General features: G+C 30.6%; 2 protein-coding genes across 3 annotated transcripts; one reads left to right on the plus strand and one right to left on the minus strand.

Annotated features, from left to right (window-relative positions):
* Positions 1-45,813: 45,813 nt before the first annotated feature.
* LOC149056010 (KRAB domain-containing protein 2-like) lies at positions 45,814-46,941 on the plus strand. The gene is made up of 2 exons (XM_089226984.1): positions 45,814-46,221; positions 46,465-46,941. The coding sequence occupies exons 1-2, from the start codon at positions 45,814-45,816 to the stop codon at positions 46,939-46,941; spliced, it is 885 nt and encodes a 294-aa protein (XP_089083110.1).
* A 9,203-nt stretch (positions 46,942-56,144) lies between these two features.
* LOC107168569 (homeobox protein caupolican-like) lies at positions 56,145-121,483 on the minus strand. Of its 2 annotated transcripts, none has more exons than XM_015518033.2 (8): positions 120,584-121,483; positions 75,567-75,890; positions 65,511-65,623; positions 63,614-63,957; positions 61,128-61,458; positions 60,060-60,536; positions 59,754-59,873; positions 56,145-56,795 (listed from the first exon to the last, which is right to left on the minus strand). In XM_015518033.2, the coding sequence occupies exons 1-7, from the start codon at positions 120,833-120,835 to the stop codon at positions 59,783-59,785; spliced, it is 1,932 nt and encodes a 643-aa protein (XP_015373519.2). In that variant the 5' UTR covers positions 120,836-121,483; the 3' UTR covers positions 56,145-56,795; positions 59,754-59,782. The 2 variants fall into 2 exon arrangements, with proteins under 2 accessions (XP_015373519.2, XP_089082078.1); XM_089225952.1 differs by lacking the exon at positions 120,584-121,483 and adding an exon at positions 85,880-86,417.
* Positions 121,484-121,896: the final 413 nt, after the last annotated feature.

Below are 121,896 nucleotides of genomic sequence, written 5' to 3' on the forward strand. Positions count from 1 at the left end.
TAGGCACTGAGTATTTAGATGGTATATAAAATATAATATTTTCGTGAATAAGGAAAAAACTACTATCCAATTTATACAGCCACAAAAAAGTTCTTAAAATATTCATATAGCTATATAATGCGTATTAAAGATACACTTAACATATTTTTATACAAACGTCTATAACAAAACGAAAAAATCCCACAGCACTCAACACTATGACATTTAATACTATAATATAAATATAATCCTCCGTGATAACCCGTTTTAGTGACAAATAAAAAAATTAATATTAATGACATTTTTTCTAAACACCTATAATACACAATACGGGTTTATCGGACTTACTATACGTGTACAGCTAATCTATTATTGTACCCATCTATCACTATGATAATATGTATTTTTCATGTCTGTGCGGCGGCGGTGGAATATATATTACATTATGTACAAAGTACCTACGACGATGTACGGTTTTGGAAATCGGAATAACTTGATTTTTTCGTTAGAAGTCAGAATAAGGGTGTACCTATATTAAAAATAATGCGATGGTTTTTTTTTTCGCGAGAATAGTTTACATGTTATACGAACGTATCCAATTAAAAACACGAATGTTATCTGATGATAAATTTCAGGAGAAAAGAATAAATGCGTATACGTTAGTCTGAGTGTATAAAAGAAGCCCATAAAATTGACTCTTTTGTACACCAAAACGGGCGTCTAGTGTGTATAGCAATAATATGTATACAACAGTAGCTGCAGCCCGGAGCGTTTACAGTCGTTAGGAATTCGTGTCGGTTGCGAGAAAATACACGGAAAGTGTAAAATAAAATCCGATCTGTCGGATTGTATCGTATAATACGGCCGTCGTCTCGTTTTTCACCCAAAACAGCCAAACGATGTAATGTTGTAACCGTTTCGTCGAAAAACGAACTCATTTCCTGCACATGTACACATTTTGCGCGCAGCGTGTCCGATTTAACAGAGCGACATCGTTGTAATAAACAAACACAAAATATTATAATGAAAACACTGCGGCGTCGCACGATAAATCAAAAGTTTTCGCGTCGTACATGGATGCACACGAAATATTAAATAACCAACGACCGCACGCAACGGGTTTTCCGAGAAAACGGCTTTGCGTGGATTATAATAACAACGCGTATTATGGGACATAATACGTATTATTATTAGTGCAAGCCCGGTGGACGAGATCTAATCGGGGCCGATACAGAAATATCGAAAAATCTTTCCGAAAACACGACAGACGAGGGAGGGACTCTTGCTGCAACCGAATAATATATTATATAAATTATGTAGCTATCGTATCTTTACACGTATAATAATAATAATATGTAATATTACGTACGTTATACACACACGCACACACACATAATATACGAGCGTGAACGATTCGGTGGCAACGGCGGCGGGAGGTCCTGTCGGACACGTGTTCTTGTGTGTCGAAAAAGGATTTCGCGGAATTTTAGGGGTTGGACGGTCCGTGGTTTATACGATCGCCTACACGGGTTATAATAGGTATCCCGCTGACGGAAACGTCCGACGACACTGCTGCAAGTCAGCAGTATACCAGCTCTATAATAATAATATTATATTATATGCTATTATTAATATTATACATATATATATATACGCACAATAAAACCGATACCGCCCCAAAGATCGTATTCATACACATGACACTTTTACGAGGACGCGTACGCGTATGCAGTTTTATTATTACAGCACTATCGTATACGGGTAGGCCATGGGTGTGTCGCAATAGGGTAGGTATGTGTGTACCGATGCGTGCAAGGTTCTCGCCCGGTGGCGCGGCTGGCGAATAATGCAACGCTGTATACGTATAACAATATAATATTATGTATAATGCACACAATATATTACAATAAATATTATAATTTATAAATAAATGTATAGGTATAATAGGGGTGGTTATTGGTATTCGGGTGTACGCGTACAATACACAACATAGGTATAATGCGTATATACGAAAGCCACCGCATAACGAGATAATTTCGCGGAAAAGACCGCAACCACGGACAACCATAATATTATTTTATTATTTTATTACAGTATAAGCGTGGTGGTACCTCGGCGAGAAATGCGTTACTTTTTTTTTCTCGTGGGGGAGGGCAATGATAATATTATTGTTATTTACCGTTTTTGAGGTCTTATTTTCTGGGCGTTGTATGTACACACACACACACACATGTATATATATACATATTATACCAATTTCACGGGCTGCGCCGTCGTCACCGCGTGCACAATAAACCGTGAAATGCGAGTTTAATAACCGCACAAAATTCGCCAGCGTGTAATACGCCGTTCAAGAAAGATTTCTATATTCATAATATATAATACAAATATTCGCAGAAAGTGAGTGAGTATAAGAGAGACAAAGAGAGAGAGAGTGAGAGAGAGAGAGAGAGAGAAAAAGATGAACTGTTTAGGTATATAATTTAAGACGTTTAAGTGGAGTTGTATAGATCATTAAATATATTAAATTCAACGACCAATATTTTTAGAACGTGGTTTTTACTATAGTATAAAAATAGGTACCAAAAAATGAACTTGTTTGACGAATAAAGAAGCTAAAATCTGAAATTAATAACCCTGAGAACATTGGAACCTAACCTAACCTGGAACCAAGAAAGCAAACAAGCCTACGAGGCCACCACATTTCTATTGTCTATACAAATCAACACATCCTCAATGAAAATTTTAACATAGTACATCAGAAAATAATGGAAAAATGGCAAATATCTAGAGGTTAGTTTATGCATTTCTCTCCAACAAATAAAAAAACGTAGAATTATATGCATAAAATATTTAAATTATTCTCTTGACACAAAAAAGGAGAGGAAGTTACTATCACACGAGCTAAATATGCCAATCCCACCTAAAACACCTTTACCTCATCAGTGAGGAACCAGTACCAATATACGATATTTTCAACGTAACTCTAACAATATACAATACATTATCATCGTCTGTCCTAAATATATACCGAAGTTCGCGGGATACTCAAAAATCTCATTTCACTCTACCAAATCCTCTATCCTCGTATATACGACGAAAAAAACAGTTGCAATCAGTACATTTTTCTACAAAGTAAATAATATATATCAATATTTATACTAAAATGTTATGTAAATTAATATTTTTTGCTAAATGTTAGTTATTATGTGTTTTATAAGCTAAAAACCTGTGTTGTTAAACACAGTTAAAAATTTAAAAAAAACTATTTATCCATTTTCAATGTAAAAACGCTGTAGAGCACAAACATGTATGGCATTGATATAGTGTTTTAACCAAAGTATTTGTTTTATTACCTACAATTGTATAAGAACGAATAGTATATTATATAAACCATAATATTTACAATACTGCAGTTATAATATTATAATATATAGAGGTATTTTACTCCATTACTACATTCATATGCGCTAAATACATCGTTTAAACTGTTATTGTTACTTAAAACGACGACTTACAAGATAATTAAGTAAAGATTTATATAGGTACATAAATTTATTTTATCACATATATAGATAAAACTCCGCTTGAAACAAACGTAGGTATATTATCATAATGACGAATAAATTAAAATATATTTATTTTCGATATAATACGTGTATCACGAACTTGGAAACATCTCATATATTAGCCTTCAATAGTGCTTGGTGTACCTACCTACATAAATATATATATGCGAATATAAGATGTTATCTTTGTATATATATGATATTATGTTCTTGTACTCTATACTCGTACATAGTCACTTATAGTTATAGCAACACTTGTTGATGACCGTTTCAACTCAAATTGTTCATGTTTTTAAATTTTCGTATGGGATTATTTTCGAATGGACTTAAAAACTGTTCTAGATAGTTTAAGGTAGCGGTATGCTACATTTTTGAATAAACAAAATTGCTAAAATGTTTGTTTTAACTGTTTTATTTAGGGAAAATACTTTTTAAAGTGTAAGATATGTTTTTTATATTATGATTTATAAGGAGCATAATATGTAGACTGTATTCAAACAATGCTGAACTTTTCATGTGTTCGACCTACATAATGTATTAATGAAACTTTTTTTTTTTGCAATAATGTAGCTTAACAATGTAATTATAACTATTTAAATCACTAACTATAGTGTTAACACTAACAACAGTTTTTATTTTTATTTTTTTTCTAAAAGTTTAGCTTAAGATTAATTGTTTATGAATTAAACAATATCGTTAATTAACAACAATATGTTTTAGTACATACATTTAAAAATCCATATCTAACTATCTATAATCAAATTTTGTTCAAGAAATGAAGAATACTTGATGTACCTATAATCTGTATATGTCAACCATTATAATAATATTTTTTTAATGATTATAAGTACCTTTTACATTTATAATGATTGATATTTAATATCTAATAAGATTTATAATCAACATGGCGGAAAACAAAAAGTCGATCATAATAGGTACTACTCGCTTATGAGTCGAGAATGGCGGCGGCTGATCACAGCAACGAAAACAAATCACTTGCAGTCTAGCTCTTTTCCACACGAGGTTTGAACGACGGTACGCACGCGCGGTGAACGAATGTTACGCTAGCTGAAGCGTTCGATTTTATCGTTGGACCATTACGCCGGATCTTAGCTGATTTGCACGCATGTGAAAGAAAAAAAAAATGATGGCTTGTACTTTGCCACACGTGAGCAACGTATAGGTCAGGGGTGGCGAACCCACGCGCGGCACGCGTGCCGAAAGTGGCACGCTTATAAAATTTAAATGACACGCAAAAAATTAAAATTGTGAAAAATTATGATATTCGTAAAATGTTGCTTCTAAACATTTCAAAGAAATTAACAATAAACATTTTAAAAATTATAATATTTCTATGATGTAAAATTGATTATGTCACTACTATATATTAATTATGTTCTATTAAGTGTTAACAATCTTCGGGCACGTGAACAATTGTCAAATTTATTTGATTGCAAAAATTAGGCGCGCTAGACCTAAGAAGGGTTCACCACCCCTGGTGTAGGTCCTGCGTTTGGAACAGCATGGACAGAATGAAAATGGCCAGCACCAGCCGGATCCTTGACGAGTCACTACTTATTTGTGCTAGTTGTGATGTCCCCATTCACGGTTGTTTATTAAATATCGCACATTTATAGATATATTAATGGGTATTACAAAACAGCGTTCTTCTTCTTCTTTTTCTATCGTTTTTCTTTTTTTACCCTCGGCAGCGACGATGATGGTTAGTTACAATTACGTAGGTAGATTGTAAAAGCTGTTGCAATGACATCATAATTTTCAGAGCCTATACGGTTATACCAGATACATTCGTCATCGGTACTATACAACAGAACAATTCTTACTTTCCCTAATTTTTCATTTAATCATGAACTCTAACATTTTATTTTGAGCTACATATTATAAGCTATGTCTATATATTTATAAAGATCATTAATGCTCCGATTTCAATAATTGTCAGTAATAATTCTTAAAATGCTTATAACACCATTGGTGATTATAAGATAATAATTATAATCGTATATAATCATATTTATCTATAAGTTTATAAAATTATTAAGTTGTTTTGTTGAAATAATACAACATATTTTACTTTTGTTAACTAAGCACTTAATAATGTGCTCTTTAAAATATTTAAGCTGTATTGTCTTGTGTGCAATGAATTTAATCTGAGCAATATGAATAAGTACGTTATTACTCAAAAATTAAAAACATTTGATTGCGTTCTTTAATTATTGTTGGGTAGTTGGGTTAGTCGTTGCTCTTGGCAAATGAGCTGTCGACAACAAAAACTCGTGCCGTTATAAAAATACAATGATTATACAGTGGATTTTAAAATAAGATTATCAATGAGAGCGATAATAAATACCAAAGTATGCCACCATTAAATGAATATAATCATTTTATTGTGAGTGATTGTTCATTGAAGAACATTGAGTCCAATAACTAGCGTAACACGAACTAGTATTATTAAAGGATTACAATAATAACCAAGTAAAAGTTGGAAATTTATTATACAATCAGTTCAAAAAGATATTTTTTTTTTTGGTAAACGACTTACGCGAACTGGAATTTTATTATTATTTATGACCATATCATACAACTCATACATAAGTAGCATATTATATTATTTATTATAATATATATAGGCAATGTATGTTTATAATTATATATAATACCTAAACATTATATACAATACTTACGTGTTATTGTTACACACGTATATAATACTTATACGAATTGTGAATAATAAAATAACAAAAATATTAGTACCTAATAAGTCACACTAATGTACAATGTACTAACATAACATAACCGATAAATGCAACTAAAAACAAAAACAGTTAAATTTTTGGTGCATCGGACGCATTGCACTGCGCAGAAAATTCTGATCACAATATTATAGAAGTCGCACGCACTCGTCGCACTCACCACCTTCACATAGGACACAAAATGTCAAATTCACAATGCAAATAAGCCAATAACTATTATCGTTGTACGTACTAACATGCTGGCGGACAACGGTAAACTCAATCAAACATGGTGAGTGGGTGGTAATCGATGTCTTTGTTTACTACCTACATAAGCGCACGACACTAAATCGTAACTTAAAATTACAACCGACGACGGAATGACTGCGCTTATAACGACGTAACGTCACAACGGCATACACAACACTGGATTAGAGGTATGATGAGTATGTGACAGTAGAAGTACTATAATACAGCAGTACACGTCGTATAAAGGTAACGGCAGACGAGTCGATTATAGGTATGCGGTCGGCGAAGGAACAGTAACGCACGACGAACAGCCTGCGAAGATAACCGGAAAACGATGAACGTACGCTGGCTCGCGTTGAAGTTCCGGAATGGTGAGTAAGCCGTGAGATGTGGTCACACACGCCACACACAAACGCATAAAAAAATACGTCAAAATTAAAATGTCTTATCGTCCGGTGCCCGTGACAGGTCACATCTTCAAGTTCCACACAAAATAACCAAACGATAGGCAGCGTACGATATAGCACCCGATCTAACGTCCAAATGGTATTTGGCGATTGCACAAATAGCGCATTAAAAAAATGTTATGTCACCGGCGGAGACGGACAGCTTCCGGACAGTGCAACGGCAATGCCAATAAACATTTAATAATAATAATAAAAAATACAACAAAAACAAATACTGTCATACCTACGACATATACGGCCGGTAAACACAAACGATGGTCAATGCTTCAATATATGCTCAAATAATGTTTGACTACGGCTGAATTATAATAATATGTCGATTATCTCGGCGGTAGCATCGCAACGGAAGTAGAACACAGATATTATACATTAAAACGACACACTGTTCATATTTATTGCATTTATAATGTTTAAATAATAGCTACTAGCTGTCTCTTCCGACGTCGCTCTTATACCGCGCGAATATCCTTTTTTTTGCGAGCTGAATAAAATGCATGTGTGCAGTGGCGTGTAACTTAGGGTCCAAGTGTTGCTCAAGCAACACCTTAAATATGGGTGGGTGGATGGGTACTAGGTGGGTATTGCTCGAAGGACAATATTATTACAATAATAAACTAATTAAGTGTTAAAGTGTTTATAGAAAAATACAATATAAATATAATTATAGTATTTGAGTAGTGAGTAGTGTCATAGTGAGTACCTACTTATATATATATATATATAGGTACCTATAGTATACCTATAGTTTTGTTATTAAGAGGACAGAGGACGTCTAACCCGCATGTGTTGTCTCCGTCTTACACACGTACGACATGGGAAATGTTTAAAACAATAGTAGGTACCTATCTCGTATAATTTTTAAGTGATAACTAATAAACATAATATACAAATTCGACATATAAAATAACTGAAAGAAACAAAAAAAAAAGCTAAAATAAATTGGTTTATTTGGAAGAAGAATAGCGTGAGTCTAATTTATACAGGGTGATTTTTTTTATCGTGAACCAGTTAATATCTCGGGAAGTATAAGCAATTTTAAAATAATTTTTTTTTTTAACTTTCTAGATTTTACTATTTTACACTGTGTTACAATTTTGATAATTTTAACTTCCTCCCTTATTTTATAAAACACTATCAACTTTCGATTTTCAAATGCCAATATACCTATTTTCGATCACGAAAATCTATAAACATAGTGAAAAAAATAATTTTAACGTTTTTCCAGAATTTAATTTGAGTAATCCGGTTGCGACTTATTAATGCTTGAATATTCGTTCAATTTACTGCTACTGGGCAATTTTACAAACCTGACAGTAAAAACCAGAAGTCAAAACGAAATTTTATCTCAATTTAAAAATACCCATAACGGTCATAATCGATAATAATAAGATAGATAAACAATACTATTAGAAATTAAAAAGTATTCGATTTGAAGCCAAAATGACTGAAAATGCTAGAGCCTTGGTTATTACTGCGCCATGCGTAAATGACTGATAATAGCATGGCTATACTTAGGTATGACAGCAATAATACTAAAATCCGAGTAATGAGTGAAGTTGCTAAATTGGTTATGCAACATTGTCTTGAGCAAAAAATAACCAATATTCCTTATGAAGTTATTTTGTGTTTGGTAAGAACAAGAACATTCATAAGAATCAATAATTTAAATAAATTTATGATGGATAAAATAATTCAAACTAAAAGAAATAAAGTTAGAAAGTTTATATCATAGGTAATTGGAATAACAACAGCAAAAATATCTAACAGTACACAAATTTGTCTTAACTTAAAATAAAAGATAATTTGAAATTTTGAAATAAATTAACATAATATAACAATAACAGCAATACAATATTTCAAATTTGTAAATTTGTAATAGTAGTAGTATTTTTTTTATAAAACTACTATTATTGTACCGATAAGTGATAATAAGTAGTGATAACAGTTCCTGCCGGCTGACGTCATGACATGCGTATCACAGAGTTTCTGTCATACCTAAGTATTTAGCCATGGCTTTATCCATTGTATTTTGTATATGATCTAAGTAGATAATAAAGAAATTGATAGGCCGTCCGATTCTTATCGGTGTTCCAAGATTGATAACAAAGCGAGGCGATTTTTTTTTTATATTAAATATTAATCATTATTTTAAGTTAAAATTAATTAATTATTAAACCTAATAATTCTGAATTAAAATACAATTTAAAAATTAATTTTATAATAAAAACAAAATAGGTATTTATTTTATCATAATATCACAAAATATAATATGTTCACTGTTTAATGCCTCATTGCCAGTCATTAGTTTTTGAAAAGTATCAGTTTGGTATACTTTGATCTGGTCATTTCGTTTTCTAATTTCATGGAACATCCTTATGTCTATATATTTCTGAATAACTAACTTAGTCAACTAATCTTTATGTGTATTAACAATAGAATGATTATCATCACAGCCACTTGATTGGAAACTTATTTTGTATTGATAAAAATTCATTTTAACTTGAGTACAAAAACAAAACTGACTGTTTTGTTATTTTTAACATTATAATAGCTTCTAAAAACTCTCCGTTTTCAAGCATATTTTTATAATAGTATCAATAGTATCATTGGGCTTATACAATCCTCCACGGTCCTTTTGACTAAGTAACTTCCGACTTCTATTTGAATTACAATCAGATGTATGTATGTACAATATTTTCTTACAGTTTTCACAGTTAATTTTATTCTCAATTGCTCTACTCACTAAATCAGCTATATGATAACTTACATTTTCAACAAATAATCCAACCTCCCTTACATCTAAAAAATCATAATCAATATTTGTCTCTTTGATTGTAAATAAAAATAAATAGCCCATTTTATAAAATTCTGATTCATACACATTAGATACAGTTTTTTTATGAACTTTTAAAAATTGTTCATATGACCTTGAAAATTCATCCATCTTATCCATATTTTTTAATGAAATAAAATATTTAACTATTTTATCTAACAGTAAGTTAATATATTTAAAAGTAACTCTGTGAGATGTTAACTCAATGGAGAACAGATAAAATGTGAAAAAACAATAATACTATAAATGTAGGAAATAGATAGGAAAGGTACCTTTATCTTTTTTACCTATGTGAAACATGTCATATTTATCTTTCAATCAATTATGTTTCATATTGATATGTAGGTATGTAACTTAGATAACTAAAATTATATAAATTTTGAAAACCAAATGCTTTATGTTAAGAAGATATTATGTTGTATAATTTGTTAATTATATGTATTTAATTAATATAATTTATATTTCTATATCAGATTGACTAGTAAATCACAAAATAAATATTTTTTTAAAACAATATGGTGTATCTTAATTACTAATTACTATAGTAAATGATTATATTAAACAGATAACATTTATTAATTTTAAAACAAAGTAAATCAACAATTTCTATGTGTTTAGAGAAATAATTTATAAATATGCAGATACAAAGGGATAATTTATGTACTTGGATTAAGGATTTAGAGCCAAGACTAAAGTAGTTAAAGGTCTATTTACACATTCCTTTTTTTTAGTAATACATTTTTGCATTGCTCCTATCATTTAAGGTTTTCGTTTCAATAAAATAAATAATTACAAATCAATCTGTGTATACTAAAAACAAAATTGGATAGGTAAGATATTTTAATTACACAAATAACCTACATCAGACTGATATTACAATGTTTTGTGCATCAAGGAAGTGAGTTCTGTATTGCCAATCAAATGTGAGGCGCCGAGGCTATAGGCCCAGAGCCCATTGTCATAGTGCCTATCCGAAATTTAAACTTTTATAAATATAGGTATTCTGGGATATATTTTTTGTTTAATGCATAATTTGCATTTATATCAAAACTTCTTGTGTGCGAATAGACCAAATAATGGACATTAATTCAATACTAAATTATCAAAGGCAATAAACACATTAGTTATCAATAATTTTACTAGGGTATGAACAAATTTCCGTAGTGCAAATTTTTGCAGGATTTGAGTAAGGTCATAACTAATAAAAATTATTAACACTTAACATATCCACTACCCTAGATAAATTAATAAAAATTAAATGACCATTGAACATACTTTATATTATCTACTCTAAATCAGCGGTTCTCAACCTTTTTATAATCACGTACCACATACACAATTTGAAAATTTTTAAGTCCCACCTGACCATTTTTTTACTTATTAATAATGTATATATTTATATTATATGTATAGAATTTTATTAATTTATTAATTTTTTATAAAGGTAGATTTTCTTCGCGTACCACCTAAGAGCTTTCCGCGTACCACAGGTTGAGAATCGCTGCTCTAGATTACAAAATATTTCTAGGGCTATGGATATTTAAAAAAATTATTCATTATTACACTTATTTTTGAAATTATGTTAATTTTTAATCAATATTTTATGATATAAAAATCTTTTAATATTGCATAAAAATGATACTATCATATTAAAAAAGATTTTCAATTTGCCAATTTAGGTTATTAAACTCCATAGCCCTAATTATGGAAAATAGTTCATCAATAACTTAACGTAATTATTTAAACATACAATTAACTATTAATGTGACAAACATTACATTTTACAAATATAGAAGTAGTTGGTCTTGATGCTGCGCTGTAAGGTTATAGAAATAATTTATTGTATAAAAAAATATTATTTATTCATACTTATTAAGTTATCAGGTGAGATGTACTATGCTGAGACTAACTAAAATAACAAATTGTATTTGTTCATCCAATCTTGTTATAGATATTTGAATTAAAAGTTAATACCACTAATTGAAATTGAAATTTGAAAGAAAACAAAATTAATTTTCTAAAAAATAAACAAAAATTATGATAAACATAAAATTATTTATTTTATAAAAAAAATTCATACTTACATAATTGATTGTTTAGTTTGTTGAAAGATTATAATATAATATAGAAATATGCACATATATTTTATTCTTTTATTTCATATCAGATACCAGTAGCAAGCAATGTAAATTTGCATTAATTGCTGGCCAAATTGAGTTTTCTAGACATATAGTTCACTGATATTTTTGATTAATTACACCAATTCTACGAATTGCCACTAAAATAAAATTAAAATATTTGGATCATGGTTATTATTTGTCGAAAATATGTTGGTATAAATCATCTGATAAAAAAAAATAAGTTCTAAAATATTAATTATAGGTCGAACTTACAAATGAATTATACAAATAAAGTTGTCGCCGAAGTATGAAATCTGATTCCCATATACATAATACTATTGGTGATTGGATGAAAGAATATCTTTAATTAAATTCAAATTTGTTAACCGAAATACAACATTAAAACACAATCAAAAAATATAATAGGTATGCATTGGAATAATTGGCTTAAACTTTAAATTTATATTTTAAATAATACACATAGTTTAGTATTCACTTAAAACGTATTATTTGATTATACTGTATAATCATTATTACGTATAATTTATACATTCAAAGAATAGTATTTAATTAATAAATATTAATTAATATTCTATATTTGATAATAGGAAACTAACATTAACGATTAACCAACAACCACATGTTTTCAGAAACAGTTTACCGGTATTTATTATCGTTTATCAACTAATACGTGATAATACCGTATACCAGGAATCAGTAACCAATAGGTATTATATTTTGTAACCATGATGGTAAATTGTAAAATGTTATTTTTATACTTTATAGCTGATACAGTCACGCTGCTACTGGCTTGAGGTTCACTGATACTCGGTGTTCCGGTGGGAGTGGTGATAGGACAATTTTTTTTTTCTAATAGTATTGTTTATCTATCTTATTATTATCGATTATGACCGATATGGGTATTGTTAAATTGAGATAAAAATTCGTATTGACTTCTGGTTTTTACTGTCGGGTTTGAAAAATTGAACGAATATTCAAGCATTAATAAGTCGAAACCGGATTACTCATATTAAAATCTGTAAACGTTAAAATTATTTTTTTCACTATGTTTATAGATTTTCGTGATCGAAAATAGGTATTGGCATTTGAAAATCGAAAGTTGATAGTGTTTTATAAAATAAGAGAGGAAGTTAAAATTATCAAAATTGTAACACAGTGTAAAATAGTAAAATCTAGAAAGTTAAAAAAAAATTATTTTAAAATTGCTTATACCTCCCGAGATATTAACTGGTTCACGATAAAAAAATCACCCTGTATATATAAAAATTAAATTTGTATCTCCTACCTAAATGAAAAAAGAAGTATTTGCTTTAAAACCCTAGCCCTACTTATTATAATTGTCATGACCTTATGATTAACAATATTATTATGCTACGAAGATGTGTTTAGTGAGATTGTGGTGGTACATGATTGGCATATTGGTGGCTTTTGCTGTAGATAATTAATTAATTATAATAAATAACAAATTTGTAATTAATTATTAGTTTCGTATTCGGAGAAAACTTTTGACTTGGAATTTTACAAACTAGTTGTCGCCCGACATGGTCGGTACGGAAAATTAATGTGTACACTGTATAACATAATTTTAACTTTAAAAAGCAGTAATCACATTTATTTAAATCAACATATTTTTTATTTAATCGTTCATAAAAAAATATATTTTAGTAAAAATATGCATGTGCTTCTAACATTTAAACACCATCTTAAATATTCTTAATCGATAATCAAATAAATAAATTTAAAAAAATAATTAAAATAACACCAAGGTACTTTATTTTGTTATACATAATTTTAATTTAAAGTTATACATTATTTCAGTATAGTTATCTCATTTCATTATTGCCCGATGCCCTGCAATTAACAGATAGTATACAAGGGCATCGTTGATACAAAAGTAGTATTATAATAATATATACCTAGGTATCTATGGATTTCTCTTATTGATTTAGTACAATATAATCCATGGCGATTTTCAAAGTCGTTGCGGAGGACGCAGTCTATTAAAGATTCTAACATTTCAATTAGATAGCAAAGTAGATATGAACGAAAAACATTCTGTTTTCCGTTTAATCTTTTTTTTCATAAATCACATTATTTTTAGACTTCAATTCAGCAGTATCTGATGCGTTTCCATTTCAGCGTCGGAGTGCATACACGTCGCGGACTCTAACAAATCCCAAAATAATTGATATTTAAGGTAAGTTTGTTTTAATACCATTCCTTTTGCGGCTTAATATTATAAAAGAATTAAGGTACACGTTCGTACACTTTTACAATGGTGATGTTTGTAAAGAGTTCTTCACCTATGCATTTGAAACTAAAAGCTACAATAGGCTTTTTAAACATACTTTATATTGTGGCTTTCTCAAATATAATAAAATATTCCCTTGAACCCAAAAAGTCAGACTTATTATGGCCTTTTACAATTTTTTAAGTAAATGTAAGACTGTCTTCTTTTGATATGTGGCTGTATTGCATACAGAAATTGATTTTCAGACAAACAAAATATGGCAGTATTGAATTTATGCTATGTTTATTTTTGTGTCATATATCCAATTATGGCAGTATTGAACTTTAAATTATTAATGAATTATAAAATATTATTAACTGTTAGTTTTTTTAAAATTTGATTAAAATTGTTGTGTTATAATTTATAATTGTACAGGTAAAATATAAACATAAAAGGATGAAAATTAATCATTTAATAGTTGTAGGTATGTAATCAATATCTTTAAAAATAATTTACTATAAAATACTAAATAAAAAATAAAATAATACTTGTCTTGAAGTCAATAAGCTTTTTTTTATGTATCAAGTAGCAAAGAACATGACAAATTAAAAAAAATATATTCTAAACTGATAATGACTATACAATTATCAAATGCTTTTGAACAACAAGAGTACAAGACTATAACATTATGTACGAATTTGAATATTTTATTATTATTTTAATAATATAGCTGGTAATACTTGTTTGAAATAAAATGTAAAAAAAAAGCTACTCATTATAATTATCATGGCCTTATGTTTAACAATATTAATATGCTACCTATGGCTTTGAAAATTAATAAATAATAAGTCTAATTTTATTATTTAAATTAATCACCATCTTCATAGTTTTTTATTATTATTATTATTTTATTAGTATTTGTTATAAGTATTGTCAATTTCAGATATTTTTAAGTTTTTATAAAAATGATAATAAGTATATTTTGGAATAAGTTTTGTTTTGCATCGCGATAAAATTAAATATTTTTTATTTGTAAGATTCCAGGCTTTTCAATAAATGAAAATTTCATATGTAATGTATGTTTGATAATTTTATTTTTGAATTTCTATTTTTCTTTAAAACTATAATTTATTGATAATTAGCTTGCCCATAAGTTGTTTAAATTGTTGTAAAAACAATTTATCAGGGAATTCTTTTTTAACTTTAATTAATTTAATATCTCTCTATAAAACCATTTGACCGATAGTATTTTTATTAAATTTGTTACAAAAATCTTTACTATGACACCTTGTTCTAATTAAAATGTCATCAAATTCTGATTTTAGACCTTTCTTATGATGTTCCTGAGCTTTTATTTTCCTTCCAGTCCTTGTCTTTAATACTATCATCAAAATCTTCATTATCTAAATCTGTAAACAGAATACAAACTGCGTTATAATATAAAGTTTATATAAACACGAGATCATTGAGATCAACATAAAATTATTATTTATTATTAGAGTCAGTTATTTAATCACACTAAATTTCCATTGGCACCTACTTGCTCAATGAAATTTTGTTTGATTTGTTTGTATGAGTCATGTGTGGTTTTCTATGGTAAATCGTCTAAAAAAATATTATAATAATATAGCTTGTAAAAAATTGCAACTGAGTAGCTGCTAAGTACCTACTTAATACTGTTCTCATATTCATGTACTTATCACTGAAGGTGTAGTATTTAACAATCCAATATTACTTTATTTGTAATATTAAATTCTGCATTTTTAATAGCTGTTAATATTTTCATAGACCAATAACACAATTAAATTAAACTTTATGGTTGATAAGGTTTTGTACATTAGAAATTATCAGAAAATGATTAATATAATGAATTGCATTCGGTATTTGTTAGGGTATATAATATTATACAAAATATATACAATAAGCCAACAACTGACATAGATTAATATATTATTACCTATTTAGTATTTATACATTATATTTTAAATTCATATTGCTTAAAACTTAAACCATTTAAAATTGAATTAAATTTTTACAGATTTATAGGTAGGTAAACAATTTTATATATATATTTTTTTTTAATGAGCATATTCACATCGACAACAAAGGCCACTAGTTACACTTATTTACGATAATGATATAATATAATATGTAGGTACTGATACAATGGTAAGTTATTTAATTACGATAAAACATTATTTTTTTATATAAGATTGAATAATTTTGTTTTTCTTAAAAAATTAATTATGTCTAGGTTTTTTTCATGAATAGGTTATTTTATATTTTACGTAGGTACCTAATTCAATAATTTATTAAAATTGCATTTATTATTTAATTTCTAAAAAAAACACAATATATAAAAAATGAATAAATAATAAATTGGAATAATATTTTTAAAAATTATCGATGTAAAATAAATAAACATTAATACAAGTAATTATAATTAATCTTTATGTTATTAAAATAAAAACGAACCGGTAGGTATCCGAGTTTTAGTGGATAACTTGTTGTGGTTAGTGAACTAGTGAAGAAATAATAAGATCTTGAATAAAATATTAAAAAAAAAAATAAATTAACACATTATAACTAGGTAGGGAAGATAAAAATTAAACATTAATTGGATTATTTTAGTTATATAATACCTGTAATGCATATAGAAGCACGATCGTAATCAATAATCAAACAAAAATAGGCTAAGAAAAATAATATATTATATTATTATAATTTAAATTTAAAATTACAAATATTTTTTGGTTATTGTTGTATCACATTTAATTATTTAAATGAACATTATTCATAAACGTGAACCTCCTTGGTAATATAAGTTTTATTGAAATATTACATATCTTTGGATTTATCCTATTAGCGTAACATAATATAATCTGTGGCAATTGTCTTTTCAGAATCAGAAATGACAGTCGATTAAAGATTCTAAAATTATAATTTCAATTAGCACTAGATCAAACATGAACTAAAAATATTCTGTTTTCATATAATTTTAATTTCATAGTTAATAATATTTTCAGACTTCAATTAAGTATCTGACGCGTTCTTACGTCGGTATCGGAGTGTACCCATACACGTCTCGGATTTCACCAATACCTCGAAAAAGAGTTGATGTTTGAGGTAAGTTTATTTTCATATTCTTTTGAGGCTTGAATCTTATGTTAGGCTTTAAATAAATATTTAACGTCACGAAAAATATATTCCCAAGTTCCAAGTATCGTTGACGCATATTTTATTTCTAAGCGCGAAATTAAGAAATACGCGAGATCGAATAATATAAACGCGCTGCGTCGTTTTTCAGGTCACCAGACGTATAATAATTATAATTTCATAATTATAACCTAGGTATGTGTTTGTAATCGACATTTTTCAATTTTTGTTTAGTTAGTTAATTGTAATATCCGTTTAACTGATGACTCCATTCTCCAAAACTCATAGGGATCAATTTTAATTCGTAAATGGTAATTTTTTCGATATCCAACGTTAGAGGTCAGGAATTTAGAATAAAATATATTTTATTTCGATAAATTATGTATATAATAGATATTTGTAGTTATTTATAACCTTTATTCTTTATCTTATATCTAATATCATAGGTACTTATTAAGTTATTACATTGTAAGTACACCTATAAAGCCCTATGACCTAAAGGCTAAAAGAATTGATCACTGAGTGGTAAACTAAGCGGTTATGAAAAATATATTATAACTTAGTTATCATACATATAATAAATATCTGTTAAAATAGTGTATCTACCTAATACAAACACACAGGAGTTATTATTTTCTTCAAAATTGTACAGTCATTATTTATTATGAAGTTACGTATGGTTAGGTAAATAAACAAAATCTAATTTATTGCAATCGAATTTTTATTCATTTTATAAAACTCAATCTTTCAAAAATTATTATAGAATAATAATTATAATATTCATGAATTCTTGAAATAAAATAAATAAACTAACTAAAATACGCAATAATAATTAAAGTTTGTATAAAAAATTATTAAAATAAAAATGAATCCGTACTAGAGTTTTGGTAGCGTAGTAGTCATACAGTAGGTAGGTATAATGTTTTTATAGCCATATAAAATTAATAAGTTCTTGAATAAAATAATCAAAATACATAATAACATTAAAAGGATTGTTTAGCTATATATTATTATCTGTAATGATAAAAAAAAAGTGGGTAAGTGGATGTCGCTCTGCTGTACAGGTTAGGGGGTGGGGTGGACCTCTGACAAGTGTAGGTTAAATTTGAATGCAATTATAGGCATCATTGTATACGAAAAACGATTCTGAACGGAGATGATTTGTCAGTCTAGGATATATTACATTTAAATATTATCATATATTCTATTTTGAAACAAATATTTTATTTTTCAATTAAGACGCATTTTGCATAAGGCATGGTTAATTAATTTTTCCAAAAACATTGCATGTAGATATCATAATTCATAATACCTTATATTATCATATACCTGGTTTGAGGATAAATCGTTATCGTTTCGCGATTTCATAAAAGTTTAAAACTCAAACGCTCAAAACATTTTTCATATAATGACGCATAAAATTTTCTCTATAGCTATTTGAAACAAAACTTATGGAAAACTTAGTGTTAAATTTTATAACCTTAGATATAAATACAAACAATATTATGAATTTTGAACCACTAAATAATTTGCAAATAATTTGCAAATTCACGGTTTTGACGAATTTTTGTCAATATTTGAAATTCAAATGCTAATAATTAAAATTTAATTTGAATTTCCGGAAGACATTTTTTTTTGTGATAAAGATTGACAAATTTGTAAGGAATCTTGTATTAAATTTTCAAATCTTAGATTTAAAAAGCAATTTTTTCATGAATTTCTAGCTTAAAACAATTTGCGAATTTTTGTGATTTTTACGTATTTTGTCAAAATTCAAAATTTGAATGCTTATAAAAAAAAATTGTGGCTATGAATTTCTTTTATTTTTCAACTGCAATTGTAGCAATATGTTAAGAGTCATGTATAACATTTTCAAGATTTTCTACCCAAAAAATAAATTTTTATCGATATTAATTTAAAAAAAAATTATAATGATCGAAAATTGCATATACCTATGAATAGTTCAACTTAAGTTGAAAATTTTTGAAAATTTTATGGTGGTTAGAATATACTTACATAAACATTCGGTGAGAATGTCATGTATCAATGGTCATTTGTTATAAAGTAACATCAAAAATCAAAATCGATTTGTTGAAAACCGATTGTGCGTAAAATTTCCCGTTTTTCCCTTAATTTTTAGTTTGTTTATCCCGATTATTTACAAAAATATTAAGAACACTTTTGACCACCAAAGTACCAACTAGATTCACTTTCTGATCGAATAACGTACTGAAGTCAAAAATCGAAGCACTTTTACTGCCCCAAAACGTGATGACAGACACAAAAAAATAAATATATTCATGGTTTTGACGATTTTTTGTCAATATTTTAACTTCAAATGCTAATAAAAAAAAATTGTGCCTAGGTATTCTTATAATTTTTTAATCACTATAAGAATAACTTATGAGAAACTTTGTATTCAATTTTCAAGTTTTTTTATAGGGCCAAAAAAATTTTATCGATACTTCAAAAAAAATTTTTCAGAAAATCTAAAATTTCAGTGGTCTATAAATAACTCAAACTGTATATAGATTACACTAACATAAACATTTGGTGAAAATTTCAAGTATTTACAGTGATCAGTTTTTGAATTACAACCATATATAAAAAAATCGATTTGGTCGAAAACTGGTTTGGCGTAAAAATTCCGTTTTTCTGTCACTTTTTTTTTGTTTTTTTTGATTTTTTTTTTTGAAAACTGTTGGAAATTTTTTATTTTTGACCTCTATAATGCACCAAGGATATTCACTTTTATATCATCGGAAACCACCCCCAACGTTTGAAGTTGAAGCATTATTTCGACTAGTTATGCTGTACACAGACACAACAAAAAATAACACACACACATCATTGTAAAATCAATACATTCATCACTTCGTTCAGAATCTAAAATGAATAGGTCAGAAAATATTATTGAATATTTTATTGAAATTTCAGAGATGGTATTCGTCAGTGAAGATTTGCCAACTAAATATCATATTCGTTGTGAAGCTTATGTGAAATGTATTAACAATGTTTCAAAGATGAAGTTTTATAGTAGATTCAGATATTAGGTAAGTGATTTTCTATTTTTCAGTAGGTTTATTTTTATTTTATTAATTTATTAATTGATCAGGGGATAGATTACTTGCAATTTTTAAATTATTTGTTTTGTAACCACTGGTGTAACACTATTCAAGTTATCAATAAAATCGTGATAAAAATTAGGAAATTGGTCAGGTATAATATTTAAAAAATTTTTTTTTTTAATAATTTCCTCAATGATGTTTAAATATTTTTCCAATTATCAGGTACGATGACCTGTAGGTACTGTAGGGACTGGGAGTGTGAGAGGGGGGGGCAGAGAAGGATAAAGAGATAGGGTGGAGAGAGAGAGAGAGAGAGAGAGAGAGAGAGAGAGAGAGAGAGAGAGAGAGAGAGAGAGAGAGAGAGAGAGTGAGAGAGATAGTGAGAAGTGGTGTAGAGAGATGGTAGAGAAGCAGAAGAAAAATCGAGAGAAAAAGGGTGAGAAGAAAAAGGAGGGATAGATAGTGTGAAGTAAGGTTAGATTAGGTTAGGTTAGGTAAGGTAGGTACTATTGTGACTTGTAAATAGAGGGCGAGTGAAGTATAGTGTGAGAGGGAGTGAGAGAGGTAGATAGGATGAAGGATAAGGAGATAAAGTGAATGAGAGGGTGCAAGTTTGAGAAAAACGGGTAGAGAGGGAATGTCAGACGAGTGAGTGTGAGAGAGATAGGTGAGGGGGATGGTGTGAAAGTGATAGGGTGAGAGAGAGGTAGTGTCAAAGGGAGATGATAAGGTTAGGTGGGGGAACAGAACAAAAAAAGCGAGAGAGAATTGTGAGAGGTTGTGAGAGACAGTGGAGATAGGTGAAGGGGAGGGCGTGATAGGGATAGGAAGAAAGAGGGGTAGTGGCAGAGAGAGAGGATTAGGTTAGGTGGGGGGAAGGGAGATAGTTAGGTAGAATAGTTATGTTAACAATTCTGAATATGTAGGAAAGGATCTTAAATTGCAAAGGTCACTCGACCCTTTGAGTGATACTACCAGGTTAGGTAAGGTTTACAACCTTCGACTTATGGGATAGAATAAAAAGAGAAGGTTGGTTAGGCCGATTAAGAGGATGTCAGTGGAATTTTTTTCTCCGACTCATGTGCAATATATCAAATTTTTTGTTCACAATAATCTTAATAATTTCTAAAATTAGAGAAAAATGAATGGTTAGATTTTTATCTAGGGCATATCATAGGCTTATTATAATTTAATTTTTAAGTGAGTTATGAGTATTTTATGTATTCATAACTCGCTTCAAATATAGCCTATAAGATGCTCTAGGTATTAATCATAAGTATCTTATAATTTTAAAAGAGGCCATTTCACTCTAATTTTAGAAATTATTATGATTATAGTGAACGAAATATTTGCTATGTTGTGCGTGGGTCAGAGAGAAAAAAAAGAAATGCACTGACATCCTCTTAAGTGTTATCAAGTCAAAAAAGTTCTTGATTGTTGATTGTTTACATTATTATAAGTGTTGTAAAAAGTATGACTTTGTCATTACATATTTTGTTAAAATATCACATCAATCAAATGAATATTATCTTTAAAATAACAAATTATATTTTTATATACAAATTTACAATTTCATTAAGCATATTATAGTTAATAGTCTTATTATGAAAAGTATTGTAATGCTCAATAAAAAAAGTATTAGAGTTGTGGGTTGATAAGTAAAACAATTTAAATATTATAAATTTTCATTCTCAAAATATTCATCTTAGGACTTCAATTTCAAAATAAAATATTTGAATACTTTTTTTTAATATTACTTTACAAGATTGTACTATGATTGTGATTAAAAAAATAAAATTGAAAGTAGGCATGATTGGAAGTAAAAGTTATAATTAATAACTGTAGAGCTAGGACTTTTATGTACTTACTAATAATTCATCAAATATATGCAGTTAGATATGCCTTAAAAAAAATTACATTCTTTCATTACACTATAGAAACTTTATCACTCATTACCCTTTAGTTATACCCTGTAATCAATCATAAATTCCTATATGACTTAAAGTTCTTGTAACTCATATATTTTAGTGGTATCCATACAACTTGGTTTTGTAGTTTTTGAGATTGGCGTAGACTTCTACTTTTTGTTTCCCATGAGAATTTTTTTTTAAATATATTGTTATGTTGTTTATCCATGAGATATTGTGTTAGATTAGTAAAATGTTTTGCTAATATTTTGATACTCCAATCAAAAGTTTGGTATAGTAGGGATATGTTAAGTCTTGTGTTTAGTATGGTGATGTTTCATTGAATGTCTTTGATTTTGGTTTTATCAAGGCATTTTGTTGTTGTGATTGAATGTTGAAATGTTGCGTTTTCTTTAAATTTATTATCTTTAGTGTTTTTTTTTTTTTTAAATTCATTTTCATGCTGTATATGCGAGATAAATTGAGTAAGATTTGTGAAGATGCCTTTTAATATTTGTATATGTTGTTATTGTTGTCTATATTTATGATGAAGTTAGCATCTAGCGTTTCCTGGCATAATTATTTATCGTAGAAATGTCTTCTCTTGATAACTTGTAGGTATGTAGGTAGTAGAATATCGAACGTCTTTTATGAAGTACCTACTTAATATGTATGAGCTGGAATATTAGAATCTCTAATGTATTATTCCTATTTGATGTTTTGTTGTCTTTTTCTTTAGACTTTTGGAATATTTGCTTGATTGTGGCAATAGTGTTCAATAACATTATTCATTTGGTAAATTATTGAAAATTAGAATTTTGTTTTTGTAGTCCAATGTAGTGGTTTAGTATGATCAGATGAGCCCTTCCTTGTATAAGGATTTCATGATTATGATCTAAAATCTGAATGGATAATCCATTTAATTTCTTGTAGCTTACATTTATTTATTTTTATAAATTAAAATTTTTATTTTTATTTTATTGTTTTTGAACATTGATTTGTAATTAGATTATTAGTATTATTTTTAGGTAACTATAGTCTTGTAGAAATCTGTAAATTATGACATTTTAATTGGTTGTTATGTTAAATTTGTATTTTTGTTGTACCTATGGTTAACTTGTAATAATATGATTTTATTCTTCTAACATGAATGATGTTTTCAGTTAGTTTATTATCAAAGATTAGTTTTCCTTTATAATTTAATTCTGATATTTATTTATTATTTTTAAATTATTTTAAATTGGCCTCTGTATTTTTGTGCTAATTTAGGCGTTTCGCCTATTTGTGAAAATGGAAATTTTATTAATTCTTGGTCACCTGGATTAAAGCTTACTATTCCGTGACTTTTGTCTAAATAATTTTTTTGTTTAATTGTTGCCATTTTTTTACTATTTGTGGAATTTCATTCCTTATTTCGTTTAGTTCCTTTAAAAATTTTTATATGTTGTAATCATTACAATGTAATGCATGCTTTTTCTGGTATTAGTATAACATCTATTGGAAAATAAGTTTCAAAATCATGCATTAGGAAAATAAAAATGCTATAATCGGTATAATATGGTGTGCATCGTTGATAATATAATATGTTATTTATTATGACAAATTGTCACACAATATGTTTTTATTTATATTTTCTTTGGGTTCATTAATCGCTTTTGTTGTAAATGCAAAATTGATCTTTGGAATTTGATGGATTTACGTCGTACATTCGTACCTAATTACGTGATTTGTCAATTCCAATGTTTTTATTGTATGCATTTATGTTATTGTATTATAGCCCATCTGATACTCTGTTTTCTTTACCATTTTTATGTGATATATCAAAGGTGAAATCTTATAGTTCGATATTATTTTTGAATAAGAAACATTCGTTTGATATTATTGAAAAATTCATTTTGTCCATGATTATGAACACTTATGTTAGGTAAACTTTGTTGTTTGTTTCAGTTATTTGATCGTTGTTGTATCTCTGGACATTTATTTTTTTTCTTTTGTATTTAAATCAGAATTATTTGTTAATAGTCGGCTATGAATTATATTCCCGATAATCTGCTATGGATTATGTTTTATTTATTATTAGTCATCGTTTGGACTATAATCTTAATTTTATTTGAACCGATATTTAATTTAATTTAATTATATTTAATTTAATTTATATTTATATTTAATATTTAATTTATCCGACTATGTATTTAATTCTTTTATAAAAAATGTATTAATCTTCTTTGGATTATATTATTTTATTTATTATTATTCAACGCTTTGACTATAATTTTAATTTTATTTGAATCTAAACATCTCTGTGTTTAATTCTTTTATAAAAATTGTATTAATCTTCTTTGAATTATATTTTATTTATTATTAGTCGTCGTTTGGACTATAACTTTAATTTATATTGAATCTTAACAACTATGACGTGTTTAATTAATTTATAAAAATGTGTTAAACATTTCTGGATTATATTTTATTTATTATTAGTCATCGTTTGGACTATATATTTTTATTTTATTTGCATCTAAACATCCTTGTGTTTAATTCTTTTAAAAATAATATATTAATTTTCTTTGGATTATATTATTTTATTTATTATTATTCAACGCTTTGACTATAATTTTAATTTCATTTTATATTATATTAATATATTTATTTGATCTTTATTTATTATTAGTCATCATTTGGACTATAATATATTTTTATTTTACTTGAATCTAAACGTCTCTGTGTTTAATTCATTTATAAAAAATATTTTAATTTTCTTTGGATTATGTTTTATTTATTATTAGTCATCATTTGGACTATAATATTGTTATAATATACTTTTATTTTATTTGAATCTAAGCATCTCTGTGTTTAATTCTTTTTAAAAAAATGTGTTAATCTTCCTACCTTGTGGTACCTTGGCATTATTTATTTTGTAAATTATTGAAAATTAAAATTTTTTTTTTGTAGTTTGACATACTAGATTGGTATGATCAGATGAGCCCTTCCTTGTATGAGAATTTCATGATATCCAAAAATGATATTTAAAATAAGGATTTCCATTGAAAAGAATGAAGAAATACATGACTTATAAGAATTTTAAGTCATATAGGATTTTATGATTGATTTGTCTAGCATAATGCCCAACAAACAGAATTAAAGATATTTACAGGTTAATGAGCAATAAAGTGTACGCTATTATTTGAGATACATGATATTTTGTATATATTAAAAAAAAAAAATTATAGTGCTAGTAAAAATTTCATTTTTCTTTCATATTTAATATAATTATATTTTGATCCATACAAATATTTACCTAAGTGCTTGATTTTCGATAAATTATCAAAAGATGCACTTAAAACGTTTAGAATTTTATCACATAAGTTTTTTAATATGCTGTGTACTACTTCTAACCTAGAAATAAGCATACAATAAAGCTTACAAAAAAGAAAAATATACATAAAATGCATAAAAAGTCTTTGCTCTAGAAAACATAAAATGTTTTACAATAAAAATTTGAAATAGTAATTTGTCCAGATAAAAGAAAAACAACTTTTGAAGGTGATTAACAGTTAAAATAATTTCATTATGATATTGAAAGCAACTTATATTACTAGTTTTTTTTTAATTAATCCAAATCTCTAATGCTGGAAAGAAGAAATAAGATCTGGTGATAGGTAATTTTTCTGAGAAATACAATCATTTTTAAAGTATTATTTTAGTTGAGTGTTGGAATCTATACTAGTGTTAATCGTATACTTTTTCGACTAGTCTAATGGAATTTTTAAATTTAAGATTTAAGAAAAAAAAAAAAAATGTTGTTGTTCACGTATGTATTTATTACCTAGGTATTCAATATTTTAAGTGACATACGTGTTGTTGTTATTATTAGCCATAAAAATAAAAAAAAATTCTTGACCTTGATGAAAAATAGACGTACAAGTACTAATTATCTCATATAATAGATATGGTTTCTATGTGTTAAAAAAGTAAATCTTGGACCTAAAGGTCAACACATCGACTGTCGTCGCTAGCTCCCGGATGGGCAACCACCTGGGTTCTTAGTGACGAATCCTCGTCTTATTTACATGTGTTTAAAACCAAACAGTAAAATCAGGTTATGCAGTTGATATCTTGAAAACAAAAAAATTGCCTCTGGCCTGGTATATGCACTGCACACTAGTCGTATACTGTATTTTGGGGTATGGTGTGGCGCGGTGGTTTGCCGTGGTCAAACATCGTCTGGCGTCACTAGCTCCTGGATGGGTGACCACCTGGGTTCTTAGTGACGAATCCTTACCCCACATACCCACGTGTTTCTAAACAAACACACGAAATATGGATATATAATTGCTGAACGATTTGTTAAAAAAAAAAATAACGTATATTATGTAATAATAAAAATAATAAGAAACCAATTGCACATTGTTTAAGTCTATATGAGATATTATACTTCATACTATAACTTTTTAATAATAATAATTAACAATAAGTATGTAATTTGAGATATTTTAGATGATTAAATTTTCTTCTGGACACTTGATCTTTGTCACAAAAAATGTACAGACACTGTGATGTAAAGATTACCAATCACACAGCAAAATGTTATGTTGAAATAATAAATATTAATATTTTATTGTAGAAAAGATTGTGTAAACATTTTTTTAGATCGTTTCATTTAAAACATATTAAAAATCGTAATAATTCAATTTCTGGAGTCTAGGGTGGTTTTTATTAGGTATCATATAAAAATAAAATTACCATTATGGTACCACCCGACGTTTTTGGGCCCAGAAAAGCATGATAACTATAATTTTAGTGTGTTGGAAGGGGAAATAATTTAGATATTACACCATTTATGTAATAATATTACAAAAGTTGTTTTGCTTTAAAGAGGATGTCGTACTCTCATTCTCTTCAACAGGACTTTAGTAAGTCAGAGACAATACAAACACATCATTATTTAATAATTATTAGTTATTACTTGTACAATTTACATCCAATCATACTTGCAAGTTTAGATGAAAATTTTTGATTAAGACTTGATAGAATGTACTATGGATGTGTTAACAACAGTTCCCCTCACGTATAGGTACTCATTTATGCACTCATCGCGGACAAACACTCGTCGTCATATAAATACGTGCTTAAAGTTATATACATAAAAAAACTGGGTATGGCTCTATCCATAGGTAATACATTATCTAAGAAGCAGTTGCACCAAAGTCCTAAAAATCTAGTAGGGAGAAAAATATTTCAAGAGGCTCAACGTCTTAATAATAAGAGCTATTTCTAAGAGGTTAACAATCAATAGAACAACTTGATAAGTAAACACTTATATCGGAAATCAACAAAGGATCTTTTTATTCAAAGTGTCCTAGTTAACCATCCGTTTGTCACGCGTTACCCAAATAGCATTTATTATTCTACGATCATTTAGATTGATACTTATTAAACCCAGTGCCGTAGTCAGCCTTCCTGAGGAGTATTGGGTGTATAGTACTGTATACACTTTTTCCCTCCCCAAATCCTAACCCTGGCTACGGCACTGCCTTCCCCGCGGACAAGTAGATGGTTAACTATATAAGTCATCAGAAGGTTAGTTAAGGTTAGGTACCTATACACAATGGTAAGTTGAGCTCAAGTGATGATAGATGACTATCATCACTGGTCGTGACCTTTGCATAGATCTTTTCTTACTAACTAACAAGGTATTCGAAATTGTCAACATAACAATGGAAAAAAATTTAAAAATTAACGGGGAAAATATTAATAATAAATTTATACTAAAATATAATATAATATTTTATATATTAGTGAATTATGCATACTTTTTATTTAGCTTTTATAATGAATACTTAATACTTAAAATATTATATATACCTGATTAATAATGACATAATTTGGATCACGGTTTTAAAGCCATTCGAGTATTAGTGTTATACCAGTCTTTCATATGAAAAAATGTCAATCACAGTAAATAATGCGTCCTCTGATCATAATTTGTTCAACAAACTATATAAACATCTAGTTTATTTTTGTGTTCACAATTATCAAACTTTATTAGCCACTGCCACTAAAAAACATAATTTTATCATGATTCAATTATCCTTCTTTAGTTTTTCTTGAAAATGCATAGTGTAGTCTTTATTGTGTATTCAAAGACCACAATTTTTTCGAATTTCTTTTTTGATCCTTAAAAAACATTTGCCTACGGGCGCCAATACCCCCTTTCAATTTTTGTTTTCAAAATATAGCTATAGTTTATTTTTGTGGACACAATTTTTAAACTTTATTAGCCACTCGCCACTAAAAAACATAATTTTTTCATGATTTAATTATCCTTCTTTTGTTTTTCTTGAGAATACATAGTGCATTCTTCATTGTGTATTCCAAGACCATAATTTTTTGGAATTTCTTTTTTGATCCTTAAAAATCATTTGCCTGCGGGCGCCAATACCCCATTTCCATTTTTATTTTCAAAATAGATCTATAGTATATTTTTGTGGACACAATTTTTAAACTTTATTAGTCACTCACCACTAAAAAACATAATTTTATCATGATTTAATTATTCTTCTTTTGTTTTTCATGAGAATACATAGTGCAGACTTAATTGTGTATTCAAAGACCATAATTTTTTCCAAATTTTTTTTTGATCCTTAAAAATCATTTGCCTGCGGGTGCCAATACCCCCTTTCCATTTTTATTTTCAAAATATAGCTCTTGTTAATTTTTGTGGTCACAAAGTTCTATTATTTTTGACATGTTCAACTAACAAACATAATTTTATCATGATTTAAATATCCTTCTTTTGACTTCTTTGTTTTTCTTGAGAATACATAGTGTATTATTCATTGTGTATTCGGATACCATAATTTTTTCCAAATTTCTTTTTTGATCCTTAAAAATCATTTGCCTGCGGGCGCCAATACCCCCTTTCCATTTTTATTTTCAAAATAGATCTATAGTTTATTTTTGTGGACACAATTTTTAAACTTTATTAGTCACTCGCCACTAAAAAACATAATTTTATCATGATTTAATTATTCTTCTTTTGTTTTTCATGAGAATACATAGTGCAGACTTAATTGTGTATTCAAAGACCATAATTTTTTCCAAATTTTTTTTTTGATCCTTAAAAATCATTTGCCTGCGGGTGCCAATACCCCCTTTCCATTTTTATTTTCAAAATATAGTTAAAGTTTATTTTTTGTGGACAGAAATTTTAAACTTTATTAGCAAACTCGCCACTTAAAAACATAATTTTTTCATCATTTAATTATTCTTCTTTTGACTTCTTTGTTTTTCTTGAGAATACTTAGTGTATTATTCGTTGTGTATTCGAATACCATCATTTTTTCCAAATTTCTTTTTTGATCCTTAAAAATCATTTGCCTGCGGGCGCCAATACCCCCTTTCCATTTTTATTTTCAAAATAGATTTATAGTTTATTTTTGTGGACACGATTTTTAAACTTTATTAGTCACTCGCCACTAAAAAACATAATTTTATCATGATTTAATTATTCTTCTTTTGTTTTTCGTGAGAATACATAGTGCAGACTTAATTGTGTATTCCAAGACCATAATTTTTTGGAATTTCTTTTTTGATCCTTGAAAATCATTTGCCTGCGGGTGCCAATACCCCCTTTCCATTTTTATTTTCAAAATATAGTTGAAGTTTATTTTTTGTGGACAGAAATTTTAAACTTTATTAGCAAACTCGCCACTTAAAAACATAATTTTTTCATCATTTAATTATTCTTCTTTTGACTTCTTTGTTTTTCTTGAGAATACATAGGGTATTATTCATTTGTTATTCAAAGACCATAATATTTTCCAAATTTTTTTTTGATCCTTAAAAATCATTTGCCTTCGGGTACCAATACCCCCATTCCATTTTTATTTTCAAAATATAGTTAAAGTTTATTTTTTGTGGACAGAAATTTTAAACATTATTAGCAAACTCGCCACTTAAAATCATAATTTTTTCATCATTTAATTATCCTTCTTTTGAATTCTTTGTTTTTCTTGAGAATACATAGTGCATTCTTCATGGTGTATTCCAAGACCATAAATTTTTCCAAATTTCTTTTTTGATCCTTAAAAATCATTTGCCTGCGGGCGCCAATACCCCCTTTCCATTTTTATTTTCAAAATATAGTTATAGTTTAATGTTTGTGGACACAATTTTTAAACTTTATTAGCCACTCGCCACTAAAAAACATAATTATTTCATGATTTAATTATCCTTCTTTTGTTTTTCTTGAGAATACCTACATAGTGCAGACTTATTTGTGTATTCCAAGACCATAATTTTTTCGAATTTCTTTTTTGATCCTTAAAAATCATTTGCCTGCGGGCGCCAATACCCCCTTTCCATTTTTATTTTCAAAATATAGCTCTTGTTAATTTTTGTGGTCACAAAGTTCTATTCTTTTTGACATGTTCATCTAACAAACATAATTTTATCATGATTTAAATTTCCTTCTTTTGACTTCTTTGTTTTTCTTGAGAATACATAGGGTATTATTCATTTGTTATTCAAAGACCATAATTTTTTCCAAATTTTTTTTTGATCCTTAAAAATCATTTGCCTGCGGGTGCCAATACCCCCTTTCCATTTTTATTTTCAAAATATAGTTAAAGTTTATTTTTTGTGGACAGAAATTTTAAACATTATTAGCAAACTCGCCACTTAAAATCATAATTTTTTCATCATTTAATTATCCTTCTTTTGACTTCTTTGTTTTTCTTGAGAATACATAGTGCATTCTTCATTGTGTATTCCAAGACCATAAATTTTTCCAAATTTCTTTTTTGATCCTTAAAAATCATTTGCCTGCGGGCGCCGATACCCCCTTTCCATTTTTATTTTCAAAATATACTTATAGTTTAATTTTTGTGGACACAATTTTTAAACTTTATTAGCCACTCGCCACTAAAAAACATAATTTTATCATGATTTAGTTATACTTCTTCCGTTTTTCGTGAGAGTACATAGTGCAGTCTTCATTGTATATTCCAAGACCATAATTTTTTCGAATTTCTTTTGTGATCCTAAAAAATCATTTGCCTGCGGGCGCCAATACCCCCTCCATTTTGATTTTCAAAATATCGCTATAGTTTATTTTTGTGGACAAAATTTTTATACTTTATAAGCCACTCGCTACTAAAAAACATAATTTTATCATTATTTAATTATTCTTCTTTTGTTTTTCGTGAGAATACATAGTGCAGACTTAATTGTGTATTCCAAGACCATAATTTTTAGAATTTCTTTTTTGATCCTTGAAAATCATTTGCCTGCGGGCGCCAATACCCCCTTTCCATTTTTATTTTCAAAATATAGCTCTTGTTAAATTTTGTGGTCACAAAGTTCTATTATTTTTGACATGTTCATCTAACAAACATAATTTTATCATGATTTAAATATCCTTCTTTTGACTTCTTTGTTTTTCTTGAGAATACATAGGTAGTGTATTATTCATTGTGTATTCAAAGACCACAATTTTTTTTTGATCCTTAAAAATCATTTGCCTGCGGGTGCCAATACCCCCTTTCCATTTTTATTTTCAAAATATATTTAAAGTTTATTTTTTGTGGACAGAAATTTTAAACTTTATTAGCAAACTCGACACTTAAAAACATAATTTTTTCATCATTTAATTATTCTTCTTTTGACTTCTTTGTTTTTCTTGAGAATACATAGTGCATTCTTCATTGTGTATTCCAAGACCATAAATTTTTCCAAATTTCTTTTTTGATCCTTGAAAATCATTTGCCTGCGGGTGCCAATATTACCTTTCCATTTTTATTTTCAAAATATACTTATAGTTTAATTTTTGTGGACACAGTTTTTAAACTTTATTAGCCACTCGCCACTAAAAAACATAATTTTATCATGATTTAGTTATACTTCTTCCGTTTTTCGTGAGAGAACATAGTGCAGTCTTCATTGTATATTCCAAGACCATAATTTTTTCCATATTTCTTTATTGATCCTTGAAAATCATTTGCCTGCGGGTACCAATACCCCCTTTCCATTTTTATTTTCAAAATATACTTATAGTTTATTTTTGTGAACACAATTTTTAAACTTTATTAGCCACTCGCCACTAAAAAACATAATTATTTCATGATTTAATTATCCTTCTTTTGTTTTTCTTGAGAATACATAGTGCAGACTTTATTGTGTATTCTAAGACCATAATTTTTTCGAATTTCTTTTTTGATCCTTGAAAATCATTTGCCTGCGGGCGCCAATACCCCCTTTCCATTTTTATTTTCAAAATATAGCTCTTGTTAATTTTTGTGGTCACAAAGTTCTATTATTTTTGACATGTTCATCTAACAAACATAATTTTATCATGATTTAAATATCCTTCTTTTGACTTCTTTGTTTTTCTTGAGAATACATAGGTAGTGTATTATTCATTGTGTATTCAAAGACCATAATTTTTTCCAAATTTCTTTTTTGATCCTTAAAAATCATTTGCCTGCGGGCGCCAATACCCCCTTTCCATTTTTATATTCAAAATAGATTTATAGTTTATTTTTGTGGACACAATTTTTAAACTTTATTAGTCACTCGCCACTAAAAAACATAATTTTATCATGGTTAAATTATTCTTCTTTTGTTTTTCGTGAGAATACATAGTGCAGACTTAATTGTGGATTCCAAGACCATAATTTTTTGGAATTTCTTTTTTGATCCTTGAAAATCATTTGCCTGCGGGTGCCAATACCCCCTTTCCATTTTTATTTTCAAAATATAGTTAAAGTTTATTTTTTGTGGACAGAAATTTTAAACTTTATTAGCAAACTCGCCACTTAAAAACATAATTTTTTCATCATTTAATTATTCTTCTTTTGACTTCTTTGTTTTTCTTGAGAATACATAGTGCATTCTTCATTGTGTATTCCAAGACCATACATTTTTCCAAATTTCTTTTTTGATCCTTGAAAATCATTTGCCTGCGGGTGCCAATACACCCTTTCCATTTTTATTTTCAAAATATAGCTCTTGTTAATTTTTGTGGTCACAAAGTTCTATTATTTTTGACATGTTCAACTAACAAACATAATTTTATCATGATTTAAATATCCTTCTTTTGACTTCTTTGTTTTTCTTGAGAATACATAGTGTATTATTTATTGTGTATTCAAATACCATAATTTTTTCCAAATTTCTTTTTTGATCCTTAAAAATCATTTGCCTGCGGGTGCCAATACCCCCTTTCCATTTTTATTTTCAAAATATAGTTAAAGTTTATTTTTTGTGGACAGAAATTTTAAACTTTATTAGCAAACTCGCCACTTAAAAACATAATTTTTTCATCATTTAATTATTCTTCTTTTGACTTCTTTGTTTTTCTTGAGAATACATAGTGCAGTCTTCATTGTATATTCCAAGACCATAATTTTTTCCATATTTCTTTATTGATCCTTGAAAATCATTTGCCTGCGGGTACCAATACCCCCTTTCCATTTTTATTTTCAAAATATACTTATAGTTTATTTTTGTGGACACAATTTTTAAACTTTATTAGTCACTCGCCACTAAAAAACATAATTTTATCATGATTAAATTATTCTTCTTTTGTTTTTCGTGAGAATACATAGTGAAGACTTAATTGTGTATTCCAAGACCATAATTTTTTGGAATTTCTTTTTTGATCCTTGAAAATCATTTGCTTGCGGGTGCCAATATTCCCTTTCCATTTTTATTTTCAAAATATACTTATAGTTTAATTTTTGTGGACACAATTTTTAAACTTTATTAGCCACTCGCCACCTAAAAACATAATTTTATCATGATTTAGTTATACTTCTTTCGTTTTTCGTGAGAGTACATAGTGCAGACTTAATTGTGTATTCCAAGACCATAATTTTTTCGAATTTCTTTTTTGATCCTTAAAAATCATTTGCCTGCGGTCGCCAATACCCCCTTTCCATTTTTATTTTCAAAATATAGCTCTTGTTAATTTTTGTGGTCACAAAGTTCTATTATTTTTGACATGTTCATCTAACAAACATAATTTTATCATGATTTAAATTTCCTTCTTTTGACTTCTTTGTTTTTCTTGAGAAAACATAGGTAGTGTATTATTCATTGTGTATTCAAAGACCATAATTTTTTGCAAATTTCTTTTTTGATCCTTAAAAATCATTTGCCTGCGGGCGCCATTACCCCCTTTCCATTTTTATTTTCAAAATAGATTTATAGTTTATTTTTGTGGACACAATTTTTAAACTTTATTAGTCACTCGCCACTAAAAAACATAATTTTATCATGGTTAAATTATTCTTCTTTTGTTTTTCGTGAGAATACATAGTGCAGACTTAATTGTGGATTCCAAGACCATAATTTTTTGGAATTTCTTTTTTGATCCTTGAAAATCATTTGCCTGCGGGTGCCAATACCCCCTTTCCATTTTTATTTTCAAAATATAGTTAAAGTTTATTTTTTGTGGACAGAAATTTTAAACTTTATTAGCAAACTCGCCACTTAAAAACATAATTTTTTCATCATTTAATTATTCTTCTTTGGACTTCTTTGTTTTTCTTGAGAATACATAGTGCATTCATCATTGTGTATTCCAAGACCATAAATTTTTCCAAATTTCTTTATTGATCCTTGAAAATCATTTGCCTGCGGGCGCAAATACACCCTTTCCATTTTTATTTTCAAAATATAGCTCTTGTTAATTTTTGTGGTCACAAAGATCTATTATATTTGACATGTTCAACTAACAAACATAATTTTATCATGATTTAAATATCCTTCTTTTGACTTCTTTGTTTTTCTTGAGAATACATAGTGTATTATTCATTGTGTATTCAAATACCATAATTTTTTCCAAATTTCTTTTTTGATCCTTAAAAATCATTTGCCTGCGGGCGCCAATACCCCCTTTCCATTTTTATTTTCAAAATATAGTTATAGTTTAATGTTTGTGGACACAATTTTTAAACTTTATTAGCCACTCGCCACTAAAAAACATAATTATTTCATGATTTAATTATCCTTCTTTTGTTTTTCTTGAGAATACCTACATAGTGCAGACTTAATTGTGTATTCCAAGACCATAATTTTTTCGAATTTCTTTTTTGATCCTTCAAAATCATTTGCCTGCGGGCACCAACACCCCCTTTCCATTTTTATTTTCAAAATATAGCTCTTGTTAATTTTTGTGGTCACAAAGTTCTATTATTTTTGACATGTTCATCTAACAAACATAATTTTATCATGATTTAAATTTCCTTCTTTTGACTTCTTTGTTTTTCTTGAGAATACATAGGGTATTATTCATTTGTTATTCAAAGACCATAATTTTTTGGAATTTCTTTTTTGATCCTTGAAAATCATTTGCCTGCGGGTGCCAATATTCCCTTTCCATTTTTATTTTCAAAATATACTTATAGTTTAATTTTTGTGGACACAATTTTTAAACTTTATTAGCCACTCGCCACTAAAAAACATAATTTTATCATGATTTAGTTATACTTCTTTCGTTTTTCGTGAGAGTACATAGTGCAGTCTTCATTGTATTTTCCAAGACCATAATGTTTTCCATATTTCTTTATTGATCCTTGAAAATCATTTGCCTGCGGGTACCAATACCCCCCCCCCTTTTCATTTTTATTTTCAAAATATACTTATAGTTTATTTTTGTGAACACAATTTTTAAACTTTATTAGCCACTCGCCACTAAAAAACATAATTATTTCATGATTTAATTATCCTTCTTTTGTTTTTCTTGAGAATACATAGTGCAGACTTTATTGTGTATTCTAAGACCATAATTTTTTCGAATTTCTTTTGTGATCACAAAAAATCATTTGCCTGCGGGCGCCAATACCCCCTCCATTTTGATTTTCAAAATATCGCTATAGTTTATTTTTGTGGACAAAATTTTTATACTTTATAAGCCACTTGCCACTATAAAACATAATTTTATCATGATTTAATTTTTCTTCATTTTTTATTTCATTTACTTTTCTTGAAAATGCATAGTGTAGTCTTCATTGTGTATTTAAAGACCATAATTTTTTCCAAATTTTTTTTTGATCCTTAAAAATCATTTGCCTGTGGGTACCAATACCCCCTTTCCATTTTTATTTTCAAAATATAGTTAAAGTTTATTTTTTGTGGACAGAAATTTTAAACATTATTAGCAAACTCGCCACTTAAAATCATAATTTTTTCATCATTTAATTATCCTTCTTTTGACTTCTTTGTTTTTCTTGAGAATACATAGTGCATTCTTCATTGTGTATTCCAAGACCATACATTTTTCCAAATTTCTTTTTTGATCCTTGAAAATCATTTGCCTGCGGGTGCCAATACACCCTTTCCATTTTTATTTTCAAAATATAGCTCTTGTTAATTTTTGTGGTCACAAAGTTCTATTATTTTTGACATGTTCAACTAACAAACATAATCTTATCATGATTTAAATATCCTTCTTTTGACTTCTTTGTTTTTCTTGAGAATACATAGTGTATTATTTATTGTGTATTCAAATACCATAATTTTTTCCAAATTTCTTTTTTGATCCTTAAAAATCATTTGCCTGCGGGTGCCAATACCCCCTTTCCATTTTTATTTTCAAAATATAGTTAAAGTTTATTTTTTGTGGACAGAAATTTTAAACTTTATTAGCAAACTCGCCACTTAAAAACATAATTTTTTCATCATTTAATTATTCTTCTTTTGACTTCTTTGTTTTTCTTGAGAATACATAGGTAGTGTATTGTTCATTGTGTATTCAAAGACCATAATTTTTTCCAAATTTCTTTTTTGATCCTTAAAAATCATTTGCTTGCGGGCGCCAATACCCCCTTTCCATTTTTATTTTCAAAATAGATTTATAGTTTATTTTTGTGGACATAATTTTTAAACTTTATTAGTCACTCGCCACTAAAAAACATAATTTTATCATGATTAAATTATTCTTCTTTTGTTTTTCGTGAGAATACATAGTGAAGACTTAATTGTGTATTCCAAGACCATAATTTTTTGGAATTTCTTTTTTGATCCTTGAAAATCATTTGCCTGCGGGTGCCAATATTCCCTTTCCATTTTTATTTTCAAAATATACTTATAGTTTAATTTTTGTGGACACAATTTTTAAACTTTATTAGCCACTCGCCACTAAAAAACATAATTATTTCATGATTTAATTATCCTTCTTTTGTTTTTCTTGAGAATACCTACATAGTGCAGACTTAATTGTGTATTCCAAGACCATAATTTTTTCGAATTTCTTTTTTGATCCTTAAAAATCATTTGCCTGAGGGCGCCAACACCCCCTTTCCATTTTTATTTTCAAAATATAGCTCTTGTTAATTTTTGTGGTCACAAAGTTCTATTATTTTTGACATGTTCATCTAACAAACATAATTTTATCATGATTTAAATTTCCTTCTTTTGACTTCTTTGTTTTTCTTGAGAATACATAGGGTATTATTCATTTGTTATTCAAAGACCATAATTTTTTGGAATTTCTTTTTTGATCCTTGAAAATCATTTGCCTGCGGGTGCCAATATTCCCTTTCCATTTTTATTTTCAAAATATACTTATAGTTTAATTTTTGTGGACACAATTTTTAAACTTTATTAGCCACTCGCCACTAAAAAACATAATTTTATCATGATTTAGTTATACTTCTTTCGTTTTTCGTGAGAGTACATAGTGCAGTCTTCATTGTATATTCCAAGACCATAATGTTTTCCATATTTCTTTATTGATCCTTGAAAATCATTTGCCTACGGGTACCAATACCCCCCCTTTTCATTTTTATTTTCAAAATATACTTATAGTTTATTTTTGTGAACACAATTTTTAAACTTTATTAGCCACTCGCCACTAAAAAACATAATTATTTCATGATTTAATTATCCTTCTTTTGTTTTTCTTGAGAATACATAGTGCAGACTTTATTGTGTATTCTAAGACCATAATTTTTTCGAATTTCTTTTGTGATCCCAAAAAATCATTTGCCTGCGGGCGCCAATACCCCCTCCATTTTGATTTTCATTATATCGCTATAGTTTATTTTTGTGGACAAAATTTTTATACTTTATAAGCCACTTGCCACTATAAAACATAATTTTATCATGATTTAATTTTTCTTCATTTTTTATTTCATTTACTTTTCTTGAAAATGCATAGTGTAGTCTTCATTGTGTATTTAAAGACCATAATTTTTTCGAATTTCTTTTGTGATCCTTAAAAATCATTTGCCTTCGGGTGCCAATACCCCCTTTCCGTTATTCCTTTCAAAATATAACCATAGTTAATTATTGTGTAGACAATTTATAAACTTTTTAACCATGGTTAATTAAATCATTATAAAATTATGTTTTTTAGTGGCAAGTGGCTGATAAAGTTTAAAAATTGTGTCCACAAAAATAAACTATAGCTACATTTTGAAAATAAAATATTTTCTATGATATCTATATACTGTTTAATTTTCAAAAATTGTTGACTTTTTTTGAATTATTAATGGACCACTGATATTTTCGATTTTTATGATAATTTTTTTATGCAGTGTCAGTAAAATAATTTTGAATGACCAAAAATACTTGAAAATTTAATACAAAGTTCCTTTTGAGTTGTTCTTATTGAAGCGAATATAAAATTAAAAACCGGTAGTCACAATTTTTTTTGGTAAGCGTTTATAGTTCAATTTTTTACGAAATCTGTCGAAATTGCGAAAATTTGCAAGTAATTTTGAAGTTGAAAAATCACAACATTTTTTGTGTTTATAACTAAGAATTAAAAATACAACACTAAGTTTTCCATAAGTTTTCCTTCAGGTAGTTATGGAGAAAACTCGAAGCATCATTATAGGAAAATTTTAAGTGCGTTTGAATTTTAAATTTTTACGAAATAGCGTAACGATAAATCCAATTGTATAATTTATTATTTATAATCAGTGTTGTCATATACTGTATATTGCATACGCCTTTAATGAATAATAATCTCATATTCATATTCTACTTAAACAAAGTCAATCAGCTTCACGTATTAATAAATAAAGTATAGGAATTAAAATCACAACTATATAGGTACCTACTCTCATAATGATATTATTTTATATTTTCTTACGTATTGCGCTGATTGTCATTGAATTAATATCAGTTATCTGTTTTTACATTGCGTTCTATAATGTTTTCTCACCAGACCACTGCGCATGATATCAGTAATTGTTATTTCACCTCAGTTTGTCTCCATCACTGCTTGCCGTTAAGTCGATGTCATCATACGTCTGCCAATTATAATATTGTATGTTTGAGTTTTTTTTTTTGTCGGTGTTTTTGATTTAATTTAAATTTTGTTAACATATAATATAAAATACATATAATATAATAAATATAATTTAATAGGTATGCTAAAGTCGTAATTTTTTTGTAGATATGTCAAAAAATATAGATATTAAGATATTTTATCTTTATTCCCCCATCGTCGAGTCGGGATACTATTATCAGCTTGCAGCTATATAAACTTGTCTTATTTAATCGCAATTTCGTATGCGTTTTACTTCAAATGAAGTGTATTTGAATGTATATTAGTTAGCCATACCAGCGTATAAAGTTTCAATAACAAATTTAATTATTATATATTTATTTGTGAAATTGCGTTACATTATTGTATGTATATTTCATAATCATCGTGAATTTATTTGTGAAAATTCGTATTAATACATATTTACACATTTTTCTCCACCGTGTAGGACCTAACATCATACATAGGTACCTGTTTTTTACAGTGTAGGAACTTACATATTATGTCCGTCTAGGAACTAACGTATGTAATTGTTTACTTGCTATACTCTCGTGTAGAAATTTACTATTCTTCAGGAAAATTCGGGCACGTACCAGTTGTTCCCTAAAGTACCTTATATATACCAATTCCCCCCAAACTACCTTCTACCATTTTAAACTGTTTTACATTTTTTTATAAATAATTTTAAATTTTACTTAGTATTCCTATATTTACCTCCCCTATTTTACGGGATATATAATATTTTAATCGTATATATAATTTATTTTCGATATAGGTAATACGTGTATCACGAACTTGGATAACATCTCATCATACCTATCGATATATATTTACGAATATAACATGTTATCTCCTACATACACTCTACGATCTCAGATGACGGAAATCGCAGCAGATAATCGTTAGAACTACTGCGGAAGAATCAGCTTTAGGCGTCACACAATATTAATAGCCCATATTAAATACTTCTCTAATCTCTATATCTATATACACCGCAGTTTTTATAATATACTGTTTTGTCTACAGGACAATGTATTAAGAAACCACCTTCACTATAGTATTATCATTATTATTATCGTACATCATCTCCGCAGAGGAATATTTTGTCCAGAACGTATTTATAATATATAGGTATATACGCATAATTTAAACTCATTTTATAAGAAACGTAAAAATCATTGTATATAAAAAAAAAATTATAATAATATAAGTGCCTATATTAAAATATAATTATTTATTGCTTAATAAATTTATGGCGTTTTAGCATGCTCCTGTCGTATAAATATAACTGTTATTATATTAAATATCATATAGTATACAGATATAGTATATAGGTGTACCTGTATTTGACTACCGAGTGGAGCTTATTAAGAATCTATATTATATCATAATATATAGTATAGAGTATAAAATGCGATAAATATTTTGTCCTTTTCTGTATTATATGATTTAATTTTAGAATAACATTTGCAGGCTATATTATACACGATGAAATATAAAACGACGACCGCACAAATGTTGGCAAAGGAAATGTTAACAAATCATGTTGCGTGTGGGTGCCGCTGGTAGAACGGTTGCCCGGTAGCCGTGTACCACGTATTATTATATACGTTTTCGCTGTCCGGATCCTACTTTACCGAGCAAACACACGATCATAATACATAATGATATTATAATATTTAAAAATGCGATTTATAATCGGACAAAATTTTACGAATGTTTCTCTGACGCGCAGAATTCGTCGTAATATTTATTACGCTAATACCTATATCTGAGAGTGGGTCCCCGTCGTGTATCATAATTTACATCTAATAATATATCTACACAATTTTGAATTTAATATGCGTATACATATAAACACGTAGTCTGTAGACGTATTTTCTGAAAATTTCGTTCATAAACTCTACAAAATCCCGACGAATTACAATATTGATATTATATCAATTGATACAAGAGTGTACAATGTACACTGCAGGTGATAACTGCTGATCAGACATACTCTCTCACGAGTGTGAGACTGCAAATATTCTTGTAATCAATAGATCTGTAGAACAGGGTGTGTGAGTATTATTCTGCTAACATAAATATAATTATTTATTGTTTCATATAATCGATATTTTAGCTGTCAGAAATAGCTCAAAATCGCAGTCATCCACAAAAATCGTTCTAATAGGCACAGAACAATTTGTCCTGATTCCTAAATACGCGTATTATAACAGAAAAATAAATTATTAATATCAATATATAAAAATTATGATCAAATACTCTAAGTAATATAGGCTGAGTAGGCTGACATATTCCACTTAGAACCGTTTTTCGTGTTCAATGATTTATCATATAGAATTCTAATTTCACACGCGTATAGGCGTATAGTCTCCTAATTAACGACAAGTACACTAATTGCCACTTAATGTATAGAAAAACAACTTTCATCGTTTTTATATTACACAATAGAAAATAATTTTAAGCAAATTTCATCCTAGCCAACTGTAATCATACATTGCACATTGCGAGACCATTTATAGTCTGAAAGGAATGTTGAGTCCATAAACTAATAATACATGCATAATACGCGTGGTTATGTTATAATACATATATTATAACAGTTATACACTTATATATTGCACATTTGTGCATAGTAATATTAACGATGTAATTATCGCAATGTATATAGTAAAGTATGAAGTAACAATTTATGAAATTCAAGTTCATATGAATAAATAAATAATATTATACCGTTTCAGGCGTTATTCACGACGGATAAATTTAATAGCCTATAATATAATTAAAGAGAAATGTGTATCATTACATGTTTAAACACGAAAGAAAAAATAAATCGTTATTAAAATATGTATACAAAATCATAATTTATTGATGAATCGATCAATTTAATGGTGATAACAATTGATGGACGGCTTCACTGGGCTTATACAATAGAATGCCTAAGGCCGTACTGGTAGTCAACCGTCTCGTAGTCCGAGACATTCTACATTTCAAACTGCATATTTACGCGAATTCATAATACAAAGATGGTGGTAATCGAGACGGTCGAGTTTTTCAGATTTATTTAAATTTTTTGTACAAATATAAGAGGTTTAGGTACGACTCGCATTGCGTAGAAGAGCGTGGAGTATAATATGCAGTATGCTCGCTATTATGTTATATGAGGTAGGATATATTATTATATACTTCTAGGTATATGTATAATAATTATACATACGAGTATTATCAGTGTGTCTTTTGTTTTTCTTGGACCCTTAACTTTTAAATATTTATGGTGTTAAATTTGATTGACTAAAGTCCTATTGGGATGTGACCTATTTGGAGTTCTATTTGTATGACAGAGAAATAGAGAATTCAATAAAAGAAACTTTATCCTTCAGAATCTTCAGATATATATGTATATATCTACGTGGTTACGTCAGTACCTATGTCATATAAACATATGTATTTGTTATATATTGTTAATATGATATAACTTGTTGAGAGTGAATATAGATAAGTCAAACGAATGTGCGATTTCGTCTGACTCATAACAAATTGGCTGATGAAAAAATAGAGAATCGCTATTTAAGAGGTGGTTATGTAGATAAAATAGAACCTAATCTTATATAGCAGTTAAGAATATATTATTACATCATTAATCACGACGGCGGTATAATACCTAACCTAACCTACGCGATGCGGTATGGACGAATCAAAATCATTTATTTAGTATAGACTATAGCCTATATATGTAAGGTATGTCTTATATATCGATAGCTTATTCAAATTTTTAACGACAAATATGGCTTACAGATAATTTATTATTATATTGTACGAATAGGTATACGTTCACTGCATATTTAACATAACTCCAACAACGAGATAAATTTGTCAAATTGTCGCATTTAGATATTATTAATATATAAAACAGTTTTAAATATTGTAATCAAATATACCGATCGCTATACAAAAGCGTATATGTTTATATATTATTTATATACAAGGGAATATAACGCCGGACCACGCATAAACGTTACACGCGTATAGTTCTTTTGCGTTGTAACCGTGACAATTTTATATGTGTATACATAGAGACTATTACCGTCGTTAAAATAAAATTTGCATCCGTATATACAACGCCACTGGTACACTTATATTCTATAATATATATATATATATATATATAGCTTATACACAGCACGTTACTATCCCCATGGTTTGTACGCTTATAATAATATATACGAGCAATAAAAATTTCACAAAACGTGCGGACGAAAAAGCGTTGTATGTACTGTGGTTTTATTTCCGAGTCGAGGACGCGAAAATTATTGCCGCCTTCGTTTTACTCAATGATTATTGTTGCTGTACCGCAGCGAACACGCCGAGAATAATATAATATTAATAAAAAAAAATCCCGTCCATCGGCCGTAATGCCGCCGCCGCCGCAGCTACTTGGAATATTTACATCTAGCTGCACGCGGTATATTATACGACGGTGAGTGGGTAAATATATAACGCATAGGATGACGCGTAGGAGTGAAATTAAAACTACATAATATTATATGCACACGCATAAATGTCGCATTTGGTCGTTAAAACGATCGCCAGCACAATAATATAATATATTATGTAGGTACCTATATAAGCGCATATAAACAAGTACAAATTGTGAATTTTTCCGATAAATTCCACTGGCTTAAAGTGCATTTCGCATGTGAGCAATGAGCATCGTACCTCCTCGCGTCGATACTTATATGAATAAGCGTACACACACACACACACACACACACACACACACACACACACACACACACACACACACACACACATAATATATATATATATGTCGTAGGCATATAGTCAAATCAGGCATTTTATTAAATGCCTAGGCATATAGTCAAAGAATTTAATGTTTATGCAATTTCACTATCCGCCTAGACATTTAGTAAAATGCCTAGTCATTTAATTAAGTGACTAGGCATTTGACTAAATGCCTATTTCATGCCAGGCAAATAATAAAAGAACATTTTGTATTATTTTAAAAATTTAAATATATTTTCTATCAGTTATTTATTGCTATTTTATACATAAAAAAAGCTGTGTATTATTTATTAATATGAAAAACACGTATAGATACTCGTATATGAAATAATATGTTTAATTTTGTGTCATTATGTCAACTATTACTATTGTTTTAAAAATGAAATAATAAAAAATAAATATATTCAGGTAATAACTAATTAGGTGTGATAGACATAAATGATGGTACGAGTATATTGTATAGCATATATGTATAGTCAGTAAAGTCTATAGTACGAGTAGTGAGTACTATATATTCTTATTAAATAAAAATAAAAGTTCCATTGGTTTTTACCTTGGAAAATTAACGTTGGTACTAGGTTGTATGAGAACCTTATCTATAGATATTGAGTACTGTGGGACAAATTATAATCTTATCGATTATAACGATAAAAATATGACGTTACGGAAAAAGATACAGAACATGCGATTGAATTGTACAATAATTTAGTTTAGTACGTCTATTACGTTTACGTAAATCGTATGTAGTGTGATCGCGATTGCATGTAATATTGTAACATAGGTATACCTATTGACATTTTTTGTATATTTAAAATTTTGATTGTTTTTATTTGTATTTTAAAATATAATATAATGTCACACAGTGTATTGTTTTATGAAAAATTAAAATCAATTTACGACAACCAAGATAAAAAAAAGGCATGGAGTCAGGAAGACTACGACAAAGCACTAAATGAAATCAATGATGCGAAATTGAATCCAGGTAAAACTAAAACTCAAAACCAATATTATTTATGTCGTAAATATGATCTGATTGAAGTAGGAAATGTTAAACATATTATTTTAAAACCAAAAACTAAAACCGAAAATATTATTTATGTTGTACCATATGAAAACTATTTTGAAAAAATCGAAGAAAGTCATAAAGCGACTGGTCATGGTGGAAGGGATAAAGTTGAGCAGAGTTTAAAAAATAAATACAATATTCCTCGAATAGCAATCCAAATATTTATAAATTTGTGTACAACTTGTAACAAAAAAAAATCAAAACCTTGTAAAGGCGTCGTTATAAAACCAATATTATCGGCAGATTTTAATTCAAGAGGGCAAATTGACCTTATTGATTTCCAATCAACACCCGATGGAAATTTTAAATGGGTTATGAACTATCAGGATCACGCAACCAAATATTTATATCTTCGACCACTTACTTCAAAACGAGCCACCGAAGTTGCACACGAACTTTTAAAAATTTTTTTGGAACAAGGAGCACCTCAAATACTTCAATCTGATAATGGGCGAGAATTTACAGCGAAAATAATTGAAGAATTAGCAGAATTGTGGCCTGAGTGTAAAATAGTACACGGGCGGCCGCGGCACCCTCAGAGTCAGGGATCTGTAGAAAGATCAAATCAAGATGTTGAAAACATGTTACGAGCTTGGGTCGTAGACAATAAAAGTACCAAGTGGTCAATCGGAGTTTATTTTGTACAATGGCAAAAAAACATTTCACATCATCGAATTTTAGGTCGTTCGCCATATCGAGCCTTGTTTGGCACTGAACCGAAGGTAGGTCTTAGTTCTACAAACTTACCTGCCGAAATTATTCAAAAATTATCAAGTGAAGAAGATTTTGAAAATATTTTACAATATTGTGACATAAATAATATCTGCAGTGTTTGTGAAAAATCAGGTAGTGAACTCCAATGTACTATATGTAAAAGAAATATTCATTATGATAATTGCAGCTATTCTATAAATAATAGTAACGATATTGAAAATATTTGTCTGCTATGTAATAATGAAAAACAGATAAAAGTTAACCGCATTGAATCTTACAAACGACAAACTATAGCAGCTAAAAAAATGGCAGAAAATAGTGAAAAACTATTTAAAGAACTAGAGGTTGGTGATCAAATAGTATTAAGTGTTCCAAAAGTAGACCGAGGACCTCTCGATAGTCAAAATATAAATGGGTTAGTGATAGACATTCGGAACGGCGTTTACCAAATTGGCACAGAAGTTGGTATAATAAAAAATTGGTGTTCAAGAGAAGAACTTCAACTAGTGTCAAATAATGGTTTAGAAGACAGCAAAATACAAAAAGACAAATACGTGTCCATACGTGAAGCAGTAGCAAACTTATCAATTTTCAACGGTCAAGGTTTTGTTAAATGTCAATGTCAATCAGGAAAGCGGCAATGTCAAACCAATAGGTGCTTGTGTTTTAAGAAAAATCTTAAATGTTCCAGCAAATGCCACCAAATTACAACATGTGACAACAAGTAATAGGTAACAAAAACTTGTAATTATAATATAACTTTTTATTTATTTTTTATTATTTCATTTTTAAAACAATAGTAATAGTTGACATAATGACACAAAATTAAACATATTATTTCATATACGAGTATCTATACGTGTTTTTCATATTAATAAATAATACACAGCTTTTTTTATGTATAAAATAGCAATAAATAACTGATAGAAAATATATTTAAATTTTTAAAATAATACAAAATGTTCTTTTATTATTTGCCTGGCATGAAATAGGCATTTAGTCAAATGCCTAGTCACTTAATTAAATGACTAGGCATTTTACTAAATGTCTAGGCGGATAGTGAAATTGCATAAACATTAAATTCTTTGACTATATGCCTAGGCATTTAATAAAATGCCTGATTTGACTATATGCCTACGACATATATATAGTTATACCCGATTATATGTATATATATATGTAAATGTTCGGTAAACAAGGTATTACATAAATATTATATATACATAACACTACAGGGCGATTTTTTTATCATGAACCACTCATTATTTCAAAAAGTATCTATGTTTTTGAAAATATTTTTTTACAAAGTTTCATGTTGTTAAAAAAACAACGTTTTTATAAAAAAATTATATTTTTTAATATTTTTTATCCTTATAATTTTTTTACTTTTTTACTTTTTTGAATGGCAACCTAGAGTTTTAATTTCATATTCCAAAGCAGAATATTTTTCTAAGTATTTTGATACGTAAAAGTCGAATTTTGGACGAGTAGTTTATGAGTTATAAGTATTTAAAGTAACCGAGAAACATCCAGTTATAACTAAGAAACGAAATTTTCACCACATAAAAAGGAGAATTTTGTCTGTGCAATATCGTTTTTATTTTTTCGATATCGCTTATACAAAAAAAAATTCTTATTGTTGTATAATACATTAATTTTGTGTTTTTTAAGCATGAATAACTTTTTTTGTAGTTTTGATATCGAAAAAATAAAAACGATATTGCACAGACAAAATTCTCCTTTTTATGTGGTGAAAATTTCGTTTCTTGGTTATAACTTAGTTATTATAACACATGCGGGTGTAGGTAGCGTCTTCTTGAGCATTGTCCGTTGTTCGTACCACGCAATGTGAACGAGTATGCTATATGTATCTATAATATAATGATAAAATAATAAAGTATATTATAAATTGTTATTAAAAATATTGTCGTATTGTACGCGTGGTTAACATTAGTGGTTACATGTTACATTATATAAGTGTACGTAGTTATACCACAGTAAGTATATATATAGGCATCGACAATAAATTATTTAGCAATTTGATGCTCAAAATCGCTTAGCTAGGACCAGCAACATTCTCAAAAATGTATATAAAGTTGTTCACTTGAAAGAACATATCATCTCATCGTAAATATAGTGCATAAAATGATACAATATTTATGTAATTCAATCCATATGTACCTTTAAATGTGATCATAAACACTTTTTAGTTTCTAAAAATATTACTTACTGCAAAGTATGTATAAAATATTACGTTCGACGGCCTTAGAAAATGACTAGGACGATGTTTTTATAATTATATATAACTATTACCAGTTATATATGATCCTATACTATACATATATGTAAATATTGGCGGATAGACTTCATCATGTATTAAATTGTATACGCTTTTAAACGTATGTTGCGAAAAGATAGACACTAAACTAAAAGACACTTAGGCGTATCTATTGTTACGACTTCCGTAATAGCGTCATATTTTAAAATATATATATTTTTCCAATTTGCCATTCGATTAGGCATATATAATATTATATATTCGTATTAGGTGGTATGTTACGTATTTCAAAACACTATATATGTGTATTTTGTATATATATAATATCACATGATGCAATTAATCATTTGCATCTATTGTATACATTGTATATTTGTATAATATAAATTCATCGTGGTCATAACAGGCGGTCTTCCTGTCGTCCGATTTCAGATCAAAAACACGCTGATGATGGTCTGCGCAGTACCCGTTTAATGGGTTTTTTTTTCGGTTGGATAAAAAAAAAAAAGGAAATTCGCAACGTTTGTCGGCGGTGTCGTTTACGAAGTGTTATACAATACACCACGTACACGTATTATAATAGCAATGAGAACATCATCATCATGTATCATCGTCGGCAAAGCCCCCGAGGCCGTTACGAACACAATAATAATCATGTGTATAATACGCATAACATATACCTATACTTAAAAATATAATATATTAATATAATAATATATTGTGATATATCATATTAAGTCGTGTTGTCCATACGTAACAGTGCAGCTCGGCGGCATCTTTATTGTATATATAACAATATACCTGTACGGGGCCTACTGATTATATTATACATATAGGCGGCGAAAAACACTATTAGATTAAAAAATTACCTGTTGACATCATCTCACACCGTCATAATCGTCTACACCACCGGCAAACCATGTTAAATACACATGGCCGATATAGGTATTAATATTATACATATATATGTCTCTGCGGGTTACACGTGCACACATAAATCACGCCATTCGAGCGAAATGGTCCGGGTACGATGTAGTACCTGCCTAACGATGCCGAAAAACCAAAGATAATTCACCATATCATATATAATATTACGTATACACATGACCATACAATACATTCGGTTAAGAATACGTATACATGTATATACGTCGTCGATTCGGGTGCAATGTCACAAATTCTTAGGGCTGTTACTTCACGTATATATGTTCATTACTGGTGCGTGGTGAGGGAGAGTATAGGTACAAATAACAAAATCCGAACACTTCCTCAATATTGAACTCTGCATGTATATGACACTATTATTCATAACGCATAATATACTGTAGTTTTTTCATGTTTTTTTTTTCGTTTTCGAGCATCGTTTAAAACATCACTAAGCAATAATGGTTACAAAAATATAAAATATGACATACTCTTTTCGTGTTTTTTAAACTCATTTGTACTTATAGTTTCATATTAACACTTATGGGCCCGACCTTTTTCTAAATCTATGCCCGTCGAGGTGTCGAGTAATTTTTACATGTCTCTGTAGAATTTCAACCATTAGTATAGATATTAAGAACGAACAAACATCTCTGTGATAAAAATATTCCATTAAATTTATATTTTCGCGAGAGACTATAACATAGACTCTTATAAATACCTATATACTTACAACGGATCACTTTATAATATTATCTTCGTACTTAATACTGCTTCTATTTAGCGCATTCCCATCATTAATGAACGCGTTCTGTATATTATAATAGCTGCATATATGGAGTGAATAATGTATATAGTCTGCTGCTGTTGGCGCTATACTATTAGGTACATATAATTATGTTATGTATACACTATACAGGTACCTACCTGTATAATAATGTGTAAGCACGTTACAATAATCATATACGCGCGCCAGTAGTAATATATAGTCAGTAGTAATGGTATAATATGGGGGAAAAAAGGACGATGATATAATAATAAAAGAATGGAAAAAAAACCCCGACTAAACGATTCGGTGCCCGCTTTATGATCTATATAAACTCGTTTGTTCCCCCAAGTTTGGACCAGATCCTTATAATGATCTCTATATGGCTCATGCATCATCGTCGTAAATAGTTACATATTATATTATGTTTATTTGGGTCTTGGGTGAAGTAATAGTCGGAATAATAGCTAATATATTATAAAGTGGTATATAAAATAAAAAAAATCTTTTGAGCATTACTCTATAAGTAATTCTGAAGCCAGGAATTTTCATTTAGGTTGCAAGGTGAAAATGCATTTTAAAATAATTCGGATTTACCTAACCTAACTGTCGTATACTATAGACAGTCGTCAAAATAATATATTATATATATAATTATAATTATATAATTGTAACTTGAATTGTAAATTATTAACATAGGTCAGTGAAGCTAGATATACGTAATAAGGTGGCATAAATATTTCCTATATAACGCCGCCAGACACACAGGCGCGGGCAGTCCCGTTGTAGCTGAGTGATTCGGCGAAAACGTAGATACGACGATTGTACGTGTGAAGCGGCGATCGTAGTATAGGATAGGAAATCTGGATTTGCTAAGTGTTTTATTTATGTTTGTTTTAATTTAATTAGAGTGTTTCCGACCTGTAAACCCGACTTGAATATTATTATTTCAAGTCTTCTTCGTGCATATACCTTTATATGTGAACAGTGCTCAGCAGAGTCGTGCCGTTAAGATTTAGCACCCAGGGCAAAATTAAAAATATTCGCCCTCTTTAAGATTAAAAAATTATAAAAAAAATTTTTTGCACCTCTTTAAACGATGCGCCCGGGGCGTATGCCTCCTAGCCCCCCCCCCCCCCCCCACGGCACGGCTCTGGTCCTCAGACACATATAAATGAGGTTTATTTTAAACTGGATGAACAATCGTGGATTCTAATTTCTAATAGTCATTTCCAATCTTAAAAAACGGACGTAAAAAAGACAAACGCACACCATCGCACCTAAATAAGTTACAAGTGCTAATTTCAATTTATTATAGAAAGAGTCACTATAGCTTAGAACGTACGTTGATGAGGTGTATAGTTGGTTTACCGCGTATTAGCTAATACGGGTGATACCACATAACCTCTATTATAGTATTATCATAACACGATATTTAAATACTAAATATGAAAAAAATACATTGTAAAAAAATGTCAACAAATAAATATAATATGTAATATAAGTATATATTTTCGAAGTAGATATATAGACTATACATGGTAGTCTATCATTCATCTGTGGCATTCGTCGGGATTTTGACGATTTTCAAGAAATTCATAATTTAAAAATGTTGGTTTACAATCGCGAAACAGGACAGTCACCTGTATATACGAGTAAAGTAAAAATATTTGCACTCACAATAACGACTACATGTGTATCAAATATTTACTTTGGGTGAAAATAACTCCAATATAGAGTACCTACCAGAATAGATAACGATTCCGAGGGAAGCAACCTAACTGCATTGTATTATACGTATAGGTATATAGGTGCATTGGTATACCCCAGCGGGCGTGTATTTAATACGCTGCATTGCTTATGTACCTAAATATACCTGCCGAGAGTCGTATTTACTGCGCGATATCATAACATTATTATGAATATGTACATAATTTTAAGTACCTACAATACGTATAGGCACTTAACTACGGGCTACGGCCGTGATGTGTTTATACGAAGTATCTAAAAGAAAAAAAAACTTAACTCTTTAATTTTTCTTTATAAATTACATATACGCGCTCGATAATTAAGTCATCAGCTGTTTATCGTTCCATAGACGCGCGCGCTTCCGCGTCCTAAGTACACTGTATTAAATATAAGTAATCATCATTGTCGTTACCCGAAATGATATAATTTCTCTGGTCCTCCGGAGGATTTCGTCATTATTGAGTTTCACGTCATAGATATCGCACTACACGGCAGCGTCTTAATGGTACGCGTCTATATTTATTATCATATATGTATAGTACCTAATACGCATGCAGGGTATTTATATACACCTACCGCAACGAAACATGATAATAATAATATAGTGTCCGTCGTGGTATTATTAGTAAACCGAAGTACCTACATAATATATATAAAAATATATAAGAGTTGAGAGTTTCAAGTCAGACGCAGCGAACTGCAGCTATAATTTTACCGACACATTTTTCCATACAAACAGCCCATCACAAGATTATAACTAATAATGTCTATGAATAATAAATATTTGATTTTATAATTAAATATTATACTATGAACACTATAAAATATCTATTAATATTATAAGTATATTTCATTGGTTTAATATTGCACTATATTGCACTATATATACAGTCCCCGGTTTACAAATTCGTCATGCAATTTAATATTATAGGCCCTTTTACTATCTGCCTACCTCTACCTCTATTAACTTCAATACGAAAATATCATTTATAAAAACACGTAATTGAAAAATAATTTTACATAGGTATAATTTTATGATTATGGGTTGTTGAACATAAAAGAAAATAATTATTGCTTTTGTTTATAATACTATCATTTTGATACATGGAACGTTCAATTCTGGCTACACATTTTATTAGAAATTGTGTAACAAAAAAAAAAAAAAAGTTAACTTCTCAAACTATATAGATGCAGGTGTCCCTATAGTTCTTCTTGACCGACCCTCGATGAGCTGCAGCACCTGTGCGCACGCTTATGGGTTTACACGATGATGTATACCTAATTACTTGTATACCTACGTCGTAATGTGAAAGCAAGTGACGGCGCTTTTCGGTATAAGTATTCTATTTAACGTGAGATAAACGCGTCGGATTAAAATTTTAATTATTGTGTAGAATATTGTGATGCGATTTACGGTCGATTATTAATAATAAATAGGCACACTGTACGAGTGTAGAATACTCGAAGAGATATGGAACCGCAATGCGACGATTTTCGATATTGCACCGGCAAGAAATATGTGTTATTCGACCGCCATTAAGTTAATAGAAAAATACATTTCAGAGCGCCGATACACAGCCATGGGTGCCTATCGTGATTACAGAAGTTCTTAAAAATATGCAAAACAATACATGAACACAAAATATAGCTTATAATAAGTGCAACTCTATGATAAACAGTACCTATATACGGCTATACTGCAGTGGCGATCGACATCGGATCGCCCATAAGGGTGCGTACGTCGACAACGTAAAAATTGTAATTTATAAATGATAATAATATGTTAAAGGTATATCCTATATCCACAGGCAATGCACACTTGTACTTAAGTAGTTAAGTACGTTTATACACGATTCTATCGTGGCAAATTAGCACGCTTTAAATATGTTCTTACGACAGACTGGAATCTCTGTAAATATTGCTACAGCTAGCACAGCGCACGACGAAACGTATACAACGTACATTAATTATAGTCTATAGATCGGATCATAATATTTAAAACGTCATTATATTTTCGATGATATAATCGAACAAAAAAAAAATAAATAAATAAATAAATAATAATATATACAGGAATTTACACAACCAATCTACCAATTTTATATTATATTAATATTATGAATAAGACGCGACAATAAAAAACGGTAATTAAAAAACACGCACACGCGTAGACAATCGTACATACACATTCATAGTTTTATGTTATGTCTGCGTGATGCATACAACGTATATGTATAATAATAATATTATATTATACAGAACGTAATAAAATATTGTAAAAGACGCTACGCGGCATCAAAAGAGTTCGAAAACAACGAAAAAAAAAACCGACTAAAATACTCGTTTTTCGATGGAACACCGAAACGAATGTTACAGGGTAAAAAAAAAACCACTGGTTTCGATGCCCGCATTAATTACTATAGAAATTACAATATAAAAAATGTATAATAAAGTGATGGGCGAGCGTTACTGAAAATATTACAAGTACCTTAAATGTTATAAAATCGCCTGCGTGCGTTATAATGTTAACAATGAGCGACACGCGATAATAATGATGACGTCATATAATTTTAAGGGTGACTGAAGTGTATGCGAACTGGACAATTTTAGTCCGATGCACAAAACGACGAGGGCCACTGTTCGATGTCAGACGGAATTTCAGTGGGACCCCTTTCCAAACCCTCGACACCCTACGAATTTATCCGACCCGAAATAGAGTACCCACATAAATTATAAATCAACAAGCGTTCTCACCGAAAACCTCAAAATTCTCGTGCACAAGACGTGTTCGTAAATATAATAATATACCATGTTGCTCGACGGCTGCAGCAACCGCGCGGTATATACCCGACGTAACCGCGTGGTATGTAGTAATCTGGCTTCCGTTTGCTCGCACGCATATATAGCGACTTGTCTGTGCGCGCTATCGCACGTCCGTACGCGCACTACACATAATATTATAATAATCGTATAATATATGAATCCCGAGAATTGTGACACGTCTTATTTTTCTCTACTCCCTAGCTCGACCTTCTCACAACGCTCGTTTTTGTGTGTATTATTATTATTATTATTATCATTTTACACGACACTGGTACAATAACTACAGTGGTCGGTGCACGGCTCCCCGTCGGGTGACTCTTCTCGTAGTCGACACACTCACACACCCGCTGAGCCGAATCCTCTGGGCCGACGATCCGCGACAGTGGGCCGATGCTGCTCGCGTACATAACATATTCGAGTGTACGTACATATATAAATCCTTTTCGTCGTTGCCACTGCACTCACGGTGAGAATGATAATAATAATAATAATAATATACCCTCGTCCTTTTTGTGAACGTGGGTGTATCCTAAATTTGTCTTTTATATGTAATGTATTCGGGCAGACGAGTGGCGAGAGTTTCATATTATTCTACTATTCCATTTGGGTACCTATTGCAGGCGCAGGTTATCTCATCGACTCTATATAGAATTTTCGTTTTCGTTTCAGTATCCAATACGTCTTCCAAACTTTATATCGATATTAAAGATGATGGTGCCTCGATAACAAAATTGATATATTATAATAGAGAATATGTATATGTGAAGACAGAAAAAAAGATCAGTGGCGGTGATCGTGTAACGCGATTACCGCTGAGGTCGGTTGTTATTGTTAGTGCGGTTGTTGTTATAACATTATTTGTTCGTTTATTTGCAATCGGTGTATACGTCAGATAATATATACCATAACCTAGGTATATGATTTTTTCTCAGTTTGAATTTGGTTTCTATATAGAAGAACAGAAATAACGGTTCCAGTTTCAATACGGTTTTTATAGATAAACCCAAAATTTTTGAAACAAATCTAAATTATAATATCAAAACTACCATTAGTCATAGAAAAATAGCTTTGGAGTATCTACCTATTAAGTACCTACTTCCAAAATATTAGTTCTAGTTCCAAAATATTTAAACGATGATTCGATTTTGGAGAGAATTTGTCAAATCGCGTTAGACGACCACGTAGTGTTAATTTATATTATATAACAATAATAATATAATTATGTAAAAGTATTTATAGGTACCGTATGGTAAACACGAACAATACATTTTTTCAGAGAGAAAATTAATCGATTTCTATTTAGTTTTTTTGTTTTTTGTACACAGTAAATAATAATAATAATAATATTATATATGTAAAAAAAAACTAATTAAATAAACAACGAAAATCCATAACTAATAATAGACATATTATATACTTTTATTCTTATCCCCAAATTGCACTCCAAATCGATTTTTAAAATATAAATTCATATTTACAAATTATTCATAATAGATAACATAATTTTTTTCGATACATAAATGCGTGTCGAGCAATCCAACTTATATTTACATCCCATATACATTTATTGTATACTCGTATATGATGCGCACGAGGGGCTAATATAATATATTATTCTGAGAACACAAACATATATAATTTTTAACAATATACAATACCGATATTTTATGTATAGGTAAAAATAATAATAATAATAATAATAATAATAATAATAATAATAATAATGATAATCTGATAATAATAATAGTATATATGTTAGCTTTTACAAATCTACAGAAAAATGTTAGAACGGTTAAAATTATTTCTTAATTCCAGCGCGGAGTCGTTTATATAATTATATTATATCCAATATAATAATATAATATGTATAATAATGTATATATATATCGCCAGTATAAGGCGAACGGCGGCGGTAACAACGACCAGCACAATAATATAAATATAATATGTATAGAGTAGTCGAAGAATTTCCGTTTCCCGTGTTGGCGAGCGCTAGAAATCCACTGCGCAGCAGTGTCTGGAGGTTCAGTCGTCCGAACGTCCTGAAAATTAAAAATTGCAAAAAATATAATAAATCAGCCGTCAACGATAACATCGGGAAAAAAAATTATTAAAAACGTCATATTGCGGTGGAGCGAAGCGTATATATTTATTTCGACTGCAAATGTAATAAATTCTAATACCCTATCTGCGACCATCCCCTCCCCACGACGCATCCGGGCACGTAATAAAATATCATTTCTTCACATATCTCTGGCCATATGGGTACCTAAATGGATAAATACCATAAAATATACGTAAGGTTGTCGGTATACCATAGGTAGATGCACTCGAATAATAGCTATTTGGCTGGGTGGGGCAATGCGGGGTTTGAGTTTTCAGGTGCACTTGTCGCCGCGAGAAATCATCACCGCCGCCGTGCCCGGTCGGTGGCGCAAACAATATAATAATATATAGGTAGTGTATAAATGGCGTTTTCTTACATCATACTATTATTACTATTGTTGTACAGTTGCACTGCGCGTGGTCATACCTCGCCTACATTATTATATAATCGGGCGTATTGCGTTTGCAAAGTATTTCAATAAAAATAATATGGTAATGTGTGTGTTATACGTCGCGTATGGTATATGAGACCGTGCTCGACGCGATGAGAAACGGACGCATCTGCAGGGTCGTATATAGCGAAAAACAGTCGGGATCGAACAAAAAAATATATCAATAAAAAGAAATCGAGCGGGCGAGTGGCTTTGCTGCCGAACGTTTTTTTTTCCTCGTCCTGCAAAACTTTTGGTCCGCCAAGATAGTTTTAACAGCTGAGCACCTCGAGCTAAATTCGCACGGGATTTTCGCGACGATGTACAGCTGCAGCATAGGTCGAACAAAAACGCTAAATACGACGTCAGTTAGCCAACAAGACGGCATAATAAGCGCCGGACAAAAACGAGACGGTTATTATTGCACTGAGACACTGCGAGAATTTCGTATTCCCAGTCAACTTGTAAACTTTTTACTTATTATACGCATATTGCGTCACGAAATTGACATGGGTATACTGTCCGGGGATAGATCGGTAATTTGGGACAGTTATTGCCTCTGCAACGACCTACCATAATTAAAAATAAAAAGGTAAACAATTCCCAGATAGGGGCAAATATATCTATTATTTATTAGTATACAGCGTATACACGTCAACATCATGTTTTGTATAATCCATTAAACTGAATATCTATAATAATGATAGTTTGTAAGTAGCGTAATTATTGATGTTAAAATGTACAGAAATATTACAGTCAAATACGGAAAGTCAGTTATATGCAGTACCACCATGTATCACACATATAAGAGTATTAAACAGACGTATAGAACTTATACATGATTAATGTACTTGAATTTTCGGTCGAAAATATTGAAAAAAAAGAGAAAATCATTTTTATCCAGAGCACCGTAAAATTTAGTGCCGATTCTAAATGCGGCGTAACCAAACTACTGTTAGCCGTTATACGTAAAATACGAACGAAATCTCGTGACACGGAAATGTGATAGCTGTTATAAACGATTACGCTTTTACGACGCGGACTATTATTGAGAAATCGAAATGCGGTAACGCCGACAATTTAGCGGACTGTACGACAATAATGATAGCACAGCAGGGTGTGCAATAGCCAATGGGCATGCCTACCGTCGTAATACGCACAGAAATACCTGAACGTCGACGGGGCGTGAGGTAATCGAGTAGACGCTTTATGTATATCGAGACGAGAGTGTATAATACGAAGCGAGTGTGTAGTGCATTTAAATGCGTTTATAATATGCAGTCTGACGCGCACGCGTATTTATAATACATATATAATGCGTAATATAGGTAGTATAGGTATACCTCGGCATGTTTATAAATGTGTACACACATACACGCAGACGGACGGGACGGACGGAAACGCAGACGGAGGTAACCCATTCACCGATCTTAATCTCTGCTCATCTGTCAGTGTCAACACTTGCAGCAGCGGCAGCAGCTCGATACCACTCTATGCCCACCCGATTCTCCACGCGACCGCCCCTCTCACAGTCCGACAGTGTTTTTATTTTATAGGTATATTTATATACACACTCCTCCTCCGGCAGCGTCACTCGCCCACCCCTTCCCCACATCACAACGATCTCTTGAGCTTGTTCTATATATTATTCTAAACCTCTGTCCACAGATTATAATGGCACAGCAATATTGTTTGTACACAGCGAGGTACACGCCATATGATTTATCATCCGAATAGATATCATACGCCGCTGGACCAGAGCTGCAGGTGCTCGTAAATAATTTAGGTGCATAGTAGTTACACATCATGGCAATATGCTAACCGATTAATCCATTTAGGTGGCATTTATTTAGTCTTGTTTTATGTTTTTAAACACTGTAAATTATGATTGCGCGAAAATGTGTAACAGCAGTATATAGGTATACAGGTACAAATAACACTTCCGTTAGAGAAAGGTAATTTTTATGGGGGTGTTTATTTTTTTGACAGTCCTTATATATTTTAAATATGAATATTTTTCTGAAAATGTCGACCTATACCAATAAAATATAATGAATAAATATGTGTTTGTGTTTTTTTTTCAAAACAGTGCTAACAAAATGTCGTGGCTGATTGTCGTTAATAGAATTACAAAATAAATTCACGTAAAACACGGTGATAATATTGTATAGTATAATACCTGAGACAAAAAAAAAAAATCATTTTATGTTCTCGGAATGACTAGAAATAATTATTTGTGTATCGTCAAATGGATTTTCAGTTTAAAATGTATACCAATAATATTACATGCCTATAACATTACATTATCGTTTACTTGCCATCAGCATATATGCTGTACCTATAAACGTTTACCGTAAGACAAATACCGTAGTACAAATCGCAATATTTAATAATATTATTCGCTTTTTTCACATTCCACCGCGCAGAAAAACACGGACAATGTGTCGCGCGATTTTAACGTACCCTCAGATGACGATGAACTGCGGCGAAAATTACACGGGCGACACGTAACCGTTCATCTGTCTGTGCTGCTGTTGCTGGTGCTGTTGCTGATGCGGCTGTTGGTGCGGTTGTTGCGAAGGCCTGTAAAATTCACGTCAACGTATATATTATTATGATATCATAATTATTATTTCATTTACCGCCAATGGCCAATCGATAGATCTCCACCGACTCTCCGGCAACCTGTCGATCCACGATCACAGGCTGATAAAGTGATAATATAATAATAATAATAAACCATAATATTTTTATACACGGCACACTTACGTCTTGTAAAACGGTTTGAACGCCGTACTCGCGTCGTTGGCCACAACCGCCATCTGATGGTTGTTGTTGTTAGTGTTCGAGTTGTTATTGTTGTTGTGTTGGTTGAGCGTGACGTGCTGCTGATGATATTGCTGCTGTTGCTGCTGTTGCTGCTGCTGTACGTCTTGAGCCGACCTGACGACATCGTGCTGCTGTTGCTGGAGCGGCGGAACGTGTTGCCGGTGGTGATAATTGTTGTGCTGGTGTTGCTGTTGTTGCTGGTGGTGGTACCCGTTGTAAGTGCCCTGATGGCCGCCAAACTGCTGTTGTTGCTGTTGACCGGAAGAGGCGGACAGCGGTAATTTCATGTTGGGCGGGGTTTGCGGTGGCGTGTCGGTCTGCACGTCCGGATATCCGGCCATTTGCTGGGCTGACGACGACGACGAATTACTGTTGCCGCCATTGTAACCACTGCCGTAAAATCCGTTGGCGCCGTACCTGTGCACAAAAACACGGTTAAAGTGGTTAAGCAGGCTTGTACAAATATTGATTTCGATAAACTTGGTTGGTGAACTAAACATAATAGAGAACTAACGATTGTAAAATATTAAAATATGTGGTTCATTTTATTTTTTTAATAGTGAAATATAAATCATCGATAGTTCATTACTCTTAGTTATTATATCTTATAATATTTTGACATGTAATAAAATCCCTGCGCAAGACACATATCCTGAAGAGGTGAAAGGCAATGAAAAATTCATCTTAGATCATGTCAGCCTGCACGGGCCTCCTATATCCGGCACATAGATAATTAGGCTATACGCTCACGCGTTAATAAATGTATAGGCACTTGTATATAATACGTATACAGTAGAGTCATGACGAATCGAACTTTAAGGGAAGTAAAATTCAATGAGACTTATGTGATTTTCAAAGTCATATGAAACGTAGTTGTTTACCGTATCGTGAGTTTATAGGAATTTTTATGAAATGAGGAAAAAGTTCTAGTTTTAAATTTTTTTGTTGATTTATCGAGACTAATTGATTGCGTATCATTTAATATTGTAGCTGGCGCTTATGGCTTACCTGGAGTAAGACGATCCGGATGGCGACAGGGACGAGGTGTTGGGCATGGTGAAACCGGGTGACGCCAGGCTCGGACTGATGACGTTCGGCCACTGGTGGCCGGGTGGCGGAGTCTTGGACGCGGCGGTGTCGGCCAGCGACCATATTTTCGGCTTGGTGGGCGGCAACGGTATACCGCAGTCCTGATGGTGATCGTCCTGCATGACGTGATGGTGATGCACCTTCATGTGGTGCATCTGATCGGGGTGGTACAGGTGTTGGAGCATCGGCTTGCGATCGTCGTCGCCGTCCGACATGACGCTCTGGCCCATCATGTGATCTCCGTGACCATCTGATGTCGCACATAGAAAAAACAATACATAATGATCATTCCGTTCGGTTGCGAATGCGAGAGGAAGTCGGAAAATCGGGTTCCAGTACAGTTTGGTCGCAGGAACTCGATTTCACGAGGTTAATTCGGAAGAACAGCACGATGTATATAAAATAGTGCCCCCTAATAAAATACCTACTATATTATGTTGAGTTCAAGAAAATCAAATATTCGATTTACAAAATCTAACGCTCGCGGTTAGTGATTTTGAGTCTCGCCTAAACGAAATATATAGGCTTTAGAATAGATAATTTTTGTCGCTCGAAATAACAGTATAATGTATACGCCTCTTTTCCCATATTATATCATCCATCAGAAATATAAAACATCAACGGTCAGACAATGGACGGCTTATATAATAAATATTTATGTATACGCCTCTACCGGAATAAAACTGATGAGAACCTAACCGGGAAAATCCGACGCGAATATTACAGTCATGCAATCTTATGACTATCGTTGGCGTTTGATATTACACATAATGTTACGTACAATAGGTACAATATCGTACAACTGTCAACGATTATAATATATAATACTAGTCAGAATTTAAGTACCTAAGGCATATGACAGTATATGCGAAAAATAATGTACCTCGTCCCAAATACAATATGATGATGACGATATGTATACAATAATATGTGAACGATATGCGTGGGCGTAAAGAAAATCATACATTCGCTAGGATAGAATATTGTATAGCGTGAACGCACAATCGCGGAAAATAATAGCATTAGGCATTACCGTCGAAATAATAATAATAGCAATTTTCACGACTCGCGTGTATTGTTTATAAATTATTATTATTATTATCAGACACACGTTTGGACGCGTACACACACATATATATATATATTATATATATTATTGTGTGTACGGCGTGTGAGCGTGTAATTGCGCGGATATGCAAATTTCGTACACACAAACACACATTCATAATATATATATATATTATACACTGCACAAATGCGCTCACGAATCGACCGGCCAGCAGCATCCGCTGCAGCGGCAGGAGTAGCAGCCGCCTCGCGCATAATATTATTATATTATATTATAATAGTAGTCGCGAGCGGCCGATTCACACGGCGTTATATGTGCACCTATATATGTATAATATACATGTGTGCGCGTATATACTTACGCATACGACTCATGACATCTTTATAATAATAACACATACGAGAAGAAACGGGAATAAATTACATTACGCGTTCGCGTGTGTGAGTTGGTGTTTATTTATTATTATTTTTTTTTTTTCAACACGCGGTCTTGGGTGTGAAACGGATTGCGCGCGATGGTCGTGACCGGGAGATGGCCGAGATAAAGGCGAAAGCCCTACCGTTTCGAGTACGCGAGCGCTGCACAATACTCTACACCACTACGGCCATGAATAAAACACGATATATATGCACACATGTATTTAATATATATATATATATAAGAGGGCTATACAAATGGGCACGTCCCGCGGAGGCGACAATGATTCATCCGCAAGCCCGAGTAAACGGCTCGGCCGGCGTTCCCGCGAGAGACGACCCCGTCGACGCAGTTTTAAACGGCACATAATAATATTACAATATAATAATATAGAATATTATCATTACTGCGCTGCAGTGGTCCCCTTCGTGAGCGCCCGCATTATATGGGATTGTCATTATAATATTATAGGAAAAAAATAAAAATACTTTTCGTTAATAGCTTCGAAATGGTAATATTATGCCCGACCACCGCTCTCTCTCTCTCTCTCTTTCACACCCCCTCGCTTTAACACGCCTTTTCTCCGCGCGCACATATTAACCGTTTAGGGAGAGCGGTGCGACCGTATAAAAGCTCTCATATAATTTTCGACGAATAAAATATGTATATACGTATAAGTGCAGGATCCTCGCACTCACACATATTATATTCCACAAGTGTCATCCTCGTCTGATTTCATACGCACACAGAGGGGTCGCGACAATTACGATAATGCGTTACGCATCGTTCTGCACCGTTTTTCTCCGCAACACACACATAACAAAAAAAAAAAAAAACCATATCAACAGCGACACAATTTGTACACAACATATTCAAGCGGATGTATATAAGGCGAAGATTATGTTATATTGGCGCATACCTTTTCTGACGTCCTTGTTGCATTGTTTCTCGTCGCCCATCAGCATATCGTCCTTGTCCTTGTCCTCGCAGTCGGACGACCCGGCGTCGTCGTCGTCGTCGTCGTCCGTCTTGTTCTTGGGCTCCCACGTCATCTTGTTCTCCTTCTTCAGCCGCCTCCGGGCGTTGGCGAACCACGTGCTGACCTGCGTGAGCGTCATCTTAGTGATAATGGCCAGCATGATCTTCTCGCCCTTGGTCGGGTACGGGTTCTTCTTGTGCTCGTTGAGCCACGACTTGAGCGTGGCCGTCGACTCCCGGGTGGCGTTCTTCCGCCTGGCCGCCAAGTCGTATCCCGCGCTGTACCTGCGGAAACGGACGTCCGGTCAGACATTTTGCGAAATGCCGCGTACGCGTGTGTGACGGAAACGAAGCGGATATTACACATAATATATAAATATATGGAAGCGGTAGTGTAACCGCGGAGAGGACGCGCCGTCGTTCGGTCGGTCGGCTGCACCGGCCGAGGGGACGCGGACCGCGCATATAGAAGATTTATGATCAATACCGGTTAGATTTATGCATCTATACGCGCTTGACCCCGCACTGGGACGTAAACGCGTGTTTGTGCCTGCATGTGTGTGTTTGTGCACGAGCGTGTGTGCGTAAACGACGCGTAATTTATGCTCGAAGACGACGACGGGCGCATGTGATATTCGTCTGCACACACGCGCGCTTTTATTATGATTATTGTTATTTCGTCTCTGTCTCTGTGGCGTCTATTCGAGAAGAAAAAATAATTTTTTTCGTGTGCCTCCCCACCCCCACCCACCACCAATTCACCAACTATACACCCGGTCGGGCGAGTATCCCGCCGGGTTGTCACAACATGTCATCCACGCGTGTATAAAAATATCATAATGTATAATATAGGTAGGTAGTATAATATAATAATGCATGATAATATGAATAATAACAACACATCCACCGCCTAATTTGTATAATCGCGCCCGACAGAGACACGCACTGGGAGAGAAAACTACAGAGAACGGGAGACGGCGAGATCATCCGTTGAGTGGCGGAGGGGAACGTTGAGAGAGCAGAAGTCCATTATTAAGTCTTTGACGGGAATCATTGGCCGAAGTTCGCCACGGGTAGTTATACGTATACTCGTACGAACGCAGTAACAAAAGCTCTGGGGATTATCTGTCGTATATTATATACAAGCAGTATAGTACGATTCTAATATATAATGATCGGGAGGGGGAGCTCTTCCGTAAGCGCGCAAACAACACAACCCCGGCGGTTCGGTGGTACAAATAATATAGAAATAAAATATATTATATCTGATGTATGTACCTGCGGGTTTTATTAAGTAAAACGAAAGCCGCCACCGACGACAATAATATTTTATATGTACATAAACAGTAAAAATAAAAACGTAAAAACGGGTAAACGGAATAGATATATACTAATAATAATAAAAAAAATCAATGCCCTTTGAGTTTAGTCGGGAATTCCGCTGCGGCGATCGTGTTTTCTCTCTATATATGGCCTCGGTATAACCGGTGCGTGACGGCGGTGGCGCCGAGTAATCGATATTATCGCCAACCGGCCATTTTGTCTTGAGTAGTACTTTGGTAGTAGTACTATAACTAGTACCTAGTAACTAGTAACAGTAGTAACTACTATATAATATCATAACACGACTAGACGTATACATACAATAAAAATATCATTACTACCGTTGCCTTTTAATTATACGCTCATAATATTATTATCACGCAGGTTCCAATGATCTTCCCGCATGCTCGATATCAACATTAGTCGACGCGAAGAGGAACGGTTGGAAATAAAATAAAGTTCAAGCGTGTTAACGAAGAGTAGGTAATAAAAACATGAAAATAAACACTGCTCACCCGTAAGCGGCCAAAGTGGAGTCGTAATGATAGTAGCCAGTGGATGGTTGCAGACTGGCGCTAGACCACATATCCGACGAGCCTGTCGAGTCTTTCAGTCCGTACGGGTTGCTCTGAAAAAAAAAAAAACAATAAATCGAATGAAAAAAGTTAAACGTACGAGCAATTTTTATTTAGACCCAGGACAATATATGTATATATATTATATATATATATATATATTTATAATACGACGACGACGACGGCAAAACGTGCGCGCAAGTTTTTTCAAACACGCGGACACGACAATCAGGTTAGGTCGAGTCTATAAATCTACGATTCTGTTTATAAGGCGGCTTATAATAATGTATATGAAACTGGTCGAGAGGTAATCCCCCCCGTTTGCGTATACACAATTTGCCCAGGAGGTCCGACGCATCAACGTCACGAGGTTGCGCACTGTCCTTATATTTTTATTATTATAATTGTTGTTGTTGTTGTTATATTGTCGTCTATATATGCCGAGTATATAGAGCCGGGTATGTGACAAGCGGCGGTGGCGTTTCGGGAGCTCCAACGATCGATCTATTTTAAATGCTTCGAGTATACGGCGTCATGTTATATCATCTAAGTCGAAACTTTATTTTTGCCGACCGACGAGAATTAATCTATAATAATATAAATACCTGTAGCATAGACGCGCTCGATATTATTTTACAGGTTCAAAATTGAAAAAAAAAAACAGGTTATTCGTAGTTCAAAATTAGTTTGTACTTTTTTATTTAATAGAATTATAATATAATTATTGTATAATAATATGCTAAACCGCAGAAAACGTTTTTACGAATTCAAAACAGGTTTTGCCTCCTACTCCGTCCAATAATAATATATTAGGAATATTAATATATATTATTATGTATTATACATAAGTCGTGGCTCACAAAATTATACGGTTTATTTGTTTTACGATCATTTAATTTTTAATTGATACACATCAATAACAATTTATATGCGTATCTATATATATAGATAGATGACTGATCTAATAGTTTTTGTCTTTATTCTATACATGCATAATAATAATAATAATAATAATAATAATAATAATGATTAATAACTTATTCTTATAGTCTCTGGAATTACATATTATTATGGTTTTATGCGCCACGTTGATCGATGCAGTCAAGACGATAAAAATGTATAGGTACCTATGTATACACTCGATTAATAATATATTATATGGCAAAGCTGTTAAAATATTAGTTGAACATTTTATTTTTTATTATACAGATAGATCGTCGATAATCGTCCGTTTAATAGTTGAGGCACACACATATATATTTATTTACGGATGTATTATTGCGTTTGATGTAACTTGATACACGGTCGTAAAGTGAATGATCTCGGAAAACGATTTCACGCCACACATATAAATCGACAAACTCGCAGACGAATAACGTCATTATACGAATACTTGCCACTCGTAACGATTAATAATAATGATGCTGCACTGTGTTTGTATATCGTCCCATCATTATATTATACAGGAATCTACTCGTGATTTTTTTATTCCCGTCCTTCGTATAAAATTGACAATAAACGAATTCCTTTTATACAAAATTATTTATTTTTATGTTTTTCAATCATATCACAGGTCACGGGAAGCATATTATCCGGCTACCTTTAAATTAGTGGCAAACGGAGTAACTATGATAAAACGAAAAAAACAAATATAGTGATTTATAACCGCTAACAAAATTGGATGACTATTATCTCTACAACTACACTATAACACATAAAAGTAGGTAAACTTATAGAATATTTTGATGTTTTGAACTTTGAGATAATATTGTTCCTCGATTATTATCGCTCTATGAAAAATCGTACCCATTTTACGTTACACTCGTCTTTGGCATACTCGTATAACATATTATATTTAATAAAAATAATATAAGCATTAAACATACATAAATCGGATGAATATTTTATAGAAAACAAGACGAGATCGACTTTTCGTCAAAAACTTTTCGCGCGTGCACACGATAATATTGTACGTAATATATAATATATTAAAATATTAAACATTATAATACGTATAAAATATTATATATAGATAGGCGTGAGTGCGCTCAGTCACGTAGTCAATAATAATATTTCCCGATTTTTTTCCATCGACCGACCATCTTATATTAAATAATATTATGTATGTATTATAATATTAATATAATCGTGTTTGGAATTTAATCGGAGGGAAGCTCGGGTAATTCGTCTAAACGCGCGCACACACGCACACACATTCGCGGATGAAGACGCACAAGACAGTGCATATCTATACGCATTGTACACAGTGTTTAATGAAGTAATACGATTTTAATAACCGGTTTAACGGGCGGGTGTGCGTATACCACGGTATATACAGACGATGACACGGATGAGAGGGTGTGCACGGCGCGCGTGTGTGAAAGTGTGCAAATATTTGGTCTGGAAGTATAGCAGAGGCAACAGCAGCTGGGTCAGGCGTGGTGAAGCTTCCTATCGTGCGTCGGGGTTAAGTGTTAGATACGGCTCCCCGGGGATCAGCGGTGGGGGTGGCGGTGACGACGGCGGCGGGGCGTTAAGAAGCCACCCTGTGGGATATACGCTTTTAATATTAAATGTACCTATATATAGTGCCACGATGTGCAGCACCCTCGGAGGAATTTCACGGCTTCCCGGTTTTAGCTGCGCGAGTATATATTATTATTATTATTATTATTAGATGTATATACGCATATAATATTATATATAATGGCGGAGGGTGATGATGGCCCGTCGACTACGAGTCCTGCGCGTATATATTATTACATTGTAATTTATCGACGTCGACGATGTATATATAGTTATTATAAGTAGGTACCTACGTCATTATTATCGTATGATAACATTATCTTTATAGTCGAGTGGCGTGTAAGATTTCGTTCGTTTATAGCTGCTGACCACGGAGTCGGTCAGTGAAGGGTATAAAAATCGATTCTACGAAAATACATAATACCTATATATCCATATTTTATTACACATTATGTGTCGCGGAGACGTGTGACAACCGCATGCGAGCGATTTATTGACGCAGCACTTTAATATAGTGTGTACATTGTTTGTCACAATATATACAACATAAACCTCGCCCAGTGCTTTATAAGTTATAACTACAGCTTATGTTGCGCGGGAAAGACAAATTATTGCGACCATCCGATGTCCGCTAATTTAAGTAAATACGTATACCTAATACCTATATTATAATATATCGGTAGATAAGTGAGTTGTGAGTGTATTAAACTCGTTTATATACGGCAGAACTCTTGTCTTATATTTTGTGTATGTAAACAAAAAAAAATTTGTTTTTCATGAAATGAGTTACGTTCCGTATGAATACAATTGTATATTCTATTATATTCGTTAGCCACGACATATAACCATATAATACATAATAACTATACAATTTGTGTGATAGTTCATGATGGAAAGTTTTACAGAGCGAGAAATTATCGAAACTTGTGCATTGTATAATAATATATATACGGAATATCTACGAAAATAGTGATATTTATTATCATTGGTCTGCGTTTTGATATAAAGTGTGGCGTGCGCTACCAACTAAAACCATCACTATACTTATCAAAAAATGTAAAACACTTCATAATAGGCTATATATAAAGGTTCTGAGATGTTATTCAACATTTTGTTAGGATTTGTGCCTAAACATATTTTAAATTAAGAAACAACTGAGTTTATTTTATTATAGGATTGTAAAGAAATATTTTACCATCATAGTTACATTAGAAATTATTAATGGTTTTAGAATATAGAATCCAATGTAGTAATTCATTTGAAAATATTGTAGTGTCACTTTTGATATAATACTGAAACAAGGCTACCTAGCTGTGATATGTTATACCTACTGGGTATTGTATTGCGCCAATCCAAGTAATTTGATTTACTGTAAGTTCGTATTATAGCGCCGTTAAAAATTCTGTGTTATTCTTTCAATGATCGGACGCTCTATTTCAGGGAAAAAAATATTTTATCACACTGTTTCTAAATCAGCTTTATTAAAATAAAGCTCTATTTGCGTCGATCTGAAATAGTATAATGCGCTACTGTATATAGCGTCGCTATACATTTGACCTCTGATTATATAATATACAATATACATAAATATTAATATAAGTAATCGCTCGCTTTAAAATATACATTGTACCTACAGCTCATTCTTTGAAAATTATGATTTAGGCACTTCTTAATACAAATTATATTAATAATTGCTTTAGTGCAACGAAAAACATCTTTCAATATACCTAGGTACTAGATACATCATATTAATCGACGACGTTATACGCATTGTTGTCACGTTATAACACAAAAGGAACAAAAACATATATATGGAAACAAGGATTATCTTACAGAAACATCGCGTCGTTTACGAGCGGTGGTAGCCGGAAATCCAGTGGGAAATTATGTCCACCAGTTCCCATAAATATGGAATTTATCGGGGAAGATTTTTTTATTTTATCTACATCACATATCTAGTCATGTCGATTTTTACTGAAGGTATACGTCGTGTACGAATAAATATAGTAGATTCAGCCCGCTAAACGCAAGCCCAAAGCATTTTCCTAAACGCAAAATATAACAATATATAATATTATTATATATATACACGATGAAAGCTCGGTCGGATGTCCACGCCGTGCGCTACTATAAAAGAGAACCCGTCGCGCGCGCCAAACACGGTTTAGCTTTATCCAAGTCGTTATTTTTCGACGTGCGCATACCCCTTTTTCAACCCCATCTCTGCGTGTCCCCCAAGAGCACTGACGTCGGATTCTGCTTATACATACCTACTCTATCCTCTCTCACACACACTAGACACCAATGTATATATAAACTATATACATATAGACATTCTGAAAGCGTTCTCGCGTCCTTCACTATAAATTTCGACGTTGTATATATATATATATATATATATATATATATTATATATGCATGTATAATGTATATACATATTATATTGAGAAAAGCTTTGAATTTATGCGAGGTGGTAGGCTTTTAACGTTGTTGCCGCCGTCGGGGAAATCGCTACACGAATACATATAACATATATATAGGTATACGGTATACGGTATTGTGTTTGGGAAATCGCACCTGTTTGTCGGTGAAGTGGTTTATCGCGTGGTGTTAATGGCCCCACGCGTTTGTCCCGCGGGGTGATCAATCGCCGAGAGATTCGAAAATGTAAGCGGAAATAAAAACTATTTTCCGAAATTCACTTTTACATTTAAAACAAAGTTGAACATCTATATATATATATATATTGTATAAACGTATTAAATCAATAGATAAATATGTATTATTATTATAATATTATAAAAGTACTGAGCGAATTGTATCATATAGTTTAAGACCCAGCGTTCGTAAGGTTAGTATCGATTCTTTTGAAGTATATATTAGTATAATAGTAATTTATTACATATATTTTCTTTTATTTATAAAATTAATATTATGTATATCATTGCCATGCATACTAACTATTAAGTTGCATGACTTACTAGGACGAGGGTGCGTGAAACTTGGAACACGGCAACGAAATAGAATAGTAAAGGTACATAAAGTAATATAATTTGTGCACGATATATTTTCACTTGGAAAATATTTTTATATACTCACGTATATAATGTATATTGAATAAAAAAAAACAAATAACAAAAATGCATCGAAAATAAAATGTAATATGTGAATAATGTAAAAATATATTTATACGATATTATAATATACCTATAGTATATACCCATTGTAAATAGTAACTATAATAATGTAGTAAAATGTATTCCAAAATTTAATGTATACATATATATATATTCCTTTCTTTTTCTTGTATACATTTTAACTAAAGTAGGCTAAAAACATGTGTTGTTGAAGCCTTAATAAACTTTAAAAAAAATATATATATATATCTAGTGATACAAACTGCATCGATATAAACGTGTGATCTTATAGAAAAGAGCGCGTGTTTGCCGTCACATATTATATAAATATAATATATCGTTCCCAGACTGTAATAATAATGAGCATAATTAGGAGTAGGTATAAGTATGACAAAACGGTGTACCATTATTTTATAGATTATATTGTACAACTGGAACGATACAGCGACGGTATGGAATAATATCAGTAATAATAATAAGCCGCGCACAATACCGTGTATGATGTAGTGTAATATATAATACGATATTATACATCTAATACGTATGACATGGAACGAGTTTCGCTGCGTACTAATATACCTACTTATATGTGTACATATTATATAGGTATACTACGTAAATGGAAATTCGTTTTGCGCGACGTGTTTAGACTGTTTAGAGCAAAAAAAATTCTCTCCAGACAACTATATTTATACATACACATACAATACTATTGGTACTATTATATTATTAAACCGATAATATTACACATTGTAGCCATTGCAGGCCTCGCAGACTACAGAGTAGGACGAAGAAATTCAGAAAATAATCACTGCTCGGCAGAGAACAGACCGTCGCGTCCATTGTTTATTTTTTTCTACGTCCTTCCACCACTTTTTCATTAGGTACTGTTATTATTATTATTTTTGCACTCGTCTACAATTAGCGTCGGTTGTATAACAAGAAATAATATACCAACATTTAATACGATATTATTATGTAAAACACGGCCGCCACAATGGTCGACGTCGTCGTCGTCGCCGCGCATGAGTTATGGTGGACGTAAGTAGAAACGAAGGGTTTGCACGGGGGGCGGCCGGTGAGGGTGTGGCAGGATGACGGGGGGGAGGGACACCATTAAAGTCGACAACAGGTCAATACGTTGTGGGAACTCGTATTACGGCTTGCTATGTGTGCGTTTATGTGTGTATGTGTGTATGCGTACACGATTGTCCCGTGTTGGAAGAAACGAGAAGAGGAAGAGTAATAATATATATATTGTGGCGCCCAACTTAGTCTGAACAATGTTATACTATGTGCGTGTGTGCGTGCGTATAAATGTATTTTCTCGTTTTCGAATTCTCTCTCCGCGCCATCAGCGAGTAATACCTTTTATTCCTTCAGGATCGTGCCGGTCGGTCAGCGCGTGGTGCAGCGCACAGTGTATATAAAAATATAAATCCCTTCTACGGTCGAGTGTAAATCCGTTGACGAATACGTGACTAGAAATCGTGACAAAGGGCGTGTGATCGTGTGTGTGTGCGTGTGTGTGTATGTGAGTGTGGGTGTGATGTGGTGTACCTATATTATATTGTATAATAATAATATGTATACCGCATATTTCCGGAAGACTCAACTACCACTCAAAAGCTCTGCACCCGGTCAACTTGAAAGGTCAATTCCATTCCCCCCTATAATATAATTTATGGACGTTTTTTCGAAGATACGGTCCTATATGCCAGACGACCTACACGTATATAATATAAGGGTGCAAAATATGCGCTCTACATACTCTCTGTATAGGTATTAACTGCAAGTGTATTATTATAAAAGTTCTCCGATACTCGCAGCTTTTATATTATTATATTATATTATTGTAGACCAAAGTTACATATTGCAGAATACCAGACTGCCCAGACTGCGCAAAAATAATGTACCTATATAATATAAATACAGAAATTCTTTGACACATTTTCAATTAAAGACTTTATCAACCTGAAATATTAACACTTGACAAATATGACTAATATTTTACGGCTATAAAAAGCAATTTGTACTTTCTGTTTAATTCATTATAATTATTACCTATTATCTCTATTAAAGTATAAAATATGTAATACAAGATAATGAATAACCAGCGGGTTTTATCCTTCAAAAAAAAAATTTAAAAAATAAATTACTACAGTAATCCAATTTAATTTTGTAATTTTACTGAAATCTAAAATTATAATGATAATGTATAATTTATTTTACATACTCGTGGACGAATTTACGTTTAATGTTTAAATTATTGAAAAACATTCAATAAATATTTCCTACCTTGCATAGATAATTAGCGTTTGGCGTGTAAGTTACACAAAATATCCGTCGCGTCATCGTGCACACGACGGTTAAGTGTATTATTGTTTTCAACGTCATCGCACGCGTATATAGACGCGGTAGCGCATACAATAATAATACGTGTCAGTGGGATAACGTATCAATCAACTGTATACGAGCACGTTATATACACACCCATTACTCTCTCTCTCTCTCTCTCTCTCTCTCTCTCCCGTTCTCTCAATCTGTCTGTGTGTGTATAAACTCATTGATATAAAAGATGCTCGTGTTTATATTCATCAATCCACCCCTCATATATATATACGGTTATTTTTCACGCGACGGCATTTACTACCCTCTTTATACTCGATCGCATATATATATATATATATATGTATAGAGTCATAAGCTTCTCTCTTTATTTATTTTTTCGCTCCCCCAAAAAGGCTCTCTCAGTGCCGCCGTCAATTTTCCGCTCGTTAATGAAGCCTCCGCCCAGGCAGTTGCGGTTCTCTCGTGCGCGCACACACACACGTTCGCCTGCGCAAACGAGTAGGGTGTATATAGGGTAGTATCGTGAAAGTGGTGTGTATACATATACATACTTCGCGTATACAAAGAGAGAGGCGCACAGCACAACAGTTCGCGAAATCACCGCCACCGCACTCTCCTCCGCCCGTCGATAAATCACGTCCCACGCCGATTTCCAACCCCTGTAGCACCGGAGACGGCGGTAGATGGGCGTCATTCCCTCTCTACGGTTAACCGGAGGCTGTGGCGGGAGCGGATTGATTTATGAACGTTGCACTTCGCGCGCGCCAAAGCTTCTTCTCTCGCCGCCGCCGCTGGAGTTTATATATACACGTGGCCCGATCATATATATATATATATTATATATAATATAATAGTAAACCTTTGCGCGCGTAAAGGCTTTTTATTTCTGAGCGCACCCCAAATAATCGAATATAATTGATACTGGATTATATGGGCGACTTGACTTATGGGCTCGCGTTAAAAGGGCCATTAAAGAAAAAAAAATACTGCAGAAAAAACTGAGATCCATTGCGTGAAATCATCAAACAATGACGTGTCTCCATCACGCGTGTACGATAAACACGACAAATTCGAGATACGCGAAATCTAATTTATTTTAATTTAACAACAACGATATTTTATACACGCAAACATATCGGTAGTGTTCAATTGAAAAAGACAGTGATATATTTTCTATCGAAAATAAGTTTAAAAAAAAATTCACTTGCTTATAAAAAAAATCTTTATAATATGTCTTTATAAAGTGTACTGATTGTCTTGATCAGTGGCGTGCATAACACGAGGGCACGGAGTATATAGGCTAATGGACCACTCATTTTATGGTTCATGAAAGTGTATTTCTACAAAAGGCCATTCCTTTAGTAGTTTTCTTAAAAATTGTAAACACAATCCTCACCGAAAAAAATTGTGTGTGTACTATTGCGTGGAATTGCTTGAACAAAAATTAAAAAGAATCGAATAATAAATAAATCGAACATCACTCGAGGTGGCGTCTGTACGTATAAAAAAACAGGTGAAAAACAATTTTCCGTATTTACTATATATGTTACATTGGTAGGGAGACTTTACTCAATCATTATACTCTTCTGCAGTAAAGTTTAGAGAAATCATCAAATCGTCAATTGTTGTGCTCACCATATTTTTTATCACGGACCACGGTCCTCAGTCCTCGTCGTCGATTATATATATTATGCTGGTAATAAATAATATTCAATCAATTCATCCGTTTATCATAATAAATTTTTTGGTTTTATATTTCAATATGTTTCCAACAAACTGACACTTTATGATTTATACCCATATAATATAGTATTATCGATGAGACTATATGTATACCTAATATGAGTAATATGACGTATCATTATCTTTAGTATCTATGATTGTTGTATATTATACCTATACATGATATATCTACACCTATAATGGCTTATATTGTGACAAAGTCGCTACTTCTAATATTTTACATAGTTAAAGAGCTCACCAAGTGAGGGTAGAACGATGACGTGTCGATGCTCGGGTACGGATTCTGATCGGTGGACGGGTACGGTGCATACACAGCCGTTGTGGCCGGTGTGCTACGGTGACTGGCGTAGTGGGGTGGCAGCGATGCGGCCGCGGCCAGATGACATGAGCACACGGCCACAGCAGACTCGGAACCGGCGTTGCGGTCGCCCGTTCCGCCGCCGATAGTGGTGGCGGTACAGCACGTGCCGCACCCAGCGGCGCCCATAACGTCGGGCGATAAGCCACCACCTCCGCCTCCGGCGGCCAACGGCGGTGATACCGATTCTGCCGTCATCGCGCTCTGCGAAAAAAATATATATATTAATATATTATAAAAAAATAATAATATGTATTATATTATAATGTAATCAAAAAAGTAACTTATGATAAATCTATTATAATAAATTAGTCAAAGTTCCTCCACTGAAAGGTACCGAATTATGTATTTTTTTTCATAGATGTTATCACATTTACTCATTGTTCAATATTTATAAACATATTGCAGTAAATAGAAAAAAAGAGATCTTGAAAAATTGTACATATAAACATTATATAATATACTTCTACTAAAACCACGCGAATAAAAAACGGCAACCATAAAAGTAGATATTCAATAGTTACATATATGCGTAAAATATATAGCGATACGCAAATAACACTACACATAAATATATATATAATTATATATAGCAGATTGAAAAAAAATTAATACCTTAAAGATTTAGGTAGTACCTATCGTATAGTATTTTTATATATTATACCTAGGTACACTATTGAGTTGCATGTATAATAATACCTTAAATTAAGTCATTGTCATTTCAACGTTATCTATAATATAAAAATTACATTTACACTTTGATAATTATCTTTATTTAATGAATACAGAAAAATAAATAAATGTTGAGAGAACTGCAATTGAAGTATAATCTTATATAGTTTATACTTTATAATATGCACCTAGGTATTACGGTTTATGAGGGATCTGAATTCCGAAATAATCGTAAGTTAATGAGGATGTAAGGTAAAAGTTGATTACTCTAGTTATGACACCTGGTTTTAATCACGAGGGGGAAAATGGATGAAAGGATAATCAACATATTATTATTATATACTCGTTATTAAACATACGTGACGTTTGATTTAAATATTTATCCATGAAAAAGCTGATAATAATAATAATAATAATAATGTAACGTATTGTTGTCGCAGAAACGAGTTTGCATATATACATAAACACAACACTGCAGCTACACAGGTATACTTGGGTATAGCAGGCTGTCAACTAAAACCATCGTAACGAATATATATAGGTATATATTTGCGCGTTATATAATTTTTGTAAAGATAATATTATATAGTAAGTACAGCCTGTTGTTTGTACGCAAAATCTACGCGCATAAGGGAAATTGATACGTTTCGTAACATTAAACGCCGTCGTCACCTCTGTTTAGGTGTGCGCACGCATAGTATTACGACGAGAGCGGCGACCACGACGTTATTACTCGCGCGGACAGTCCCGTCTGCGGGCAGCGGGCGTCTGTCGTCGTATAATTATTTTAATTGGCCATTCGATACCAGTCATAGTGTGTGTGTGTGTGTGAGAGTGAGTGTTTGTGTGTGGACGGTGGCGAGTAGACCGGTTGTGAGGTGTGAACCCGAAAGCGCTTCGTCGGGTTTTCAAGAAAGGTATATTATAATATATATACGTACTTACGTATATTAATATATTATATTATCTATATCTCGTCGTCGTCGACACCAACTCGACCGCAAAAACCAATAGACCGGAATGACCGGGCGGCAGCAGTAGACAATAATAATGAAAATATAACAATATATTATGCATACATAATACACACCTATAGGCTGTTTATTGTTATATGCGCATAGATACCTGGCAGTATATAATAGGCCGCCGCAGGTTTTTTATTTATATATACAATAATTATACATAAAATATATATTAGTCTACAGTGTCGCGGAACAAACGCGATGCGATGTTGGTTCGATGGAAACCGTAGGCAGGTGTCGATGCCCGTGTTTTCGGAACTTTTACACGATTATTCGCACATTTTAATAAAATATTTTAATTTTACAATATTGTTGTGGCACTCGAAATTTTATCAGTTACCAACGTGCATCAAAATACGCACGCTGTTAGATGAATGTAATAATAGGTTAGGTAACTAGAATCTATTATCTACCAATAATGTTTATACCTATATAGGAACGTATACCTATCGTAAATCAGCATTTAAATTACGTCCATATTACGCGCGCACCATGTGCATAATTATCATTGCACGCTGTCATGTCAACAATCGATTTTAATGACAATTTAATATGATGGGTACCTATTAATTAATATTAAACGGGTATACACTTAAACGCGTGCAAATTTACCGGCAACACTTGGTAGTTTTCGTCTGTGTTTTATTTTATTTCTAGAAACATTATAATAATTATAACAACAATTCCCATATCGTGTTATTAATATATTATATTATTATAAACGGATAAAACTTGTACACCATATACATATTATAACGTATCTATTATATACATATATATTATATACACACGGACACCCGGCGTCAGGCTAGCCCATGTCCCGGACACTATATATAATACCGTATATACAAATGGGTAGGAGGCCAATGGTGGGGTGTAGTAACGTAATAAAATTCTATATAATTTATACACGCAGTAACAATTCATAAATATTTATGAACCCGTTTTCGTGGGCTATATACGTGCGTATATACAACACACCACCACCGTGTGTATATACGCGATGCGTTTGATCGTCGTACTGATAACAGCCATTATTACGGTTATATATTATAAATATATATTATATATTATACGCGTACATAATATACATATAACATAAAATACCCACACGCGCGTATTTTATATTTTTTTTTTTTCGCATTCTATACACTGCTGCTTGCACTTTAATACTCTATTATGCCTACCTATAGTATACCTACCTATATTATATTATTACAAATTCGCTAAAATGTGCTTTTGTTAATTAACATTTACAATAGTACCTACATACTGTATACATATATTAAGCGTGCCTATGGTACTTATTCAAGTTCTAATACACACATACAAATATACGACATCATCGAAGTCGTCATGCGTAACGCGTTTTAATTACAACGCGGGCGATAAGCGAATTTCGTCGGGTTATCAATCAACTACGTTGTAATTAAGGGAAAACTCGTGTTTCTTTACTATATAAATGTATTAGAAATATGTGTCATAACTCATAATCTAGACGTGCAAGAATAGCATTCACCTTCATCCGCCCCTCTCACCCATAATTTCCTTGCTCAAGAGTAAAAAATATAATATGATATTGTTTTTTCGTAGAATACTAGAAATACTAGAATAGTTTAAGTTGTATATTTTATGTAGAGATGGATAAATAGAAAGAGAGAAAAAAGTCTCCCGTTTATTTTTTTCATCTCTTTCCAAGAGAGCTGTTGACACATTGTTTACATACTTAACGTCCCACACGACAAGAACGAAATAATATACGAGCTTATTGTTGGAAAATAATAATATTAAAAAGTAGAAAAAAACGTTGACAAGATTATCGTATACTGTATATATATACACCCAGCGCTGTGACCGTTTTTACGATTATTTATTATATTAATATATTATACTTTTATTCCGCTCTCCCGCAATATACGCGTACGCCTACCCCACCACCCGACGGCCATCACCGCAGGTCTCCACCGCCATACGAAATGATTCATTTGCACCGAAATCGGTATACAATACATTATAATTTATATAAACATATTATAAAATATTCGTATAACATGTCCGACCCGCCTGGCGGCATTTAATAGATAACATTGTATATATAATGAAATCAAAACTTTTCGAAATACATAATATATTATGCTTTACACATAAAATATATAGTTAGGAATATATATAGATATTAAGTTAATATTTGATGTTCGTTTGGTGGAAAATGAAAAATATAATCAAAACAACGTCGTGCTTATTGTATTAGCACGCGAGAAACAATAATAATTAAAAGTCGCATATCCTATTGCCGTGAAAACAATGAAATGAAAAAAAAATTGTATAGGTATAGCTATCTTTATTCTTTATATTATAAATATATGTATAATAAATTGTCGGTAGTCGATCGGTAGACCGTGAAGCTTCGGCTGCTGATTTTCGTACTTATACTACTGTCTACTTATGTTATATAGGTACGCCTGCAACTGCACGCGTTTAATGTATATATACGCACGCCACAAAACTTTGGTAGACATTGTGTAAAGTAGGAATGCAATTAGTTATAGGTTTCACTATACTTTGTATGCAGCTCGAATTACTATTATAGTCACGAGCGACCTCGTCGCATCAAATAGACTCGAGAAAAACGACTCTTTTAATATCGACGATTAAACGATGATGTAAATGAGGTATACTAAATTAATATTTTAATAATATAAAGTATACTTTATTGGATTATATAGTTTATTATATATCAAAAAAACGGAAAATTTTATTGAAACGGAAAAAACGTGATAACGTATAAAAAAAAATATACCCACCGCGACGAGTGACTGCATATTTTTTATATGGCATAGTTCCTACTTGATAATTACATACAAAATGTGTATATACGTGAGCGGTTTGCCATAACGAGGTTTCTATCGTTTTTTTTCGAATTTATAATTAATAATTGCCGAAAAAAACCAAAATTATGCTGAGTAAAATCGGCCTATTATATTGCTCCAGTGGAAATAAACTCACGACGATTCTAAATTGAGATAATTAGTAATTCTCACGCTAAGAATAAAATGTTTTAATTAAAACCCATAACTTATCTGCTGTAACTGGCGCGCGCGTTTGATGTATACATTGTACATACCTATATGTATGCCGACGCACTTTATGTGTGCGATAATTAAAAAGCTACGTAGCAGTATATTTAGGCACCTACCTATATTCTGTATGTATTACGCAAAAAACAAACCATAACAAACTGTGTTATTACAACAGTTTCCCATTAGAACTTCAACCCAGCGTAAAACCGGAAGTTATTCGAAAATCGTATTTGTCGAAACCATATAATATTGTACCTCTATTAATAAATTCATTTTTGCGCATTCACAATGACGGACAACTCGGCGATATATTTATTGTTTATACTACATCAACCGCAGTTCAGAAACATTATATATTTAATCGTAATGAGCATTCGGTATCATGCAAATCCTTTTGACAATAGCTCTGCTATTAGTATGATTTCATTGCATATACACCTCTACATGATGAGAACCACGGAAGAGTGATTTTATAACGCTTTGGACATAATTACGATGAGTTTACAAGATAAATGATATAATATTTCAACCATGATGTCTGTTTTCACGTCATAACCATATTACCTAGGTACCTACATATAATATAATTAAAGTTCTATATTAAAAGTGATATATTATAATAAACCATTCAATATTTTTTTTTTTTAAATTAAAATTTTATTTATACAATTTGATGAAATATTTCGCGATCCAAGTTTTAAATTATCTATTTAGAATGCTCATAATAGGTAGGTATTTGCTTCAATCGCTAGGCTTTGGTATATAGACCCTATTCTTTTGCCTTAAACTGTTTCAATTGGCTAATTAACTCGAATATCTGCTAAAATAACAGAGTAAAACCATTACATTTAGTATGTATAATTATGCTTTATCAAGTAAGATGGGCACATCACATGCATACATTACGTTGCCTTTAAAACGAACATTACAGTCGTAAATTAAATTTAAAAAAAAAAAAATATTATCTAATCTATCATACAATAATGTGTTAATTAATTTGTTTTATAAATATTACTATTTTTAATTAGTAAGTGGAAATTTAAAGTTCTTTATAATAACATCCAACTAGATATATAGGTAAATGTTTAATGGCTTATTTATAATTTTATTAAGTAATTGATTTAAAATTATTCACGTTATTGTTAATTTGTTAAAACATGAGTTTTATCAATACGACCTGCAGTGTAGTACGTATACAGTGTAGTCCCTACTGTTGTACCTATACATTATGTTTATAATATTATAGTATCTATATACATGTGTGTAAGTGCGTAATTAAGTTTTTTCTCATGAGGTCCATATTTTATACAAACATATAAAACATTACGTTAATTATAACGAATCATGTATGGACGGTTTATATTAATGCTTGTCATAATTTATAACAGACGATTTAAATGACGGTGATGTACCTATATAACACACAGAACAAAGTCGTAAACATGATTTTTAGACCTACATTTAAGACAATTTATTTTAATATTATATACACTCTGTACGCATAATACGTACATACATTTAAGCATATTATAAATTAATTGAGAACATGAGTTCCAATTAGAAAACCATAGTCCAAATCGATAACGGCCGACATTTTATTAATTTGGCATGGCAGCGTTTGCGGTAAACAACAAATATTCTCATCTGTGGTATATACATTTTACATATTATAAACTACTTAACACTCAAATCTAATAATAATAATTATTATATACATATATACTACTATACTAGTATAATAGTATAGTTCAATTAAATGGTGCAGCCTTTGTACACTACAAAACGTTGATTAAAAAAAAAAAAAAAACATTTAAAAAAATGAGCAAAAGCGCACCCGTGGAGAGTTTACAAACCATTATATTTTTTAAATTAATAAGATCATTTTTATGCGGTAGCTGATATTATTATAATGGTATAAAAGTTGTTTTTTTAATTTTTTTTATTTTAACAATCGTCGTTATCTGTGTCCGTCTATCGCGACGGTGGCTGTGCCGCTGGCGCCACTCATGGAACCCGCATCAGTAAAAACACTGCAGTCTACTTACAGTTGTGGCCAGTATATAAAAGGTATATATATATATATATATATACACTGTAGTTATATTATTGTAATGCTTATCGACGGTGATAAAAATAAGGATTTTGACGAAACAGACTAGCTACACGACGAGCAATACATGAAGACCACGCGTGACAGTAGTAGCGTGGGGATACAAGAGCCGTGGAGTTATCTACCTATTTATATATAATACATAAATATACATATTATATACCTACCTTATATACGCGTCACGACGACGAAGACAGTGGCGCCGCGCGCGCACAATATCCGATTTCATCTGGTGCTGCGCGCCCATTGTTGTCGTCGATTATAATAATAAGTACGAAGGTATTGTAATATATATATAAACATGTATATGAGTGCACAAATAAGAGGGATAGGTACAAACTCCCGACGGGTTTTCGCCCGGTAATCTGTCCGAGTGTCAGCGAACATTGTTTCAATCGTCGATGCTTGCTTGCCGAAAGACCCAGAGAGAGGTGCAGGTTAGATTAGGTTATAGGTTAGAACGCTGTCGCTTTTATATATAATACGAATTCAAAATCTCATTAGTGTCACCGATCACAATGACCTTACAGTAAGCTCCAAACCAAAACCCTGCATATTTAGGAAATTCTTGGCTTATTTGATACTATTTCTACACCTATATTGTATACCTTCCTATTATTATTACCTACATATTATTATATTTATACCTCAAATGAATATAGGTATGAAAAACGGTGTTTAAACAATTTTAGTGATATATCTTTTACCTATAATATTGTTTTACAAACAATAAATGTAGGTTATCTTGCAAAGATCTTTGTATAAGTAAGGTTAGGTTAAGCTAAATGTTTACATCACGATGGCAATAGCTGAAAACAAATTACAGTTGAATAGGATAGAGTCTCACATTATTGAAAAATATAAAAATATTCTTTTAATATAACCTACAATGGTATCTAATATCCACTTATATGAATGTTTTAATCATATTATTTTTCGATTATTTGTCACGTCCTAAATATAGCAATTAAATCACAATTTTAAATTTGATACAGGCGGTATTATATGACGTATTAAATGTGGTACGATGATTGTTTTGAAAACACGATATTATATTATAATAATCGACCGCTTTGATGGTTAATAATAACGAGCAGTTTATGTACATTATGTTAATAAATACTTCGATTGGGGTGTGTTGCCTGTACGTATTAATAAATACTTTCGTCAACCTCCAACGATCGTTAAAGAAACATGGTACTTCCCCCGGAGTCCCCTTATAACATTGTTGTTAACTGTTATACAAGTCGTATAGATAAACTAGTACCAGTCTTAATCGCCTATTTTTTTTTTAAATATTATTAGGTAATAATAATAATTATCATTATTTTATTTTATTGGCATATAATAATGTACATACCTATAGGTTACCCTTGCGAATATATTACAATTTCAATGGTTAAATATTATTTACACCGCTATATATATAGAATATGTATATTATATAAACAAAACTATATATCTAGAATTAAAAATGTAATAAATAATAAGCATTTCGGTTCATCCTTATGCTAAACCAACTTGGTGCATTAAGTACTACAAGATAGATAAGGAATGCCATTTCATATAGTCAAATTAATTGTAAATTATAGTAGTAATATACTGCAGTTATTTTACCATGTATATATATAAAAAACTAGGTACATATATATCATTTAACTTTTAAATTATAACTTGACAATTAATAACTAATTATGATTTCAATTTTATAAATGTAAAATTATAAACACATTTTTATTTTAAAAATTTTAAACTAAAACAAAATTCTACTATACCTACATATACAAACACGAGTTTGAAATAACTGAAAATTACCTTTATCTCTGCATAATCTACCTATATTTAGTACTTAATATTCCTATTGTTTTTTTTTGTTTAAGCGATATGTTACAATGTAATTAGTCAAAGTTTCAATGAAGTCACCTAAGAATTTCATCAGCAACCTTGTGCGATAACATTTTCCGATATCAAATAAAAAATAATTCATATCTGATAATAAATTATTAGAAATATTAAACGGTTAGGATAGTATATAAGTATACTATTCATATATTAATCGGTAATAAAAACAAACATTTTTTTTAATTTTGACAAATTAATGATCAAATTTGTATTTTATTAGTCTGTATACTCTGTATTTATTATCATTACTTATTATAATTACCTATACCTACTATTTATTACTTTCTATTATAAGTCCGTTATAAGACAATTATGCGCAATTCAAATTTTCAACATTAAGCTAAAGCTAATTATTTATATTATAATATAGTTATATACACAAGTCCTACACGTTGTAGTGTACCTACTTAATTATGGAATATGAAGAATTAGACTACAGCAATAAATCAATTTAAGATTTGGGATATGAAATACAAATATTACCTTTGAACTTTTTTTTTTGATAATATCGTAAATTCTTTAAATATTATGATTACTTACTTAATTGTATTATAGTTTGTAATTAGCTTTGATAGAATATAAAAATCGTACTAATTTATAAGATTCACCTACCTTACTTTAATATGAATCAGAATAAGATAGATATTTAAAACAAACTATTTTATTTAACACATAAGACTCAACCTTATTTGGAGAACAATACATACGGAAAAAAAGTATGTGTATGCTTAATTAATAATTGTATGTTAATATCAAGTAAGCATAGAAGAATAGCTACATAGATAACTGATATATTTAACGAGATTTCTCAGTTGTAAATAGGTACAGCTTATACTAAGATCAAATAAATAAATATAGAATAGGTATTGTTTTTCTGATTAAAATTAACTTTTCCTAAAACTATTTATAAATGGTTCAGAATTTTAAGCTGACATCAAATTAATGTTATTATACTATTACCTATATATAACATAACATTACGACTTATTGAAATAAATAATGTTGTATTATTTGAACCTATAAGAACTATTATACTTAGCAAATCATAAATGTGTGAATCAAAAATGGAAGATTAATTTATACTATTACATTGATTTATCGAATATAGGTTATAATATAAATATAATCCACATATAAACCTTATACCTAAATAAATTAAACCTAACCTACATGCCGGCGTCAGAAATTTTAATAATAATTTAAGGCAATGAATTATTACGTAAAACTGTTATTAAATCTTAAAACTATAATATAAATGCAAATTAGCATGGAAAAAAAATAATCGATATCCATAAATTGTAAGCAGTCTAGCTGCTGTTAACATAATACTATGAAATGCAACGAAAAATACAATTTGAAACACTATAATATTAGAATAGTATATACCAGTATAGTTATATCTCTTACCTGTTGTCCGGGGGTTGGATACGCGTAACCGAACTGAGAATACGCCGACATAGTAACCATTTGTGTTGAGTTGTATTTGTACCGGTTTGTCCAAATAATGTATACTTCTATATGAATCGGAAGTACAAGTATAATAATATATTAGGTATACTGTTTTTTCACGCGAACTTAAACCGAATGCGTTCGTATGGAGAATATATATCTATCTTATTTATGACGGACCGAGCGGTACGGGGTAGTCAAAATAAAAAACGACGTGCAAAAACAGATTTAAAAAATAAAACACGGTCGTTATCTGATCTCCATGGTTGAAGCGAGAGGGTGGAAAAAATTCCGAAATTAAGCAATGTCACAACAACGACAACTACCCTCTCGGACGCGGTTGAGGGATGAGCGCGGGGTTGTACACGACAATATTATAATGGTACAGTGATGGTGTGTGTGTGTGTGTGTGTACACGTTAGGGAATGTGTGTGACGGCAGGCGCACGCTCGATAGAACGCGCACGGTACGGTCTCTGGACGGCGACTGAACGACAGTTGCGGCGGCGGTGGCATCGGTCGGCGGACCGCCACTCGGCCTCCCTCACTCCGCACTCCACGCTCGGTCGTGCGACCCGCCCACCGGACCCCGCGTGGACGTGGCCCGCGCCGGCCAATGGCTGAGACGCGACCGCCCGCACCCCCACACTACCCCCGATCCCGATCACGGCCACCACAATGTTTGCGGTGTAGTTTTATTATTATGTGTGTGTGTGTTTTTTTTTATACACATTTTTCCGATTTTATTTTATTGAAACACGGACGGACGTCGCCAAGTGCACGCGCCCGTCTAAGCCAAGCGGTGGCGACGACGGTGATCATCGCGCCAATAAATAAATTTGTCAAATTCTTATGTAAATAGATATTAAACTTATTACTAAAGTATACATATATATGTATCACATTAAATAACCATCTATCTAGAAACATAAGTTCAACGTTTCTAACCTAACGTTTACAAAACTGCCACCGTCTATACCATTACACAGCAATATATTTTATGCCATCATAACATTTTATGGATATGGTATAGGTATAATTATTTAGGTATAGCAGGTACTATAGCGTTTAAAAAATAAATATATAGGTATACTGGTGTTGATAATTCCTATATAATTAAATAAGTTTTACTTATAAAAACGACCTAGCTGGTGTTTATAGGTAGGTTCTATATATTATATATGTAATAATGCCTATTTACGCCCATATATATACATATAAATATATTAATACCCGTTTCCAATATATTAATCCCTCCCACTCACAAATGCCGTCTACCAATATATTTAAGGATAGGTATTTGATAGCTGGAAATTTATATTATTGCGTATTTATGCGTGTCGCTATATCTGTATGCTGTATATTTATAGATGTACCTATATGTATACTCAACGAGCTACAAGACGGCTATACCATATAATAATATATATGTAAGTATATATAATATACCTGCCGGCAAACGGTCGGGAAATTCTTTTGATCAGTGTGCTGCAGGTATATGTATATTATAATAGGTATGTATTATAGATGTGGTGTAGACTGTATAGACTTGAGGGTGGGTGGTGGTGGTAATGGTGGTCTGATGAAGATTCGCGAGGGGTTGCGAGGAGGAGAATACGCGACAAACTGCGGAGGAAATTATTATATTGTCAGACTTGCGTATTTATTGCAGCCGACGTCTCCTTGTTGTCTCTATATGTATATAGCCCTAAGGAATGTGTATTATATAGACATGTACACTATACATACTTATAATATTATATAATATTATTGCTTATTAGGTTATATTTATATGATGCCTAAATACACTACATATATAGGTACGTCATAAATTATTGGAACCGGACTCTTCGAAAGATGCGCATAAATTAAACTTCTAAAGAGACAAAAAATAAATATCAATATGTAAATCCTATATATTTATTTATTTATGTGTTCCTATTACAGTTAGCTAGGATATACGCCTAACGATCAATATAAAGTACAAAATTGATATTCTATACTAATTCTATGTGTATATATTTTATATGTATAGACGTATATATATAGGTAGTCATACATATAATTGTGTTAAAAACTATCATGCACGATGAAACTAATTAATATTTTCTATTAAGCATAGAAATAAATAATATATCATCATAGTTTTCTTTTCCAGATAATAAAAAAAATGTATACTCAATATAAATAGGTCCACATAAGTATACCTATAAGTATAGGTATATAGATAGGTATAATATGTATATGATGATCGAGTTTCATCATTCATATATCTCAAATTTTTTTTTATCACTCTTTTCGACATGTCCTTTTCTGCTAATGAAGAATATTATTCTTTTTAAAGCACCCTAACCCTTTCCCCATTCTTAATTCTAAATCGGAAATAGTTATAAATGTTAAAATTCAATAGGTAACCTTTATATTTGGAGGCTCGCTACAGCATCTAGTCTTATTATTATAAACATATTGTATATTATTTAATTTTTATTGTTCAATATTGTTATTCTTTATTACTTGTATAAACAAAAAACTAATTAAAAATAAAAATCGAATTTCGGTTATATAGGTATATTTAATAATAATAATTTATCATTTTTCTTTATTACCTACCACTTGTATTTTAAATGATGAACATAGAATATAATTTTTTCAGAGCATATATTGTAGGTATCTGAGTATATTTCTTGCTTTATATTATAATATGCTTATATGTTATATAAAAGCATGCATAATTTGAGATTTTAAAGTATCATATAGTAAACGTCACTCGTCCAGCTATCGAATTACTAATAACATATGTACGGTACTAAATTATTAGGACATTATAAATTAAATAACTATCGATTGAATTATTTAATTAGGATTTTCACAAAATATTATATAAATACCCATAGTCAAGTATATATATATATATATATATATATATATATATATATAATATATATTATACAATAATTATTATAAATTCTTTACACAATATGCATACTTTAGTGGTACCTGCTATTACCTGCTAATGCGTATATTTGTATTAAATTATTAATAATTCCTGAATATACTCGCTATAGGTACTATAAAATCTGTGCAATAATAATCACCCATTATAGGTAGGTATAGCTGCATTAAATAACATTAATAGAAATTTAAAAATATAATCTGATTCTATCAGTTATTTTTTAAATTGTATGTGGAACTCCAAAATATTCTTATCATCCATGTAATATATATAGGCGGTATTATACCTATAGAAACATTATGTGTGTGGCAAAGATTTGCCACTAACACACCTGGGTGGTCACCCATCCGGGAACTAGGCAGGTGCTGATTCTCAGTGCACATCAGTAACTTGAGCTAGACACTACCACGCCTAGCCACAGAATTTATGTTATAATAAGTAAACGGTCATATTATTATTATAATATTATTATGATGGCTGAAAAGTTGTGTATAAATAAAATTAAAAACTGTGCTGATGACCACAATGCACATAATATATTTGAATTTTTCATAATTGTAATGAAAATATCAATGACATTTTGTTAAATTCCAAATGAGTTTTGACAATTGTTTTTCTCATCATCTTGTACAAATTCATGAGCTCATCTATTTTATTTTACATAATAACTTTTCAACCGTCAATCGTTATAATTTGTATTAGTTTCTATAGTCGATTTAAGTTTTTTGGTGAGTACCTACCTTATATTTTTTTTATACCTACAAAAAAAAAATGAATTTTAATATTTTCTAAAGTTATTTATTAGGAACTACATTCAATATTTTTTATCGTGATTATACACTTGAATTGTTCTGGCGTTTCAGTATACCCATACGTTTCTAAGTATACACGTCAAGCTAACGGCTTATGGTCGAACAAGATATATTTAATTATAGGTACAGTAGATACGTGAAAAGAATATTTCTTTCCCGTAGTCAGACTTTGGATTTAAAAAAAAAGCAGTGAGTTGTAACATTAGGTAAAAATTATATTTAGTTTAGTTAATTATGTTTAGAAATAATATATTTTATTGCTGCACATCTATCACTCAAGATTTTCGTCTATAAATTTATATGATTTTTATCACAAAATGCTATATTATAAGTCATAGACGTGCACACAGGTTTTGCTCTTTAGTGGGATAAACTGTTTTCCTCAAACATATAGTATTATGTCATAAATTATCATAAAAAATACAACTATAGTGTTATCAGAAACATTTTACTGAAGGTCTGTGCACGCCCATGTGATCCAGATAGAATTCATGTTTTTCTATTGAATTGATAAATTTACTTACATTGGAATCAAATAAACTAAAATTATACATACTAACTGGGTCATATAGAAGTACGCAGACATTTTGGAAACATTTTTTAGGAATTTTTCGAATTGTATTATTTAATGAGCGAAGAGTTGTGAGGAAACTACAAACATGAAGTTAACTCATCACCCACTTTGGCGTATCGCGTAAAATAACTACATCAATAATACTTGGCAAGTTATTGCGATAATTTGCGAGGGATCGTACAGAACACTGTAACTATAATATAAGTGTGGGTTTACTGGTGAGTATTATATAAGTGCGAAATTGAAATTGCTGTACTTAAACACAATTTACATTTAATTATTAAGCGGATTATGTGTTAGTTCACAAATTAATAATTAATACCTACTCTAGAACAGGGGAACAATGACATCAAAAAAAATTGTTTTCAATTTCCATTTTAAAGGTCAAAAGTTTGATGTACTGTTATTTTCCATATTATTAACATTGATAAATTATATTATCTATTTTTTTGCTAACCACATATTCTGATTAAAAGGGACTTTGTTTTTTTTATTTTGCCTATATAATCACGTTTGAACAAAATTAAAAATCTGCCATACCTACATGAATTTGGAATGGATTCATTTTATTTATTATACGGTATTAAAATAACAAAATAGTTGGATGGATTTTAGTATTGAAAAAATCAAGATGTTAAGATTTTTAGACGTAAATATTTTCCGATAGATTATTTTTTTAAACATGTATCACGCTTTTCATTTACAATACATGTATTTTGTTTAATTCTTAGTTTTCCACATTCTATTATTTTTAAATAATATTTTTTTTAGTTTTGTCCAAATTTTTTGAAAACAGTACATTTTATACAAAATAAATCAGAATTTTAAAACTAATATATTACTAACAATATTTTAAAACATTTTCTTCAAATATCATATAATATATGATATCAAAATCATTATCAGTTTTTTCATTTTTATATTCATAATTAAATACGAATTTAGCACGATATTTTTATTATTTAATAAACCCGAAATTTGCATTGCTGCAATAAGTAGACAATAATCAAAAATATACATCTATAATCATACAAATATAGGTACAATTTGGAAATTTATTCTGTTATTAGATAAAATTAGACAGTAAAAAAAAAATAATGATATCTTATTAACTATAATAGGTATTGAAATATTATTATACTTAATACCATTGATATTAAATTTTCTAAGAATGGGGGGGGGGGGGGAAATGGGGAATATCCGCATCAAACAATTTATCTGGGGAATATGTACTATACTACTATATTACACCGAAAACAGCCAGGTAAAAATGTCCAAGATTTGTTTCACTATAATTGAAAACCTGGTTTTAATGATTGTTTTTGTTTCTCCAACGGTTTAAAATCAAAAATTAAATTGAATATTTAAACCTTACCTTGGAAAAGCGGATTTCGAGAAAAAAAGGTGAGCTTGAGATGCGCATTTTTAAAGACGTATAATAGACTATCAAGTTCTGGAAAATAACTCACTGCCATCATTAATGGACAATAAAGTGATAGGCTGCTTCCTTTAAATTTTAAAATTGGGTTTTGTCGGTTATCGCAGGTTTCAATGTAATAGGCAAAAAAATATGTCAACTATATAACAATGATTAATGTTTTGTATTTCGTGGCGTTTTGATTTTTTAGTAAATTATTTGCGTATTATAGCCATGGCCATCCATTAAACGGACATGGTTGGCAATATTATAATAATTACATAATATTATGTTATCGTTCGAGAAACCCACAAATGTACTGTTCATTGTATAATATAGTGATGGAATACGCAAGTTTTAAACTCATATGTTTTTTTCCGTTTTCTCATGAACATGTCGGGCCTTCGATTCAAATCGAAATCGAAATCGTATCATCGTTCACTGCAAGCTTTCCGAGCAGGACATTTTATAAAACAACAACGCAAGTCGACTATACTGCACACACTAGTAGATATTATATGATTAATGTGTACGCTGGGGATTTTGAATTGAAACAAACCCATTCAACATACATTTTCAATGATTCATAGCAATACCGAACCTGTGGAGACGACTTTTATGTATAATATACAAATACACGCCTTTATAATTGGCAAGTAAAAGCCATATACTCTAAGTACCCATGCAGTATTATTGTTATTTAACCTAATTTTTTATATGAAATAATAATTATTAATTATTATGCACATTAACATTGCGATAAATCGATTTTTTTCGGATCATCTACTTCGATTAGACGTTTGACAAAAAAATCGAGTTTTATTTACAATTTATCGTCTATTAGTGTAAATTATTCAACTCAATTAAAAAATACCTATTCGATTATCAAGAATTCAATATTTGCATCAGTTAAATTATTATAAAATATACGCTAGGAGAGCATAATGAAAATGTTATGGTTCGAAATCGAAATAAATAAATCAAACATAATACTGCGGTTACAGGCGTTACAGCCACCAGCCACACAATACTCACCGTCCCGCCGATCATTTAAATCTTGAAAATATTGTAATTATTAATATAACGAGTCAATATTATACTGTGAATAATACAAAGATTGACTTTATTTTTTCTCGACGTGGCGACATACTTGTAGAGTCGTAGTAAGTGTATACAATTATTATTACACTTATCGTTGCAGCAAACTGTGCAGCGCGTAATGATTTCTGGCATATTTTGGTTCATATAACTACTTGTATATATATATTATTGTATTACAATATTATATATTGTGTTTTCTACGAATTAAATAATTGTTCAATAAAAAGTTAAGTAACGAATTATCTAATTATCTTGTTATCTATAAATCAATCTAATGACTAAAATTGTGTAGATATTATATGATTATGTATAGGTAGTAAGTACGTAAAAACAGTGGCGTATTCAGCTTCTTTTTCCTAGGGGAGGAGGGGGGGGGGGGGTCGAAATTTGAACTCAAATCATAGGTACTTATAAAAATATATCAATATATGTCTATAGACGACAGTGTACCGATCATAAATAAATTGACAGTTCTAAATTTTTCAACTGTTTCGTATGTTTAAACTTTAATAATTGATTTCTACCCACTTTTAAAATCCATAACATCAATTATTGTAAACAACATTAACAATATAACAAATAAAATATCTTGAAATACCTACATATAAATATAAAATTAATTTTAAAACCAAAATTTTGGTTCATTGATTAAAATAATTAATAAAATAAATAAGCACCTATATATGAAACACATTCAACAATGTCCTGGGCGATCGCCCCTATCGCTCCCCTTGTATACGCCCTTGCGTAAAAAAATATGTTTATAGCTAAAACAGCGTTTTATATATAGAAATAAGTACATATTACAATACATTGACAATTATAATATCAGTATTATATGCACAAATTAAAACATGATTTTTTTATTATATAACCAGAAACACATTTACTTAAATTCGTTCACATAAGTGTAAAGTATAAAACTGAATAGTATTTATATACCTATTTAGACCTGAGTTTTCCTAGAGTGAGTTAATCTACGAGTTTGTAGTATACGTATTATTATTATACTTATGTACATATATTGTATACATTATATACATTACATATTTATATACCTATAGACAGATTAACGACCTATCAATATTATTCTATGATAATTATTAATTTATTGGTATAGGTACTAATAATTTAAATGTACCTATATACTGGAACAGATCAATAATAAATCTCAATTGAGAAGAGGATCTTAAATTATTTTCAAAAAAAAAAAACAGTAAGTTCTTTAATTAGTACATGTATACCTATTTTTGGGGTAAGATACGGTTGTGAGCATTTTTACCCATCGTTAAAAAATATTATACTTTTATATGCATGTATTGAACCCTGTTATACTCTCCTATATTGATAAGGGAAAACACCAACGTACATGCTATTGTGTAAAATGCTTGCATTGTGTTTCACTTAATTTTTTTAAATCCATTTGAATTCCATGTCTCTTTAAAAACAAAAGAAAATGATTTTTTTTGAACACCATTAAACTTCGGTACTTCACAGAGGAGGGGGTTTGAATCTAGAGTGTAGATACCCGGCTATTTTAGGGGCCCGTTGAAATTAATTTGTAATTTTAGTGATTTTAAATTTTGATGTAAAAATAGTGTACCTACAAAACACTCAACCATATCACTTGAAATTGATTGTATTCTATTGCAAATTTTGTGTAGTAGCCCGCAATAGCATTTAGTATAGGAAATTATTAGACGAGTATCAAAATATTACTGTGATATTGCAGTCTTATGCAGTTGTTCATATCACATTTCAATATTGCAATACCTATCTAATATAATATAAGCGTATTTATTATTTATAGTTTTTAAGTATAATACGTCACATAATCGCAATTATGAAAGCATTAATAAAATTGTAGTGTACAATTATATCATACATGAAAACTGCAAAACTATGTGTAGTATTACCTACTCGGTAATTTTAGTATACCTACATATAATTATCAGGTTATAAATTCATAATTAACGATGATCATTAGTTAAATATATTATAAAGTACGTATATCTACCTATATCTAAGTATGCCTACACTATATTTTATAGCCATATAGACAATCGAAACAATGATATAGGTATTATACTGCACGTTGTATAATGTAACAATGCAAGATTATATAGGTATATATATTTATATATAAATGTCAAGATGGCACAAACACAACATGCCACATAAAGTAATCTATTTGTCATTATTATAATGTAACTAAATAGTCATAAAACGATATGTCGGAAAAGTGCATCAATGTATATAATATAATACCTATAGGTACCTATTCATTTATTTCAGGAAAAATAAATTATAAATTAGCATGTAGAACAATAAGTTTTAATGTAAACACGTTTAACAGCAATCAGCGCTTAATATACTTAATCGTATATATGGTTTTAGGTAAACATCGTGAACACTATATTAGGCAACAATAATAATAGAATTATTTTTATTCTATGTAAAATTTAATTGTAGTTTAATTATTTTTGTTTTAATTTTAATGCGTGCCTAATGCGCGTGGTTGCTTTTCATCAAGCTTGTTGTAGAAAAATAAATCACAATAATTCGTGTAGATACAATGATACATATTATTATATAATACATTTACCAACTATAATTCAGCTATTCTACATCGTACATAGATTAGGTAAAAACTATATAGGTATAGGTGCATTTTTAATTAGGCCAAATATTCGTGTGTGTGTTTATGTATAAATATAATTTTACATCGCGACCTCTGATGTCTACATTGTATTATCTGTAGTATAATTGCTAATTACGGGTGCTCACGTCCAAAACAAGATCATACACACAAAGATAACAATATTTTATTATAATGTACGTTATAAGTACAACTTCCATACATTTTTGTAGACAAAATGCGAAAAGAATAACAGCCATATTTAATTATATATGAGTACACACTTTAACTATGTAAAATGTACATTTTATACATATATATTATACAGGTTACGGACAGTTAAACAAATGTTTTCTAATATGTACAGCTATATGTATATGCATAGACTATATTATTATACGTTATACCTACAATCTCCTTATAAATATATATGTATATATACAAAACAATACCATTGAGACATTGAGACTGCATAGAATACATATAATATATGTGTGTGTGTGTGTCCAGCAATAATTTATATTTATATTTATAATAATTTACTAGGTACCTACCAACTTTAATCCAGACTATATATTATATCATCATGCATATTACTAGTATTTTTATTTCTTCCTATGAACCTCCACTTTAACATAAGTAACGAGTATATAATTAATTACTTTTTGATTATATAATATAGTATAGGTACCATAGGTACTAAAGGTACTGTGTACAAGAAAATATAGGTACTGGAATACTGTATATTATGTGTGCATTAAAAACCACACTGCAATTCTGGCTGTATGATCAAATCAAAATTTAAAAAAACAAAAAGGGAAAATATCCTCTGAGATGAAACTTTAATATATATTATGTATAATATATTTTTTTTATTATTATTAAAATTAAAATATCTTAGCATATTTCATGCTATTACAAGTTTGTTTAAATCTAATTATGTATAATATTAATATATATATATTATTAGTTATTATGTTTTTAGTAAATAAATTATAATATGTGGAAAGCAATGCTTATTATATAAATCTAGTCACATACTAAATGGAGAAAAACTAATATATAATTGAGTCAGCAGTTGGAAAACAAAAATATATTAATTCATTCATTTTTCAGAATAGTAAATTAAATATATCAATCGTGCACGTATAAATGACTACCACGTGGTATAGTTCTTATCATTTATATAACCTTTATCAAATAAAAATGAAGATTTTATACATAAACATGAGAAAAGCTTATATAGTTAATGAATGAAATTATATCAACATCAAAGAAAAATTAATTTGAGAAGAATGCTGTTACATTTAAAGGAAGTAACTTCAACTTACAAGTTTATAGAATAGTGGAACTAAAATTATGTTTTCTAGAAATCTGGTAACTGGATCGAGGAAATGATGAAGGTTTCAGTGCATAGTAAGGACTTAGGGCATGCCGAATATAATCATGTCAAATCATTATTCCCTGTCAAAGACGTGGAAATCACGAATAACAATTTTCCCTGTTTAATAATTCAACTCATACCATATAATATACGACAATATTATGTACACCACTATTTATAGACACATTATTATGGGTTTAGTTGGAATATCTATTATTGTCTGCATGGAGTGTGAAATTGAAAATTGTAAATTTAACAACATAATATTTCAATACACGATGTTTGAATAAAATATGTTGTTTATTAGTTCTACAGTTTTTACTCAAACTAAATATACGTGTAAATAGTAAATAATATGCTAATGACCTTAGTAGTCGAAGCAGAAATTTATAATTTCAAGACCAATAAAAAAAAAAAAAGCTGTAAAAATCAATACAATTATTGTTAAACGAGAAATTACTTTATGATTAAAACTTTATGAGTTGAATTCGGTTAATTTTCCCAATGGTACTTTGTTCTGGAGCCGAAGCCCTAAATAATACTCACGAGAATCGTATTGCAGTGTTCATTTCATTATACATGTCGCAGGAAGGTACCTGCATAAACGGTGTTCATTTTGACATGGTATTATAGTGATGGTACAAAAGTATGTAAGTATACATCAGTGAAATTAAACGTTGGTTACGGTATTGATATATTTTAACCCACTTTTGTTTATTTTATATTGAATATATTATTATGTTTGTTTATATAGTCTTTGGTCAATAAGAATTTCACACGGAAGTTGCCATATTTACTGCTGCACATACATATTATGTACGCATAACTTATTATTATATAACTAAAACGGATAGGTGCCTACTTAGATTTGATCGGAGGAAGTGTTTCAGTCTAAGTGCCTCATACGAAATTCTTAACGAAATTTAAATAGGTAATTATATTATTATTTTATCATACATTAATAAATTAATGATATATAGGTATATACTCGTATATACCTAAAGGTACAATGTATTCATAATGTTCAATTATGTTTAATAATTATATAATATGAATTGCCTATTTTATATTATTCATATTTTAGTATCACTCGTTAGAATTTCGATGTGAACTCATTGTTTGAAAAAATATAGCTGGTTGAGTTTATTATATATTATAATAGATATGTATATATACCTTGCAACATATACCAACTATTATTACAGGAGGAGTGTGCTACCTACAAATTATATTCATTGTAATTATGAGGAGGGTCGTATGTTATTATTATTACAAAATATTTTTAAAAAGATACACTTTTTTTAAAAATGTTTATACTTTGCAAAATCGTATTGAATAGTACATAGTAATCAGTTATCACGACAAAGAACTGCCTATACAGTTTTTGGTTAAACTCAATAATGTTTATGCGACAAGCCGACAAGTGACGATCGCTGCTTAAGTTAACATTGCATTATATTATTTTAAGATCATTTTGTAATCTAAAAGGTAAAATAATAAAAGTAGGTCTACCCAATAAAAGTTTAAGTGTAAGGTTTATGTATAAAATTGATGTACGGCTACCAAAAACCAATTCCCTGCATGTAACTGTATTTTCATCAGCTCAAACATTTGAGATTGACAATAAATAGATAAATGGACGGTGATTATTCCGTATAGAGTAGATAATACTAACCATACTATTTTATCGGATTAACAAAATATATACATACCCTAAACAAATATAATTTTTGAAATGAATTACATAATATTATAGTAGTTGTACTAGCATACTTATTGTATATTGTAGTTATTTGAGGATTGATTGTTGAAGAGGGGGTGGAAGATTTGATCCTCAACATCCAAACAAAAGTTTAGTTGTGCTAAATTCATCATAGGGAGTAGGGAATCTAGTTCTTTTCAAGTTCTCAGACTTCTAGAAAAACTCTATTCTTTAATATTTTCAATTCAACCACTGCGCTTTTGTATATAAAACACAATCTTATTATATCCTATATTGAAGACCTGCATAATAATTATGATTTATGTTATCTTAAACGCTATGTGATGCAAATATAATTTAATTGAAAAATATTGTTAATTTAATTGTTTAATCGTGTGTAATTTTGTTTAGTTTATTTTTTGTTCTGTCTTGAACCCTACTCACATTCAAAATATAGTGAGTAGACTAATGTCGCAATTTTATATTTGTATCAAATATTTTGTTTTTAATAAATAAATATTATTATTATTATTGTCATGGTATTTACAATATTATATAATACATATTATTTATGAATTATCATGTGTACGTTAACTTTAGTGGTAGGCACTTTTAGCCTATATTCTATAAATATAAGTACCTATATATTGGCTACATATTAATACACATACGTATATGCATGTAGTATATTATGTAGGATGTAGATAGTATAGATATCTATACAAAATATAGAAGCATGAAGAGTTTTATCAATTTTTGAGTGACTATGCAGTGTTATAGTCGGAGGTACCCATGTATGTAATATAAATTATAATGTATTTAACTAGAAACTGACGAAAAACTGGCTATTAGAGATACATAATAAATATAACGTTTATTGCATGCAAATCAATGATGGGTATTCATTAATCAATTTATATGTATATACAACTTATTATAAGTAAATGGTATATAAATAAAATATAACGTGATTAAGCATCTGTTTGTATATGGAAATTAATCAGAACGATAATAAACTATTTATATGGTGCATATAATAGAAAACCGTGGTTACCAGGATGATGATGGGGATCTATCTAATAAATGATGTATAGCAGTAACGTGTACATAAAGTAATTATAGGTACCTATATTTATGTATATATAATATATCACCATAAAAAGGGAGGAGATGCTATATTTCTTTTTGTCATCTATATGCGTTAACTATATATATATGTATGTATATGTATATGCACACACCTATATTTTATTTTGTACGTTTTTATTTTTACAATAGCATTCATATCAATGAGCGTAAAAAACAATTTAAACCCGAATTACTTGGTTTTTATTTTTTGTATATTATTATTTATTATTATGTTTGTAATGCTGTACAAATAACAAACATACATATATATTTATATATACACGCACACTCATACATACATACATAAATACATATAGGTACACATACACGTAAATATGTATGAATTAAAATAATTAAATGGCAATAATATATGACACTCCGACACTTAAAATAATCTCAAACCGATTAAGTGGATGAAAAAAAAACAATACCATCGTAACATATTATAGAGTACACGCATAAAAAAAATGGTTTTTTATTGTTAATATTAATATCAAATGTTTCATACAATTTAAGTTAATGTCGATTGTAGATAATTTACAATAGTATATGTATATTTCGTATATGAGATCTTAATTTTTATTAGGTATATTGTTATAAAAAAATGATAGTAACAATTTTTATGTGATTTATAATTTATAAAAGTTGTTCCCAAATGGAATAGATTATTATATTATTATTATTGTTAGGTATTATTTAATTTAAACGTAATAAAAGATAGATGGAAATTTGATTAATTGTTGTGAGTGGTGACAAACAGACAAATAATATTGCATTGTAAAAATCACCCTATGTACATTATAATTTTCACATTATTAATAACCTTGTTGTAAAACAATAAAAAAAATATATTATGGTGAGACGCCGAGACTACATTAACAACCATATTTCCGTACAGTAATGTAAACTATAGGTAATATATGTAATTAAAAACTGTCCACCCGACATACCTTTATAGTAATATGTTACCTGTAGGCTGCAACCTATTTGTTATGAATTTATGATGATTTTTGGGTCTTCATTTTATTATGTCCGCTTGTGGTAAACACTCATATATGCCTAAAGCGCGTCATATGTATATCATATACGTGTGGCAAGTATACCTAATGGGGGTATTCGTGTCACGCGTGTATGGTACAGATGTATAATATGTTTACCTATGACACCCGATGTTAAATATATATATATATATATCCATTGCCATATATATTGGTACTGTATATATCGATGGGATAAGACGGGTATACTATAATCGGAAAGTCTTCTTCTTCGCACACCACAATCATAGTATAATATACGTACAACCCGAACCCGAGCTGTCGAAATGAAGAACAGCAACAACAACAAAAAACGTAAATACACCGCGCGACAGTCTGGTGCAGGTGAGTTGTGTGACAAATTTTCGGGGACAGACGGGCGGAAACCGATACCGGTTTTCATCTGGACACACGCATAAAAAAACCTCACTCACACACACACACACACACACACAGGCACATGATATATAACATACAAATAGCGCAAGCAATTGTTTGATGTGTGTGTGCGTGCGCGCGTTATAATCCCGCGACGGTACCGGTGACATATAATATACTTGTGCGTATATATATATGCGTTTTAATACGTATATTATATACAGGTAGGACGACGTATATATACGAACACTCGCAGAAGGGCACACACGACAAGAGCTTGGAAACCGATATCTCTTATTCGGGGAGACAGAGGTGCTGCACCACGCGAACGCAATACGGTCGATGCATGACGTGTGTGTGTGCGCGTGTGAGTCGTATATGTATATAAACGTTATAAATCCGCAGTTCGGCCGCACCTATGTTGTAATATTATGTCTGTGCGACGCCGTGGTCGTGTACCGCACGTATATGTGAACGTACATATAATAATATACTCCTTATTCGATTTCCATTCAAAACCCGATCAGGCTTCTCTGATATATATATAAAAAAGAAAAAAAAAAAGGTAAAATTATTAACTGGTCGGGTCCTCGGCAGCGCACCGATCCGAGTGGGTAGTATTTCGTACCGTGGCTATAGGTAGGTACGACGGATATGTATATATTATATATATATATATACAAAGTGTATATTAAAATATTATTTTTCATCCTCTTCGCCACTCGCGCTGAAGTATAGTATGTACTTGGCACACACACACACACATCATTGCACAGGTTTATTATTATTATTATTGTTGTTGTTGTTGTACTTATACTGGCGGTTGGGCACGCTAGCGTGTGTGCGGGTATGCGTGTACGTATAAAATGGCGAAGTCGCTTTTGGCCACGTCCACACGGCCAATAAAACCGAAGACTTGCCGGTACTGATTGACTGCTGTGCAGTGGAGCTGCAGCCGCGCGCGACCTTGTCGGAAATCACATAATAAAATATACGGCGTGCTCGTTGCACACATTATATATTATTATAATACGCTGACTTGGCTGTAACGCGCGCGTGCGTGTGTGTGTTTTTTTTAATTGCGGGAAAAAGCGGTGGAGGCTGCAATTAAAAGAAGCGGTTTGTCGGCGTATTTTATGTGTAAATAGGTAGGTAGTCTATATACATTCGCACATTATATTATTATACAGATACCGCGCGATATACAGACCAATTAACCACAAAGAATATAATATATATTAAAATCTTAGTGTGCATTGTATAATATAAATATATATATATATATACAACATACATGTATATACAGTGTATTACTATTAATATATACATTTTTTTTTCTAATTAGTTACGGTATTGTTTTCATTTTTGTTTCTTTTAAACGTGTTCTATTATCATAAATTACACGTGTTCTTTTTATTATATTATCGTTTTCACTACTGTGTGTGCACGGCAGTTAGACATATAGATAATATATATATAGACTATTATATAGTAGTCATCGTATGAGACCGTATATATATTATGTAACATAGTGTATGCACACTTATATATTTTTAATATTACCTATATATTAAATCGATGACGAGCGATATTTCGAGCATTACCGAAAAAACAACTCGCATATTATTATATTAATATCGTCGGACAACCGTCGATTATAAATTTGTAACGGCCTTATATACGTGGGCTTTATCATATCTATATAAATGCTACATATTATATTATTATTATGCATATGATTTGTGCGACCGCTGCAATATATTATATAAATAATATATAGGTATACCGATCGTGATGACGCGCAGTGCGTACTGCTGTCATGATTTATATAAAATCCTATATTAATAATATATAATATAGTGTGTGTGTATGTGTACAGTTCAGGATCTATATATTACTATATAGCTGTTGAGACCTCCTATATCGCCAACCGCATTATTATTATTATTGTTATATATTGGTATGCGACGCGGTGTAACAGTACTCGTTGTTCGATCGTGATTTTTATAGTATCCATTTCAATTTCACAATTATTATTGTATTCTATAAACCATTCCACGACAGACGACTTAAACATTGAAGTATAATACGTCATATGTACATATTATGAAACAGCACAAAGTACATACGAAAAATATCTATAGGAACCTATAACTTATATTTTGAACGATCTACGTACAACAAAATTATTCAAGAACTGGGGCCGTATTGAAAATAACTCTGAAACCGGAACCGGAACCTTTATTCAAATATTTTATTAAGCCAAAACCATTGAGAAAATCAAAAGTATTTTACACAGATTTGGTCATTTAAATTTGTTATTTTTTTGTCGAGTCGTATATCTTTATAAATATTATACTAGAAAATGGTATACGATACATACGCGCATACAGCACACACTCGCACACATAATTTTGTTATTTCTATTTCATCAGTGGAAATGTGTTTATTTCACCTCCATACACGCATTGCAAATGAAATGTAAAAACAGTGAAACCTACGGACAATCACGAGTCTTTCAAAAGTGTCATAGTCAGGCACATTGAAATACCTATTATTTTTATGCCAGATATTATCACATTGCCCGTTCAAGAGAGGTGTCCGCTATATGTACAGGTGCTCGTCAACACAGTTTTTACTGTATTTAAATTATCATGCAGAATCATCTTTCTGATAACTATTAAGTACATATACGAGGAATTAGTTAAAGGAGAAAAATAACTAGGTAAAACTCGGGTAGTAGCGTAACTTGTAATCGTGATAACTATACTATCATGATAGTTTAAAGATGGTATCACCTTATTGAGGAAAGTAATTATATTATGATAGTTGCAGTCGTATAATATCACATGCCATATAATATGTATTATTGTTTATTTAAACTTACTTGTTTTACCATAAATAAAATAATTGTGTGTGCTTGTCTAGTTTTTGTATAAACTGAACAATTCATAGATAATTATTATTACTAAATACATAGGTAATAAATAACTGCTTTTAAAAGCGGATAGCTTAGCCTGCAAAGTTAGGAACTAAGTCTCACTTTAAATTATTTGTTCATAATATCTACAAATTGATATGAGTAATAATTTTTTTTGGCACTGCCAGATAGTATATATGGTGTATTGAATATTAATAATACTATTAGGTATATAATTATATCGTTTTATATTAATAAATGCATACTAGCTATCTATCTGTTATGATATTATATTTTCGCGGTTGTCCGTGTAGGATTTTATAAGAAAACTGAAAACTGCAAACGATGAACGTAAGCAGCCTGCGAACATAATTACATATGCACATATAGATAAATACTATGTATATACATAAATATTCTTCCACTTTAAAAATATTCCCTCATGGTAGGGCGGTTCACAGAATAATAATATGATGTACAACGTACAACTGCAGCACTTATACAATATCACTGTTTGTATATATATATATATATATTATGTATTATAATATAATGCCCATTGAAAATAATATGATGTGGTTTATTATTGTACCTATTTAAAAAAAAAAAAAAACATTTCTTGCTGCTGTGTATATATACATATTTATAGATATTATGTATAATATAAAATAACAGTTACTGAGCAACGCGTTTTATTGTGGAACAACAAACTTATATAACAATTGCATTAAATTGCGAAAAATTTGCATGTGGCTCGTCGGTGTTATTTTTCCATCGTGTTATACTTAAACATAATATATACATAAACTTTTTTTATCTGAGGACCTACGAAATCACTATGTATTATTATATGGTTTGCATACAAATGGACAGGACTGTTTGTGAAAAAATACGCTTTAGATTTCACTTATATAGTACGGTGGGGGGGGGGGGCGAAAACCGTATATGATATCATTTTAACAATGGTCGTAAAGTGTCTGAATTGAGGGTCCGAGAACGCAATAAAAGAGAAACGGACAATGAGAGAAAATGAGAACTGCGAACCTATACTAAGTTAGCATATACCATAGTGTATACTGTATATACCTACTATATCAATAAATATTGATTTAAAAGCTGCTTGTTTGTTAAGTGAATTAATTTTAAAGTAAGTATATTATTGTTTGGACGTTGGAAGTATACGTATTATAGATACTTGAAGATTATAAATAGGTCTTGTATATTATCCCTATTACTTATGCATACTTTTATAATAATAATAATTGATCGGTGAAATGTAGACTGGTGTATTACAATATTATTAGTTCGATTCTATACAACTATCTGGTACATGAATAATAATAATACAGCCTAACATTGACTTTGTTCACAACTGCGAAATTAGAAAGGGCTCAAGTCAGTGTTTTGTTAGAGAAACATTGATAGGTAGTTATGCTATTTTCCGTACATATAAGACCTTATAGTGAAAAAAACAAAAACGAAAAAACGAATTTTTTGGATAATTTATACGGCGTTGAACACCAGCCGTGACTCGCAGCAATTAAAACGATACGATATCGCGCTCGCCCGTTTGTCCATCGCCACTACCGCCGGTGGCGTGCTCGTATATTATAATACAATAATAATACATATATAACAATATTATATAATATTATAAAGGGGCATATACCTTATGGTACGTATATTTTACGTGGCCATTACCTACATATAGGTACCTACAATATAATATGAGCTGCAGGTCAAAAACTATAATAGGTACCTATATATATAACATATAGGTGTACTATTCCAGCTACCATGTCTATGTGGAATATGTATATCTACTTATATACTATTACTGACCCTACACACTACACCACTGTCCACCTTGCGGAGCCGCATCAGTGTGAAACGCTATTATAATGGGACCTCTTAATGGTGTTTGAACAATGCGTTTATGTTATTCGTTTCACCGAAAAGGTGTTATTAGCCTGCACGTACAATATATACCTATAGAATGTGGTTAGCACATTTTCCGCTGCTTCTCGGTGGAAAGGTTTTATTTTTTTCGACGATCCCGAGTAGCCAAAATAAAAAAAAATAATAATGCATAGGTACACACACACATATATACATAGTTGAATGTAATATATACATTATGTTGCATATTATAGTGTAGAAATGTGTCCGACACCGGAAAACAGTGTCGCGCAGTAAAAGTATGTCGGAACGGTATGATGCAGTAAATCGTGCACTATATATAGAGAATATACATACATACATACATTATGCGCATTAATATAATGCATAATGAAAATGGTTTTGAAAAAAAAAAAAACACGAGCGGCGGATGTCACTGGTTTTTTGGCCTCGTCGTTTCGGACACAGGTGCAGCGGCGTGCCACAGGGTTTCTGCAATGGCAGTGGTGTGCGGCGATCGTGTCGGTCGCAGGGAGGTATATATATATATATATATATATATATAATATCATTAATGCATTATTAATATCGTATCGTATACGTTCGCGGACATTAGAATATAATTATTTTACAATATATAATATAATATATACATTTTGGATACGGTTTTATTATATTATGATTGTGCACGCGCGCGGCTAACGATTTATTAATAAATGCGGTCGGTCACTGTATGTCAAGTCCGTGGAAAATATATAATAATATTACGACCGCCGCCGCCGCCGCCGCCGCTGTTGTAGAGATTTTTTTCCAAATCGTAGTAATAACACTGCACGACGGAGAAAATGCGACATCGTTGAACCTGCCGGCCACAGTGAATTTGCTATATATCAACTGATGTAATTACTCGGTCGCAATGCACACGTGTAACCGCAACTACATAATAATATTAGATATTTTAGTGTTTTTTTTCGTTTCGGTGTGGACGCAACATTGCGATTTAATGGAAAAAAAAAACAATGAAATATTTAGAAACATTTAGAGAAAAACAATGTAAAGAATATAGATATCAATATTTAGACGCAGATTTTCACAAAATATTTTCAACGAGTTCCGCTTCATTGCTCGGTGGTTTTTACTCTTAACCATTTGTGTAATGATGGCAATAATTTAATGAGGGCTATGCTGTTACAGTGAAGAAGGGAGCGGAAAAATTTCCGAAGGTACATAAAGTTTGAATATATGGCTTTTTGTTATTAATTGATTTTAAAAATATGTTTTACATCTGACTTAGAAATATAATCTTAAATATTTCATGACAAGAGAGAAAAAAAAAATTAAATGCTACACTTCTACAAAACGTCTGATTATGCCATAAGTTAGTATGCGAATAAATTATAATTGGATATGTTGAAGTTTATGTAGTTTTATTGTTTTTGATGTTTAAATATGTTGATTCTCATCAAAGGAATTCTGTTATATTGTTTGATGAAATAAATGCACTTCAAAGCTTATAATAGAGGATTTGGAAATAGATTTTAGTGCAGAAATCATTTAAATTAAAAACGTTATTTCAACAAAACAATAAATATGAAATTGATTTACAGAAACGTACATTATTCAAAATTATATAAGGATAATTATATCGTCGAAAAAAACATATTTTGGTATAGTTGTCTGCAGTCTTATCAAAATTAAATGAATTCCTAACACTTATAAAACAACTAAAAATATGTATAAGCAATAACATAAAATAATAAGCATTCAATAATAAAACGACGGATATTTCATTGAAGAGGTACCTTTTTTTTATAAAGATATAGATGCATCAAAATAACCACAAAGAATCAAAACTGTCAGTAAACCTACCGAAAATTTAAATTAATGATATACTTATATTGTACACCGTATATAGTACCTATATTATAATATTATTATACTATATTATATCTATGACATATCACTGTTTATTGAAGTGTATAGCTGTTGGGTACCTAATAACTATACTGACGCCGTGAGAATTTAAAGAGGAATGACGTTTTACAAAAACGTCTAAAACGAAAATGAATAATAACAATAAAATACGATCTATGTATATACTCGTATACGATATGGGTTCTTCCGCATTGTCCAAGTGACTCGTGTGACGGACATTTTTGCACTGGTTACTTCAAAGAATTTGAAAATACGTGACACGGATATTGTACACGGACAATAGTCGATGAATATTGACGTTTCAACAATTTTTATGTCTCAGGTACACTCGCAAGTTTTTGAACGGCTATGTAGGTCGGCTTTTTGGTGTTCTTACACACGTCTTACACAAATACACAATAAACGACGGCAAAATGTTCAGTTCTGTGTTGTACATTCTTCCTCTGTCACGGGTTACATCTAAAATATTCTGTAGGTGCACATGGTACTTACATTTGAACGGCATGACGTTTTATGAGATCAACAGAGCGAGAAATGAAATGAATATAAATCGTCTGCAAGACGAGACGCCCAGTGGAATCTGCACGACAATATTATTATTGGTCGATCACGATTCCATTAGGCACGCGTAACAAATGACTGAAATAATAATAATAATACGCAGTGAAAGTATAACGATTTCGACGACGCTACAAGAATATTATAATGGACTGTCCGGCGCTATTCAGCTTCGGTGTTTGTATACATTATACATTATACAGATATACGTATATACATATATATGTAAAATATTATGTTATATTAATTTTTTTTTCTTTTCACAATATTATGTAGATCGATCATATCATTAGTTTAGCACCTAATTTATGTGACTCCCGTATTAATAATTATTGTATTATGCGTTGTTTGTGTTTTACAATAACACATAATAATAAACATTATAGCAAGCACTACTATTGTGATATAATATTTTGATGTAGTGAATTTTGTCGAATACCCTCCATTTTAACCGGAACCGATACATCACGTCGATTTTCAATAATACATTTATGTGGTTTACTAAAAGTGAATTCACCAGCAAACTTTCCTTTCCCCAAAATATTTGTTTGACACTCCCGCCACATTATATATATATATATACATATGTTATGTTATGTTAATATGCAAATGTCCGGTCCTCGCGCATGATAGATCGCCCGAGAAAATGTAAAAGCGAATATAGCGTAATTGCTATTGTCATTATAAAAATATATATATACGATACACATAATATTATGATGTTAATAGTAAATGCGTTACGTATAATAATACACACGCTGCAGTAATGCATCGTATTTATGCATATCGTATGCACATCCATCCAATATAATATCCATTTTAATCATTTAAAAATGTATAGATCTTAAACATTTCTCGATTTTAACCAACTATTCATAATAAACGTTAGTATCCATAGTAAGAGAATCTTAAAACGATTAATTCGATCAAAGAATACAATATCCTATTATACCTATTTTTTAATAATAGGTATACTTGGTAATTTAAAAAGAGACACTATAACACGATTTGAAAAAAATTATATTTGTTTTGCGCACAATACAAATATGTATATTATATAGGAATCTAAGTAGGTACATCGTGTATAAACCTCAGTTTCAACGTTGAAAATATATTTTATGAAATAGCTAAACACTGTTAAATATATAATATACACATCACAAAACTTTTATTCCGTAGTATGTTCTTAATTTAAAATACAAATCGTATTATTCAAAATATATTTAAACATTTAACGCAGGTAAATTCATCCTTATTATATTATTTTATACAACATACGTTAAGGAGATTATTATTTCACACTGCACATGAGCCATCTAAGGGTATTAGTATAAAATATACAGTAGCAATTCAAGCGGATATTTGAAGAAAAATAAACTTGGACAGAAGGTAATGATATTATACAATATTTTGTCCCTACTCATATTAAATCCCATATTTTAGTGTAAAAACGAATAAATTAAAATACTGTATCTAAAAAATAAAAATAAATAAATGTATTTATTTATCTATTTTATAAAATATATAGACATGTATAATAGGTTTGGCACTCTGTACAAAAATTTCAGATTTTTTCTTCGAGATATATTCAAAAGGTTGATGCAAATTAAGCTATATATTATACCTACTGACAATAATAATAATAAATGCCGTATTTTTAAATTCTTCATTTTCGGGTTACGCTTAATCCGATTAACTCATGCGAAGTTACACTAAACCGAAATACACCAATCGTTGTATCTAATCCACCACACGCGAATATGCCCACTTCAGCCGGATTAGTTCACAAGGCTAGGTACACTGGCACTCAAATGCTCGTGAGCTAAGGTGATCTAAAACCAAAATACACTTTTAGAGTTATTCATAAATTTCAATAGTTATAGTTATAGCAGCTATTCAATAATATAATTTGGTATTACATATATTATCCGGCAAAGTCAGATAATAAACTTCAATTTAATTATATACATATTAACTATTATAAAAAATTTTTTGGACTAAAGTGTTTTTAAATTAATTAATTCCTACAACGTTTTTTTCTTTGTATTAATGCTATAAAAATCAAATAATTTTAATGGAACTCATCAGTTTCATTCATATAGTATCGATTCTCGCCACCCAACATTGAAGGTGTTCATATGCCATTTGAAGCCTAATGTTTTGTTTTTATTTTTTTAGCAGTGAAAGTGTTTTTTAGATTTTAAATTTAGTATTAAATAGTTGAATATTGAAATATCTCACCATTATTTAGCTTTATTATACTGCAGTGAAGTTATGGTTCTCTTTAATTTCCAAGTGTGTTTCGAGGAACTTCAGGACATTTCTTTCCGAGATTCCCATTAAATGGATATATCCATGCTTAGGTATGTACTTATGTATGCAGAATCCACATTATGAAAGTCATAAGTTATGTTAAACTAGGTACCTACGTAGATATTTTATTGTGAATAAGTAAATAACTACAATGATTCATCATGTAATTTGTTACGTTCTGTAAGATGTAAACATATAGTGAACTGCAGTGATGGCGATCGTATAAAATAGAAAATTTGGATTTTGGAAATCCCGTTTCTGCTAACTGGTCTCGAATCGTAGATATATAATATTATATACCTGGTAGTAATTATTTTAGCAAAATAAAAAAAATAACCAAAACCCAAAATTATTTAATGTTTTTGATGTGGATGATACTCTTATAGTTAAGTAATTTCGAGCATAAATATATCAGTTGAATGGAGATGATTGATGATGGCATGTGTTACACTCGCACTGCACACAAACTCGTACACTATACGGTGTACATATATATATATATATATATATATATATATATATATATATATATGTTATATAAGCACAACCATGTTGTCCACAGATATTTCGTATGACTAAAAATAGCGATCGCGACTGTGACGAGGATGAGTGGGCGAGTATACGACAGTCGGTGTCCGTGTGGGGAGGTGGGAGGGGGATAACGGCAGTTTCGGCGGTGATAGTGGTCACTCGCGGTGAAGGGTTGTGTGACATATTGACCGTTGTTCCTGTAGTGCACACACACCACGAGCCTCCGCTGCAACTGCCCTAGCTAGCTGTTGACCGTGTCCCTTTTCAAAACCCGTTAATTAATACCATCCACTTGCTAATGATAGGCTACTGAATTGTTTTCTGCGCCCGCCGCCTCGTCCGTCGCTAATGAATTATGAAGGGCTATACTATAAGTGGCATTGTGCCCCTAGGCCCGTAATATGTCACCACGCTGCACGCCCCTTCGATTGTCCAGTCCACCCATCAGCGCCGTCCACTCCGACCTACCCACTACGACGACCGTCAGACAATGTATATTTTATTACATTATAATAATAATAATAATAATATTATACACCTTGATGGGGTTTTATTATTACGATTTTATGATTTTTTTTTTTTTTTTATGTTCGCTGTTGGAAATAGTTGTACACAAGGTGTATATATAGTGTACTTGGGCGTTTTTATCCGAGTAAATATAAAAACCAAAACAAACAATAATAATAATAAAAGCATAAACAATTCAACCCTACGGCCTGCAATGATTTTTCACGAAAAGTCTTCATATTGTATGTTATTAAACCGTCAAATCTGATGCCTATGGATTTCAATAGTAAATTAAATTATAGAAAAACAGCTGCGTAATTAACCGATGTACCAATAAAGAGACCAATGGCGAGACACTATGAAAAATCGTGTTGGTTATCTTGAAACTGGGTAAGAACTAAATAGGAGTCAGTCGGTCGTCGATCCATAATATCAATACCCCAATATGTTGATCCTTTCATATTATATTCTATTCCTCAGTTCTACGTATACAAGGAAATATTTATGATCGTTTTATTCTTGTTACTTGGGTTTCTGAGGAAAAAAAAGGATTCCTCAAACTTACCTAAAATTCAAAGTGTTTTATACGGTGTTCCTATTTTGTGTATTCAAAATGTTTAGGTATATGATAAAATATACAGCCATATATACAGAAGAAATTTATTCATAGTTAATGCAAAATCAAAAGGACTACGAGTTTGGTCGCATTCAGCATCAATAGGTTCTACAAAACGGATACACTCAAAACATGGACATTCAGTTGGGACTTTGATATTTTATACGTGTTAACCGATAACATAATAAATATAAGTAAAAAAAATGTTCTACTATATTTCAAATCATTATAAGGACTTCAGTATTTCTTAACGTAAGTATAACGCCTATGTTTTTCCATGTTTCCGGTTGGCATTTTCAGGAACATTGTCACTGTGTCGATTGCCCATGTTAGAGTAATAGTTTAATGTTAAGCATTATATGAATATAATAATATGATATATTCATATTTACCTATTAGTTATTACCTAATATCTTAAAATAAATATTCATGTTACATGTATTTATGAAAATGTATGACATTTGCAGGTTGTTTGAGAAAGATTCATTATACAATTAAACTATACTCGCGATAAAACTTTTTTGATCTGAATAATGATATCAGTTATACATACATCGTAATATGTATAATAAATGTATAATAATTTAACAACACTTACATTTTAGTCAGGTAAAAGGAATAGTGTATGAAACCCGAATGAAAGAGGTCCAATAAAACGGGTATAATGTTTTTTATGCGTTTTCTGATTGCGATCTAGAATCGCTTTCGAATTGAACAAAAACCCCAACGCCAGGTCGTTTGAATGTTTTGTGTTTGTTATCTATCTATTGTAGTGTACTCGTTTGGTCATAAATTGTTACCTATGCTATATGTTAAAACACTAAGACAGTGGGTACCACCTATAAGTTGACATTATTTTTTAAACTATTTAACGGACTTTATTCAAGGATGATAGTTATGATAAAATTGAATCAATTGCCCTTTTTAAAAAAAATATTTATTTTTGTAGCGTTATTTTCTTAGCGTGTAGGACGTAAGCTTAATATTTGCGTATTGTTCACATTTTCCCCTGTATTTATTGTTGATAAAACACTTCCAATCTGAAGTAGGGTGTGATATTTAAATCCTCTGTGGATTAGCTTATTATACTCGTATCATACGAGTCGTATGTATATGAAAAATTATTTTATTTAGCATATTAGCGAGTAATTAAAAATCTGCATGATCGGGTATTTTATAGGGAATAAACCTGTATAGTATGTGAATGCAAATAAAATATTTGTTGTATAACAAAATCGTGAATGTCCCTTAATGCTTTATGTGTCCAAATTTTTCATAAACATTTTATCACAGAAATCAAAAGCATACGTTTGTGGTATTTTCCATTAGATATACTTTATTTTATTTTCCTAGACAATTACATTTCAAGCCTTTATATTGATACACATTTAGTATGCAAATAGACAATATGTAAAAACCATTGATGCAACTTAAATATAAAATAATAACAGTCCATATGAATTTTGATTTATCTTTTGCTTATAAATTGACTATATAAGAAATATAAATATTCTTGTTCGCTAATAATCGGAATTAAAAAATAACACTTTTTGAATCAATATTCAGCGTTCGTGTTAAATTATGAAGTGTTTTATGAAAATTGTATTCTTATCATAAGACTATCAAATATAATACACGAATAACTACCTACTATAGGTTAATTATTAAATTAACCATATTTTACGCTGTTGTAAATTTACCTTAAGAATTTTCAGGAAGTCCTTTATTTGTTATTTAATATTATTTGTTTGTGTTAGATATTATATATTACATAGTTTTCTAACATTCATACTGGGTACCAATATTACACGTTGGAAATATATATTTTAAAGGTTATTAATTTGAATTTTTGTATTTTGATCGTATGAATAGGTTATTTTATGATATACCTACCTAACATAATTCTTTTTTTTTTCTAATAAATGTTGATTATAATATATAATTTAGACAATTATAATTTATAATCAAATATTTACCTAAGTATTATTATATATTCAATTATTCATATTTAAATTAAGTAATTAACATAGGTATACCTACTTTTTTGAATTCAACTCAACTACAGGCTTATAAAAAGGGAAGTTCAAAAATGTGAAATAAAGAAGTATTATTGCAATATATAAATGTGAGACGAATTAATACAATTGTCCAAAATTAATATTCGATTAAACGGGGATTATTGGCGTGTGTGCGTAGTACTGTAGCTGCGTCCGTGTGTGTGATAGTGTTTTTATGTGCGTGTGTGATTCCCACGGGTTCACAGAATGAGCAAAACGGGGCGTAAACGCAGGCACATGAATATTAAGTAACCGTTTTTAATTATAAAATTTACCGTTTGCACGGACTTCCTGGGTCGGTGTCAAAAGTTAACTTCCCCGTTTGTGTGCAAACATAGTGTGTATGTGCCCCTATTGTTCATTTACCCCCGGCTGTATCGTGGTACACTATATGCATAAAATGTACATACACATTTATGCATGTGTGTGTGTGTGTATATGCGTTTGTATGTTTAAGACACTACCAAAGCCAGCGTGTGCGTGTGTGTATAAAACGGCCATATAAACAGATCCCGCTGCAGGTGGCCGGCGCAAAACCCCCCGTGAGCACGATGGCCAAGGGAAAACCACCTGACCCCGAAGACCCCTATTAAGTTGACACAGGTACCGGCTATAAATTTCTCCATTACACACTCTCACACACACAAACACATATACGAGTATATAAAGTATATTATATGCATTTATATCGGGGCCCCATATGTATTATGTGTAACATATATGTATATTATATTATTATTTGTGTATATTGTATATAATATTATTAAACTGTAAGTGTACGATGCTCGGATTACCGTTGAAATCGTCGCCCTTGTAAATTTATCGCAGTTTTTCAAATCTCTATCTCTCTCTATGTAATATGTTTCTTTCTCTCTTACCACTCGATCTCATTGTGCGCTTGACTGCAAGGAAACAAAACAAGTTTCACCAAAAGTCAACATATAAAGGTACATATACACGCTGGGGATTCATTGTAAGTCTATATGTGTTCTTATACTTACAAGAAATCATTGACAGTGTACACATGTAATATAAGCATATTACATATATATATACATACATATATATATATATATATATATGTAAAAACTGTCGGAAAACTTTGATTTTCATTTATCTTTTTGTTTTTTTTTTTTTTTAATTTTATAGGTAACTACACTCAAAACAAAAAACACATAAATATAATATATAATACATAACTTCCGCAATTTTTTTTAAGTACCGTGAACTGCACGACTTATAGAAAGTGATGTGGTACACTCGTGCACTTCGCTCATCTCCGGAGTCTGCACGAGCCTGAGCAATAATATTGGTATCATAAAATATACAGTTTACCTATTACACATGCCAAGTTCTCATTACAATAAATATTATGTAGTACCTATCTGTAATAAACATTTAAAATAAATTTTAAATCATCTCATTTTAAAAACATTTATTTGGAGCAAAAATCAATTTACCATAATTTAATGAGACAGGCTAGGCGAGGTTGAGTTAGGTAACCTCCTATTAATAATTATTATATAACCAACAACATGAATTTTATGTTCAAATTTCAATTCTCTATTTCTAAAAAAAAACTAGAAATTTTAAGCAACAAAAAATAACCTAATTTAAGGCATTATTTTTAATCTTTAATATAGTATCTGAAGTACCTATGAAATTAAATTGTTGATGTATTGTAATATTGATAGGCCTACCTAATATGACTTATTATTTGAGATTACCTATGATTAAAGTAGTAAATTTTGATAAAAATCAAGTGAAATTATTGATGGACAATCAATCAAGGGGTGCCCAATTTCACATTCGAGAAAATATAAGAGTAAAAACTAAAACATTTAAAACAATTATTATTATTTACTTTTTGTTTTAGTAATGTAATTTTGACAAGTTATAATAGTATTTAATATATTAGGTATATTATTTAATATTTTAATAAGTTTAAACTATTACTTTTACATTTATATTAAAAATAAACATTTAATATGCGCGCTGTATATGCCTGTATTAAGTTTTATATTTTTTTGAAATGTTATAAAATATTAACCTAGATACCATAATTAAAGAGTTGTATAAAATATTTGTGATCATTTATTAGTGCTTCATTAACTTCAATATAAATATACATATGTAGAACTTTCTACATGGAATCACGTAAAACTGTAAAAGTGGATAAAAAAAACTATGTAGGTATATAGGACATTAATACATAAATATACGTATAATATATTAATAATTAATACACATCAAAAAATATTTTACACAGTGGCCTATATATTGGTGATCGCTTACTATATTAATATCACTTCATTATAATTTACATTTTTGAGGTTTATAAGTTTATAAATATTTTAAAATTAATTGCAAGTATTTAAATTGTAATTATTAAATGTATTATTATTATAGACAAACGAAATTGTCGCATTAAATATTATACTCAACAATAATGCAATTTATTATTTTCATTACTGTAGTCAAAACCCATATAAAAATAAACAAGTATCATATTGGTTAGTTTTATGAAAATACGTAAAATAAGTTGATAAATCGCTTTTCTTATTTGAATTGAATTTCGGTGACATTGGTCATTATAGCTTGTTATATTATTTTCTAATTATTTTTTTTCTAAGATAGTAAAATATAATATGCAAATAATCATTTAATGATAAAATTGATTTTTTTTTATGCAGTACCAATGAATATATAGGTAATTTTATTATATGCTAATATTCGTATTATATTCAAAATTGATGAATTATTTTTGACGTCGATTTTTTTTTAGTCATTTTTCTTTTTAATTTAATGTTTATATCAGTAACTATCTCAATGTTAATTTCTTTCCTCCCTGTTATTTCTGTTTAAATTAAAAGGGTTAGTTATTATATTATCTTATTTTAAATACTTAACGACTTATTCTTACAAAAAACTAGTGGTACTACATTTGTGTACGATATAATTCAAACATACAAACAAATGGTGGCGTTATAATACTTGAAATACCGGATCTACCTTTATTATACAATTTTAACATAAAAGTACCAGAAATTGATAAACCATAATATAGGTATATTTAAGAAGCTATCTCTCATTAAAAATGTTTACAATGGTGATTAAAAATAACAAAATAATTTTAAATACTATACCAGGAGAAAACAATAACCAGCTCATTAATTTTGATTATTTCATGCGTAATAATTTCTATGGTTTACCCATTATATTTTATTATTTTATTTTATTGAAATACGATTACAGTACCTATATAATGGCACAATTTATTGTGTGTTATTGGAGTATTAGATAAACATTATTTAAATAAAATAATATGATTTAAATTAATATATTAATTTTTCATAATCTTAAATTAATTGAAAACCATGCTATGCATAATATATAATATATTGTGTTGAATTTAAAGAAACAAAATATCCGAATATTAATATAATTCATACGAATATTAAATTGCCATAGAAATTAATTTTGAATGAAAATTTATCCAAAAATTGCAAATGTCCTAATAATTCAGTATCTATTCAAATCAGTTGTTTACAATTCGCGTCATTTTACATTTTGTTTATTGCTGTTTTTAGGGCACATATTATGTAAATACACTTGTATATTAACGAATTATCTACAATCCACTACCCTGGCACTCTAAAGTGCTTATGTTTTGCATAATTCTTATCAAAAGTAACCAAATTTATTTTATATATTTTGTCAGATATTAGTTATAAGCAACATTTTTACACATAATTTGACACTTTTATGGAAGTTCATGCAAAGTTCATGAAAGTTTAGTTTTTGAATATAGTTAAAGCCAATATGCACCCAAATGTTGTTACATATTTTGTTGATAATCTATGTATTAAATAAAAACATATTTTTAGCATACTTAAGTGTTGTACAAGACAAAGGTAAATACAATATTTTAATAATTATACTACAGTTCATAGTTATTTTGCAGTTGGTTTTTTTCTAATTGATAACTATGATACAGATTCTAACTTTATTTACTTAAATTCATATTTTTTGTATTTCCTCTTTTATAAGTTTAATTAAATTAAATATGCTACTGTAATATATAAGTAATTTTAAGTTGTTAACATGTAACACTCTACTACCACCATAAGGTCTGCTTAAAGGTATAGTAGATAAAACAATGTTTTTGTTTTAAATAAAAAAAAAAAATCATCAGGTACAAAATATTCTTCTCCAGGATACATATTAACACATAATGATTCTATTATTTACTATGAATTACAAATTACAAAATCCAATTTTCCATAATTATATAGTTTCATAATTTATGTAAATGTTTGTGGATAATATTTTATCGATAAACGATGTTGTTCTAGACTAATTCTATTAATCACATTGACACGCATTTAATTACAAATTGATAATAATTATTGATATTTATTGTACCTACATTCAATTTTTATATAGGTATACTCAATATATTATATTTATTATACTTATGTTTACATTTTATTCGTCAATAAGTTATGTAACTTAAAAATTCTTTTCTTATTTTTATTTAAATTTAAAATTCTAATCTTGATAATAGCATATAGTTGGAATATTAAATTAGTACTTAAATTATTTTGATACTACCTATGTACATTTACCTAATAATATATTATGTTAACAAAATACTTAATAGATTTCAATCAAACGCCAACACTGAAGTGAATAAAATATATTGAAAATTGTTAAATAATACGTTTGAACACAAATCAACACGCCCATCTATTTTATAGTAATATATAGTGATGGTTGCGTGGGGTAAAAAATGGAAAGCAATAACGATAGCTGCTATTTATTTTTAAACTAATAAATCAAAAAAAAAAAGGTAAATAAATCTTCATTATAAAATAATTCTGATTTTGATTAACTAACAATATCAGTTGTTTATAGTGCCATAATCATTCATCTGGTGCCGCAACTGTATACATAATGTGACAATTTAATTATCTTACGTGTACAAATTATTTTAATCGATAACTTATATTAAAATTGGTACTCATGTATAATAATCTATAATTAATAAAAACGATCGTTTAAAAAAAGTGTGACGAACTGAATAACCATTATGAAAAATATACTTTTTTAACATTTGTGTCTTTTTATTGAACTGTGATATTTACAAAGACTATAGATATTCGATACGTATAGAGGGGAATAGCAATCCTATTATAAACATGCTGACAAAACATTTAAAACCATCAAATTAGCGTGACGAATTGATTAGTATAGTATGAGGGTAACAAGCCTTTAAACTTAAATCCATTTTAATATTGCGTTTTATTACGTCTGGTTAAAAACTTATATGTACTTATTATGCCTCTCGACTATTTATACTTCGCAACTATTAAACCAATTTTATATAAACCTATCATAAATGTATACCTACCTAATAACTTTTAGTAATAAGCATTAAGTAGGTATAGACACATGAATAAATTGATAAAAGATTCATTTTTTTTTCAAACGTATCTAATTTAACATAAAAAAATGTTGTAAAAATGTAATTAGTAAATTTAAAAACTAATAATTATTGTACATTTTTTTTTTTATAGGACAGATACCTAATTGAAATATATACTATACATTATTTTTATTAATTAATCAAAAACAAAAACAAAATAACATTTTTAAATTTCAAAATGGTCATTTATTAGTTATTACTGAAAATGATGGAATAATACCTATAAGAATTAGTATTCGTTCACGTATATATGTAGTGTCAAACAAGTTATGAAAATCTTAAACCATATTTTATTTAAAACAAAAAAGTTGTCAGGTTTGATAAAAGTTTGATGTTGGTATTTCAAAACTATTTGACAGCAACTCACGGGATACAAATAAACAAATATAAAACATATAGGTAATGGCGTGTTACTATATAACTTTCGACGACGAGTGTATATAGATAGAGCAAACATGCGTTATTTTTAAACGAATGCGACTGAAAAAGAATGTGACTTGTTTTCGCGTACTATATGATACCTATATCTACATTGTAAATATTTATTTAAGTATATAACTGTATGCAACAATTATTGATATGTTCGAATATTCGGTCGTCAATAATTGGCAAAAAAAAATCTATATCAAACACGGAATGTATTATATTTTTCGCAGTTTGATAATATTGGAGAAATTCTCTAATGAATGCGACCGTCGTGGTCTTAGGTACTCACTTGAGAAGACGTCAGGTACGAATCGTCGGACGCGTTATCAGTGTCGTTCTGACGAGTATCGGCCGCGGCGACAGCTGTTGAAGTCCCGTCCTGTAATCTCTGTGGTTGGTCCAGCTGCTGCTGTTGCGAGTGAGGCTGCAGCAACGGTGGCGGCGGCGGTGGTGGCGGCTGGTGATGCTGCTGGTGCAGGTGATGGTGATAGTGGTGCGGTTGCTGCTGTTGGTGGTGATCCCAGTAAAAAGGGTCCATCATGGTGACGGTGGCCGCGAAATATTATATTAAATACTATATTGTATTATGTAGACGCGATCGTACTCACTATATATATTGTATCGCACTTTAGCACGACCCGGCGTGGCACGTTTGTGTGTAATCTATTACAGACGGTTGGCGCGCGTCGAGCGGCTGTGGCGGCGGCGTCGTCGTCGTTGGGGTTCGGACGGCGCGGCGGCGGTCGGACGCGGTTAGGTCATAGTGCACACGCGTGGCACACACGTGCGTTATATGATGATGAGTCCAAATTTAAAAAAAAAAATTGCGGCGAAGGAAGGTTGAGAGTTATGAGAGGCGACGACTGCAGTCACCCAAGTCTACAAGGGATGTATGCAGTGAAGGCACGCGAATAAAAAATGTATTATATACATATTTATATTACAGTAAGCTTCTATTAATATAATTTGACTTAGATCGAAATAATAACTTTAGATCGAATATTTTTTCAATATCGGAAACACACGTGAGAAGTGAGATAAAAAACTCGGCGAACGTAGGAGTGAAACGGAGAAAGAGTGAGTGAGAAAAAGACGGGAAACTTTGACGTCGGCGACGACTATATTATACCCTATAGGACGACGACGACAACGACAACGACGACGACGACGGGTAAGCACGACGCGCGCGAACGACGGACAACGTGCGTGTGTGTTGGTGTATGTTTGTGTGTGTGTGTGTGGGAGCTGGCCCGGCCCCGTACGAGCGCGCGCGTTCCGCTCGTTGATAGGTTGATTACGTCACCGTTCGCCCCGATGTATATACGCATGCTGACAATGGTCTGTGAGTGTATGTCGCGTGTGAGTGTGTGTGCGAGTATGTCACGTGAGTGTTCACGGGTGTGCGCGTGCGTGTGTGTGTGTGTGTGTGTGTGTATACCCGTGTACGTTTGGATTAACGACAAATTGCCCCGGGCGCCACTTTCCGCATAAAACAACCCCTAAACACTAAATCCACTCCTTTCTTACACCCCCTACTCCGAACAAGCTCTTCCAATATTAATACGGTCACTATAACCACCGCACATCCTTTCGCCACAGATT

Source organism: Diuraphis noxia, unplaced genomic scaffold (assembly GCF_037042655.1).
Source record: "Diuraphis noxia isolate RWA-SAM2 unplaced genomic scaffold, SU_Dnox_SAM2 contig0004, whole genome shotgun sequence".
NCBI lineage: Eukaryota > Metazoa > Arthropoda > Insecta > Hemiptera > Aphididae > Diuraphis > Diuraphis noxia.

Excerpts from the sequence above, each read along its gene's own strand:
- LOC149056010 (XM_089226984.1), top strand. The coding sequence starts at position 45,814 with ATGAACTATCAGGATCACGCAACCAAATATTTATATCTTCGACCACTT. Across the intron at positions 46,222-46,464 it reads TGTTTGGCACTGAACCGAAG|ATAAAAGTTAACCGCATTGA; the intron begins GTAGGTCTTAGT and ends AATGAAAAACAG.
- LOC107168569 (XM_015518033.2), bottom strand. The coding sequence starts at position 120,835 with ATGATGGACCCTTTTTACTGGGATCACCACCAACAGCAGCAACCGCAC. Across the intron at positions 63,958-65,510 it reads TCCACTTTGGCCGCTTACGG|GTACAGCGCGGGATACGACT; the intron begins GTGAGCAGTGTT and ends CCGTTTCCGCAG. Across the intron at positions 61,459-63,613 it reads CAACAAGGACGTCAGAAAAG|ATGGTCACGGAGATCACATG; the intron begins GTATGCGCCAAT and ends GTGCGACATCAG.